At 49.0% G+C, this 118395-nt stretch overlaps 4 protein-coding genes and 1 long non-coding RNA gene across 8 annotated transcripts; 4 read left to right on the top strand and 1 right to left on the bottom strand.

Moving 5' to 3' along the window:
- Positions 1 to 6395: 6395 nt before the first annotated feature.
- Positions 6396 to 11720, top strand: LOC129052333 (uncharacterized). The gene is made up of 2 exons (XR_010138811.1): positions 6396 to 9400; positions 10161 to 11720. It is a non-coding gene; the product is annotated as an uncharacterized LOC129052333 (long non-coding RNA).
- A 6911-nt stretch (positions 11721 to 18631) lies between these two features.
- Positions 18632 to 40158, top strand: LOC134760818 (uncharacterized). Its single transcript, XM_063720829.1, has 5 exons — positions 18632 to 18657; positions 27299 to 27357; positions 30883 to 30919; positions 34004 to 34272; positions 39890 to 40158. Exons 1-5 carry the CDS (start codon positions 18632 to 18634, stop codon positions 40156 to 40158), a joined length of 660 nt encoding a protein of 219 aa, XP_063576899.1.
- On the top strand, positions 34023 to 41928 carry ERVH48-1 (endogenous retrovirus group 48 member 1, envelope). Its single transcript, NM_001309206.2, is given in 2 exon segments — positions 34023 to 34272; positions 39890 to 41928. A coding segment is annotated over 1 exon segment (477 nt). The 5' UTR covers positions 34023 to 34272; positions 39890 to 40174; the 3' UTR covers positions 40652 to 41928.
- Positions 41929 to 50907: 8979 nt separating this feature from the next.
- NDUFV3 (NADH:ubiquinone oxidoreductase subunit V3) lies at positions 50908 to 67419 on the bottom strand. 2 transcript variants are annotated; one of them, XM_002830738.6, is made up of 4 exons: positions 67282 to 67419; positions 63843 to 63963; positions 55996 to 57090; positions 50908 to 51708 (listed from the first exon to the last, which is right to left on the bottom strand). In XM_002830738.6, exons 1-4 carry the CDS (start codon positions 67327 to 67329, stop codon positions 51551 to 51553), a joined length of 1422 nt encoding a protein of 473 aa, XP_002830784.2. In that variant the 5' UTR covers positions 67330 to 67419; the 3' UTR covers positions 50908 to 51550. The 2 variants fall into 2 exon arrangements, with proteins under 2 accessions (XP_002830784.2, XP_009232276.1); XM_009234001.4 differs by lacking the exon at positions 55996 to 57090 and having other exon boundaries at positions 51468 to 51708.
- A 14381-nt stretch (positions 67420 to 81800) lies between these two features.
- WDR4 (WD repeat domain 4) lies at positions 81801 to 117426 on the top strand. 3 transcript variants are annotated; one of them, XR_010138810.1, is made up of 13 exons: positions 81801 to 81981; positions 84568 to 84633; positions 87649 to 87789; positions 97349 to 97505; positions 98542 to 98654; positions 101208 to 101268; positions 105121 to 105219; positions 106270 to 106334; positions 107140 to 107323; positions 108570 to 108639; positions 110666 to 110867; positions 111232 to 111853; positions 112169 to 117426. XR_010138810.1 is itself a non-coding variant. In XM_024239401.3 (12 exons), exons 1-11 carry the CDS (start codon positions 81893 to 81895, stop codon positions 110857 to 110859), a joined length of 1239 nt encoding a protein of 412 aa, XP_024095169.3. In that variant the 5' UTR covers positions 81801 to 81892; the 3' UTR covers positions 110860 to 110867; positions 111232 to 112949. The 3 variants fall into 3 exon arrangements, 2 of the variants coding, with proteins under 2 accessions (XP_024095169.3, XP_002830782.4); XM_024239401.3 differs by having other exon boundaries at positions 111232 to 112949; XM_002830736.6 differs by lacking the exons at positions 81801 to 81981; positions 84568 to 84633 and having other exon boundaries at positions 87648 to 87737; positions 110666 to 112949.
- The last annotated feature ends 969 nt before the right edge of the window (positions 117427 to 118395 follow it).

The following is a 118395-nucleotide window of genomic DNA, read 5'->3' as shown; positions in this document are numbered from 1 at the left end:
TATGGAGCAGCCCCCTTTGAAGATCTCCAGGTAGACTTCGCAGAGATGCCAAAGCGTGGAGGTAACAAGTATTTACTAGTTCTTGGGCGTACCTACTCTGAGTGGGTGGAGGCTTATCCAACATGGACTGAGAAAGCTCGTGAAGTAACCCGTGTGCTTCTTCGAGATCTTATTCCTAGATTTGGACTGCCCTTACGGATCGGCTCACATAACGGGCCTGCGTTTGTGGCTGACTTAGTACACAAGACGGCAAAGGTATCGGGGATCACATGGAAACTGCATGCCACCTACCGGCCTCAGAGTTCCGGAAAGGTGGAGCGGATAAATCGGACTATCAAAAATAGTATTACTGTCTTCCCCGCTGGATATTAAAAAACAATTCCACAAGGGGCGTCAAACCACCTGCCAAATTTGAGGGAATGTTATCCTCTCCCCCCCTCCCTCGGCCCCGGATATTAGAGACAATAACACAGGGGTAATGTACACCCCCTGCTTTATTGAGAGTAATATCTTCCTCTCCCTTCTTGGATATTAGGAATAATATCACAGTGTGCGTGTACGCCTGTCGCGAAATTCAATGTAATGTCATCCTGTGCCTCCGTGGATATGACAAACAATATCATGGGGGATGTGCCACTTCTGAGATATTGGGAGTGATATCATCCTCTCCCCTCTGGAAGTTAGGGACAATATCACAGAGGTAATGTACACCCTCTGTGATGTTGGGACTAATATCATCCTCCCGCCCCCTGGATATTGAAAACCATATCACAAGGGGCGTGTACACACACTTCCGTATTGGTATTAATACCATCCTCTCCCTCTTTGGATTTTCAGTGCAATATTTCAAGTGGGGTATACACCACCTGCAATATTGGAAGTAATATTATTTTCTCCCCCCGTGGATATTAGCAACAATATCACAGGCGGTGTGAAAAACCCCTGCGACATTCGGAGTAATATCATTGTTCCCCTCATGAATATTAAGAACAATATCGTGGGGGGGGGGGTGTACACCCCCTTTGATATTTGATATCATCCTCTTCCCCCCTGGATATTAGGAACAATATCAGGAAGGGATGTACAGACCCTGTGACATTTGCTGTCATCTAATTGTCTCTCCCTTAGATATTAGGAAAAATGTAACTGGGGATGGGAACACCCCTGCGATATTGGGAGAAGTATCATCCTTTCCCCCCTTGGATATTAGGAACAATATCACGGGGGGGTGTACTGCCTCTGGGATATTGGGAGTAAAATTATCCTCTCTTCCCCTGGATATTAGGAAGGGTCTCAGAGGGGGAGGGTGTACATTCCCTGCGATATTCAATGTAATCTTATCCTCTCCCTCCCAGGGTATTAAGAACAATATGACAGGAGGGGTGTACACCCCCTGCGATATTGGAAGTAATATCATCCTCTCTCCCTCTGGATATTAGGAAGAGTATCACAGGGCTGTGTACACCCCCTGTGGTATTGGGAGTAATATCATCCTCTCTCCCTCTGGATATTAGGAAGAGTTTCACAGGGACGTGTGCACCCCCTGCGATATTGGGAGTAATATCATCCCGTCGCCCTCTGGATATTAGGAAGAGTGTCACAGCGGTGTGTACACTCCCTGCAACATAGGGAGTAATATCACCTTCTGCGCCCTGGATGTTAGAAACCAAATCACGGGGGTTGTATACCCCCTGCGATATTGGGAGTAATATCTTCCTCTCTCCGCCTGGATATTAGGAGTGATATCACAGGGGTGGTTTACATCCCCTGCGATATTGGGAGTAATATCATCTTCTCTCCCCCTGGATATTAGGAACAACATCACAGGGGGGTGTCCACCCCCTGGGATATTAGGAGTAATATCATCCTCTCGCCCTCTGGATATTAGGAACAATATCACGGGGTGGGGGGTGTACACCCGTGCGATACTGAAAGTAATATCATCCTCTCCCCCACGGTTTTTAGAAATGAAATCACAGTGGGTTGTACACCTGGTGCGATATTGGTAGTAATATCGTTCCCTCCTTCCCTGGATATTAGGAACAACATTACAAGGAGGTTGTACACCACCTGCGATATTTGGAGTAATATGATTCTTTGCCCACCTGGATATTAGGAACAACATCACAGCACGGACGTCATGGAAAACCCCGGCTATTTTGAAAGTATCATCCTCTTTTTCCCTGGATACTATGAAGAATATCACAGGAGGGATGTACACCTTCTGCGATATTGGGAGTAATATTATCCTCTCCCGCCCTGAATATTTAGAAAAAATCACAGTGGGGCGTACACCCCTGCGATATTGGGAGTAATATCATCCTCTCCACCCAGGAAATTACTAACAAGGTCACGGGGGGTGTACTCCCCCTGTGATATTGGGAGTAATGTCGTCCTCCCCAAACCTGGATGTTGGCAACAAGATAACAGAGGGGGTGTACACACCCTGTGATATTGGAAGTAGTATGATCTTCTTCCCCACTCCCCCCCCCGATACTGGGAAAAATATCACAGCGCGGGTATACATTTCCTGCGCTGTTGGGAGTAATATCATTCTTTTCCTCTCTGGATATCAGGAACCATATCACAGGGGTGGTGTACATTTCCTTTGATATGGGGAGTAATATCATTCTCTCCCCGTTGGGATATTAGGAACAATATCCCAGGGGGGTGTCCACCCTCTGCGACATTGGGAGTAATGTCATCCTCTGTTTCCCTGGATATTAGACACAATATCACAAAGAGGTGTCCATCCCCTGCGATATTGGGAGTAGTATCATACTCTCCTTCCCTGGATATTAGAAAACAATCTCATCAGGGGTGAACACCCCCTGTGATAATGGGAGTAATATTTTCTCTTTCACAGGCTATTAGGAACAATATCACAGGGGGTGTTTACATACCCTGCGATATTGGAGGTAATATCCTCTGTCCCCCGGAATATAACCAACAATATCAAACAGGGGTGGAGTACACCCCCTGTGATATTGGGAGTAATATCATTCTCTCCACCCCCGGATATTAAGAACAATATCTCGGCGGGGGGTGGTACACCCCCAGTGATATTGGGAATAATGTCATCCTCTCCTTCCCTGGATATTAGGAACAATATCACAGGGGGGTGTACACCTTCTGTGATATTGGAAGCAATATCATCCTCTCCCCCTCTGGATATTAGAAAAAATATCACACATGGTGTACACCCACTGTGATATTAGGAAGAATATTACAGGGTGTACCCCCACTCTGACTTTAGGAGAAACAGCTACCTAAAATGTCACAAACAATATCACAGGGTATACAGTAATACCTCCCTAGGATATTACAAATACTATCACAGGGTGTACACCCACTGCGATAACAGGAGAAATACGTCCCAAGGATATTACCAATAATATCACAGGCTGTACACCCACTGTGACATAAGGAGTGATATCTCCCTAGGATATTACGAATAACATCACAGAGGGTACACACATGGTAGACACCATGTGGCACTAGGAATAATAACTTTCTAAGATATTATGAATAACATCACAGAATATGAACACATGGTGCACACCCACTGTACCATTAGGCGTAATTTCTCCCTAGGATATTACGAGTAACATCTCAGTGTGTACACACATGGGCTACACCCACTGTGACATTAGGGTAATATGCCCCTAGGATATTATGAATAACATCACAGGGTGTTCACCCATGGTGTACACGCACTGTAATACTAGGAATAATATCTCCCTAGGATATTATGAATAATATCACAGGGTGTACAGAAACTGTGATGTTAGAGGTAATGTCTCTCAGGATATTGTGAATAATATCACAGGGTGAACACTCACTGTGATATTGGGAGCAATATCTCTCTAGGACATTATTAATAATATCACAGAGTGTACACCCACTGTGATATTAGGAGAAATATCTCTCTAGGACATTATTAATAATATCACAGAGTGTACACCCACTGTGATATTAGGAGAAATATCTCTCTGGGATATTACGAATTAGATCACAGAGTGTACACACATGGTGTACACCCACTTTGATATTAGGAGTAATATCTTCCTAGGACATTACAAATAATAACACAGAGTGCACACCCACTGTAATATTAGGAATAGTATCTCCCTAGGGTATTACAAATAATATCACAGGGTGTACACACACTGTGATATTAAAAGTTATACCTCAGTCAGATATTGTGAATAATATCACAGGGTGTACACCATGTGTGCACACCCACTATGATTTTTAAAGTAATACCTCCTTAGGATATTACAATAATATCAAGGAGTGTACACACCCTATGACATTAAGATAACATCCCTTTAGGATATTCCAAATAATATCCCAGGGTGTACACCCCATGTGACATTAAGAGTAACATCTTCCTAGGATATTACAAATAAGATCCCAGAGTTGACACCCCCAGTGATTTTAAAAGTAAAATCCCCATAGAATATGACTAATAATAACACAGGGTGTACACCCCTGTGACGTTAGGAGTAACATCCTCCCAGGGTATTACGAATAATATCAGAAGGTGTACACACATGGTAACATTATTAGTAATATCCCGCTAGTATATTGTGAATAATATCACAGGGTATACACACCTGTGAATTTAGGAGTAACATCCCCCTGGAATATTCCGAATAATATCACTGGGCGTACACCTCCTGTGACTTTAAGAGTATCATCCTGCTAAAATATTACGAATAATGTCACAGGGGGTTAGCCTGTGTAATATCACAGGGTGTACACCCTCTGTGACATTAGGAGTAACATTTTTCTAGAACATCACGAGTAATATCACAATGTGTACACCCCCTGTGACATTAAAAGCAAAATCCCCCTAAGATATTCTGAATAATATCACAGGGAGTACACCCCATGTGACATAGGAGTAATAACCCGCGAGGATATAATGAATAATATCGGAGGGTGTACACGTATTTTGACATTAGTAGTGACATCCCGCTAGGATATTACGAATAATATCACAAGGTGTACACCCCAGGTGACATTAATTTCTGTAACATTCCCTTAGAAGATGACCAATAACATTACAGGGTGTAGAACACCTGTGATTTATGAGTAAGATTTCTATAGAATATTACAAGTAATATCATTCAGTGTGCACCCCATGTGACATTAGGAGTAACATCCCACAAAACTGTGACAAATAATTTCAAAAGGTGTACACCCTCTGTGACATTAAAAGTAACGTCTCACTAGGATATTACGAATAATATTACAGGGTATACAGCCCCTGTGACATGAAGAGTAATGTCTTTTTAGGATATCACGAATAATATAACAAGATGTACACACCCTGTGACGTTAGGTGTAACATCCGTCTGGGAGACTACGAATACTATCGCAGCGAACACACCCCCTGTGACAACAGGAGTAACATCCCCGTAGGATATTATGAATAATATCACAAGGTGTACACACATTGTGACTTCAGTGCTAATATCCCTCTCATATACTGTAAATAATGTCACAGTGTGTACACCCCTGTGATATTAGATTAGGAGTAACATCTCCCTAGAGTATTACGAATACTATCATAGGGGGTACACACGCCTTTGGTTTAGGAGTAATATTCCCCTAGGATATTACAAATGATATCACAGTGTGTACACTCACTGTGATATTAGGAGTCCCATTTTCCTAGGACATTATGAATAATATCACAGTAGGTGTTCACGCATAATGTGTACACCATGTGTGTACACCCAGTGTGATATTTGAAGTAATATGTCCGTAGGATCTTATGAATAATCTCAAAAGGTGTACACCCCATGTGACATTAAAAGTAACATCCCTTTTGGACATTCCGAATGCTATCACAGAGTGTGATGTTAGGAGTGTGATATTAGGAGTAACATCTTCCTAGGATATTACGAATAACATCACAGGGTGTACATCCCTGTGACTTTAAAAGTAACACCCCCCTAGAATATTACGAATACTATAACAGGGTGGACACCCCCTGTGACATTAGGAGTAACATCTCCCTAGGATATTATGAATAATGTCACTGGGGGCACACCCTCTGTGATATCAGCAGCAACATCTTTCTAGGATATTATGAATGACATCACAGGGCGTACACTCACTGTGATATAAGAAGGAATATCTCCTTAGGATATAAGCTATCATGTCACAGAGTATACACACATAGTGTACACCCAGTGTGTTATTAGAAGCAGTATCTCCCTACGATATTATGAAATATATCACAGGGTGTACCCTCTGTGGGATACTAGAAGTAATGTTTACCATAGATATTATAAATAATATCACAGGGCATACACACATGGGGTACACCCACTGGGATATTAGGAGTTATATCTCTCTAAGGTATTACAAATAATATCCCAGTGGGTGTACCCCATGTGTGTACACCCACTGTGATATTTAAAGTAATATCTCTCTATAAGATTACAAATAATATCAAAGGGTGTACACCCTCTGGGACATTAGGAGTAACATCCCCCTACTATATTGGGAACAATATCAATAGTGTACACCCCTGTAACGTTAGGGGTAACATCCCCCAAGAATATTACTAATAATATCACAAGGTGTATACACGTTGTGACATAGTAATAATATCCTGCTAGCATATTTTCAATAATATCAAAGAAGGAACACACCTGTGACAATAAGAGTAACATCCCCCTAGAATAGTAAGAATAATATCACAGGGTGTACACCACCTGTGACATTAGGAGTGTCATCTCGCTAGAATATTACGAATAATGTCACAGGGTGTTATCTTCTGTGACATTAGGAGTACAGACCCCTGGGAAATTAGGAATACTATCACAGGGTGTACACCCCTGTGACATTAGGAGTAACATCTTTGTAGAATATCATGAATAATGTCACAATGTGTACACCCGGTGTCATTAAAATTGCCCTAGGATACTACAAAATATAACACAGGGAGAACACCTCATGTGACATTAGAAGTAACATCCCCTGAGGATATAACGAATATGAGGCGTTTGTCCCGGTGGGATGCCTCACCAGAGCAGTGTGTGGCAGGCCCCCATGGAGGATCAATGCAGTGGCTGAACACCTGGAAGGAACAGGCACTTGGAGTCTGGACATCTAAAACTTGGTAAGACTAGTCTTTGAAACTTGCCCACTCCGTTTGGGTGGAAGCGTGGCCTGATCACCCACGGTGTGCCTGTACCAGCACTTTGGTTTTTGTTTTTGACTTGACTTGGATTGCTTGATACTTTGGTTTTGGTTTTGACCTGGCTTAGATTTCTGGTTGCTCTGATTTTGGTTTTGATTTTTGTTTGGTGCAAACTGCAAAAGTGTGTGTGTGCCCTTTTTACCCATTCTTCGTTTTGTGGTGTGCGTATGGAGTGAGCGTGGTATTTTGTCTTGAAGAAGCATAGGTCAGGCACAAATAAGCCCACCCTACTTGGAACTATGTTGGAAAATTTCAAAAAAGAATTTAAGGGAGACTATGGAGTACTATGACACTAGGAAAACTTAAAACTTTGTGTAAGATAGACTGGCCAGCATTAGAGGTAGGTTGGCCATTAGAAGGAAGTCTGGACAGGTCCCTTGTTTCAAAGGTATGGCACAAAGTAACCTGTAAGCCAGGGAACTCAGACCAGTTCCTGTACATAGACACTTGGTTACAGCTTGTTTTAGACCCCCCACCCCCAGTACACAGTGGTTGAGAGAACAGCAGCATAAGCGGCTGGCAGAGGCAAGGAAAGACCAGCAGAGAGAGAGAAAGGAAAGAGACAGAGAGGAAGAGAGGAAAAGAGAGAGAGGAAGAGACAGACAAAGAGGGAGTCAAGGAGAGAGAGAGAAAGAGAGAGGCAGAGAGACAGAGAAAGAGACAGAGGCAAAAGGAAAGTCAAAAAGACAGAGATAAAGTCAAAGAGAAAGAAAGAAAGAGAGAGATATAAAAGTGGTTAAAAAAAAGTGTACCCTATTCTTTAAAAGCCAAGGTAAATTTAAAACCTATAATTGATCATTGAAGGTATTCTCCGTAACCCTGTAACACTCCAATACTACTTTGTTGTCAGTGTAAACAAGGGCTTATCCCAAAAGCACTGAGGCCTTCCTATCAAAAATCCTTAACCCAGTAACCCGCGGATGGCCCAAACGCATTCAATCTGTAGCAGCAACTGCTTCGCTAACAAAAAAAAAAGTATCCTAAAGGGGGGGAAAAAAAAAGGAAAAAAACGGGGGCAGGCGGAATTTATATAAAAAGAGTATTATGTGGTAAATTCTCATCCTGAGATAAATTAACTGGTTGTTTAAAGAAAGAAATATTTGTAATAAGTCAGAAAGTTGAGGCATGTCAAAGAATTGTCTGTGAAAGTCAAGAAAGAGAAAAATGTTATAAAAAAGAATTTATGCAAAAAATGTTGTATAATTTAGAAGTAACTAGGCCTCCTGAATGTAAAACTATTGGAAAAAAAGAACAAAAACAGTTTATGTGCAAGGTGTATAAGGAAAGTAAAATATACCTTTGGTAAAAGGATTATAAGGAAGCATAAGAATGTACATTTTTACCTACATTAAAAAGTTAAAAAATTTATTGTTTTGAAGGTTTAAGCAAGTTTTAAAATGTTAATTGTAAAGAAAATTGTGTGTATAAACATATTAGCTAAAGTCAAAGAAGTGTCATCCAGTTTTTCTGTGAACTAGACATTAAAGTAAAAGCATAACAGGTTTTTCTTAAAGCACCAACCTGCTCTTTAGCAAAAATTATAAAAGGTTAAAAAGAGTCTATAAAATCATAACTTATGGTCAAACATTAAAAATTAGATAAATGTCTACAAGCTTTTATTAAAATTAGGTTTAACATTAATAACACACTAATACAAACATAATATTTAGCTTATCTGGTATAAAAATCATAGAAGAAGCATTGTTAAATGTAAAATGGTATTTGGCTTTCTTTGGTTTAAAAACTAATAAAAATAGGTGCTAAAGGAAATTTCTCAGTAAAAAGGCACTAAGGACTATAAAGTCCACTGCCAAGGTCCCCACATTTGAAACAAAAGGTCAATTTCTTAAAAATTATATACTTGGTTTATCTTCCACTTTCCTTTCTCTCAAAAACTAAAAGTCTTTTAGCATATGTACCACCGCTAGAATTTCCAGTAAATCAGCACCAGCCTGAAGATCACATTCTCATCAAAGGGTGGAAAGAAGAAAAACTCGAGCCCACCTGGGAAAGACCCTACCTTGTGCTGCTAACCACCAAGACTGCTGTTTGTACAGAACAAAAAAAAAAAAAAAAAAGATGGACTCATCACACCTGAGTCAAGAAAGCGCCACCCCCTCCAGAGTTGTGGGCCATAGTCCCAGGGGAAAACCCTATGAAACTAAAGCTAAGAAAAATGTAACTCTTTTCATCTACTCTATTACTCTTTCTTCTTCCCTAATTCTATTGCTGACCATCTAGTTATTAACATAATCAAGTCAATTTCACCTCAAACTATTGCATTTAATTCTTGCCTTGTTATACCCTGTGGGGACTTGCCAAGACAAAGACAGCTTTCTACTTCAGAAAAGTATCTCTGCCCCTCCTGACTCTCCTCAGACTGGGCATTAGTAAACTAGGACCATTTAATCCGGGGAGATTTTGATAAACACCCCAGTGCCAACCAGGAGTCTAGCCCCCCAATGTAGAGCTTTCATGCCATAGTTGGTCCAACATCCTGTGGACCACTAAAGAGCAAGGATGGACTGCCCCAACTGGTTTTTGTAATTTCCTAAAACCATACATTCATTTTACCACAGGATCATAGAAGTTAAAGACTTAAAACAAACTTTACCAATTAAGACAGGATACCAAGATGCAAATGCCTGGTTAAAATGGATCAAGTGTTCCATCTGCACGTTAAACAAAAGCAATTGTTATGCTTGTGCACATGGCAGGTCAGAGGCCCAGAATGCCTCCTTTCCACTAAGGTGGCCCTCCAGTCGACCAGGTGTGGGCTGCATGGTAACTCTTTTCCAAGATTCTACGGCCTGGAGTAATAAGTCATGCCAAGCTCTCTCTGCTATATCCCAAAGTCCAGCAACCTGTGGGTCAGCCCCCGAGGGCCATCCAACCTCCGTCTCCCAACACTAAGTTCACTTTGTGTCTCTCATGACAGGGAGGAAACTTCGAGTTCCTTGGAGACCTGAAAGGATGCAGTGAAGCTTAAGAATTTTCAAGAGCTTATCAATCAGTCAGCCCTTGTTCATCCCTAAGTGGATGTGTGGTGGTACTGTGGTGGACCTTTACTGGGCACTCTGCTGAATAACTGGAGTGGCACTTGTACTTTAGTCCAATTGGCTATCCCTTTCACCCTGGCATTTCATCAATAAGACATCATAAAGCGAGAGAAGCTCCTTAGGGGTCTTTCAACTCTCATGTCTATTTAGATGCAATTGGAGTCCCACGAGGAATACCAGATCAATTTAAGCTTGAAATCAAATAACTGCAGGATTTGAGTCAATATTTTGGTAGGTGACAGTTAATAAAAATGTAGATTGGATAAACTACATCTATTGCAACCAACAGCAACAAGCTTTTCATGAGTTAAAAGAAAACTCATGTCAGCTCCAGGCCTGAGGCTACCTGACCTGAAAAAAACTCAACATTCTATGTGTCAGAAAGAGAAAAAATGGCAGTTGGAGTTTTAACCCAGACTGTGGGGCCCTGGTCAAAGCCAGTGGCCTATCTCTCAAAACAACTAGACAGGGTTTCCAAAGGCTGGCCCCTAGGTCTAAGGGCCCTAGCAGCAACAGCCCTGTTAGCACAAGAAGCAGATAAACTAACCCTTAGGCAAAATCTGAATATAAAGACCCCCCATGCTGTGGTAAACTTAATAAATACCAAAGGATATCATTGGTTAACAAATGCAAGATTAACCAAGTACCAAATCATGCTATTTGAAAATCCCCATGTAACCACTGAAGTTTGCAACACCCTAAACCCCACCACCTTTCTCCCGGTATCAGAGAGCCCAGTTGAACATAACTGTGTAAAGGTGTTGGACTCAGTTTATTCTAGCAGGCCCAACCTCTGAGACCATCCTTGAACATCAGTAGACTGTGAGCAGTACGTGGAGGGGAGCAGCTTCGCCAACCCCTGCAAAGTGACTCCGAAGAAGATGACAAGCCCTACTCCAGTCACACCTGGAAGTTGACTGGTCCACACACAGCCGAAGCATGAGAAAACTCATTGCGGGACTCAGTTTCCTTAAAATTTGGACTTTTACAGTAAGGACTTCAAATGACCTTCCTCAGACTAAGGACTGTTCCCATTGTATACATCAAGTCACTGAGGTAGGACAAAAGGTTGCTATGGTCATATTATTTTATAGTCATTATAAGTGGACTGGAACTCTAAAAAGAACTTGTTCGTGTAATGTTATTCTATACAAAGTATGTAGCCCGGGAAATGAGCAACCTGATGTGTGTTATGACCTGCGTGAGCCTCCCAGACCACAGTTTCTAAAATAAGATGAAGGACTGAGGACTGGTGGGGGCTCATAAATGATATGAGGGAAGTGTTAGCCAAAACAGAAGAAAAAGGGGTGCCCAAACAAGTCACCTTAAAATTTGATGCCTGTGCTGTCGTTAATAGTAATAAGTTAGGAATAAGGTGTGGTTCTCTTCATTAGAAAAGAGGCTGTATGGCAGAAAATAAATACATCTGTCATAAATTAGCACTGTGTGGAAATAAATATAAATACTGGTCTTGTGTCATTTAGGCCACTTGGATAAAAAAAAATGAAAAAGATCCAGTCCACCTTCAGAAAGGAAAAAATGGCCCTTCTTGTACTGAGGGACAATGTAACCCCTTAGAGCTAGTAATAACCAATCCCCTCGATCCTCGCTGGAAAAAAAGAGGAGCGTGTGACCTTAGGAATTGACGGGGCTGGACTGGATCCTCGAGTAAATATCTTGGTTCGAGGAGAAGTTTACAAACGCTCTCCTGAGCCAGTGTTTCAAACTTTCTATGATGAACTAAATGTGCCAGTACCGGAAATTTCAGGAAAAACAAGAAATTTGTTTTTGAAATTAGCTGAGCATATAGCCCAGTCTCTCAATGTCACTTCATGTTATGTATGTGGAGAAGCTGTAATAAGAGATCAATGGCCATGGGAAGCCCGAGAATTGGTACCTACAGACCCAGTCCCTGATGAATTCCTGGCTCAAAAGAATCACCCTGATAATTTCTGGTCCTAAAAGCCTCAATTATTAGACAATATTGCATAGCTAGAGAAGGAAGAGAATTCACTCACCCCGTAGGACAGCTTAGTTGTTGGAGACAGAAACTGTGTAATGGTACCACAAAAACTGTCACTTGGTGGAGTTCAAATCACACAGAGAGAAATCCATTTAGTAAATTCCCAAAGTTGCAAACTGTGTGGACCCACCTGGAGTCCCACCAGGACTGGATGGCCCCCACTGGATTATACTGGAAATGTAGGCATAGAGCTTACGCCAAATTATCTGACCAGTAGGCAGGTAGTTGTGTTATTGGCACTATCAAACAGTTCTTCCTACTGCCCAAAAAAACAGGTGAACTCCTGGGCTTCCCTGTCTATGCTTCCCGTGAAAAAAGAATCATAGCTATAAGAAATTGAAAAAATGATAAATGTCCCCCTGAGAGAATCATACAATATTATAGGCCTGCTACTTAGGCACAAGTTGGCTCATGGGGATACCAGACCCCCGTTTACATGATCAACCAAATCATACGGTTACAAGTTGTCTTAAAAATAATCACTAATAAAACGAGCAGAGCCTTGACTATTGTGGCCCAGCAAGAAGCTCAGATGAGAAATGCTATATATCAAAATAGATTAGCTCTCGACTACTTGCTAGCAGCTGAAGGAAAGGTCTGTAGGAAATTTAACCTTACTAATTGCTGCCTACACATAGATAATCAAGGGCAAATAGTTGAAGACATAGTTAGAGATATGACAAAACTGACACATGTGCCCATGCAAGTGTGGAATGGATTTGATCCTGGGGCCACGTTTAGAAAATGGTTCCCAGCGCTTGGCCGGGTGCGGTGGCTCACACCTGTAATCCCAGCACTTTGGGAGGCCGAGGCAGGTGGATCACGAGGTCAGGAGATCGAGACCATCCTGGCTAACACGGTGAAACCCCGTCTTTACTCAAAATACAAAAAATTAGCCGGGTGTGGTGGCGGGCGCCTGTGGTCCCAGCTACTCAGGAGACTGAGGCAGAAGAATGGCGTGAACCCGGGAGGTGGAGCTTGCCGTGAGCCGAGATAGCAGAAAGTGGCACACAGAAGACAGAAGTGGGGCATAGAACCAGTCGGTAGGCCGGGTGCGGTGGCTCATGCCTGTAATCCCAACACTATGGGAGGCTGAGCCTGGACAACATAGTGAGACCCCCACCTCTTAAAAAAAAAAAAAAAGAGCCAAATTGGTTACAACTGGCATCTGCCTTATTGGAACACGGTTTGAATGTCTGAGGGCTGAGGGCTGAGGCTTGGTGATCGAGGCAAGAGTAGGCTGCAGTCTGCATACTCATCCAGGTAGGTGACAGTTTACTGTGTGTGGAGAAACCTTTAGTTAGAACTTAAAATATGTAGCTGGGCACGGTGGCTCATGCCTGTAATCCCAGCACTTTGGGAGGCTGCGGCAGGCAGATCACAAGGTCAAGAGTTCGAGACCAGCTTGACCAACATAGTGAAACCCCATCTCTACTAAAAACACAAAAATTAGCTGGGTGTAGAGGTACGCACCTGTAATCCCAGCTACTTGGGAGGCTGGGGCAGGAGAATCGCTTGAACCCGGGAGGTGGAGGTTGCAGTGAGCTGAGATCGAACCACCGCACTCCAGCCTGGGCAACAGGGCGAGACTCTGTCTCAAAAAAAAAAAAAAAAGAACTTAAAATATGTAAGAATGCAGCTGGCTGGACATGGTGGCTCACGCCTGTAATCTCAGCACTTTCGGAGGCTGAGGCAGGTGGATCACCTGAGATCGGGAGTTTGAGACCAGTCTGACCAACAGGGAGAAACCCCATCTCTACTAAAAATACAAAATTAGACCGGGTGCCATGGCTCAAAAAAATTAGCCGGGCGTGGTGGTGCATGCCTGTAATCCCAGATGCTCAGGAGGCTGAGGCAAGAGAATCGCTTGAACCTGGGAGGTGGAGGTTGCGGTGAGCCAAGATCACACCATTGCACTCCAGCCTGTGCAACAAGAGTGAAACTCCGTCTTAAAAAAAAAAAAAAATATACAGCTTTAGATTGAACCTAATTTAACAAAGCAAATAAAAACAGAGAAGAAGCCAGGAGTGGTTGCTCACGCCTGTAATCCCAGCAATTTGGGAGGCCAAGGTGGGTTGATCACAAGCTCAGGAGTTTGAGACCAGCTTGGCCAATATGGTGAAACCCCATCTCTACTAAAAACACAAAAATATTAGCCGGGTGCGGTGATCCATGCTTGTAATCCCAGCTACTCGGGAGGCTGAGGCAGGAGAATTGCTTGAACCCAGGAGGCAGATGTTGTGGTGAGCTGAGAATGCCCCACTGCATTCCAGCCTGGGCAACAGAGCAAGACTCTGTCTCAAAAAACAAAAAACCAAAAAAACAAAAAAACAACAGACAAGCTAATAAATGAAAATACCCTTAGTGTCCTCAGAGGCAACTGCTGCCCCTGGAAAGGGGGTGCTGTCCACTCTTTCTTTTTTTGAGATGGAGTCTTGCTCAGTTGCCCAGGCTGGAGTGCAGTAGCATGATCTTGGCTCACTACAACCTCTGCCTCCTGGTTCAAGTGATTATCCTGCTTCAGTATCCCAAGCAGCTGGAACTATAGACGTGTGTCACCACACCCAGCTAATTTTTTTTGTATTTTTAATAGAGACGGGGTTTCGCCATGTCGGTCAGGCAGGTCTTGAACTCCTGACCTCAAATGATCCGCCGCCTCAGCCTCCCAAAGTGCTGGGATTACAGGTGTGAGCCACCGCGCCTGGCCTCTGCCCACTTCTTGGAGGAGAGCCCACTGTTTGGTGGAGGAGTTCACAGAGCTGTCCTGGTTCCCAGAGAAGCTGAAGCAATGCCGATGCTTTCTATGTCTACCTCCCCCACCTGCCAGGAAAGTGAGGCCGGCGATTTATTCTGGGCTTACCTGGGTGAAGCTCCCTCCATTCACCTACCACCCTGGGTTGGGGTAACTCCTCCCCTGGTCCTGCATTTGTTGGGCTCCCAGCTGCTGCTAACCCCAGGGACCCTGCAACATCCCTTGGCCCTGGCTTGGAGACAGTGCCTTGCTAAAGTGCCCTCCAAAGGACTGGTCTGCAGGTACATTCAGTATCCCATTGGCCCCCCGACCAACAGTAATGGGGAGGGAGCAGGAGGCAGCCCCACCCCTGCCCAGCATTGACACTTGTCACAGAGATGACCGACGCCAGCCAGGTGGATGGGGACAGGGCGAGTGGAGGTCTCCTAGGAGAGAAGGCAGAGGCCAGGTTCCCTTGGCATGACGTGCAACCTGGGGAACACAGAGGCCGAGGTCTCCAGAGTTTAAAAATCAACCTTGCCGGGCGCGGTGGCTCACACCTGTAATCCCAGCAGTTTTGGAGGCTGAGGCAGGCAGATCACCTGAGGTCGTGAGTTCGAGACCAGCCTGACCAACATGGAGAAACCCTCGTCTCTACTAAAGATAGAAAACAATTAGCCAGGCGTGGTGGTGCTTGCCTATAATCCCAGCTACTCAGGAGGCTGAGGCAGGAGAATCGCGTGAACCTGGGAGGCAGAGGTTGCAATAAGCCATGATCACACCATTGCACTCCAGCCTGGGCAACAAGAGCAAAACTCCATCTCAAAAAAAAAAAAAAAAATCAACCTTATACCCAAAGGATTATAAATAAATCATTTTACTATAAAGACACATGCACACATATGTTTATTGCAGCACTAGTCACAATAGCAAAGACTTGGAACCAACCCAAATGCCCACCAATGATAGACTGGATAAAGAAAATGTGGCACATATACACCATGGAATACTATGCAGCCATAAAAGACGAGTTCATGTCCTTTGCAGGGACATGGATGAAGCTGGAAACCATCATTCACAGCAAACTAACACAGGAACAGAAAATCAAACACTGCATGTTCTCACTCATAAGTGGGAGCTGAAGAACCTGAACATATGGGCACAGGGAGGGGAACAACACACACTGGGTCCTGTTGGGGGTGGGGGCAAGAGGAGGGATAGCATTAGGAGAAATACCTAATGTATTGATGGGTGCAGCAGACCACCATGGCACACCTATGTAACAAACCTGCACATTCTGCACATGTATCCCAGAACTTAAAAGTATAATAATAATAATAGTAATAATAATAATAAATCAACCTTATGAACCACGTGTGTTGGCTCATGCCTGTAATGCCAGCACTTTGGGAGGCTGAGGTGGGCAGATTGCGTGAGTCCAGGAGTTCAAGACCAGCCTGGGCAACATAGCGAAACCCTGTCTCTACAAAAAAAAAATTAGCTGGGCATGATGGTGCATGCCTGTGGTCCCAGCTACTCAGGAGGCTGATGTGGGCAGATCATTTGAGCCCAGGAGGCAGAGGTTGCAGTGAGCCATGATCTTGACACTGTACTGCAGCCTGGGCAACAGAATGAGACTTTGTCTCAAAAAAAAAAAAAAATCACCTTCATATGGGACATCATGGCAAGCATTGGAGAGAAGCCAGGTGGTTCCCCATGTCCTGACCTGGCCTGAACATCACCTGCACACTTAGTTTATCACGTGACTGGCAAACATTGACCAAGGAATGACCAGCCTGCTGCTCGGGTACCAGGGGCAGTGCCTGCATCCCTCTTCTGCCCTAAGCAGGGTTCTGAGTGTGGTCCATCCCTCTTGTCCCTGAGTCACTGGGCGACTGCCAAATGCCAGGCCTTCTCTGAGCCCTGCGCACCAGAGAGCAGAGCCCTGGAGAGATCCCCACACTGTGTCCCACCCCTTCCCTGTGACTTCAGTGACACTTGCAGTGTTTGCTTGCTCATGACTCCCCAGAGCTCTAGGATGGCACCAGTTTTGGTTTTTCCTTTCTTTTTGTTAGAAATAAATTTTTGGTGCCACAAAGAAATAGCACTCGAACATAAATTTAATTTTCTCAGCAAGGCAATGTTACTTCTACAGGAGGGTGCACCTCGAGGATGGAGCAATGGCAAGAGCACACCTGAAAAGGGAGGGGAAGGGGTTCTTATCCCTGATGCAGGCAGCCCCTACTGCTGTGTCGTTCCCCTATTGGCTAGGGTTGGACCGCACCGTCTAAGCTAATTCCAGTTGGCTGTTTTAAAGAGAGCAGGGGTAGGAGGTGGAGTGGCGGGGTGAGTAGTTTGGCTGGAAGGATGGTTACAGAACAGGTGACTCAGAATGACTCAGGTCAGAGCAGGTGATAGAGGCTAGGAGGGGACTGTTTACTGAAACTAGGGGCAAGGAGATGAAGGGAAAGAGGAAGTTAAATTTTAAAATGAAGAACAAAGAACAGGGGAGCTGAACATACTGAAGCACTGGTTCTTTGGAGAGGGTCTCAGAACTCATTGTACTTAACAATTTATAGGCTAAAACCTTTGAAGAAGAATTTATTATATCCTATGTTTTGTTTTTGTTTTTGAGACAGGGTCTCACCCTGTTGCCCAGGCTGGAGTGCAGTGGTGCAATCATAGCTCACTGCAACCTCCGCCTCCTGGGCTCGGTTAATCTTCCAACTTCAGCCTCCAGAGTAGCTGGAATTACAGGCATGCACCACCATGCCTGGTTAACTTTTAAATTTTTGTAGAGATGAGATCTCACCATGTTGTGCAGGCTGGTCTCAAATTCCTGGGCTCAACGGATCCTCTTGCCTCGACCTTCCAAAGTGCTAAGACTATAGGCATGAGCCACCATGCCTGTCTGGCACCAGTGTTTGTTTACCTGTGACAAAGCCACACCCAGACCCTCTACTTTCCCGTTCTTTGTCTCATGAATGAGTAATGAGACCATCCAGGCACAGAGACAAACCTCCTCTTTGGTGGATCCACTGAGATGCCTTGATTGCAAAACAACCATACCTGGAAATTGTCCTACCTATAACTTTTTTTTTTTTTTTTTTGTGAGACAGAGTTTCACTCTTGTTGCCCAGGCTGAAGTGCAATGGAGCGATCTCGGCCCACCACAACCTCTGCCTCCCGGGATCAAGCAATTCTCCTTCTTCAGTCTCTCGAGTAGCTGGGACTACTGGCATGTGCCACCATACCCAGCTAATTTTGTACTTTTTAGTAGAGACAGGGTTTCTCCATGTTGGTCAGGCTGGTCTCAAACTCCTGACCTCAGGTGATCCACCTGCCTTGGCCTCCCAAAGTGCTGAGATTACAGGCATGAGCCACCGTGCCCAGTCCTAGCCGGCTTCTTTACTACAGCCTGTTTTATCAGCAAGGTCTTTATGACCAGTGTCTTGTGCGAACCTCCTATCTCATCTTGTGACTTAGAATGCCTTAACCATCTGGGAATGCAGCCCTGGGAGGTCTCAGCCTCACTTTACCCAGCCCCTATTCAAGATTGAGTTGCTCTGGTTCACACACCTCTGACACTCAAACACATGCATTCAGACCCTCACACGAGCAGGTGAGTGGCTTTGTGACACCCTGGCTGGAGAATTCCCTCTCCAAATCACGGTTCTGTTCTCAATCTTTTGTGCATATGCCACTCTGATTTGCTCTCTGACTGCCAACCCCCGCCAAGAAAAACAGACTTTGGGCTGGGTGCAGTGGATCACACATGTAATCTCAGCACTTTGGGAGGCCAAGGCAAGTGGATCACCTCAGGTCAGGAGTTTGAGACCAGCCTGGCCGACATGGTGAAGCCTCATCTCTACTAAAAATACAAATATTAGCTGGTTGTGGTGGCAGGCACCTGTAATCCCAGCTACTGGGGAGGCTGAGGCAGGAGAACCCCTTGAACCTGGGAGGTGGAAGCTGCAGTGAGCCAGGATCGTGCCGTTGCACTCCAGCTTGGGTGACAGAGCGAGACTCCATGTCAAAAAACAAAAACAGGGTCGGGTGCGGTGGCTCACACCTGTAATTCCAGCACTTTGGGAGGCCGAGGCTGGCAGATCACCTGAGGTCGGGAGTTTGAGACCAGCCTGACCAACATGGAGAAACTCCATCTCTGCTAAAAATACAAAATTGGCCAGGTGTGGTGGCATGCGCCTGTCATCCCAGCTACTCTGGAGGCTGAGGCAGGAGAAGCGCTTGAACCCGGGAGGCGGAGGTTGTGGTTGTGCCACTGCACTCCAGCCTGGGCGACAGAGTGAAACTCCATCTCAAACAAAAACAAAAACAAGACTTTGTAAATAGAAAGATGTAAAGAAAGGTAAGAATTTTGAGGCTGATACATTTCATGTGCCCGGGGCTCAGTCTTCTTTCTTCCTGGGATCCTTCCCAATCCGCCTGGATCGTCTTGTCGTCGTCGCCCCTGCTCACAATGAAAGATTTCCTCACTGGGAATTTCACAAGAACTGTAGACGCTGCCAGAATTCTTTGGCACAAAACTCCTCTCTGAGTCAGAGCCTAACGCTGTTAGCGAGGGAAGAACAGCTGCAAAGGCCACACATCTGTGAGTCTTTTGAAAATTTTATGATGAATAAAAACTATCCATTACACAGACTCATACATTATATATTAACCTAACATGTCTTCAGTGGCACTGCTAACCATCTCTTTTCGTATTTTTTTGTAATGACACCCTAACTCCAACAATAAATTCAAAAATCTGCAACTTTGACTATCTAGTAGCACTGCACACCATTTCCTAGTTCTATTCCTATTCCCTCTTTGGAGTAGCCATTCCCTTATTCCTTTATTTTCTTAATAAACTTGGTTTCACTTTACGGACTGGCCATGAATTCTTTTTTGCACGAGATCTAAGAACCCTCTTTTGAGGTCTGGATCTGGACCCCTTTCCTGTAACATAAGGGTCCCTTCACCGTGCTTGTGACATCCCAGGATCACCCTGGCCTCTAGGCAGTGTGGCTCAAGCTGGACTGAGTGGAAGAGCCACCCAAGGTGTTCAGTTTTACAAGAAGAATCATAAATAGAGCTTTCACCAAGGGGCAGAAGAGAAGCGGAAACCCTCAGGGTGCTGAGATTGTGGAAAGAGAATGATGCACTTAAATAACTGAAAGATTGAAAAAAGTATGAAGAGCATCAAAAGATGCTGCAAAATACACCTTAAAAATACTTTGACCGGGCACGGTGGCTCATGCCTGCAATCCCAGCACTTTGGGAGGCCAAGGTGGGTGGATCACCTGAGGTCGGGAGTTCAAGACCAGCCTGGCCAACACGGAGAAATCCCATCTTTACTAAAAATACAAAAAAATCAGCCAGGCTTGCTGGCACATGCTTGTAATCCCAGCTACTTGGAAGGCTGAAGCAGGAGAATCGCTTGAACCCGGGAGGCAGAGGTTGCAGTGAGCTGAGATCGCACCATTGCACTCCAGCCTCGGCAATAAGAGCAAAATTCCATCTCAAAAACAAACAAGGAACAAAAACAAAACTTCAAGCCCCATGAGCTGGCTTAGGCTGACTCCCGCAAGCAGATGCCTTAGTTTGCAACCCCGTCTGGTGACACAATTAGAATTTTTAAAGTGCTCAGTGGCACAAGGAAAAGGGAGGAAGGGTGGAGACTGAAAGCCATGAGAAAGGCAAGGGCCTGGGCCAGGCACGGTGGCTCATACCTGAAATCTCAGCACTTTGGGAAGCTGAGGCAGGAACATCACTTGAGGTCAAGAGTTTGTCACCAGTCTGGCCAAGATGGTGAAACCCTGTCTCTACCAAAAAATACAAAAATGAGCTGGGCATGGTGGTGCACGCCTGTGGTCCCATCTTGGGAGGCTGAGGTGGGAGAATCGCTTGAACCCGGGAGGTGGAGGTTGCAGTGAGCCAAGGTCACGCCACTGCACTCCAGCCTGGGGGAGAGAGTGAGAGCCTGTCTCAAAAAAAAAGAAAGACAAGGGCCTGCTTTTAAGTACAACTCAGACCAAGGAAGGGCTCCTCCATGCAGAGGAGCCTCACTGACAGCAGCAGGTAAACATTGCACCTGTGTCCTGCAGAGGCCCTCAGAGTCCCCCTTCCCTTTCCTCAGATAGGAAGGTTCAGATTCCCAGGGCTTAGGTCAGTTTGCAGAAATGTCTTTTTCCCCCCTTTCTTTGTTTCCATAAACTCCATAGTTTAAAGATTCTTTCCTGGAAAATAGCTGTTGGTGCCATAAAACTTTGCCTGTTGCACTAGAACGTCCTTTCTAGAATTTCTCCCTTACTCCGGCAGCAGCGACTTTCCATATGTCCTGGAGAAGATAGTGTTTTACTTTGGCTTCCTCTCACTGGCTCAGGGCCAAGGATGATATATTTTAAGCCGTACATTTAAAAATAAAATCTTGGCAAGGGTTCTGATGAACTAAAACCATCAAGACATACTCGTTAGCCTAGGCTCCCATCCGTTTGGATTTCATAAGATTTCAAAGCCAATGCTGGAAAGAGAAAAAGAAGGCTGGGTGTGGTGGCTTGTGGCTGTAATCCCAGCGCTTTGGGAGGCAGAGGCGGGAAGATCACTTGAGCCCAGCAGTTGGAGACCAGCCTGGGCAATATAGCTAGACTCTGTCTCAACAACAACAAAATTAGTCGGGCGTGGTGGCACGTGCCTATAGTCCCAGTTACTCGGGAGGCTAAGGCATGTGAACCTTGAAAATTTGAGGCAGTCCTCAGTTAATTTAGAAAGTTTATTTTGCCAAGGTTGACAACGCACCCATGACACAGCTTCAGGAGGTCCTGACAACATGTGCCCAGGATGGTTGGGGCACAGTTTGGTTTTATACATTTTAAGGAGACATGAGATATCAATATAGGTAAGAAGTACATTGGTTCGGTCTGGAAGGCAGGACAACTTGAAGCAAAGGCAAAGAAGACTGGAAGTGGGGAGGGGGATTGCAGGTCATGGGTAGGAGAGAGACGAATGGTTGCATTCTTTTGAGTTTCTGATTAGTCTTTCCAAAGGAGGCCATCAGACATGCATCTATCTCAGTGAGCAGAGGGGTGACTTTGAATAGAATGGGAGGCAGTTTGGCCCTAAGCAGTTTCCAGCTTGACTTTTCCCTTTACCTTAGTGATTTGGGGTGGGGAGAGGGGCAAGATTTATTTTCCTTTCACAGGCAGGAGAATCACTGGAGCTCAGGAGTTTGAGATAATAGTGAACTGTTGTAGCAGGACGAGCCTCGGACAAAACCCCTCAGACACCGAGATAGTGAAGGGAGTGGCTTTAATCATCTGGGAGCATCAGCAGGCTAGCGTCTTAAAATCCGAGTTCCTCAGGTGCTCAACTTCTGTCCCTTTTAAGGGCTCACAACTCTAAGGGGCTCCGCGTGAGAGGGTCGTGATCGATGGAGCAAGCCAGAGGGTACGTGACAGGGGCTGCGAGCACCAGTGGTCAGAGTGAAACAGAACGGGAGGTTTCACAGTGTCCTTCTGTACAATGCCTGGAATCTGTAGATAACATCAGTTGCTAGGTCAGGGGTCGAATTTTAACTACCAGGCTTAGGTCAGGCAGGCCCAGGCCTGGTTTCGGGTCGGGTTCCTAGGCGCCGGGCTACCTGCCTTTAGTTTCGCTTCTCTTTTTCTGAGTATAAAACAATATAAAACAATATGAGAGGGTCTCTCTCTTATCTCATTCCCCCCCTTTGAGACTTTCAGTTTTTATTAGTGGGAGTTCTCACTCTTATTTTTGCCATTTATGTCTTCTTGTTGTTGTACCTGAGCGAGTTAGAGAAAACGCCACACTTTGAGATGAATTAAGAGTCCGTTTATTTAGCCGGCGGTGATGGCTAATGCTGAAAGTTCTCTTGGCCCCAAAGAAGGGGCTAGATTTTCTTTTATACTTTGGCTTAGAAAGGGGAGGGGGTGTCTAGTTAAAACAATTTTACAGAAGTAATGTAGGCAAAAAAGTTAAAAGGATAAATGATTACAGGAAAGCAAACAGTTCCAGGTGCAGGGGCTTTAAGACTATTACAAGGTGATAGACATGAGGCTTTGGGTGTTATCAATGGGACAAATTCCTGGGAATTGCGCATAGAGCTCACCACAGTATCTTATCAGTTAATTGCATTCTTGGATGTGCTGGGAGTCAGCTTGCACAAGTTAAGTCCTTGAGGAAGGGGCTGCCAGTGAAAGAGCCAAGATGGAGTCTGTCTGGCTCTCTCAGCTAAGGGAGAGTCAATTCAGGTGGAAACAAGGCTAGGTGATTAAAGGAAAGGGAGAGTCTAAAAACAGCTTTAGTAAAAACAAGGTCGGGCATTACATTGTACAATAGATTGATAGTGATTCATATAGTACACTTGATGCGTTTTGGTGAGCTAAGGTAGCGATGAAGCTTTTTATCATTTGAAGAAGTACAGGTAGCAAATAAGGGAGCAGTAAGCAGGTTTCTGTTACTACTATAACTCCTATTGTAAGAGTTTTAAATCCTCCTAGTGCTGGGAACTGCTAGCAAGGGGCCGATCTATTGATCGATAGCAAGTAGCTGCTAGCCAATCTGTTTTGATAGATAGCATTTCTTATCTGAGTTTCTTGCGGGGCCAGAACAGTCAAGGCTTGACCGGTTTTATTAGTGATGATTTCTAAAACAGCTTGCAGCCATAAGATTCAGTTGAGCATGTAAATGGGGGTCCAGTATCCCCATGAACTGTCTTGTGTCTAAGTGGCAGGCCTATAGTATTGTATAATTTTTTTTTTTTTTTGAGATGGAGTCTCACTCTGTCACCCAGGCTGGAGTGCAGTGGGGTGATCTCAGCTCACTGCAAGCTCCACCTCCTGGGTTCATGCCATTCTCCTGCCTCAGCCTCCTGAGAGTATTGTATACTTTTTTTAGGAGGCCATTCATCATCTTTTTAATCATCTATGGCTATGTTTCACTTTTCGCAGGAAGCATAGACAGGGAAGCCCAGGAATTTGCCTGTTTTTATGGGCAGTAGGAAGAAAGATGGTTTAATAGTGCCAATAACACAACTACCTGTCCACTGGTCAGGCAGCTTAGCATAGGCTGTATGTCTACATATCTAGTATAGCCCAGTGGGGGCCTCCAGTCCCAGTGGGATTCTGGGTGGGCCCAAATGGTCTGCAACTTTGGAAATTTACTGAATGGATTTTTATCTGTATGGTTTGAACTCCACCATGTAACTGTTTTTGTGGTACCATTATACAGTTTTTGTCCGAGGCAACTAAGTCATCCTACCGAATGAGTGAATTCTTTCCTTTTTTTAGCTATGCAATATTTTCTAATAATTGAGACTTTTAGAACCTAGAAATGATCAAGGTGATTTCTTTTGGGCAGGGAATTCATCAGGAACTGGGTCTGTAGGCACTAATTCTCAGGCTTCTTATGGCCATTGATCTCCTATTACAGTTTCTCCACAAACATAACATGAAGTGACATTTAGAGACTGGGCTACATGCTTGGCTAATTGCAAAAATGATTTCTCATTTTTCCTGGAGTCTCTGGTACTGGCACATTTAGTTCATCATAGAAAGTCTGAAATACTGGTTCTGGAGAGAGTTTATGAACCTTCTCTTTTACTACGATATTTACTCTAGGATCTAGTCCTTTTCTATCCATGCCCAGAGATATGTGTTCTCTTTTTTTCTACCTTGGGTTTAAGGGATTTGTAATTACTAATTTTAAGGGGTTTGCAGCTTCCACTCATACAGGCGGGGCTGCTTTCTCCTTTTTGGAGCTAAACAGGATCTTTTTCATCCTTTTTCCAAGTAGTCCAGATGACACAAGACCAGTAATTACACACAGTTGTACATGAGCTTAATTCATGGCAGATATACTTATTTCCTGCCGTGTAACTTTTTTTTTTTCAATTTAAACAACCGCATCTTATTCTATGCTGATTGCTATCGATAGTGGCACAAGCATTAAATTTTAGGGTTATATGCTTGGGGACCCGTCTTTCTTCTGTCCTAGCTGTTAGTTTACTTGTATCACCTAGAAAATGACCAGTCCTTAATTTTATTTTAAAAACTGTGATCATGGGAGGCTTAAAATGGGTCATAACAGGCATCAGGTTGGTTATTTCCTGGGCTGTATACCTTGGATAGAATAGCATTATACAAACGGTACACTTGTAATAACCGTAATAGAACAGGACCATAGCAACCTTTTGTCCTACCTCAGTGACTTGATGTGTATACTGGTAACAGTCCTCAGTCTGAGGAAGGTCAGTTGAAGTCCTTACTATACAAGTCAAAATTTTAAGGAAAATGAGTCCCGCGATGAGTTGTCTCATGCTTTGGCCATGCGTGGACCAGTCAGCTTCCGGGTGTGACTGGAGCAGGGCTTGTCGTCTTTTTCAGAGTCACTTTGCAGGGGTTGGCGAAGCTGCTCCCATCCACGTACAGCTCCCAGTCTACTGATGTTTAAGGATGGTCTCGGAGGTTGGGCCCACTAGAATAAACTCAGTCCAACACTTCTACACAGTTATGTTTAACTGGGCTCTCTGATACCAGGAGCAACGTGGCAGGGTTTAGGGTGTTGCAAACTTCGATGGTTATGCGGGGATTTTCACAGAGCAAGGTTTGGTATCTAGTTAGTCTAGCATTCATTAGCTAATGATGTCCTTTGGTATTTATTAAAGTCGCCACAGCATGGGGGGACTTTAGATTTTGGCTAAGAGTTAGCTTATCTGCTTCTTGTGCTAACAGCCCTTAGACATGGGGGCCAGCCTTTGGAAACCCTGTCTAGTTGTTTTGAGAGATAGTCCACTGGCCTTGGCCAGGGCCCTACAGTCTGGGTTAAAACTCCAACTGCCTTTTTTTTTTTTTTAAACTTTTTTTTCTGTTAGCAAAGCAGCTGCCGCTACAGATTGAATGCATCTGGGCCATCCACGGGTTACTGGGTTAAGGATTTTTGATAGGAAGGCTTCAATGCTTTCGGGATACGCCATTGCTTACACTGACAACAAAGTGGTATTAGAGTGTTACAGGGTTACGGAGAATACCTTCAATTATCAATTATAGGTTTTAAATTTACCTTGGCTATTAAAGGAATAGGGTATACTGTTTTTTTCTTAACTACTTGTATATTTCTCTCTTTCTCTTTCTCTCTTTGACTTTCTGTCTCTTTTAACTACTGTTGGGGGGAAGGGGTCTAAAACCAGCTGTAACCAAGTGTCTATGTATGGAAACTGGTCTGGGTGCCCTGGCTTACAAGTTACTTTGTGCCATACCTTTGAATCAAGGGACCTGTCTAAGCTTCTTTCTGATGGCCAACCTACCTCTAATGCTGGCCAGTCTATTTCACACAAAGTTCTAAGATTTCCTGGTGTCATAGTAACACTGTAATCTCCTTTAAATCCTTTCTTGAAAATTTTCAACATAGTTCCTAGTAGGGTGGGCTTATTTGTGTCTGACTCATGCTTCTTCAAGACAAAACACCACGCTCACACCACACGCACACCACAAAACAAAGAACAGGTAAAAAGGGCGCACACACACACTTTTGCAGTTTACACCAAACCAAAATCAAAACCAAAATCAGAGTATCCAGAAATCCAAGCCAGGTCAAAACCAAAACCAAAGTATCAAACAATCTAAGTCAAGTCAAAAACAAAAACCAAAGTGCCGGTACAGGCACACCGTGGGTGATCAGGCCACGCTTCCACTCGAATGGAGTGGGCAAGTTCCCAACACCAATCCTGTCAAGCAATTCAAACCAAGTCAAAACCAAAACCAAAGTGCCGGTACAGGCACGCTGTGGGTGATCAGGCCACGCTTCCACTCAAATGGAGTGGGCAAGTTTCAAAGACTAGTCTTACCAAGTTTCAGATGTCCGGACTCCAAGTGCCAGTTCCTTCCCAGTGTTCAGCCACTGCATTGATCCGCCATGGGGGCCTGCCACACACTGCTCTGGGGGGCGTCCCACCAGGGCAAATGCCTACCCGGGAGCATTCTCAGGATCCGTGTCGCTCGGGCTGGTTGGAGTCCCCTGCAGGGATGTTCCACAGGGCAGGCTAAAGCCGCCTAAGGAGCTGCCTCAACTGTCCATTAATCACCTTGCTTCCCGGTTAGGGAAGCAAGAAATGTAGCAGGATGAGCCGCAGACAAAACCCCTCAGACACCGAGATAGTGAAGGGAGTGGCTTTAATCAGCTGGGAGCATTGGCAGGCTAGCGTCTTAAAATCTGAGCTCCTCAGGTGCTCAACTTCTGTTCCTTTTAAGGGCTCACAACTCTAAGGGGGTCCGCGTGGAGGGTTGTGATCGATTGAGCAAGCCAGGGGGTACGTGACAGGGCTGGAGCTTTGGTGGTCAGAGTGAAACAGAACAGAAAGGGAGGTTTCACAATGTCCTTCCACACAATGTCTGGAATCTATAGATAGATAACATCAATTGCTAGGTCGGGGGTCGAATTTTAACTACCAGGCTTAGGTCAGGCAGGCCCAGGCCTGGTTTCGGGTCGGGTTCCTAGGCGCTGGGCTACCTGCCTTTAGTTTTGCTTCTCTTTCTTTTTCTGAGTATAAAACAATATGAGAGCGTCTCTGTCTTCCCTCACTGTGATCATGCCACTGCACTCCAGCCAGGCCGACATGGTGAGACCTCGTTTCTAAAAAAATAGAAAAAAAGAGGAGTGGGTGCCTGTGTGGAGCAGTAGGACCACATCCCTCAGTGCAGTGGTTCTACTCCCTCCACTGGCTGGGATCATGGGAACAGATGAGCCAGGGGTGCAGGAAGCTGCTCTGTGGCCCTGGGGAGCCTCCAGAAGGATCCTGCCATGCGGATCTGTGGGTCAGGCCTTGACTGACTCAGAAGTACAAAGAAGCTTCCCTCTGATCAGCCACTTTCTTCCCATGTTTACAGCAAGACTGATTCCCTGATGGGTTCTTCCTGCCTGCCTCAGAGATAACAGCAGGTCACTGAGACTGACTGCGGTATTGCAGTAAAGAAAGAGTTTAATTAACGTGAGGCCAGCCCCGTGGGAGATGGAGTTCCTACTCAAATCAGTCTCTCCAAAGACTTGCAGGTTAGGGTTTTTATGGACAATCTGGTAGGCATGGAGCTAGGGAATGGGTGCAGCTAAATGGTTAGGGATGAAATGATAGGGGTATCACCTGGGCACTGTGGCTCATGCCTGTAATCCCAGCACTTTGGGAGGCTGAAGCGGGTGTATCAACTGAGGTCAAGAGTTTGAGACCAGCCTGGCCAACATGGTGAAATCCCATCTCTACTAAAAATATAAAAATTAGTGAGGCATGTTGGGGCATGCCTGTAATCCCAGCTAATGGGGATGCTGAGGCACAAGAATCGCTTGAACCTAGGAGGCAGAGGTTGCAGTGAGTGAGATTGTGCCAGTGCACTCCAGCCTGGGCAACAGAGCGAGACTCAACCTCAAAAACAACAACAACAACAAAAACACAACAACAGCCGAGCGCAGTGGCTCACACCTGTAATTCCAGCACTTTGGGAGGCCAGGGTGGATAACCTGAGTTCTACTGCAGCCTGACCAACATGGAGAAACCCTGTCTCTAGTAAAAATACAAAAGTATCCGGGTGTGGTGATGCATGCCTGTAATCCCAGCTATTCGGGAGGCTGAGGCAGGAGAATTGCTTGAAGCCGGGAGGTGGAGGTTGCAGTGAGCCGAGATCGTGCCACTGCACTCTAGCCTGGGCAACAAGAGTGAAACTCCATCTCAAAAACCACCACCACCACCACCACCACCACAAAACAATTAGCCGGGCGTGGTGGCACATGCCTGTAGTTCTAGCTACTTGGGAGGCTGAGGTGGGAGGATCACTTCAGTCGCAGAGTTGGATGCTGCAGTGAACTGTGATAGTGCCACTGCACTCCAGCACTCCAGCCTGGAGAATAGAGGCAGGCCCTGTTTAAAAAAAAAAAAAAAAATGAGAGGAGTGGGTAGGGATAGCATTAGGAGATATACCTAATGTAAATGACGAGTTAATGGGTACAGCACACCAACATGGCACATGTATACATATGTAACAAACCTGTACACTGTGCACATGTACCCTAGAGCTTAAAGTATAATAAAAATATTATATATATGTGTGTGTATATATATGTGTGTGTGTGTATATATATATATATATAAAAAGAAAAAGAAATCTTACAGGTATGGAGAACATTCCTCATGTGCTGAGTCTGCCTCTGGGTGGGGCCACAGGATTGGCTGGGTCACGAGTCACGGGTCCCAGTAGGGCCACTCAGTTGCAAGTGTGAAAGGAAAATAAATCTAGGGACCCCCAAATCACAAAGGGAAAAGTCAAGCTGGGAACTGCTCCTGGCAAACCTGCCTTCCACACTAGTCAAAGTCATCCCTCTGCTCACTGAGATAAATGCATATCTGGTTGCCTCCTTTGTAAAGGCTAGTCAGAAATGCAAAAGAACACAACCATTTTTCTCTTATCTACCTATGACTTGGGAGCCCTCTCCCTGCTTCAAGTTGTCCCGCCCTTCCAGGCCGAACCAATGGACACCTTACATATATTGATTGATGTCGCACGTCTCCCTGAAATATGTCAAACCAAACTGTGCCCTGACCATTTTGGGCACATGTTATCAGGATCACCTGAGGCTGTGTCACAGCATGTGTCCTTAACTTTGACAAAATAAACTTCCTAAATTGACCGAGACCAGTCTCATATATTTGGGGTTCACACCAGAAAGTTTGAAAAAAAAATCTCAAAAGACCAACCTCGTCTGGTCACGGTGGCTCATGCCTGTAATCCCAGCACTCTGGGAGGCTGAGGCGGGTGGATCATCTGAGGTCAAGAGTTTGAGACCAGCCTGGCCAATATGATGAAACCCCGTCTCTACTAAAAACACAAAAATTACCCGGGCATGGTGGCGGGTGCCTATAATCCCAGCTACTTGGGAGGCTGAGGCAGGACAATGGCTTGAACCCAGGAGGCGGAGGTTGCAGTGATCTGAGATGTGCCATTGCACTCCAGCCTGGGAGACAAAAGTGAAACTGTCTCAAAAAGAAAAAAAGGCCAATCTTTGGTTCTACAATAGTGATGTTATCTATTGGAGCAATTGAGGAAGTCACAAATCCAGCTGCCTCTGGCTACATGGTTCCTGGGCAGTAAAGGGTTATAGGCCCAGAGCAGTGGCTCACGCCCTTAATCCCAACACTTTGGGAGGCCAAGGTGGGAGGATCCTTTGAGCCCAGGAGTTCCAGACCAGCCTGAGCAACACGGTGAAACCCCCATCTCTATAAAAAATACCAAAAATTAGCTGGGCATGGTGGCACACGCCTGTGGTCCCAGCTACTTAGGAGGCTGAGGCAGGAGGATCACCTGAGCTCAGGCGATGGAGGTTGCAACTGAGCCAAGTTCATACCACTGTACTCCAGCCTAAGCAACAGAGTGAGACCCTGTCTGAAAAAAAGAAAGAAACAAACAAACAAACTACACTGCCAGGCACGGTGGCTCACATCTGTAATCCCAGCACTTTGGGAGGCAGAGATGGGCAGATCACAACATCAGGAGTTCAAGACCAGCTTGGCCAACATAGTGAAACTCTGTTACTACTAAAAATACAAAAATTAGCTGGGCATGGTGGCACACGCCTGTAGTCCCGGCTACTTGAGAGGCTGAGGCAGGAGAATCGCTTGAACCTGGGAGGTGGAGGTTGTGGTGAACCAAGATAACACCACTGTGCTCCAGCCTGGGTGACAGAGTGAGACTTTGTCTCAAAAAGAAAAAAAAAAAAAAGAAAGAAAGAAAGAAATTACACCTACATTTATTCAGGCCTGTCCCATAATATTATTCTTGTGGCCTTTCATTAGTCTTTGAAAGGCAGTTTTTGGTCCCTGAGCGAGGAGGGTTAGTGTCAGGAAAGGACTATTAGCATCCTTGCTTTCAAGTTGAATTACAAACGAAATTCCTCCATGGTTAGCTTGGCTTATGCCCAGGAATGAGCAAGAACAGCTAGAGATCAGAAGCAAGGTGGAATCTACTCTCTGTCAGATTTCTCCTACTGTCACTATTTTTCTTTTTCTTTTTTTTTTTTTGAGACGGAGTCTCGCTCTGTTGCCCAGGCTGGAGTGCAGTGGCACAATCTCGGCTCACTGCAAGCTCTGCCCCCCGGGGTTCATGCCATTCTCCTGCCTCAGCCTCCCAAGTAGCTGGGACTGCAGGCACCCACCACCACGCCCGGCTAATTTTTTGTATTTTTAGTAGAGACGGAGTTTCACCGTGTTAGCCAGGATGGTCTCGATCTCCTGACCTCGTGATCCGCCCGCCTCAGCCTCCCAAAGTGCTGGGATTACAGGTGTGAGCCACCGCACCCTGCCAACTCTCACCATTTTTCAAAGGCAGTTTCAAGACACCTGTGAAAGGAAAATAAATCTCGGGACCCCCAAATCACTAAGCCAAGGGAAGTCAAGCTGGAAATCATGTCAGGAAAACCTGCCTCCCATTCTATTCCTAAATAAAACAGGTGCAAAGATAAGAACATAAATATCTCCCTCACAATTTGCTCACAGGAAAATTCCTTGTGGACAAAGGACAGACAGCTTGGTCATCCCTCAGGCTCCCCTGAGACAAACGCACATCTGATTGCTTCCTCTGTCCTATTGTTTATGTAAAAATGCAGATTCACTGAGCCAGACTCAATTGTGTATTCAGTGGAAGGCTGACCAAGGACTCAAAAGAATGCAACCTTTTGTCTTTTTTTTTTTTTTTTTTTGAGATGGAGTCTCACTCTGTCGCCCAGGCTGGAGTGCAGGGGTGCAGTCTCGGCTCACTGCAACCTTCACCTCCCGGGTTCAAGCCATTCTCCTGCCTCGGCCTGGGGCTGCAGGCACCCACCACCATGCCCAGCTAATTTTTTATTTTTAGTAGAGATGAGGTTTCACCATGTTGGCCAGGCTGGTCTCAAACTCCGGACCTCAGGTGATCGGCCCGCCTCAGCCTCCCAAAGTGCTGGGGTTACAGGCGTGAGCCACCACGGCTGGCCTCACACATATTGATTGATGTCTCATGTCTCCCTGAAGTGTATGAAAGCAAGCTGTGCCCGACCACCTTGGGCACACGTCCTCAGGTCCTCCTGAGGCTGTCACAGGTGCGTCTGTAAACTCGGCAAAATAAACTTTCCACATTGGCTGAGAGGTGTCTTGGAAGCTTTGGGCTCACACACTGGCTGCCTGTGTCAGTCCCTCAGCGAGGCACAGCCATCCCCAGCTTGTCTATACCCCCAGATTTGTCCCGCCCACCGTATTCCCTAGGTGAAAAGATAGCCCAGAGCGTTCTGTGCTCTGCTAGGCTTGCACAGAGAGACCTGAGCTCGGGACTTCACTCGTGCCCTCCACCCATGCCCAGCGCAATTGTTTAGCCATGTAGTCCCTGAATACCTGCTTCACTCATTACAATCATGTTTCTAAATTTATGGAATTTGTGATACAAAGAACAAGCCGATAAATCGCTTATGTATCTTAATGTAAATTGTTGGCAAGCAATTTAGCAACTGCCTCTTTTTTCCTTTAAAAATCCACCTGTGAAGGCGGGGCGCGGCGGCTCACGCCTGTAATCCCAGCACTTTGGCAGGATAGGCGGGCGGATCACGAGGTCAGGAAATCGAGACCATCCTGGCTAACACAGTGAAACCCCGTCTCTACTAAAAATATAAAAAAATTAGCCGGGAGTGGTCAACGGGCGCCTGTAGTCCCAGCTACTCAGGAGGCTGAGGCAGGAGGATGGAGTGAACCCGGGAGGCGGAGCTTGCAGTGAGCCGAGATCGCGCCACTGCACTCCAGCCTGGGCGACAGAGTGAGACTCCGTCTCAAAACAAAAAACAAAAAAGAAGAAACAAAAAACAAAAAACCCACTTGTGGGCAGGCGCGGATGGCTCATACCTACAATTCCAGCTCTTTGGGAGGCCAAGGCAGGCCAGATCATTTGAGGTCAGGAGTTTGAGACCAGCCTGTCCAACATGGCGAAACCCCATCTCTACCAAAAAAAAAAAAAAAAAAATTAGCTGGGCGTGATGGCGTGCACATCTAATCCCAGGTATTCAGGAGGCTGAGGCAGGACAATCGCTTGAACCCGGGAGATGGAGGTTGCACTGAACCAAGATTGCACCACTGCAGTCCAGCCTGGGCAATAGAGTTAGACTCTGTCAGAATTTTAAAAAAATCCCATGTGAGGCCAGGCACAATGGCCCACACCTGTAATCCCAGCACTTTGGGAGGCCAAGGCAGATGGATTACTTGAGGCCAGGAGTTTGAGACCATTTTGGGTGTGAACCTGGAAAATCTGAGACAGGTCTATTTTTTTTTTTTTTGAGATGGAGGCTCACTCTGTCGCCCAGGCTGGAGTGCAGTGGCGCAATCTCCGCTCACCGCAAGCTCCGTCTCCCGGGTTCAGGCCATTCTCCTGGCTCAGCCTCCGGAGTAGCTGGGACTACAGGTGCCTGCAACAATGCCCGGCTAACTTTTTGTATTTTTAGTAGAGACGGGGTTTCACTGTGTTAGCCAGGACGATCTCGATCTCCTGACCTCGTGATCCACCCGCCTGGGCCTCCCAAAGTGTTAGGATTACAGGCGTGAGCCACCGCGCCCAGCTGAGACAGGTCTCTTGTTAATTTAGAAAGTTTATTTTGCCAAGGTTGGGCAGGCACCTGTGACACCACCTCAGGAAGTCCTGATTGAAAGATTCTCCCAGGGGCCTGAAAGCTTGAGGGAATGAATAACTCCTCCTCCTCAGGCCCAGTCCCAACGTGCAAACTTGCACCAGCAGCAAGATAGCAGAGGCAGGAAGAGAGCTGGCTGGAAGACACATACTCTCTGAAGATCAAGAGGGAGGCCGTCTGGGTACTACATAGCAGTCACGTCAGGCTGGGACAATTCCTGTTTACAGAGGACTATAAAAGCCCTGCCCCCTCCTCACTTGGGGCTGAAGCCATTTTAGGCCTCAGCCTGTCTGCACGCAGGCGCTCATTAAAACAGCGTGTTGCTCCACACCGCCTCGTGTTGTCTGTTGGCGCGTTCTCGGGGTTCCAACCAATGCAAGAGCCTTGCGTCTGGCCCTGAAACCCGCGAGGGGCTTCGGTCCATGTCCCCGGTGGACCTACCACCCCTCCATCTGGGAGAGCAGGCCACAGCAGCCGGACAAAGGAAGCTCCTCAGCCTCTAGTCGCCTCTCTCTGCATGCACATCGGTCACTGATCTCGCCTACTGGTAAGTTTCCTGGAGCCCGGTTAACAGGGAAAAATCCACCTGGCCTCTCTTGGTTTCTCCAGCCCCAAAATCCAACATGGGTCCAAGAAGGCTATGGCATGGCCGGGCATGGTGGTTCATGCCTGTAATCCCAGCACTTTGGGAAGCTGAGGCCGTTGGATTCACGAGGTCAGGAGTTCGAGACCAGCCTGGTCAACATGGTGAAACCCCGTCTCTACTAAAAATACAAAAATTACAAAAATTAGCTGGGCACAGTGGCAGGCCTCTGTAATCCCAGCTACTCGGGAGGCTGAGGCAGGAGAATCGCTTGAACCCGGGAGGTGGAGGTTGCAGTGAGCAGAGATCGCGCCACTGCACTCTAGCCTGGGTAACAGAGCAAGACTCTGTCTCAAAAAAAAAAAAAAGCTAAGGTGTGTGCCAGGCACTCGCTGATCATCGGGTCTTAGGGGGACTCTAAGCCATTTGATCCTGTTCTGGGAATGCAAAAGGCAGCGGTGGCAAATGCTCCTTTTATCATCTCCCTCCGGCTGTCAAGGATGGTCTACTTTTCCCGTTCTCCTGAGCCTACCTTCCGTTATGGGAAATTCCCAGTCTTCCATTCCAAAGGACAGCCCTCTAGGCTGCCTCATGAAAAACCTGCAAACCTTAGGCCTCAGGCAAGATATCCCTCTAAGCACCGTGTTCTTTCTTTGCAATTCAGTCTGGCCACAGTACAAATTGGACAGTGGGTCCAAATGGGCGGCAAATGGAACATACGACTTTACGATTTTAACTGACTTAAGCAATTATTGCTGACGGCTGGACAAATGGGGAGAAATTCCTTATATCCAGGCCTTGTTCGCACTCAGATTACAACCCGGCCTCTGCTCTTGCTCACCTGTTCAAATCCTCCCCCTCCATTCTCGCCGCCCTGATCGCTTTTCTCCTCCCGACCCTAACTCTTTTTCCTTGTTGGATCCGGCCAACTGCTGTCCACGCCTTCCAGCTCCTACCTCTTCCTCTCAACTGTCTTCTTTAACCCCCCAAGCCTCCTCTTTGTCTTCCCAGCCAGCACCGCCTCCAAGAGTAAGAGTATCCACTTCTTTTCCTACACCATCCTCTCCTCAGGACAATTCTTTCACTGCCTGTACCCATTCTCTTTCCCCACCACTCTCTCCTGAGGCCTGTAAACCCACCCGCCACCTTCCCCTCCTATCTATCCTCTGCTGCCTATTAACTCCACCTCCCTTCCCCCTTCAAACCCTCAGCAGGAACCACTTCTGGCTTTTCTTTCTTTCCTGCCTATACTCATTCAGGCATTACTTTTGGCCCACGCCCCACCCTTACTTCAGCGTCTGTGCTAGAATGCCCCCTTCGGGAAGTAGCAGGAACTGAAGGTATTTGTTAGGGTTCATGTTACCTTCTCCCTCACTGATCACTCTCGAATTCACAAAAGACTCGGTTTATTTCCAGAAGACCCTGCCTTTTATATTAGAGAGTTTCAGTACCTCACCCCGTCTTATGAACTAACTTGGCATGACCTCTACCTTATCCTCCCTTCCACCCTCACCCCAGAAGACTGGGACCGTATCTGGACCCTAGCTCAGGCACATGCTGATACAATTCAACACCAAGCTGCTGCCCAGCCTACTGGCACAGAGGCAGTCCCCAGCTAGGACCCCCACTGGGATTATCAAGACTGGGCCTTTGGATGCCGCCATTGAGACCACGTGATTGTGTGTCTCCTTGCAGGACTCAAAAAGGGTCCCCGTAAAGCGGTAAACGATGAAAAACTTTCAGAAATCACCCAAGGGCCTGACAAAAACCCAGCGCTTTTTCCTCTCTTGTTTAACGGAAGCCATGAGAAAATATACCAACCTAGACCCAGCCAGCCCAGAAGGAACCACTATCTTAAACCTTTGGTTCATCTCCCAACCCATCCTCCATAGCCGGCCCAAGCTTTGGAAGCTTGACAATGGCCCTCAAACCCCACAACGAGACCTTCTTGATTTAGCCCTCAAAGCCTTTAACAATCGTGATGAGGAAAGTGAAAGGCAAAAACAGGCAAAGTTTCAAATGCTTGCCTCCGCCATCGGGGCCCTGCAGGCCTACGGGGCCGCAGCTCCACACCGGAGCCTCCTAGCAATCCACCTCCACCTGGCACCTGTTTCAAGTGCGGCAATGAAGGCCACTGGTCCAGACAATGCCCAAACCCAGGTAAGCCCACCAGGCCGTGCCCCCTCTGCAGAGGACCCCACTGGAAGTCAGACTGTGAGCGGCCCCTGCAAAGACCGCCCCCATCCCTTCCTGAGCCGGCCAAAACCTACTCGATCTCATCGGCCTTGCCGCTGAAGACTGACAGTGCCCTGGAACAGACACCCCGGCAACTACCATTGCCTCATCTGAGCCAAGGGTAACCCTGATGATGGCAGGTAGGCCAGTATGTTTTTCAAATTAATATCAAGTCAACCTACTCTGCTTTATCTAATTTTTCAGGACGCACCAAGTCCTACCAGGTCTCTGTTGTGGGAATTGATGGACAATTGATGGTCTCCAAACCCTGAGCCCCTCTCCACTCTTCTGCTCCCTTCATGCCTTTTCCTTCACTCACTCTTAGTCCTGCCCTCATGTTCAACTCCACTCCTAGGCAGAGCCATCCATCCTTTCAAAACTCCACACCACCCTTCACTCCCACGTTCCCCATAGTACCCAACATATCCACCCAGACCCCACCAGGGCTTCTAACTTTCTTCTACTCCTGCAACCTCCCACCCTAAAACATGCAACCTTTCCTTATCCCCCATCCGTGGTTAACCCCGCTGTTTGAGATACCTCCACACCCTCAGTTGCAAAACACCACACCCCCTTCCGCATTACCCTTAAAATCCCCACCCAGTTCCTATCACAGAAGCAGCATCCAATCCCCCAAGCAGCTCTTGTAGGCCTAAAGCCTATCATTTCTTGCCTCCTGGCCAGTCACCTCCTCCACCCAACAAACTTCCTTTTAAACACACCAATTCTACCTGTTAAAAAGCCAGATGAAACTTACCACTTAGTCCAGGACTTCAGGCTCATTAACCAAACCGTACTCCCAGTATGTCCGGTAGTTCCTAACACATGCACTTTACTTTCCACAATTCCCTCCAATACCACCCATTTTTCTGTCCTAGACCTAAAGGTGCTTTTTTCCACAATTCATTTATACCCTGATTCTCAAGACCTCTTTGCTGTTATGTGGGAAGACCCCAACACCCACCTTTCACATCAGCTTACCTGGTGCATACTACCTCAAGGTTTTAGAGACAGCACCCACCTTTTTGGGCAGGCCCTTGCTCGTGACCGCTGTACCTTATCCCTAAAACCGTCCACTCTCCTTGATGATCTACTCCTGTGTAGCCCCCTCAAAAAGACTACAACGCCCATACTATCTCTTTTAAACTTCTGGCAGAGTGGGGGTATCCAGTCTCCCCTAAAAAAGTGCAAACATGCACCCCTTTAGTCATCTATCTAGGCCTAGCTCTTACCCCACGAACCCAAGGGCTCACAACAGACCACATATCCCTCTTCCAGTCCCTCCCGCCTCCGCAAACTAAGCAAGAAATTCTCTCTTTTCTAGGACTAGTGGGATATTTTAGGCTCTGGGTTCCCTCCTTCGCTTTACTAGCCAAACTGTTATACCAAGCTGCTAAAGGCCCTCTCCATGAGCCTTTAAACCCTGCACAGCCTATTACCCAACCTTTCTGCCTACTCCAGAAGGCTGTCACCTCAGCCCCCAACCTCACCCTCCCAAACCTCACCAAACCTTTCTCCCTCTATCCCGACAAACGGCATGGAGTTGCACTATGTGTTCTAACTCAGTCTAAGGGACCCGCCCTCCAGGTTGTTGCCTACCTCTCTAAACAGCTCGAAACCACAGTTCTCGGATGGCCTGCTTGCTTCCAAGCACTGGTGGCAGCTGCTGTCCTCACCCTTGAAAGCCTAAAACTATCTCTTGATGCCAACCTAACAGTTTAGTGAGCCCATAACATCAAAGACATGCTAGCTCATCTCTGCCCCATGGCTCCTCCAACTGTATGCTTTATTCATAGAAACCCCCCAAATCACCGTGCTAACCAGCTCCTGTTACCCGGCCACACTCTTACCTGAAGCCACTACCTCCTAAGACCCTGCACACTTCTGTGTGGACACTGTTCAAACTTTTCTTATACCTTTTCCAAACCTAACAGACCAACCCCTTCCAGATGCCTCCTTTACTTGGTTTATAGATGGCAGCTCCTTCCTACATCAAGGACGCCAACATGCTGGCTATGCTATAGTGTCACCCGCCCACACTATTGAAGCTAATCTGCTCCTCCTAGGAACCACCTCCCAAAAGGCTGAACTCATCGTCCTCACTTGAGCTGTCACTCAAGCAGCTGGATGTGTATTCAGATTCTCATTATGTGTTCCATGTAGTGCACTCAAACTTGTCCATCTGGAAAGAAGGGGGTTTCCTAACTGCAAACAACACCCCTGTCATAAATGCTCTCATCAGCAAGCTCCTTCAGGCTGCCAGGCTCCCACAGAAACTTGCCATCATTCATTGCAGGGGCCACCAAACCCCAGACAATCCTATATTGGCCAGAAATGCTTTAGCAGATAGAGTAGCCAAAGAAATAGCCCTACAACCCGTGCAAGGCCAGTTTCTTTCCCTGTCCTCGTTCTCTCCTCTTTACTCCCCAGAAGAAAAAGAGGACTGCCAAGCCCAAAACCTTCAAAAACAAGGACCACGGTATGTCAAGGAAGGGCGCTTTGCTCTCCTCACTCTCAAACAATCCCTGTCCTCCAAAGCCTCCACAACTCTTTCCATGTTGGGTACAAGCCTCTCCTGCAACGTCTCCGCCCTATCCTCATTTGTCCTCATCTTTCCAGCCCTGTTCGAGAGATCACCCAGTCCTGCTCTATCTGCCACTCAGTGTCACCCCAGGGTTCCCTCTGGCCACCGCCTTTTCCTACCCACCAAGCCCAGGGCTAGGGACCTGGGCAGGATTGGCAGGTAGACTTATTCACATGCCGCCCCATAAATGGCTCCGCTATCTTCTAGTCTTTGTCTGTACTTTCTCCAGGTGGGTAGAAGCATTCCCAACAACTTCAGAAGGTGCAAATATCATCACACAAACTCTCAACATGCATATAATTCCCTGTTTCAGACTCCCCAACATCCATCTGGTCCGATAATGGGCCTGCCTTTATCAGCCAAATCACCCAAGGCGCCTCTACATCCTTGGGAATAAAATGGGTTCTCCACCCACCCTACTGGCCTCAATCTTCAGGCAAAGTTGAAAAGGTCAACTCTGTCCTTAAAGCCCAACTCACCAAGCTCACTCTAGAAATCTGCCAGTCGTGGATGAGAAGTCTCCCTTTCGCCCTCATGAGACTCTGGCAACACCAAAGGCAGCCTTTTTTTATTGTCCCTTTGAGATCACGTATGGCCGAACTTTTGTCTTAGGACCTCCACCCTTAACAGACTCTGAGCCACTCGGGAATTACCTCCCCTCCTGAATCCAGACACGGTCTCTCATTCGTGAAGCAGTGAATGAGGCCATGCCTCTCCCTGCCGACACCTTCTTATCCTCTCAACATCATAACTGTCTTGCAGGCACAGATGTGTTTATCGGCCAACCTGACCCTCACAAAAAGCTACCACTGAAGTGGACAGGCCCCTACACTGTGATACTCAGCATACCAACTGCAGTGAGAGTCCAAGGACTCCCCAACTGGATCCATCACACCACGGTCAAGCTCACCCCCAAGGCGGCTTCTTCCTCCAAAACATTAACAGCTAAGTGTTCGTCTGGGCCAATTTCTCCTACCCAGTTTAAATTAACCAACATTTTTTTCTTAAAACCAAAACACAAGGAAGACTAACCACCTGCTTCCAGGAATGGCCTGTATCTACCCAACCACTTGCTATACCTTTCTTCCAACCAAAAGTCTTAATACAGGAATATCTCTCACCACGATCCTAATACTGTCAGTAGCTGTCCTGCTGTCCACAGCAGCCCCTCCGAGCTGCCATGAGTGTTATCAGTCTTTGCACTACAGAGGGAAGATGCAACAATACTTTACTTACTATACTCATATAGAAAGATCCTGTTATGGAACCTTAATCGAGGAATGTGTTGAATCAGGAAAGAGTTATTATAAAGTAAAGAATCTAGGAGTATGTGGCAGTCGTAATGGGGCTATTTGCCCCAGAGGGAAGCAGTGGCTTTGCTTCACCAAAATTGGACAATGGGGAGTAAACACTCAGGTGCTCGAGGACATAAAGAGAGAACAGATGATAGCCAAAGCCTCAAAACCAACAACTCCCCCTGAAAATCACCCACGGCATTTCCATTCCTTTATACAAAAACTATAAGCAGATGCATCCCTTCCCAAGCCAGGAAAAAACCTGTTTGTAGATCTAGGAGAAGCATTGTGCTTACCATGAATGTGTCCAATTGCTGGGTATGTGGGGGAGCTTTATGAGTGAACAGTGGCCATGGGATGGGATAGACATTCCCCCTTACTTACTGGCATCCCAAAACCCCAGCCTCACTTTCACTCCTCAGGAACACCCACAGTCCTGGACACTTACCAACCCAGTACGAGGGATGGCGTGCATATCCCGCAAGTGGACTGATAAAACCCATCGCGCTGTAGGTGAAAACCCCTGTCACCAAACCCTAACAGTCAATGCCTGCATAGCTGAGTGGTGGCCAAGGTTACCCCCCGGAGCCTGGTCTCCTTCTAACTTAAGCTACCTCAATTGTGCCTTGTCAAAAAAGGCCTGGTACGGTACAAACACCACTAACCCTTCTGCCGCATACCCCCGCCTAAGTGCACTATGTGACAATCCTAGGAACACCAGCCGACGACGGACTGCCCCGATGGATTCCTCTGGATATGGGGAACCCAGGCTTACTCACGGCTACCTTATCACTGGCAAGGTACTTGCTTCCTAGGCACAATTAAACCTGGATTCTTTTTACTTCCAAAGCAGGCGGGCAACACCCTCAGGGTCCCTGTGTATGATAACCAGAGAAAAATGATCCTTGGAGGTAGGAGGGAGCCAAAGATTGTGAGAGGACGAGTGGCCTCCGCAACGGATCATTGAATATTACGGTCCCGCCACTTGGGCAGAGGATGGTTCACGGGGTTATCGCACTCCCATATATATGCCAAATAGAGCGATTAGACCACAAGCTGTTCTAGAGATAATCACTAACCAAACTGCCTCAGCCCTAGAAATGCTCACGCAACAACAAAACCAAATGCGCGCGGCAATTTCTCAAAACAGGCTGGCACTGGACTACTTATTAGCAGAAGAAGGTGCGGTCTGTGGTAAGTTTAATATCTCCAATTGCTGTCTGTTTAACACACGCAATAATGGAAAAGTGGTTCTAGAAATCGCTTCAAACATCAGAAAAGTAGCCCGTGTACCAGTCCAAACCTGGAAGGGATGGGACCCAACAAACCTTCTAGGAGGGTGTTTCTCTAATTTGGGAGGATTTAAAATGCTCGTGGGGACAGTCATCTTCATTACTGGGGTCCTCCTGTTTCTCCCCTGTGTTGTCCCATTAAAACTCTTGTTGAAACTACAGTTAACCGCCAGACAATCCAGACGATGCTCCTGCTACAGCGGCACGATGGATACCAACCCGTCTCTCAAGAATACCCCAAAAATTAAGTTTTTCTTTTTCCAAGGTGCCCACGCCACCCCTATGTCACGCCTGAAGTAGTTATTGAGAAAGTCATCCCTTTCCCCTTTTCTATAACCAAATAGACAGGAATGGAAGATTCTCCTCGGGGCCTGAAAGCTTGAGGGATGAATAACTCCTCCTCCTCAGGCCCAGTCTCAAGGTACAAACTTGCGCCAGCAGCAAGATAGCAGAGGCAGGAAGAGAGCTGGCTGGAAGACACGTACCCCCTGAAGATCAAGAGGGAGGTCGCCCCGGTACTACATAGCAGTCACGTCAGGCTGGGACAATTCCTGTTTACAGAGGACTATAAAACCCCTGCCCCGTCCTCACTTGGGGCTGATGCCATTTTAGGCCTCAGCCTGTCTGCACCCAGGCTCTCATTAAAACAGCGTGTTGCTCCACACCGCCTCGTGTTGTCTGTTGGCGCGTTCTCGGGGTTCCAACCAATGCAAGAGCCTTGCACTGATGACATGTCCCCAGGGTGGTTGGGGCACAGCTTGGTTTTATACATTTTAGGGAGACATGAGACACCAATCAATATATGTAAGAAGTACGTTGGTGGTTCTGGAAAGGTGGGACAACTTGAAGCAAAGGCAGGAACACTCCAAGCGGGGAGGGAGCTTGCTGGGCACAGATAGGTGAGACACTGGAGGCTGCATTCTTTTGAGTTTCTGATCAGCCTTTCCAAAGGAGGCGATGAGATATGCATCTATCTCAGTGAGCAGAGGAGTGACTTTGAATAGAATGGGAGGCAGGTTTCCCTTGCGCAGTTTCCAGCTTGACTTTTCCTTAGTGATTTTGGGGCCCAAAATATTTTTCTTTCACATGGGCAACATGGGAGGATCACTGAAGCTCGGGAGCCAGAGGTTGCAGTGAGCAGAGATCACACCGCTGCACTCCAGCCTGGGTGACAGAGCGAGACGCTGTCTCAAGAAAACAAAACTAGGCTGGGCACGGTGGCTCACGCCTGTAATCCCAGTACTTTGGGAGGCTGAGGCGGGTGGATCACAAGGTCAGGAGTTCGAGACCAGCCTGACCAACATAGTGAAACCCTGTCTCTACTAAGAATACAAAACAGCCAGGGAGGCGGAGGTTGCAGTGAGCCGAGATCGAGCCACTGCACTCCATCCTGTGTGACAGAGCGAGACTCTGTCTCAAAAAACAAACTAAACCCACTTTTAGTCCTGGAGTAGTGGATCACGCTCGTAATCCCAGCACTTTGGGAGTCTGAGGCAGGCAGATTGCTTGAGTCCAGGAGTTCGAGAGCAGCCTGGGTAACATGGTGAAACCCCATCTCTACAAAAAATGTTTTAAAAAGCTGGGCATAGTGGTGCACGCCTGAAGTCCTAGCTACTCTGGAGGCTGAGGTGGGAGAATCACCTGAACCCAGGAGGCAGAGCTTGCAATGAGACGAGATTGAGCCACTGCACTCCAGCCTTGGTGACAGACTGAGACCCCATCTCAAAAAAAGAAAAACAACAAAATATCACTGAACTCCACCCAGGACAGAGTGAGACCCCTTCTCAAAAAAACAAAAACAAAACAACAAAATACCACTTGTAACTGCAGCTAATCAGAGCACGGATATTCAGGGCCACTTGAGTCAGTGCTCCTGGCTTGCAGTCCATAAACTTGGCCCAGAGAATCTCTACTTACATGAGTTTTGCCCCTGCTTCTTTTTTCTTTTCTTTTTTTTTTGGAGACAGAGTCTCGCTCTGTTGCCCAGGCTGGAATGCAGTGATGTGATCTCAGCTCACTGCAAGCTCCACCTCCCGGGTTCATGCCATTCTCCTGCCTCAGCCTCCCAAGTAGCTGGGACTACAGGCGTCTGCCACCACGCCCAGCTAATGTTTTGTATTTTTAGTAGAGACAGGGTTTCACCGTGTTAGCCAGGATGGTCTCAATCTCCTGACCTTGTGATCCGCTCGCCTCGGCCTCCCGAAGTGCTGGAATTCCAGGCGTGAGCCACTGCGCCTGGCCTCCTAAAGTGCTGGAATGACAGGCGTGAGCCCCCGCGCCTGGCTGCCCCTGCTTCTTCCTTTAGGTCAACACCTGCTAGGCTTAAGACATTGTGGGCGGGGACAACAGAAGGGATATTTTCAACCTTTTTTGGTAAGAAGAGTTGTTTCTTTTTTCTTTTCCTCTGCCCTATCTTATAATGCTAAAAGAGTTGCTTCTTTATTTTTATTTATTATTTATTTATTTTGAGACAGGGTCTCACTATGTTGCCCAGGTGGGTCTTGAACATCTGAGCTCATGACCCTCCCATATCAGCCTCCCAAAGTGCTGTGATTCCAGGCATGAGCCAATGTGCCTGGCCAAGAGTTGCTTTTTATTTTATTTATTTATTTAGAGACGGAGTCTCACTCTGTTGCCCAGGCTGGAGTACAGTGGCGTGATCTTGGCTCCCCGCAACCTCCGCCTCCCAGGTTCAAGCAATTCTCCTGCCGCAATCTCCCAAGTAACTGAAATTATAGGCCAGCGCTAAGATGCTCAGCTAATTTTTGGGTTTTTAGTAGAGACGGGGTTTCACCATGTTGGCCAGGCTGGTCTCGAACTTCTGACCGCAGGTGATCTGCCCACTTCGGCCTCTCACAGTGCTGGGATTACCGGTGTAAGCCACCACGTCCAGCCTTCAAGTTTCTATTTTACATTTCTCATCTCCATCCTGCCAAGTGTCTATTCAGCACAGTACTGACTCATTTGCTCTGAAGGATGAGCTGAGGAGTTCCCCTGGGCTACCTCCCAAGCTCCTATTTGTGTCCTCCAGGTTCTTGGCTTATCTTCTGTTTACTTGTTAGGGTTTATAACACTCTCATCCTGTCCTGCAATCTCCATAGTTGTTTAGCCTTAATTCACAGGCAAATAGGTTCTAAGGTCTCCCCCAGTACTACTGTAGCCTTCAATTCTTGATTTTTTTTCTTTTTTTTTTGAGATGACTTTCACTCTTGTTGCCCAGGCTGGAGTGCAATGGCATGGTCTTGGCTCACTGCAACTTCTGCCTCCCAGGTTCAAGCGATTTTACTGCCATAGCCTCCCAAGTAGCTGGGATTACAGGCGCCCGACATCACGCCCAGCTAATTTTTGTATTTTTAGTAGATACAGGGTTTCGCCATGTTGGCCAGGCTGGTCTGAAACTCCTGACCTCAGGTGATCCACCCGTCTCGGCTTCCCAAAGTGCTGGGACTACAAACGTGAGCCACTGTGCCTGGCCCAATTTTTGAATTTTTAATGTTAGTTCATCTCTTGTTTGGCTGGATTTCACTGTCTAGTTTTCCTCCCAGAAAGGGCTTGAGGAGGTGACAGAGTCTTTGAATACAGGCAGTTGAAAGATGGCATATATGGGCCAGCACGGTGGATCCTGCTGTAATCCCTGCACTTTGGGAGGCTGAGCGGGAGAGATAGCTTGAAGCCAGGAGTTTGAGACCAGCCTGGCCAAAACGGTGAAATCCTGACTCTAGTATAAACACAAAAATTAGCCAGGCGTGGTGCCCTTTCCTAAAGGATTGGCCTCAGCCACTTACTCAGCCTGAGGCTGCTCTGAGACTGCAGTGGAGAGCCAAGGGGCTGTGGCTTCCTCACACCCAGATGCTGCTTCAGCCCCGGTGCCTCTCACACCCATCCGGAGGCCTTGAGGACTGCCCTCCAGGGCTCCCTCCACCAATGCCCTGTGCTCCTGGCGAAATCCCTTTCGACATCCAGGTTAGGCATCATGTCCTTCAAAGCCTTCTCTGATGAATCCCCGTCTTTGCCTCTCCCCAGACAACCCCCCGCCTCTGCCTTCTACATCTGTTATCCGGCACATCTCCATGCATCTGTCTCTCAGCTGCCCCCTTCCCAGGCCGTACACTCAGAGAAGGCAGGCTGTCTTGGTCATGTCTGAACCCGTGGCCGAGGCATAGCGCCTAGCATATAGTAGGCATTTCAAATGATGTTTATTACAGACAGGTCTCTAAGAGTGAAAATTACACTAGAAGGAACACTGTTTTAGCAGTTGTGAATTTTTTTATATCCTATTGCTTCCGATCTGTTCTAGAATAAGGGCCAAGGTCAGCGCGAAAGGAAAGGAGGGTCAGGGAGAGAAGGTGGTAGAACCAAGGAAGCTGAGCACTTAAAACACCCACTTATTATTTTATTTTATTTATTTATTTATTTATTTTTTGAGACGGAGTCTTGCTCTGTCGCCCAGGCTGGAGTGCAGTGGCGCGATCTTGGCTCATTGCAAGCTCCGCCTCCCGGGTTCATGCCATTCTCCTGCCTCAGCCTCCCGAGTAGCTGGGACTACAGGCGCCCGCCACTGCGCCCAGCTAATTTTTTGTATTTTTAGTAGAGACGGGGTTTCACCATGTTAGCCAGGATGGTCTTGATCTCCTGACCTTGTGATCCGCCTGCCTCGGCCTCCCAAAGTGCTGGGATTACAGGCTTGAGCCACCGCGCCCGGCTAAAACATCCACTTATTTTAATCCTATCTCTGGCCAGCCCTTCTATTAAATTAAAATTACCCCTTTAATACTGTGTCGACAAACTATAGCCCGAGAGACAAACCCTGCTTCCCGCCCCTTTGTGTAAGCTAATTTTTTTTTCTTTTTAAGAGACGGGGTCTCACTTTGTTGCCCAGGCTTGAGTGCAGTGGTGTGATCATAACTCACTGCAGTCTTGAATTCCTGGGCTCAGGTGATCCTCGTGCCTCAGTCTCCCAAGTAGTACAGGAGTGTGCTACCACGCCTGGCTAAAGAGTAATGAAAAAAAGACTGCAACAGAGACTGGATGTGCTTCACAAAGCCTAAAATATTCGTTATCTGGCACTTTACAGAAAAAGTTTGCCACTGAGAAATTAATCTGGTACAATTTAGATGTCACACAGCTTCCCTATGGGGTATAGTAAATTATGTGCCGCTGCCCTCATTTTTACAAACTTTTGACTGTTTCCTGTGGGCAAGTACTGGGGCCATAGTGAGACCCCAGTGGATGGAGAGCTGCAGGACAGTGAGCACTTCCCCAGGCTTTTAATACAAGTCAAGAGACTGGCAGGGGAATCTAACCTGTTAAAACACAATGCGTGTGCTGGAAGCAGAGTGAGAAAAGCTGCCCCATCACCCGCCACTCTTCAGTTACCTGCCAGCTGCCAGCAAACATCAGGGCAAGAATCTGTAATTAGCAAGGGCTGGATCGGATTTACACACTATCTCCTCCAGTCCAAAGGCATTTGTCCCAGGTGGAAGAGAGCAAACATTTAGAAAGATGTCAAGGTCTAGGTGACAGGAAAAATGTCAAAGGAGGTAAAATAATTCTTTAACTTGCATGTACTAAACCGGTTTAAAAATCTAACAGGAGGCCGAGCACAGTGGCTCATGCCTGCAATCCCAGCACTTTGGGAGGCCAAGGCAGGTGGATCACCTGAGGTCAGGAGTTCGAGACCAGCCTGGCCAACATGGTGAAAACCTGTTTCTACTAAAAACACAAAAAATTAGCTGGGTATGGTGGCACACGACTGTAGTCCCAGCTATTCGGGAGGCTGAGGCAGGAGAATCGCTTGAACCCGGGAGGCGGAGGCTGCAGTGAGCCAAGTTCGTACCATTGCACTCCAGCCTGGGCAACAAGAGCAAACCTCTGTCTCAAAAAACAAACAAACAAACAAAAAATCTAACAGGAAAGGGCCGGGCGCAGTGGCTCACGCCTGTAATCCCAGCACTTTGGGAGGCTGAGGCGGGTGGATCACCTGAGGTCAGGAGTTGGAGACCAGCCTGACCAACATGGCAAAACCCCGTCTATACTAAAAATACAAAAATTAGCCAGGCGTGGTGGCGGGGACCTGTAATCCCAGATACTCAGTAGACTGAGGCAGGAGAATTGCTTGAACCCAGGAGGCGGAGGTTGCAGTGAGCCGAGATTGCGGCATTGCACTCCAGCCTGGGCAACAAGAGCAAAACTCTGTCTCAAAAAACCAAAAAACAAACAAAAAATGTAACAGGAATGAAAGCAGCAGTAATGCTCATTTTCTGTGATTTATCACATCTGTTTTTGGAAATCCACCTTAAGGAAAAAATTCCACACACAGAATAAGTCCCATCCACACTGCTATTTCCGACAGCACTTTTCTTTTTTTTTTTTGAGACGGAGTCTTGCCCTGTCACCCAGGCTGGAGTGCCGTGGCGCAATCTTGGCTCACTGCAAGCTCCGCTTCCCGGGTTCACACCATTCTCCTGCCTCAGCCTCCTGAGCAGCTGGGACTACAGGCGCCCGCCACCACGCCCGGCTAATTTTTTGTATTTTTAGTGGAGATGGGGTTTCACCGTGTTAGCCAGGATGGTCTCGATCTCCTGACCTCGTGATCCGCCCACCTCAGCCTCCCAAAGTGTTGGGATTACAGGCGTGAGCCACCGCGCCCAGCCTCCAACAGAACATGGGAAATCACATAGACTCAAACAATGGCCCCGTGGGTGGCCACTGTATTGCCACCAGATGGACTATCAAGAAGTCATCTGCAATGATAGCTACAAAATGCAGAACTGTGCTTGGTGCTGGCTATTGGGTTTTAAGCCCTTCGAATGAGTGGAGGAGAGTAAACCAAAATCCCAGAAAGACTAGCCCAACAGGACTAGTTCTAAGGGAAGAACTTTATTTATTTATTTTTTTGAGACGGAGTTTTGCTCGTTGCCCAGGCTGGAGTGCAATGGTGCAATCTCTGCTCACACAACCTCCGCCTCCTGGGTTCAAGTGATTTTCCTGCCTCAGCCTCTTGAGTAGCTGGGATTACAGGCGTGCGCCAACACGCCTGGCTAATTTTCCATTTTTAGTAGAGAGGGAGTTTCATCAGGTTAGTCAGGCTGGTCTCAAACTCCCGACCTCAGGTGATCCATCCGCCTCAGCCTTCCAAAGTGCAGGGATTACAGGCATGAGCCACCATGCCCAGCCAGGGAAGAACTTTATGTAAGTCTCATGCTTTATCTTAAAAATATATGCAAATCAAAGTATATTCATGTTCATTTTAATATTAAGGGAATTTCCATTTCCAAAGCATCACCGCCCATCACAGTAGTTCCACAGATCCCAGCTTGAGAACTATTAAATGAAAAACCAAAAAATGCAAATAGCAGGATAGAAAAGTTGTATGTACATTAAAATGGTTACACCTACCACCACCACTGGGGAATCCTGTAAGATGTTAATATGGCTGGGCATGGGTGCTCACGCCAGCAATCCCAGCACTTACGGGGGCCGAGGCAGGCAGATCTCTTGAACCCCGTCTCTACAAAAAATACAAAAATTAGGCGGGCATGGTGGCCAGTGCCTGCAGTCCCAGCTACAAAATGGGCTGAGATGGGAGGATTGCTTGGGCCGGGGAGGACAAGGCTGCAGTGAGCTGATATTGCACCACTGCTCCGGGCAAGAGTGAGGCTGTCTCAAAAAAAAAAAAAAAAAAAAAAGGCTGGCTTAGCATAGTGGATTTTAGGTAAGTTTACTATTTTCTTTTTGGTAATGTAGTTTTACCACTTTTATTATAAATGTGTTTAGAAGAATCTGGCTGAGTTGCTAAGTCTCCTGTGTAGTAACACAATCTGAGGCAGATGACCACAATACTAGTTTCCAATTTTGATATTTAAAAAAAATTTTTTTTTTGAGATGCAGTCTCACGCTGTCACCCAGACTGGAGTGCAATGGCATGATCTCGGCTTACTGCAAACCCTGCCTCCCGGGTTCAAGCGATTCTCCTGCCTCAGCCTCTTGAATAGCTGGGATTACAGGCGCGCACCACCACAGTCGGCTAATTTTTGTATTTTTAGTAAAGACGGGGTTTTTCATGATGTTGGCCAGGCTGGTCTCAAACTCCTGACCTCAAGTGATCCATCCGCCTTGGCTTCCCAAAGTGCTGGGATTACAGGCATAAGCCACCGTGCCCTGGCCCTCACCTACATTGGTTACTTTCTCTAAGTCAGACTGGGGGTCTGTCTCTGCAGAGTGCTGGGGGAGTGTGCTTCATGTGATGCACAGGAGCCCCCCACGCTGCCCCCAAAGGTGTGACTTAAAGTTATCACAAGGGATGGAAGGTTACTTGGCCAACCAAGAAACCCTAAATAGGTAAAATAGCTCACTGAGTGCCTGTGGCCAGCTGGGAGCAACTTTGTCCCTGTACTGCACGAAACTTCACCTCTTCCTAATCTCACCAATGAAAATGTCCGCAATATCTAACAGAGGCAAACAAAACAATTCTCTTCCTTTTCTGATGGTAAAATACTGCAATACACTTCATTTGCAATGCAGTAGTTAAAATTAGTAAAATTCCTGTTCCTTTTTTTTGATTGAGTTTCACTCCTGTTGCCCAGGCTGGAGTACAATGGCACGATCTCGCTCACTGCAAACTCCACCTCCCAGGTTCAAATGATTCTCCTGCCTCAGCTTCCTGAGTAGCTGGGATTACAGGTACCCACTAGCATGCCTGGCTAATTTTTGTATCTTTAGTAGACATGGGGTTTCACTATGTTGGCCAGGCTGGTCTCAACTCCTGACCTCAGGTGCTCCACCCACCTCGCCCTCCCAAAGCGCTGGGATTACAGGAATTATCCACTGCACCTGGCCAAAGCTCCTGTTTCTAATGTTCAAAAACCAGGGCTGTAGGATTAGAAGTCACTATTACTGGCTGGGTGCAGTGGCTCACGCCTATAATCCCAGCATTTTGGGAGGCCGAGGCAGGTAGATCATGAGGTCAGGAGTTTAAGACCAGCCTGGCCAAGATGGTGAAACCCCATCTCTACTAAAAATACAAAAAAAATTAGCCAGGCATGGTGGCGCGAGCCTGTAGTACCAGCTACTCAGGAGGCTGAGGCAGGAGAATCCCTTGAACCCAGGAGGCTGAGGTTGCAGTGAGTTGAGATTGTGCCACTGGACTCCAGCCTGGACTGACTCTCATAAAAAATAAGTCACTATTACATTATTGATACTCAGCTGATAATCAGTTTAATGCTAAATTGACTAGGCTGAGCACAGTAGAATCACACCGCTCTAAAGCACTTAAAATTCTCTAATTATATGGATTTGCCCAGTGATCCATAACCTTACAGTTTAAGAAAAATTCCTTGCACATAGTAGATATTCCAAAATATATGCCGGATAATCAGCATTACCGTTGCTAATTCACCACTCACTGTAAAAAGTGTGAAAGTGGCCGGGCGCAGTGGCTCACGCCTGTAATCCCAGCACTTTGGGAGGCCGAGGTGGGCAGATCATCTGAGGTCAGGAGTTCAAGACCAGCCTGGCCAACATGGTGAAACCCTGTCTCTACTAAAAATACAAAAATCAGCTGGACCTGGTGGTGAGTACCTGTAGTCCCACTTACTCGGGAGGCTGAGGTGGGAGAATCACTTGAACCCGGGAGGCGGAAGTTGCAGTGAGCCGAGAATGTGCCACTGCACTCCAGCCTGGGTGACAGAGTGAGACCCTGTCTCAAAAAAAAAAAAAAAAAAGCAAAAGTGAAACCGATTATGCACACTGGGCTTTGTGACTCTTGAGTGGATTTTATTTTTGCACTCCAGGGTGCAGCGAAGATGGTGGAAGGTTCATCTTCACACCAAGGGCCCTCAGTGTCGAGGTGACTCCCGGCCTGAGGAGGGCTGAGGCATCCTGAATTTTGAGAGTTCGAGGTTGAGGTCTAAGAAGGTGTACGTGGTGTAGTCATGATGCTGCAGGTTCTTGTAGGTAGTGTTGTCAAACGGCTCAGCAGGCACTGGGGCCGGCTCTGTGGAGGAAACACAATGCCCATGAGACCAGCACAAGGACAGCTCTTTATGAATGACTCGGCTCACACACAGGCGCTCACCTACCAAGCATTCTTCATCAACCCTATCTGTGAGGAACCAATTGTCTGATTAAAAAAGAAAAGCCTACAAAAGCCACAGTAAAGAAAAAGAAAGATATTACTTGGAAGTTTATTCTAAAACATACAGCCTTACCAATTTAAGAAATGGAATGGTTATTACAACGTGTTTTTTTTTTGAGATGGAGTCTCGCTCTGTTGCCTAGGCTGGAGTGCAATGGTGCGATCTCAGCCCACTGCAACCTCCACCTCCCGGGTTCAAGTGATTCTCCTGCCTCAGTCTCCCGAGTAGCTGGGATTACAGGCGTCTGCCACCACGCCTGGCTAATTTTTGTATTTTTAGTAGAGACGGGGTTTCACCATGTTGGCCAGGGTGGTTTCGATCTCCTGACCTCAAGTGATCTGCCCGCCTCGACCTCCCAAAGTGCTGGGATTACAGGTGTGAGCCACCGTGCCAGGCCATACAACGTGTCCTAACATCTTAGTTTGTATACTTCTAGGTTTCTCAAAAGTTTGAAAATGCCTAGAACAATTATGGCAGGACTTTCAGGTAACTTAGAGATGCATGATAAAATCTACCTCTATTAGAAATCTGGGCTGGGCATGGTGGCTCATGCCCATAATCCCAGCACTTTGGGAGGCCGAGGTGGGAGGAATGCTTGAGCTCAGGAGTTCTAGATCATTCTGGGCAAAACAGTGAGTCTCTGTCTCTACAAATAATAAAAAATTAGCAGGGGCCAGGAGCAGTGGCTCACGCCTGTAATCCCAGCACTTTGAGAGGCTGAGGTGGGCAGATTGCTTGAGGCCAGGAGTTTGAGAGCAGCCTGGCCAAGAAGGTGAAACCCCATCTCCACTAAAGTTACAAAAGTTAGCAGGTGTGGTGGCATACTCCTGTAATCCCAGCTATGTCGGGAGGCTGAGGCACAAGAATTGCTTGAACCCAGGAGGCAGAGATTGCAATGACCTGAGATTGCATCACTGCACTCCAGCCTGATGACAAAGTGAGACTCTGTCTCAAAAAAAAAAAAAAAAGAGCAGGGCATGGTGGCACACCTGTAAGTCTCCAGCTACTCAGGAGGCTGAAGTGGGAGGATTGCTTGAGACTGGGAGGTGGAGGTTGCAGTGAGCTGAGATCACATCACTGCACTCCAGCCTGTGGGACAGAGCAAGACTGTCACAAAAAAAAAATTTCTTTTTGAAAAGCTTAAACTAAAGGAGCCTTCTGAATCTCTGATACAAGAAAATTAGATAAATTCTAATAACAACAACACAGCATTTAAACATTTGGTAATTCTAAACTACAAGTAGGGGTTGAGGCAAAAGAAGTACTGGTCTCCTGCAGTAGGACACACAATATAACATAATGGCAAAATCAAAACCAGCACAGGAACACAGGCTGATGTTTGGGTTAAGATTTGTACTGACTCAATTTCTGGAAATCAGGTTATTAGGTCTGTCTTAACTTCCATTCATGCTCCACAAAAAAATAACCTAAATACATTTATTTTCTCACTATTTCAATTAATATCAAAGGCTCTGTTTTTCATTTTTAAGTTATGTTAAGCAAAAATGATGTCTTATTTAAAGAGCTGGCATCATTCCAATCTCCACAAGCTGAGTATCTTCGGTGTGGTGTAGGGACACCTTCAAAGCAGAACATATTATTTTAGTTACTATAGGGAGGGTGATAACTGACCAAGACGTGGGTTACAAAACTCTTGATCTAAAACCACTCTACCTGGAAGGCCAGTACTGGGGCACGGACTACCTAGTGAGACCGTGGCCCCACACAGACACGGCTCTGCAAGGTGGGCTGTGCGCATGCGCACAGCAGATATTTAAGAAACAACACATCCATGAAATATTACAACTTTCTCTTCAGAAAGGTTTGCAATCTGAAAACTCCCAACTCTGTTTTTATCCTGCGAGTTGTGTTATTCCTGCGAGTTGTGTAATCCTGTTCCATTTTAGAGCAGGAGGAGTGAAAGCAGCAGCATCAGGAAGTGCAGTTCCTGAAGCCTGGGAAGTCTGGCAAGCACCGGCACTTGGCGTACTGATCAAAGAGCAGACGGAGAGGGGGGAAACACATAGATCCCGTCGCATAACGAACCAAGAACAAGAAGGCATCATGTAAGGCACATAAGGCAAGGGGCGGCGGTACAGAGGATGGAGAGCAGACACAGGACAGAGCCGCGCTTGTTAGGGATCATGCATTCTAGAGAAGTCTTCAAGAAGAGCCATGGATTCTAAAACGGAAGCTTGCCTTTTCGTGTTTGCCACGACCCACCTAAAGCACATTGCATCTTATCAAGTTTAGTGCTCAAGAAAATGGTAACATAGCTGGGCGCAGTGACTCACGCCTGAAATCCCAGCACTTTGGGAGGCAGAGGCAGGTGGATCACCTGAGGTCAGGAGTTCGAGACCAGCCTGACCAACATGGCAAAACCCTGTCTCTACTAAAAATACAATAATTAGCCAGGCGTGGTGGCAGGCACCTGTAGTGGCACCTACTCAGGAGGCTGAGGCAGGAGAATCATTTGTACCTGGGAGGTGGAGCTGGCAGTGAGCCGAGATCGTGCCACTGTACTGCAGCCTGGGTGACAGAGTGAGACTCCATCTCCAAAAAAAAAGGTAACATAATAGGAATAAATACTGCTGGCCTTTAAAAGCCTTCATACGCTAAGCACGGTGGCTCATGCCTGTAATCCCAGCACTTTGGGAGGCCGAGGCAGGTGGATCACCTAAGGTCAGGAGTTCGAGACCAGCCTGGCCAACATGGTAAAACCCTGTCTCTACTAAAAATACAAAAATTAGCCGGGGATGGTGCCACACGCCTGTAATCCCAGCTACTCTGGAGGCTGAGGCTGGAGAATCACTTGAACCCAGGAGGCGGAGGTTACAGTGAGCCAAGATTGCGCCATTGTACTCCAGCCTGGGCAACAAGAGCAAAACCCATGTCAAAAAAAAAAAAAGCCAAAAAAAAAACCCTTCATAAAATTTCTTCTAGAAGAGTAAAGCAGCCCATATGTGTTTTCAGTTAACCGGAGAAGGAAATGCTGTCCAGGGGAAAGGATGCGTATGCAGCGGCTGCCCTGTACAACACTTACTGCTTTAATTCCTGAACTGTGAATCTGCCCTGTGCACAGGATGCTAAAAGTAATCACCTAGTTTACCCAAAGACTCTCACGCCAAGTGACTAGCTACTGCTCTTCACCTATGCAAGTTAAACCGGAGGCTCCCCTTTTCACTTAGTGAGATGCCCCACAAGGTCATCAATGAAGACTTGGACACCTTCAAAAGTCAGTGGTGACAATGTGAAGCTGCCAGTTTTCAAAAATTATACTGGTTAAGAAACAGTGAAGAGTGCCAAGGACATACTCTTTAAGATGAAGGTTGGGGGCCGGGCGCGGTGGCTCAGGCCTGTAATCCCAGCACTTTGGGAGGCCGAGGCAGGCTGATCATAAGGTCAGGAGATTGAGACCGTCCTGGCCAACATGGTGAAACCCCGTCTCTACTAAAAATACAAAAATTAGCTGGGCGTGGTGGTGGACACCTGTAATCCCAGCTACTCAGGAGGCTGAGGCAGGAGAATGGCTTGAACCTGGGAGGCAGAGGTTGCAGTGAGCCAAGATCGTACTATTGCACTCCAGCCTGGTGACGGAGCAAGACTCTGTCTCAAAAAAAAAAAAAAAAAGATGAAGGTTAAGCAGGGTGCGGTTGCTCACGCCTGTAATCCCAGCACTTTGGGAGGCCGAGGCAGGTGGATTGCCTGAGATCAGGAGTTCGAGACCAGCCTGGCCAACATGGTGAAACCCCGTCTCTACTAAAAATACAAAAAAATTAGCCAGGTGTGGTTGCCTGCGCCTGTAATCTCAGCTACTTGGGAGGCTGAGGCAGGGGAATTGCTTGAGATGGAAGTTGTAGTGAGCAGAGATCATGCCACTGCACTCTAGCCTGGGCAACAGAGCAAGACTCCATCTAAAAAAAAAAAAAAGAACATTAAATATTTTAGGGATTCTGAATATAAAGATGTGGATTGTCCATAATTAAGACATACTTTTCTGCCTGGCTGAGACAGCGTTACAGGCCATATTTCTAGTACAGAATTTGATTAACTGTAACACTGCTCTACAAGCATATGTAAATTAGTTCTTTTGCCTCACTACCCTAAGGGACAGGGTGCACTTGGGAGCGCGAGTCAAGGTATACCCTGTGTGCCGCCTCGGTCGTCCCCTGGCGCAGCTGCATCTTCCACGGCCTCGCCCTCGGCCTCAAGCTTCGGCGCTGCTGTCTTTTCATGGAAACCATGGTTATTCTCAACAGGAACTGTCTCCAAATCGCTTGGTGGTATCTGATCTTCCACGATTGCCTCTCCAGCCTTCAGGTGCCCTTCTATTCCCTGCGTCCCTGAAGTTTCCTTTCTGGGCAGGGGAGGGGCCGCCTTGCGCTGGGGCTCTGGCACGGGTTTTTCCAGATGCCCCTCTGCCGCCCCAGGAGGACTGGCTTGCAGCTGCCCCTCTGCTCTGGCCTCTTCTGCCAGAGCAGCAGGCACTGGGCTGCCCTTCGGTGGCACAGACAACCCTGATTTTGTGTGGACAGGTAAGGGTCCTTTAACTTCAAATGGCTTTTGGCTTTCTTTATCTATTTCATTTAATCTAAATGTTTTCTGCAATTGTTTTTCCTTTAAACTTTGCTTCAAAAACTCTTCATCTACTTGAGATCTGGGCATTGTGGTTTTTGGTCTCGCATCTTCCCTGCCTTCTGATGGCTTAGCAGGGGGCCCTTTCTTCTTTGGCTGGTGGGGCTTCTCTGGATCAGTGATGTCTGCATGCGGCTTCTGCAGCAAGGTTTTCTCTTTTGCTGATACTGTAACTCGGGGGGCTCTGTTTTCAAAGGAATGAGAGGCCTCTGTTTTTCGAAGCCCCCCTCTGCCTTTGCTCACCACTCGAGGAGTGACCTCTGAAACATCAGCCTCATCATCAGATTCAGAATCAGAGGAGCTGGACGAGGATGAAGACGAAGGCGACGTCACTTTCCGACCCACCTGACGAGCTTCTGAATCAGAGCCCTGTTTTCTGAATGGAGACAGAACTTTCTGTGGAAACTCTACCAAAGTCTTTCTTGACAAAAATTTTGGAACCCCTTCATCTGTGAACAGCACGCTGCCACTGGGACTGGGACTAGCTACCTTCCCGCCCTTATTCACAGCCGGCGGGTAAGAACTGGGTGAAGATAAGTTTTTAGACAATTCAGCTGCTGTCTGGGTGGCTAGGAGCTTGCCCCTCTCCTTTGGTTCCACTACATCTAGGAAATGGCATAAAGAGGAATATTATTTAACAAAACAACTTAAAACTCAGTCAAAATTACAGACATTTCATGACACATTACTTATTACTGATGGCATCTTCAATGCAATCATCCTAAGACAGGTCCCATAGAAACCCACCAAGCAACCAAATGAGGATGGAAAATGTTCAGGAAATCATCTGCCTTGGTACTGAACATGCACAAACTTTTTTCCTTGACATTATTCCCTAAACAATGCAACAACTATTTACATGGCATTTATATTGTATGAGGTATTATAAGTAATCTACAGATGATTTAAAGTATACAGGAGGATGTACTTAGGTGATATACAAATACTGCATCACTGTATATCAGCGACTTGAGCATCTGCACATTTTGGAATCCTGGTGGGAGGGGTGGCCTAGAACCAATTCCCCTCAGATACTGAGGGATGACTGTATAATAAAACCCAAAACTACCGACCTAAGACTAGCTGTGTAGGCCTATCTCACAGCCTAAGATGGGGACTTTCAGAGACTGTTTCTCTTCTCTCAGAGACCATAACAAACTATGTAAAATAAAGGTTTACAAATACTGTACTAGTAATTAGTGAAAGCAGGAGTTCGCCTTGTTGCTTCCCTATCGCCTCTCAAAATAGAACTCAAATTTCCTGAATCTCTTTTCTGCTTAGTTGAAAAGCGAGGGCATGGCCTTCAAGTTTTTAGTGATCCCCCTATCAAAAGTAAAAAGGGTTAGGGTGTGAAACATAGATTAGCAACGTTAAAATACTTCCACATCTTGTCAAAATATCACAAAACTAACTTTGGAAACAAGGCACATTCAGAAACAGAGGTGCATTTAAACATTACATTAGAGAATAAAGTTACTCAAATTTTATATGGTAATGGAAACTTCTACAGGTGTTTCACTATAAAAAGTTTTTTTTAATTTTTACTTATTTATTTATCTAATTTTTCTTTTGAAATGGAGTTTCACTCTTGTTGCCCAGGCTGGAGTGCAATGGCGCAATCTCGAGTCACTGCAACCTCTGCCTCCCAGGTTCAAGCAATTCTCCTGCCTCAGCCTCCCGAGTAGCTGGGATTACAGGCATGTGCCACCACACCCAGCTAATTTTGTATTTTTAGTAGAGACAGGGTTTCTCCATGTTGGTCAGGCTGGTCTCAAACTCCCGACCTTAAGTGATCTGCCCACCTTGGCCTCCGAAAATGCTGGAATTACAGGCGTGAGCCACCGCGCCCAGCGTTTTATTTTTAAATAAACACGTGAGAATCAAGAATTTTCAGAAGGAAGACAGCACAGTGATTAAAATATAAACTGCACTGCCAGAATGCCTGGGTTCAAATCCAGGCTTCTCCGCTGACATCTGTGTAGACACTGCATGACTCAGGCAGCTCAGTCCCTCCACACCTCAACTTCCTTGTCTATGACATGGGGATAACAGTAGCATCTACTCCCTGCGTTGTTGAGGACTGGGGAAGATGAGATATGGGAAAAGCGCTTAGAACAGTGCCTGGCACTACTTGTTATAATTTGATACATAAAATTTCGTTTTTTTTTTTTTTTTTTTTTTTGAGATGGAGTCTAGCTCAGTCACCCAGGCTGGAGTGCAGTGGTGCAAATCTCGGCTCAGTGAAACCTCCGCCTCCTGGACTCAGGTGATCTTCCTGCCTCAGCCTCCCGAGTAGCTGGTACTACAGTTGTGTGCCACCACGCCTGGGTAATTTTTTTTTTGAGATGGAGTTTCACTCTTTTGGCTCAGGCTAGAGTGCAATGGCGTGATCTTGGCTCACTGCAACCTCCACCTCCTGGGTTCAAGCGATTCTCCTGCCTCAGCCTCCCGAGTAGCTGGGGTTACAGTCATGCACCACCATGCCCGGCTAAATTTTTTTTGTATTTTTAGTAGATACAGGCTTTCACAATGTTGGTCAGGCTGGTCTCGAACTCCTGACCTCAGATGATCCACCCGCCTCAGCCTCCCAAAGTGCTGGGATTACAGGCGTGAACCACTGTGCCTGGCTGGATACGTGAAATTTCTATTTCCAGATATTCCTCACTTTTAAAACTGAAATAAGGACTTCAAATGGATAATTAACTTTGGCTTCTGGACATATGCTTCAAAAAGCTACACAGAAATTACTCAGTCAACAATTTATTACTGACTGTTGCGAAATTAGGCCTGGGTACTGGATTCAAGGAAAGCAGCAAGCTAGAGAGCCCGGCAGTTCCCCAAGGTGCACCTCCAAGAACACCCAGCCCCTGACATCTGTGCTGGCAGCCTTCCTCAGGGAGAACGCATGTGCTGTGGAAAGCTGAACACCTCTGATGAAATAAGGCACAGCATGTCTTATCACCCCAGGGTCTCGTCCTGTGGCAGACACTCTGACTAGAGATGTGACTCCAAGGATGAGAGCTTTGGGTACCCTCACTTGCATACAGGAAACTTCTGTTAGAGCTTCCAAAGCCACTTCTGGCTGAGAAAGGTTTGATCTGGCAATGTGCCATGGAGGGTGAAAAGTTCCTCTGTATCTTACACTAACCAACTACCAACACTTCAGGGGAAAATATGGGCCTGCACGTGTCCATTTACAAGCATTATTTATTTTTTTTTGTACAGGGATTTTTTGTTTGTTTTGAGATAGAGTCTTGCTGCGACGCCCAAGAAGCAGTGCAATGGCACAATCTCAGCTCGTTGCAACCTCTGCCTCCTGGGTTCAAGCGATTCTCCTGCCTCAGCCTCCTGAGCGGCTGGGATTACAGGCGCCCACCACCATGCCCAGCTAATTTTTGTATTTTTAGTAGAGACGCGGGTTTCACCATATTGGCCAGGCTGTTCTCGAACTCCTGACCTCAAGTGATCGGCCCGCCTTGGCCTGCAAAAGTGCTAGGATTACAGGCGTGAGCCACCACACCCGGACTCAGTATTTTTGTCGAGACAGGGTCTCACTCTATCACCCAGGATGGAGTGCAGTGGCGCAATCATAATTCACTGCAACCTCGACCTCCTGGGCTCAAATGATCCTCTCGCCTCAGCCTCCTGAGTAACTAGGACCACAGGTGCATGCTACCATACCCAGCTACTTTTTAAAGTTTTTTCTAGAGATGGGTTTTCACTATGTTGCTCAGGCTTGTCTCAAACTGCTGAACTCAACTGATCCTCCCGCCTCAGCTTCTCAAAGTTCTGGGATTGTAGGCGTGAACCCCCATGCCCAGCCTGTACAGGAATTCTTTTAAAAATTATGAGATACATGGCCGGGTGCGGTGGCTCACGCCTGTAATCCCAGCACTTTGGGAGGCCAAGGCGGGCAGATCACGAGGTCAAGAGATGGAGACCAACCTGGCCAACATGGTGAAACCCCGTCTCTACTAAAAATAGAAAAATCTGCCGGGTATGGTGGCGGGCACCTGTAGTCCCAGCTATTTGGGAGGATGGGGCAGGAGAATGGCTTGAACCCAGGAGGCAGAGGTTGCAGTGAGCCGAGATCCTACCACTGCACTCTAGCCTGGCGACAGAGCGAGACTTCATCGCAAAAAAAAAAAAAAAAACAAAAAATTAGCCAGGCACGGTGGCGCATGCCTGTAATCCCAGGTACTTGGGAGGCTGAGGCAGGAGAATTGCTTGAATCAGGGAGGCAGAGGTTGTGGTGAGCCGAGATCGCGCCATTGCACTCCAGCCTGGGCGAAAAGAGCAAAACCCCGAATCAAAAAAAAAAAAAAAAATTATGAGATACAACTGTTCTGTGTATTGATGAGCTTAGTTCTGAAAACCGTTCTCCCACCTGAAAGCTCTCTGCAGTGTGCGCAGTAGCTATGTGTATCCCACTGCAGCCAGTCTCAGAACCACCCAGTAAGGCTGGCATGATCATCCTGCTTAAGCACAAAGGAACTGAGGCTCAGAGGCCTGCAGGGCCCATCAAGGCCAGTGGCAGAAGCTCCATGAGAGCCCAAGGCCCACTCCCAGGTCAGTGTTCCCCTCCCCAAACCACACTCCAGATGGCCACAGAATGAAGCACTCCATTTCCACTCACACACAGACGCAGGTATCTAAAAAGGGGGCTCTTTGGCTCTGCCATGGTATTTTAAAATCCATTTAATCCAAATTCGTAAGTCTATGATGTAGGATTGCAGACACAGACTAAAATTCACCAAAGGAGAGGATAATGTTAGTAGTGAAATTCAACTAATTGTTTGGTAGTAAACATTTAGAGAATGTCAAAAACATGCCAGGTAGGCTGGACACAGTGGCTCACGCCTGTAATCCCAATACTATGGGAGTTTGAGGCAGGGAGATTGCTTGAGCCCAGGAATTCAAGACCAGTCTAGGTAATACAGTGGGACTTCATCTCTATGGAAAATTAAAATATTAGCCAGGGTGTGATGGTGTGCACCTGTAGTCCTGGCTACTCTAGAGGCTGAGGTGGGATCACTTGAGCTTGGAAGGTCGAGGCTGCAGTGAGTTATGACTGTGCCACTGTACTCCAGCCTGGGTGACACAGCAAGACTCTGTTTCAAAAAATAAACAACAACAACAAAACATGCCAGGGATATGCCAGGCGTGGTGGTATGTGCCTGTAGTCTCAGCTATTCAGGAGGCTGAGGTGGGAGGATTGCTTGAGCTCAGGAGTTTGAGGCTGTAGTGAGCTATGATTGTGCCACTGCACTCCAGCCTGGAAGAGAGAGCCAGAGCCCCTCTCTTACAACAAATAACATAAAAGGAAGAAGAGAAAAAAACAATGATTGAAAAACGAGGCAGGAATCATAGCACAAAACTAAATAACATTCCCGTGGAATCCAAGGCTCAAGTCCACACACTGTGAGAGGCAGTCAGGGGCTGGCACTCTCTTTGTATAAATACAAATATTTAAAAACTTACCAGTGTTCTGTGCACAGACCAAGGAGGAAGAAAACAAAAGAATCTAAATACTTTCAAACATTCAAACTGAGGAAATAGTATATTGATGAAAATAAGACCAAACTCAATTACCATTCTACAACCCCATATAATGATTAAAGATTTAGGGCCGGGCGCGGTGGCTCACGCCTGTAATCTCAGCACTCTGGGAGGCCAAGGTGGGCGGATCATATGGTCAGGAGATCGAGACCATCCTGGCTAACATGGTGAAACCCCGGCTCTACTAAAAATGTAAAAAATTAGCCGGGCATGGTGGTGGGCGCCTGTAGTCCCAGCTACTCAGGAGGCTGAGGCAGGAGAATGGCGTGAACCCAGGAGGCGGAGGTTGTAGTGAGCCGAGATTGCGCCACTGCACTCCAGCCTGGGCAACAGACCGGGACTCCATCTCAAAAAAAAAAAAAAAAAAAAAAAGAATTAAAGATTTAGACCGGGCGCAGTGGCTCATGCCTGTAATCCCAACACTTTGGGAGGCCGAGGCGGGTGGATAATGAGGTCAGGAGATTGAGACCATCCTGGCTAACATTGTGAAACCCTGTCTCTACTAAAATACAAAAAATTAGCCAGACGTGGTGGCATGTGCCTGTAGTCCCAGCTGCTCAGGAGGCTGAGGCAGGAGAATCGCTTGAACCCAGGAGGTGGAGGTTGCAGTGAGCCGAGACCGTGCCACTGCATTCCAGCCTGGGCGACAGAGCGAGACTCCGTCTCAAAAAAAAAAAAATTAAAGATTTAGAAACAGTTTGTGCTGCATGGTTTTTGTTTGTTTGTTTTCTTTTTTTGAGACAGAGTCTCACTCTGTCGCCCAGGCTGGAGTGCAGTGGTATGATCTCAGCTCACTCCTCCTCTGGGGTACAAGCAATTTTCCTGCCTCAGCCTCCTGAGTAGATGGGATTACAGGCCCGCACCCCCATGCCCAGCTAATTTTTATATTTTAAGTAGAGACGGGCTTTGCCATGTTGGCCAGGCTGGTCTCGAACTCCTGACCTCAGGTGATCCGCCTGCCTCAGGCCTCCCAAAGTGCTGGGATTACAGACATGAGCCACCGTGCCCGGCCTGCACACATGTTCTTTCAAGAGTAAACTAGGGTCGTAACAATTAAGGCTACCTGCAATGGACCTGGACCATAATCAATCATCAATAATGAGCAGTGAGTAGAAAATAAAATTATTCCCAGAAGAGAAGCATTTAAAATACACTGTTGCATTCCTTATTCTCCTTCAGTGAGTATAAGCTGCACTGGTATTCAGGGAGGGGGAAAAAAAAAGGTACGAAAACTGGTGATGAAAGTCAAAATGACTGTGTACGGAGCTGGCAACATCACGCATCAGCAATGTGAGTCACAGTGGAAAAAACTGTGCCTGCTGTTAGCTCCGTCTCTACAGTCATAAAACAATGATGTAGTCCTGGACTGGGATTAAGCAAAGCCTGGAAAACCACAGATGGGTCTCAAAGATACTGAAACAAAACAAAACAAAACAAAACAACTCAGCATCAGAGGATGGAAAGTAAGGTGGCTTTCTGGCAACCTCACTGTGCCAGGGCCATCTAAATGCCACAGAACCTTTACCCAAGGCATCACTCACTTCAGGTTGGGGTTTGGCATTTAGAAAATCAGGAAAAACCATTTCAGGGCTAAACACTGAGTCAAAGACTATGACATTACTGAAATGATTGGTCTAAAATCTGTTACAGATCTTGTGTCTCGTATAATTCGGACACTGCTGAAAAGGAAGAAGCATAAATTATGTAGCTAGTAAAACTCATAGTCATGCTTCAAAGGCTGACTAATCTGTTTTCTTTTTGCATTCTCTTTCCCTTATGACTACCATCAAAATCTTACTTTTTGGTGGACTTTGCTTCTTGGGATTGTGTGGCTGACCCTTTTCACTCTTCCCTGATTCCGCAGACAAAGAAACCGTAGAAGCAAGTCCTCGAAACACCTGGGCTTCCTGGAGCATAGTCTGACAAAAGAATTAATGAATATGGATATTTAGAGTAATGCCATTATAATAGCTAGTACTATATATGAATATATATATATATTTTTTTGAGTCAGGGGTCTCCCTCAGTCACCCAGGCTGGAGTGCAGTGGCACAATCATGGCTCACTGCAGCCTCCAACTCCTGAGTCCAAGCGATTCTCTGACATACCTAGGACTGCAGGCACGTACCACCATGCCTGGCTAATATTTTTTATTTTTTATAGAGACGAGATCTGGCTATGTTGCCCAGGTTGGTCTCAAACTCCTGGCTTCCTCAAACTCCTGGCCTCAAGTGATCCTGAAGCCCCAGCCTCCCGAAGTGCTGGGATTGGCCAGGTGCGGTGGCTCACGCCTATAATCATCCCAGCACTTTGGGAGGCTGAGGTGGGCGGATCACTTGAGGTCAGGAGTTCTGAGACCAGCCTGGCCAACCCCGTCTCTACTAGAAATACAAAAAAAAAGGCCGGGCACGGTGGCTCACGCCTGTAATCCCAGTACTTTGGGAGGCCGAGGCGTGTGGATCATGAGGTCAGGAGATCGAGACTATCCTGGCTAATACGGTGAAACCCCGTCTCTACTAAAAATACAAAAAATTAGCCGGGCATGGTGGCGGGTGCCTGTAGTCCCAGCTACTTGGGAGGCTGAGGCAGGAGAATGGCATGAACCCAGGAGGTGAAGCTTGCAATGAGCCAAGATCGCGCCACTGCACTCCAGCCTGGGTGACAGAGTGAGACTCTGTCTCAAAAAAAAAAAAAAAATTTAGCCAGGCATGGTGGTGCACGCCTGTAGTTTCAGGTACTCCAGAGGCTGAGGCAGGAGAATTGCTTAGACTCAGGAGGTGGAGGTTGCAGTGACCTGAGATCGCGCCACTGCACTCCAGCCTGGGCAACAGAGCGAGACTCTCTCTCAGAAAAAAAAAAAAAAAACAAAACAACCAAAGTGCTGGGATTGTATGCATGTAGGTACCGTGCGTATGAATATTACCACTACATATAAGTGCAAAACATTCACATGGTATACTTCTAATGGTTATTAGTTTTCATAATGTATGTATATTATGGACATTTTGTAAACTACAAAAAGGCTGCAAGAAGAAAACACCCAAGTTCAAGGACAATCACTATTAATATTTGGTTTAATAAAACTCCAACCAGACGTTCTCCAGTGCATTTTTTTTTGTAGTTTCCAATTATTTATTAACCTACAAAATACTATGTTTCTTTTTTTTTCTTTTTTGGAGACAGGGTCTCACTCTGACTCCCAGGCTGGAGTGCAATGGCTCAATCTCGGCTCACTGCAACCTCCGTCTCCTGAGTTCCAGCGATTCTCTTGCCTCAGCCTCCCGAGTAGCTGGGATTACAGGTGTGCACCACCGTGCCTGGCTAATGTTTTTGTATTTTGTTTTTCGAGACGGAGTCTCGCTCTGTCACCCAGGCTGGAGCGCAGTGGCACAATCTCGGCTCACTACAACCTCCGCCTCCCGGGTTCAAGCAATTCTCCTACCTCAGCCACCCAAGTAGCTGGGATTACAGGCATGCACCACCATGCCCGGCCAAGTTTTTGTATTTAGTAGAGACAGGGTTTCACCATGTTAATCAAGTTGGTCTCGAACTCCTGGCCTCAGGTGATCCACCCACCTCGGCTTCTCAAAGTACTGGGATTACAGGTGTGAGCTACCGCACCCAGCTCTTTTTGTATTTTTAGTAGAGACGGGGTTTCACCACCTTGGCCAGGCTGGTCTCGAACACCTGACCTCAAATGATCCACCTGTCTCGGCCTCCCAAAGTGCTGGGATTACAGGCGTGAGCCACCCGCCAGGCCCTATGTTTCTTTCTGTAAAATGTTTTCTTATCGTTAGAAAATAGAGTAGAAGAAATACTATCTGGCCATTAAAATGATGTAGGTATATAAAAACTGCTTCAAAAGTGTCTACAATATAAATGTTATATTTTATATTATGCCAACTCACTCAGCATATACTCACTAAGGCCTATTAAGTGCTAGACAGTACAATGTTCTAGATGCTGGATACAGAACAGAGGTGCCTGTATGTGCACATATAAACATGAAAACGTTTATGTTCATGATTGTAAGCATGAATACATGTGCTTATGTGAACATATAAAAGCTGATAAAAATCGTTAGGAACTAGATGCTTGAAGGAGTAATGGTGGACTGTCAATGAATTTCCCTATCTGTACTTTTAAATTATTCTGCAGGCTGAGGCACGAGAGTCGCTTAATCCCAGGGGGTGGAAGTTGCAGGGAGTTGAGATGGTGCCATTGCACTCCAGCCTGGGCCTGGCGACAGAGTGAGGCTCTGTCTCCAAAAAAAAAAAAAATATATATATATATATACACACACACACACACACACACATATATTCTGCAGGGAATAGTTACTGCTTTTGTAATAACAGCCATTTTTAAATTTATAAGACAGTGAAGTGGTCTTAGCCTTATTTTATTTATTTACTTATTCTGCCCCCCAGGCTGGAGTGCAGTGGTATGATCTCGGCTCACTGCAACCTCTGCGTCCCGGGTTCATGGGATCCTCCCACCTCAGCCTCCCGAGTACCTGGGATTACAGGAATGTCCACCACGCCAGACTAATTTTTTGTATTTTTTTAGAGACGGGGTTTCGACATGTTGGCCAGGGTGGTCTCGGACTCCTGAACTCAAACTATCCGCCTGGCTCGGCCTTCCAAAGTACTGGGATTACAGGCAAAATCCCAAAGTGCCCGCACCCGGCCTTGGCCTTAGCTTTTTATTTGCAGAAAAGAAAGTCCTTCTTCTCCTTTTCACAGGTCAGGTCATGTCAGCTGGCTTCTCAACGGCGGTCAGTTAAGTTACCAGGTTAACCAGGTCCCTGAAAGTTCCCTCATTTCCTCTCTTGGCTAAATGGAGAAGTCACTGTCCTTCAGAGAAGCCGTGCGGGAGGCCGCACAGCGGCTGACCCCAGCGGCGCGGCAGCATCACCTGGGAACGTCCACCCCTGTCTGCCGCCCAGGCATGCAGCCCTCGGGAGCGCCCGTCGGCACGGGGCACGCCAGCCTCGGCCTGGGCCTCGGGCAGCAGCGGCGGCGGACCGGCTTGGGGGAACCGCGGGACGCTCGCCGGCCACACCCGGCCTGGCCCCGTGGCCGTCAGTCCTGGGCCCAGGGAGCGGGGTCAGCGGCCCAACCAGGACAGCTAGAAGTCGCGGACAGGCCCGGGCCTGACCAGCACCGCGCCCCCTCACCCCATCCCCTACGTAGGCTCCGGGCCGCGCAGCCAGCCGAGGCTGGCTCCTCCTTTACCTTCAGCGCCCCGGCCCGTCCTTGCCGCAGCAAACACGGGGCGGCCATGGCGGTGACAGCGGACGCACCAGGCAGGGCCGCGGCAGCTGCGCGCGCAGCCGCGCGCGCACCCGCGCCTGAACACCCGCCCCTTGGACCGAGTGCGCCAATTACAGGCCAGCTGGGGGCGGAGCAGAGGCCGTGGGCCTGCGCGCGCATCCCCAGTAGGGCTAAGTGCCTCCCTTGGGGCCACGCCCCGGATCAGGACCACCAATCACAGGCAGCAGCGTGAAGGGCCCGTCTCCGGCTGGTGTGGATCCCTGTGGCCTGCGGGCGCCTGGGCGCTGTGGCGGGGGCGCGGCGGAGACCTGCGGGGGCTGCTGGGCACTGGGCACCCCTCTCAGGCGTCTGCGCTGGGCCGGCCGGAATGTCCACCCGAACGCTTCGCACTTCTTTGCCCTTGTCCTCGCAGCCTTAAATCTGCGACCTTCCCTAGGGGCACCGTCTGGTCCTACTTGATTGATAGTTCCGTGTTTTGAGAGGTTTTAAAGCTCTTCAGCTTGCCACCTCGGCGTCGGCACCACGCGCCCAGCTCCCTCACCCTCTGTCGGCAACGCGGCCACCACTGCTCACTGCCCCTCCTGCACGGCCCCTGCCAACGCTAATACCAGAGTTAGTCCGATTGGAAATGGAAGCTTTGTTTCACCTAAATGTTTATGACTTTCAGAGCAAAGAGTTCGCCCCCAACGTTAGTCGTAATTGTGGAGTGGGTGTAATTAGTTATTAGTTTCTTTCTCTGCCTCTTGAGTTCTCTGCCTTCCCCCGCGTGCCCAGAGCCCCATTCGCATTTCACCGACGGACGTGCCCACACCTTCAGCTTCCACAGGGGAAGAGGCCCTGCCACAGTCATTTAAATGGATTGTGTAGGGATTCCTGACTCACAGCTAGCGATTCATTGAGGTGGCAAGATAAACTGGCGGAATGAGGTGCCCTCAGGCCTTCATCAAAGAGGAATCAAGTAAATGCAAGGGCACCTGCCACCATCCACCCTTGGAGGCAAAGAGAATAACCTTAAATCTTAGGATAATCATGAGAAGGGAATCCTTTGTCCATAAAGGGAGAAGGAAAAAAAATGCCAAAAGTTTTTTTTTGTTTACATTTTTTTTTGTTTGTTTGTTTTTGTTTTTTGAGACGGAGTCTTGCTCTGTCTTCCAGGCTGGAGCGCAGTGGCGCCATCTTGGCTCACTGCAAGCTCTGCCTCCCGGGTTCACGCCATTCTCTTGCCTCAGCCTCCCTAGTAGCTGGGACTACAGGCACCCACCACCACGCCCGGCTAATGTTTTGTAATTTTTAGTAGAGACGGGGTTTCACCGTGTTAGCCAGGATGGTCTCCATCTCCTGACCTCGTGATCCACCCGTCTTGGCCTCCCAAAGTCCTGGGATTACAGGCGTGAGCCACCCTGCCCGGCCTAAATTTTTTTTTGAGACAGAGTCTTGTTCTGTTGCCCAGGCTGGAGTACAGTGTCACAATCTAGGCTCACTGCAAGCTCCACCTCCTAGGTTCAAGCGATTCTCCTGCCTCAGCCTCCTGAGTAGCTGGGACAACAGGCATGAGCCACCACACCCAGCTAATTTTTGTATTTTTAGTAGCGACGGGGTTTCACCATGTTGGCCAGACTGGTCTCGAACTCCTGACCTCAAATCATCGCCTGCCTCTGTCTCCCAAAGTGCTGGGGTTACAGGCGTGAGCCACTACACCTGGCCAGATTTTTTTTTCTTCACCGCTAGGCTAACTCTGTTGTGTCCAGGGAAAAGGTCATGCTTGCCTTTGTGAGGTGTGCTTAATAATTCACAGGTTAATAACAAATTTGGGGATCCTGATCTGGAATTGGAAGATCCACATCACCCTCCTTCATGGACCTGGAGCTCCCCACTTCCACACCACCACCAGCGGGCACATGCAGCAGATGTTGACATCTTGCTTGAGTTGCAACACTCAAGAAGAGACAAAAAGAAAAGACCTCCTCCAGCGTGGTCACCGGCCAGGTTGGTAAAGGTGGGGTACCTATGGTTGAAGGGGCATGAACCATCTTGATTTTTTTTTTTTTTTTTGAGACGGAATCTCACTCTGTTGCCCAGGCAAGAGTGCAGTGGCGCAGGGGCAATCTCGGCTCACTGCAACCTCCGCCTCCTGGGTTTAAGTGATTCTCTTGCCTCAGCCTCCCCAGTAGCTGGGATTACAGGCGCCGCCACCATGCCCGTCTAATTTTTGTATTTTTAGTAAAGACAGCGTTTCACCATGTTGGTCAGGCTGGTTTGTAACTCTTGACCTCAAGTGATCTGCCTGCATCGGCCTCCCAAAGTGCTGGGATTACAGCCGTGAGCCACTACGCTTAGCCGTCTTGATGGTTTTTGAAGGAAGTGATTAGGGCCTCGAGAGGTAACTAGGGCAACAATGTGTGAGGCCAGTGCCTAAGACTAGAGGGAGCAGGAAGGCTGGGAAGCCTATGCAGCCTGGTTGGGAGGTAACTGTGGCCTAAACTGTGTTTGGCCAAAGAGAAAGGACAGGGCCAAGTGCAAGAAGCAAATATAAGGTGCTGCATTAAAATCAAAAAAGCAGAGGCCAGACAAATACATTATTATATTTTCCAATCAGCTAGAAAATAGTAGACTAGATTTTTCCAACAGCAGAGGCTGTTCCTCCAGTTAACTCTTTGCCCAGAGTCTTCCTGTGGGCACCATCAACTCTGCCCATAGCTCTAGCAAGTAGTACCCAGCATTTTAACACAAAACCTTAAAAGTGTATGTTTGTTTATATTCCTTTCTTTGTAGATCACACAAAGTTCTATCTGAACTACTAGAGGCTCCCCCTTATGTCTCCCAAGGGTCAGTTGAACTTCTTTTTTTTTTTTTTTTTGAGACGGAGTCTCGCTCTGCTGCCCAGGCTGGAGTGCAGTGGCACGATCTCGGCTCACTGCAACCTCCGCCTCCTGGGTTCAAGAGATTCTTCTGATTCAACCTCCCGAGTAGCTGGGATTACAGGCGTGTGCCACCATGCCCAGCTAATTTTTTTGTATTTTTACTAGAGACGGGGTTTCACCATGTTGGTCAAGCTGGTCTCAAACTCTTGACCTTGTGATCCCCCACCTCGGCCTCCTAAAGTGCTGGGATTTACAGTCATGAGCCACTGTGCCTGGCCAAACTTCTTTTTAGGATAACTGGATTACAAGAGGATCACTTGGATCCATACTCTGAACATTTAACTCCACGGTGTTTGGGCCAAAGAGGAAAATAAAAATACTCAATTATCACACCATTTGCATGCATGCCTCAGCTCTGTATTCTGGTATATATAATATATGTATTTTTTTCTTTTAGGTTCTTGCTCTGTCACCCAGGCTGGAGTGCAGTGGCTTGGTTATAGCTCACTACAGTTTCAAACTCCAGGGCTCAAGCAATCTTCCCATCTCGGCCTCCTAAAGCACTAGGTTACAGGCACAAACCATTGCACATGGCCCTAACATTGTGATTTAAAACACAAATAATAAGTTCTATTTCTGGCAATATTTGGTCACTAGATATTATGGAAAACTGGCTGGGAGCTGTGAACCCAGGAGGCAGAGGTTGCAGTGAGCTGAGATGGTGCCAATGCACTCCAGACTGGGCAGCAGAACGAAACTCCTTCTCAAATTAAACAAAAAAAAAAAGTTATGGAAAACCCTTGGGCTCCAAATCATGTAGTAATTCTGGGTAAAAGGTTACAGGCATAATTTCAAATGACCTTATAATCAAGTAAAGGATATCTCTAGGGATCCAAAAAACAGAGAAGCAGCAAGAAATCGCAGGCAGCAGTGCCACCCTGGAAGCATGCACTGGTCTCAGCAGCCAGATCTCTGGTGTAACAGACTTCAGAGAACATGAGACCTTGGGGCTCGAACACTTGGGAGTGGGCTGGAAACCGCCAGAGGAAGTTGCCACCCTTGCAGGGCTACATGTCAGTGATGGGTGACCCTGGGCAAAGCAATCTGCTAGCAAGGAAATGTGTAGAGCCAGGCTGGGTTTTGAGTGGGGAAAAATGTCTCAAGGCCTATTCTTACTTAAGTTTGAAGTTAAAAAACACATATACTTCCTGTGTTTCAGGACATCCCAACTTTTAAAAAACCAAAAATTGGCCAGGTGCAGTGGCTCAAGTCTGTAATCCCAGCACTTTGGGAGGCCGAGGTGGGCAGATCTTCTGAGGTCAGGAGTTTGAGACCAGCCTGGCCAACATGGTAAAACCCCGTCTCTACTAAAAATACAAAAATTAGCTGGGCATGGTGGCATATACCTGTAATCTCAGCTACTCGGGAGGCTGAGGCAGGAAAATTGCTTGAACAATTTCAATCTATATACATATAGATTGAAATTTAAGAACCCTAGATTAAATAAAGATCAGATGCAATCAAAGATAAATTTAGAGGCTGGGCATAGTGGCTCATGCCTGTAGTCCCAGCACTTTGGGAGGCCAAGGCGGGCAGATCACCTGAGGTACGGAGTTCGAGACCAGCCTGGCCAACATGGTGAAACCCTGTCTCTACTAAAAATACAAAAAAAAGTAGCTGGGTGTGGTGGTGGGCACCTGTAATCCCAGCTACTCGGGAGGCAGAGGCAGGAGAATTTCTTGAATCCAGTAGGCAGAGGTTGCAGTGAGCTGAGATCACGCTACTGCACTCCATCCTGGGTGACAGAGCAAGACTCTGTCTCTAAAAAAAAAAAAAATTATAAACCTTTATATTCTATATTTATTGTGAGCTCAACAACTTCAAAATTTGGCCAGGGTAATAGATGGGTTTTCCAGAAAAACAAAACCAACAGGAAACATGCATGTATGATATTTATTTATTTATTGGAGACAGGGTCTCACTCTGTCACCCAGGCTGGAGTACAGTGGCTCTATTTCAGCTCACTGCATCCTTGACTTTCTCAGGCTCAGGTGATTCTCCTACTTCAGCCTCTCAAGTAGCTGGGACTACAGGCGCACACTACCACACCTGGCTAATTTTTGTATTTTTTGTAGAGACAGGGTTTCACCATGTTGCCTAGGCTGGTCTGGAACTGTTGAGCTCAAGTAGTACACCAGCCTTGGCCTCCCAAAGTGCTGAGATTACAGGGGTGAGCCACTGTGCCTGGCTGATATTTATATCTATATCTAGCTCTCTATGTATCTATCTATATTTACTCAGTTGACACTTGTAGGGCATAGGTGGGTTTGAGCTATGTGGGTCCACTTATATGTAGCTTTTTTCAACAAATATATTGAAAAATTTTTTGTAGGAATGAAATAATTTGTCAAAACTAGGATGAACCACATAGCCTAGAAATACTGAAAAATTAAGAAAACGGTATGTCATTAATGCATAAAATATATGTAGATACTAATTTTATCATTTACTACCTAAAATGTACTCAAATTGATGATAAAATATTAAAATTTATAAAAACTGTTTTTTTGTTTTTTTTTTGTTTTTGTTTTGACACGGAGTCTTGCTTTGTTACTCAGGCTGGAGTGCAATAGCACGATCTTGGCTCACTCACTGCAACCTCTGCTTCCCGGGCTCAAGCAGTTCTCCTGCCTCAGCCTCGGATTACAGGCACATGCCACCACGCCCGGCTAAGTTTTGTATTTTTAGTAGAGACAGGATTTCACCATGTTGGCCAGGCTGGTAAATTTATTAAAACTTTTATACAGAAACAGAGACCACACATGACAGCATTCACAGTTGAGAGACGTAAATGTAAAGATGCAGTATTCAATCACAACTGCATAAAACTAATGTTAGCACATACCTTACTACTGTAATCATTTCACAACCACCTCCTGTTGCTACTGTGGTAAGCTCAAGTGCTATAAGTATCTACTTAAAATGCTGTGTGACACTAGACATTTCCTCGTGAGCAGTTAAGTCTCTCCAAATTGCGTATTGCAGTAACAAGTAGAGGCTGGGTCCAGATGTGGTGGCTCATGCCTGTAATTTCTGCACTTTAGGAGGCCGAGGCAGGAGGATTGCTTGAGCCCTGGAGTTCGAGACCAGCTTGGGCAATAGTGAGACTCTGCCTCTTTATAAAATTAAAAAAAAAAAAATTAGGCCAGGCACCGTGGCCCACACCTGTAATCCCAGCACTTTGGGAGGCCAAGGTGGGCGGATCACCTGAGGCTGGGAGTTCTAGACTAGCCTGACCAACACGGAGAAACCCCGTCTCTACTAAAAATACAAAATTAGCCGGGTGTGGTGGTGCTTGCCTGTAACCCCAGCTACTCGGGAGGCTAAGGCAGGAGAATCACTTGAACTCAGAAGGCAGAGGTTGCAGTGACTCGAGATTGCGCCATTGCACTCCAGCCCGGGCAACAGGAGTGAAACTCCGTCTAAAAATAAAATAAAAAGTAGTGGTGGGACATGGAGGCTCACCTGTTGGAAGCTGGGCCCTCCGTGGGCTTGTCCAGCAGCAGCAGGAGCCTTTCAGGAGACACATCCTACCAGTGAATTAACACCCTTGTTTCTCTTCCCTTTCTGCCCACCAGGCTTTCAGTGGGCTGGGGCTATTGGCTAACCCCAGCCAGGAGGGTGCTGGTTTATAGAAAGTTAAGACTCATTAAAACTTACACATATAGACACTTACAGACCACACATGATACCATTAGCATTAAAAAGAAATGTAAACAAATGTAAAGCTCGGCGGGCAATGACCCAAAGGCTGAGAAGCACAGCCTGCAGGGGCTCCCTGCTCCTCCCCAAAAGGCTGGGAATATACCTGGGGGCACAGGCCTTACACTGGCAAAGTGTTGGGCAAACTGGCAGTGTTTGTTAGCAAAGCCCATGGAACATCTAGAAACATCATTGAAATGAATTCAAGAATTCAGCAAAACTGCTGGACGTGTGAACAATTTACAAAAGTCAATTGTATTTCTAGACACCAACAACAAACAAAATTTTAAAAGGGTCCCATCTACACTAGCAAAATCCCTTATTTTTTGCTAAAAATAAAATTTAAAATTTTGTGCATACGCTTTCTGAATAAGATGATAACATTTTATTGTAAGACATTAATAAATGAAGAGGAAAAGGTGCTCCTAAATATTGTAAACGTGAATGTTCTTAAAAAAAAATCTAGGCTGGGCACGGTGGCTCATGCCTGTAATCCCAGCACTTTGGGAGGCCAAGGTGGTGGGACTGCCTAAGGTCAGGAGTTCGAGACCAGCCTGGCCAACATGGCAAAACCCTGTCTCTACTAAAAATACAAAAATTAGCTGGGCATGGTGGCACGTGACTGTAGTCCCAGCTACTCGGGAGGCTGAGACAGGAGAATCGCCTGAACCCCCAGCAGATGGAGGTTGCAGTGAGCCGAGATCATGCCACTGTACTCCAGCCTGGGTGACAGAGCAAGACTGTCTCAAAAAAAAAAAAAAAAAAAAAATCTATGCCGAGGCAGGAGGATTGCTTGAAGCTGGGGATTTGGCACTAGCCTGGGCAACAGAACAAGACCCCCGTCTCTATAAAAAATTTAAAAGTTAATAGGTCATGGTCATGCACACCTGTAGTCCCGGCCACTCAGGAGACCAAGATGGGACAATCCACTTGAGCCAAGGAGGTCAAGGCTGCAGTGAGCTGTGATTGTACTATTATAACTACTATACTCCAGCTTGGGGAACAGCCTGGGGACAGATTTAATATATATAAAATACATTCAATTACATTCTAATCAATATCCTAGCAGGGATTTTGGGGGAAATTGATAACCTAATTTATATCTGTATATATATATTTTTTTTCTTTTTTTTTTTTTGATGGAGTTTTGCTCTTTTTGCCCAGGCTGGAGTGCAATGGTGCGATCTCAGCTCACTGCAACCTCTGCCTCCTGGGTTCAGTGGTTCTCCTGCCTCAGCCTCCAGAGTAGCTGGGATTATAGGCACGTGCCACCATGCCCAGCTAATTTTGTATTTTTAGTAGAGATGGGGTTTCACCATGTTGGCCAGGCTGGTCTCGAACTCCTGACTTTAGGTGATCTGCCTGCCTCGGCTTCCCAAAGTGCTAGGATTACAGGCGTGAGCCACCGTGCCAGGCCCTAATTATAACATTTATATGGGAGTAATAAAGGGCTATGAATACCCAAGGCTTTCTTGGAGGAGGAAGAAGAGAGGAGAAGGGGGAAAATGTGAGGAAAAAAGGGTGAAGACTTGCCCTAGAAGATATTACATCTTAATACGCTGCTAGGGTGATTAGGTCTGTGTGGTATTTATTCACGGAGAGACAATTTGACAGTAGAATATAACAGTTCAATGAGAGACCCACACCTATTTAGAAACATAATATGTGGCCAGATGCGCTGGTTCATGCCTGTAATCCCAGCAATTTGGGAAGCCAAGGTGGGTGGATCACTTGAAGTCAGGCATTCGAGACCAGCCTGGCCAACATGGTGAAACCCCATCTCTATCAAAAATACAAAAATTAGCTGGGTGTGGTGGCATGTGCCTATAATCCCAGCTGCTTGGGAGGCTAAGGCAGGAGAATCACTTGAAGCTGGGAGAGGGAGGTTGCAGTGAGCTGGATTGTGCCATTGCACTTCAGCCTGGGGGACACAGTGAGACTCTGAAACAAACAAACAAAAAAGACATAATAACAAGTGATGGTGAGGATATGGAGAAACTGGAACCACAATGTAGTGCTGGTGGGACTATAAAGTGCCATAGCCACTTTGTAAATCAGCTTGGCAGTCCCTGAAAAGGATTTTTTTTTTTTTTGAGGTGGAGTCTGGCTCCGTTGCCCAGGCTGGAGTGCAATGGCATGATCTCCACTCACTGCAACCTCTGCCTCCCGGGTTCAAGCAATTCTCCTGCCTCAGTCTCCTGAGTAGCTGGGATTACAGGTACGCAACACCACGACCAGCTAATTTTTGTATTTTTAGTAGAAATGGGGTTTCACAATGTTGGTCAGGCTGATTTCGAACTCCTGACCTTGTGATCCACCCACCTCAGCCTCCCAAAGTGCTGGGATTACAGGTGTGATCCATCACCCAGGCTGGAGTGCAGTGGTGCAATCTCAGCTCATTGCAACCTCCACCTCCCAGGTTCAATCCACCACACCTGGCCAGTTCCTGAAAAGTTTAAATGTTACCATATGACTCAACAATTCCATTCCCAGTGGAATGTTCACAACACCATTATTCATTATAGCCAAAAGGTGGGAAATCCCAAACTGCCTGTCAACCAATGAGCGGATAAACAAAATGTGATATATGTGATATATGCATTCAGTGGAATATTATTTGGCCATAAAAAGCAGTGAAGTACTGACACATGCTACAATATCCATGAACCTTGGAAACATAATATTCAGTGATAGAAGCCAGATTATATGAAATGTCCAGACTAGCAAAATCCATAAAACAGAAAGTAGATTAATGGTTACCAGGGGTTTGTGGGGAGGGTGAAAGGGGGAGTGACTGCTACTGGGTTTAAGATTTATTTTGTGGGTGATGAAAATGTTCTAAAATTGCGGTGATGGATGCACAATTCTGTGTATATACTAAAACCCACTGAAATATACACATTACCACATATCAGGTGGATTACAACAGTAAGAATTTATTCTCACAGTTCTGGAGGCCAGAAGTCTGAAGTCAGGGTGTTGGCTGGGCCACGCTCCTTCTGAAAGGTCTAGGGGAGAATTCTTCCTCATCTTTCTCTTGGCTGCTGGTGTTGCCAGCAATCCTTGAATTATGGCCACATAACTTCAATCTCTGTTTCTGTCTTCATCTGCCATTCTCCTCTGTCTTCTCCCTTCTCTTCTCAGTACACATGACATTCGATTTAGGGTCCACCCAAATCCAGGATGCTCTCATTTTGCGATCCTTAATTACATTAGAAAAGACCCTTTCCCCAAAAAAGGTCACATCCCCAGTTTCCAGGCGTGGGCATAATTAGAGGGTCACCTTTCAGCCCACTACGACCACCATGAAATTAATAGGTCTTTGTCTATTTTTGTTTTTATACAATTTTTTTTTAAAACTCAAGGACCATAAGATGATGCTTACGTCATCTTGCCAGTTTGTAAAAAAAAAAGGGTAACTTTTTGCCCATTTTTCTTTCTTTCTTCTTTTTTTTTTGAGACAGAGTCTCACTCTGTCACCCAGGTTGGAGTGCAGTGGCGCAATCTCGGCTCACTGCAATCTCCACCTCCTGGGTTCAAGTGATTCTCATGCCTCAGCCTCCTGAGTATCTGGGACTACAGGCGCGCACCACCACTCCCAGCTGATTTTTCTTTTTTTTTTTTTTTTTTGAGACGGAGTGTCGCTGTCACCCAGGCTGGAGTGCAGTGGTGCGATTTTGGCTCACTGCAGGCTCCGTCCCCCGGGGTTCACACCATTCTCCTGCCTCAGCCTCCCGAGTAGCTGGGACTACAGGCGCCCGCCACCTCGCCCGGCTAATTTTTTGTATTTTTAGTAGAGACGGGGTTTCACCATGTTAGCCAGGATGGTCTCGATCTCCTGACCTCGTGATCCGCCCGCCTTGGCCTCCCAAAGTGCTGGGATTACAGGTGTGAGCCACTGCGCCCGGCCCCCAGCTGATTTTTCTTTTTTTTTTGAGACGGAGTCTTGCTCTGTCACCCAGGCTGGAGTGCAGTGGCGTGATCTCGGCTCATTGCAACCTCCACCTCCCAGGTTCAAGCAGTTGTCCTGCCTCAGCCTCCCAAGTAGCTGGGACTACAGGTGCCTGCCACCACGCCCGGCTAATTTTTGTATTTTTAGTACAGACGGGGTTTCACTGTGTTGGCCAGGCTGGTCTCGAACTCTTGACCTCAGGTGATCCACTCGTCTTGGCCTCTCAAAGTGCTGGGATTACAGGCGTTAGCCACTGCGCCTGGCCTGATTTTTGTATTTTTAGTAGAGATGGGGTTTCACCATGTTGGCCAGGCTGGTCTCAAACTCCTGACCTCAATTGATTCTCCTACGTTGGCCTCCCAAAGTGCTGGGATTACAGGCGTGAGTCACCGTGCCTGGCCTTTTTGCCCATTTTTCTATTGTGCTAATGGAAGGATTCTCAGGTTCCTAATACCTTTTACTCAGGACAGGACTAGAAATACAACACAACAATCCCTAAGTTTTTTTTTCTTTTTTCTGAGATGGAGTTTCACTTTTGTTGCCCAGGCTGGAGTGCAGTGGGTGATCTCGGCTCACTGTAACCTCCACCTCCTGGGTTCTAGTGATTCTCCTGCCTCAGCCTTCTGAGTAGCTGGGATTACAGGTGCACGCCACCAAGCCCAGCTAATTTTTGTATTTTTAGTAGAGATGGGGTTTCACTGTGTTGGCCAGGCTGGTCTTGAACTCCAGACCTCAGATGATCTGCTTGCCTTGGCCTCCCAAAGTGTTGGGATTACAGGTGTGAGCCACCGCACCCGGCCAATCCATGTTTCTTAATTGAAAAAGAAAGCCCACACTCACTCTAGGCTAATGTAATCGATGAATTATAAAAATGGCCATAGTTGGGCCAGGCGCAGTGGCTCACGCCTGTAATCCCAACACTTTGGGAGGCCGAGGCGGGTGGATCACCTGAGGCCAGGAGTTCGAGACCAGCCTGACTAACATGGCTCATGGATCACACCTGTAATCCCAGCACTTTGGGAGGCCAAGGTAGGAGAATCAATTGAGGTCAGGAGTTTGAGACCAGCCTGGCCAACATGGTGAAACCCCATCTCTACTAAAAATACAAAATTAGCTGGGCACGGTGGCGCATGCCTGTAATTCCAGCTACTTGGGAGGCTGATGCAGAATTGCTTGAACCTGGAAGGCAGAGGTTTTCGTGAGCGGAGATCACGCCATTGCACTCCAGCCTGGGCAACAAGAGTGAAACTCCGCCTCAAAAAAAAAAAAAAAAAAAAGCCATAGTTTTCATGAGCTTGTTGATCTATATTATCTAGGACTGCAAGGAAGATATGCATGCTACAGACATTTGTATCTAGCAGTGGGTGCTACTGTAACATGTGGCATTAGCTTTGGACTAGAAGCCTGGAAAAGCAGTGGGGAAATTGGCAGTGAACACTGGAACAATGGTGAGAAAAAGTACGGGAGGTGGACAAATGGAGAATGACTCTATGTCATGGTGAAGGATTTGTAAAATTGTTGCCCTTCAATAAGATGGGCAGAGAAAAAGGCAACTACTGAACTCTGGGACTTGAAAACGATCACTCAGTATAATGTTGAGATTAACCTGTGTTTCTTTTGCTTGAATATGTTGAGACATTTATAAAAAAGAGTGTGGTTAAAAAACAAACAAAGAAACTGGTCAGCAGAATTTAGAGCACACTTTGGGTTGGAGCTGGGGAAAGTATTATTAGACTCAATAGGTGGTAACAAGTTCTCAAAGTAAGTCATAACCTGGGCCAAAGATCAAATTCAGAGTGGCGCTAGTAAAATATGGCCTTAAGAATAATGCTGAAGTCAAGGTGATCTCAATGATTTAAATGTTAACTAGTGGCCGGGAGCTGTGGCTCATGCCTGTAATCCCAGCACTTTGGGAGGCTGAGGCAGGTGGATCACGAGGTCAGGAGATCGAGATCATCTTGGCTAACATGGTGAAACCCCATCTCTACTAAAAATACAAAAAATTAGCTGGGCATGGTGGCGGGTGCCTGTACCAGCTACTCGGGGAAGCTGAGGCAAGAGAATGGCGTGAACCCAGGAGGCCAAGCTTGCAGTGAGCTGAGATCACGTCACTGCACTCCAGCCTGGGTGACAGCGCGAGACTCTTGTCTAAAAAAATAAATAAATGTTAACTAGTATACCCTTTCAGCAATATACAAATATTTATTAAAAATCTTAGTGAGGCTTGTTTCAACAAGACTAGTGGGAGTGTTGGCCAGGCGCGGTGGCTCACGCCTGTAATCCCAGCACTTTGGGAGGCCAAGGCAGGTGGATCACAAGGTCAGGAGATCCAGACCATCCTGGCTAACACGGTGAAACCCCGTCTCCACTAAAAAATACAAAAAATTAGCCGGGCGTGGTGGCGGGCGCCTGTAGTCCCAGCTACTCAGGAGGCTGAGGCAGGAGAATGGCGTGAACCTGGGAGGTGGAGGTTGCAGTTAGCCGAGATCGCGCCACTGCACTCCAGCCTGGGCGACAGAGCGAGACTCCGTCTTAAAAAAAAAAAAAAAAAAAAAAAAAAAAAAGACTAGTGGGAGTGGCTTCTGGGGCATGGAGAGCACCTGAATCAGATTCTTGAGAAGCCCACAAAGTTTTTAAGGGACTTGTAGTGAACAAAGCACCACCAGCTGCCAAAATGTGGACAGAACAGTTTAGAGTGAAAAAAGGTCTGTGGGCTCACAATTTACTAATGACAGGAAGTAGGTTGAGAAAGTTTCTCAAAGGGCACATTCTTCAAAACGGCCAAGAAGGTGCTGGAAAAGGAGGGTCACCCAAGAGGGCACAGGCAAGAGCTGTGCTGAGATACAGCCCGGGGAGATACTCCCAGGAAGCAGAACTCGGGCCTGGTTAAGGAAGACTTCTTATTCTTGTAGGGCCTGAAAACATCTTCCAGTAGGATTTCAGAATTGCTTTGGACCAGTGATTGCTCTGTCTCCTCCTCTTCTCATTTTCACATGCAAGTATTTATTGTGGTTATCTGGTCCCGGCTCACCATCATATGTTGCGTGCATGGGAGAGAAAATTCATCTTTTTAGTTTGTAAGTCTCTGGATCAAGAGGAGCTGCACCGGACAAGCCAATCTAAAACAGACCGTGAGATCCTAGATTTTGTGTCTGATGCTGGGATTGTAAGAGGCTTTTGGGGATCTTGGGATGAACACTGGAAACTAACCATAGTTTGGGTTGAAAATATCACTCCAGTTCGGAGATTTTAAGGCATCTTTGGCTTGTCTAAGTGCAAAGATTCAGTAGGCTTACTTCCAGCGACCTCAGACTTGACGCCACCCGAGACACCCACACCCATGACCACATCTTGGACTTTTTTTTTTTGAGAGAGAGTCTCGCTCTGTCGCCCTGGCTGGAGTGCAGTGGGGCGATCTCGACTCACTGCAACCTCCGCCTCCCGGGTTCAGGCAATTCTTCTGTCTCAGCCTCCCAAGTAGTTGGGGTTACAGTCGCACGCCACCACGCCCAGCAAATTTTTGTATTTTTAGTAGAAACGGGGTTTCACCATATTGGTCAGGCTGGTCTCGAACTGCTGACTTCATGTGAGCCACGGCCCCCGGCTCATTCACTTCTTGAAGGATCATTTACCAGGCATCTAGTAGCTATCAGGTCCTACGTCTCTCCAGCTACCGCGGAAAAAGATCCAGAACCAGCCCTACCCCGTCTAGAGGAAAGATGAACATTAGGCAAGCACTTGGAATCATGCGAAGTGACCTCCATCAGATCACCTTGGTGAGTGAAGTGCCAAGCCCGAAACACCAAAGGCCACAGCCACAACCAGGAGGACGGTTACAGCACCTTCCACGCATGCTCAAGGCAGGCTCGTCCTTGAGCATGCGCGGTAGGTGGGGGATACGTCATCTCTCGGCGTCTGCGCCTGGCGTCACCGACCGGTGCGGACAGGAAGAGGCTCTGGGCTGGCACATGTGTATGGCGGCGAGGCGGGCTGGTACATGGCGGGCTCTGTGGGACTGGAGTTGTGCGAACAGACGCTGGTGGTGCGGGGCGGCAGCCGATTCCTGGCCACCTCCACAGCAAGCAGGTGAGGGGGCCTTGGTCTTGGAACAGGGAGACCAGGCTGCGGGCGCGCGTCGGGTCCTGGCGACCCCGCTTCTCCCGCACCGCCTGGTCGCACCCACTCTGGGGTGACTCTGGGGAACTCCGCTCCAGCCCGCGAGCCCTCCGCCGCTGTATCGGTCTGGCCGCGTCTCTGCGCCTGGAGGGTCCGCTTTCGGCGCCCGCTCCCCGGCCCCCGGCGCGCTCATTGCCCTAGATGGCTGGTCTGCGGTGTTCTTGCCCGGTTACCGCCGGGTCACTTCCGGTCTCCGCAGCGCCGGCGGGGACCGGGTGAGCAGAGCACGTGGGGTGACGCTGACCAGTCAGCAAGGCCCGGCTGAACATGCTCTGGGGAATTGGGAAGAAGCGGGTCTCGGGTCTCCCTGGTGAGAAGGGAGGGGCTTACTCACTGGGAGCTCACTGACCTCCGAGCGCGCTCCCCCTCCTTGCAGGGTTGCCTGTTCTCTCTTCCCGGCCTGCATCCACTCACCTGGCCTTAATTGCTCCTTAGGGCTCTAGGTTATCTCCGACACTTACCCAACCCAAGGGTGCATGTGGAGCTCGCAGCGCGCACCTCCCTAGTGGCCCTTCACACGGCTCGGGTTTTGCTTTCCGTAATTTTATTCTCTTTCCTTAGTGCATCGCCAGTGCTAGGACGACGCCGGGGATTTTTAACTTAGTAAATGTTTGTTGATGGAATAGTCCTAACTCAGGACTCTCGGAGCAATTAGTAGTGCTGTCAGTTTCAGCCCCTCGTTTCCCAGGTTATTTGTGATTTCATACTTGAAACGGACGACGTGTCTGGCAGATATACTGTATATTCTTTGTTCTTTTGGTTTCAGAAAGCCAATTCGATGTTAAATTAGGCCTTACAAATATTGTACTCAGAAACCTGTCGCATATCCCAGATGATTTTGTTTTAGAGACTCACGGTCTAATACCTGCCAGAGTGAGCTGTGGGTATATTAGACATGATTTGCTTACCTTCAGTCTATGCATTTTGAGGAAATTCTAGTGGCTGGTGGAGTTTCTGACTTGGAAGACAAGTCCACGGTTCCACATGGAAAGTATTTTGGTGCACTCACTTTAAAGGCTATAAATATGTACAAGATACGTGCCAGGGGGTGAGGATGGGATAAACCGAAGCGGGTTTAGGTTCAGTATGGAAGATGGGTGATTCTTACGTTGGTAAGTGCTTGGGGTCATGGGAACACTTTCAGGTAGGTGAAATATGTTTCTAAATAGTAATGGCTCCTTGAAATTTGTACACAGAATCCCAATGAAAACTCAACAGTATCAGAACGTAATTTCTTTTTTTTTTTTTGAGAAGGAGTCTCGCTCTGTCGCCCAGGCTGGAGTGCAGTGGCGCGATCTTGGCTCACTGCAAGCTCCGCCTCCCGGATTCACGCCATTCTCCTGCCTCAGCCTCCCGAGTAGTTGGGACTGCAGGCGCCTGCTACCACGCCTGGCTAATTTTTTGTATTTTTAGTGGAGATGGGGTTTCACTGTGTTAGCCAGGCTGGTCTCGATCTCCTGACCTCATGATCCGCCCGTCTCGGCCTCCCAAAGTGCTGGGATTACAGGCGTGAACCACCGCGCCCGGCCCATAATTTCTTATAACCATGTCGCATAGATTTTGTGGTGCCTAAAAGAATAGCATATTAATTTCTATTGAGTATTTATCCCTCATTTGTTTTACTGAACTTTTTTTTCCCACAGAACTATGCAGTATGACATACTTCAATAAGAGATTAAGCAAATAAAGTTTGTTAACTGTTCCCTGAAATATTGTATCTAGACAGTTTTCTTGTCAAGTATACAACTTTTAATTTAATGAGTGTGCAAATATTTTTTGTTCCACAGAGAAAAAAATCAACTTTTTTTTTTTTTTTTAACAAAGTGCTCCTTTAAAAATCATTGTTAGGCTGGGCGCAGTGGCTCGGCCTATAATCTCAGCACTTTGGGAGGCTGAGGCGGGCGGATCACCTGCGGTCAGGAGTTTGAGACCAGCCTGGCCAACATGGCGAAACCCCGTCTCTACCAAAACTACAAAAATTAGCCAGGCGTGGTGGCAGATACCTGTAATTCCAGCTACCGGGAAGGCTGAGGCAGGAGAATTGCTTGAACCCAGGAGAGAGAGGTTGCAGTGACCTGAGATCGTGCCCTTGCACTCCAGCCTGAGTGACAGAGTGAGACTCCAACTCAAAAAAAAAAAAAATTAGGGCCAAGCGCAGTGGCTCACACCTGTGAGCACTTTCGGAGGCTAAGGTGGGTGGATCACCTGAGGTTGGGAGTTTGAGATCAGCCTGACCAACATGGAGAAACCCCGTTTCTACAAAAAATACAAAATTAGCCGGGAGTGGTGGTGCATGCCTGTAATCTCAGCTACTGGGGAGGCTGAGGCAGGAGAATTGTTTGAACCTGAGAGGTGGAGGTTGCGGTGAGCCGAGATCGCGCCATTGCACTCGAGCCTGGACAACGACAGCGAAACTCCGTCTCAAAAAAAAAAAAAAATTTGTTATTTGTCTCTAATGATAACTCCTTTTAAAATTATTCTGTTATTTCTCTTTAGTGATGATGACAGCCTCTTCATCTATGACTGCAGTGCTGCAGAAAAGAAGTCACAAGAAAATAAAGGGTGAGATGTGGGGAAGTTTTTTCGGGGCCTGCTTTAATGGTTCGATAATGGGACCAGAGGGTCTAAGAAGCAATTGTCTTACTTGCTGAATTCTTAGCTTGTGTCACACAGTGGTGCGGATAAGTAGCACCTCAGGAGAGACATGTAAAAGTAACTTTCAAGTTAGGCATTAAGAGTACATTGTTGGCTGGGCATGGTGGCTTATGCCTGTAATCCCAGCACTTTGGGAGGCCGAGGTGGGTGGATCACCTGAGGTCAGAAGTTCCAGACCATCGTGGCCAACATGGTGAAACCCTGTCTCTACTAAAAATACAAAAAATTAGCTGGGCATGGTGGCAGGCACCTGTAATCCCATCTACTTGGGAGGTTGAGGCACAAGAATCACTTGAACCTGGGAGGCGGAGGTTGCAGAGAGCTGAGATTGCGGCATTGCACTCCAGCCGAGGGATAGAGCAAGACTCTGTCTCCAAAAAAAAATAAAGAGTGCAGTGTTAGTGCCGGGTGCGGTGGCTCATGCCTATAATCTCAGCTCTTTGGGAGGCCAGGGTGCTGACTGAGGTCAGAAGTTCAAAGCCAGCCTTGCCAATGTGATGAAACTCCATCTCTACTAACAATAAAATAGCCAGGTATGATGGTGGGCGCCTGTAGTCCCAGCTGCTCGGGAGGCTGAGGCGGGAGAATCGCTTGAACCTAGGAGGCGGAGGTTGCGGTCGGCCAAGGTTGCGCCACCGCACTCCAACCTGGGTGATACAGCAAGGCTCCGTCTCAGAAAAAAGAAAAAAAAAAAGCACAGTGTTAGGACTTTTCTAAATACTTTTAGTTTCTGTCAGTAACACGTATCTTATTGGCTCCTTGAAATAATGGTTGAAGGCAGGTGTAGGAAATTAACTTCAGCTAATTGAGATATAAAAGTAGAACATGTGAGTGTTTTGTATGGTGGCTTTCTTTAGTATCATTGGTATTGTGGCTCAGTTTGTTTTATCATTATTTTTTGAGACAGGGTCTCTCTGTTACCCCGGCTGGAGTGCAGTTGCACAAACATAACTCCCTGCAGCCTCGATCTCCTGGGTTCAAGTGATCTCCCGCCTCATCCCCCTAAGTACCTGGGACTACAGGCACATGCTAGCATACCTAATTTTTTTTTTGAAATGGAGTCTTGCCCTGTCGCCAGGCTGGAGTGCAGTGGCGCTATCTCGGCTCACTGCAACCTTCACCTCCCGGGTTTAAGTGATTCTCCTGCCTCAGCCTCTTGAGTAGCTGGGACTACAGGCACATGCCACCATGCCCGGCTAATTTTTTTTTTTTTTTTTTTGTATTTTTAGTAGAGACGGGGTTTTACCATGTTGGCCAGGATGGTCTTGATCTCCTGACCTCGTGATCCACCTGCCTCGGCCTCCCAAAGTGCTGGGATTACAGGTGTGAGGCACCGCGCCAGGGCTGCCTGACTAATTTTTGTAGTTTTTTGTAGAGACGTGGTTTCGCCATGTTACCCAGGCTGGTCTTGAACTCCTGAGCTCAAGCGATCCTCTCGCCTTGTCCTCCCAAAGTATCGGGGGACATTCAGCCAGATATTGGGCAAAATTCACCCCTGATATTTCACGTAGGTTCTTTTCTATTTTCCCTAAGTGTTGGCCGGTTTGAGAAATAAAGGGACAGAGTACAAAAGAAATTTTAAAGCTGGGCGACCGGGGGAGACATCACATGTCAGTAGGTTCCGTGAGGCCCCCAGAGCCGTAAAACCAGCAGGTTTCTTAATTAGGGATTTTCAAAAGGGGAGGGAGTGTACGAATAGGGTGTGGGTCACAGACATCAAGTACTTCACAAGGTAATAGAATATCACAAGGCAAATGGAGGCAGGGCGAGATCACAGGACCCGGGCGAAGTTAAAATTGCTAATAAGTTTCGGGCACCATTGTCATTGATGACATCTTATCAGGAGACAGGGTTTGAGAGTAACCGGTCTGACCAAAATTTATTAGGTGGGAATTTCCTCGTCCTTATAAGCCTGGGAGTGCTATGGGAGACTGGGGCTTATTTCATCCCTACAGTCTCGACCAGAAGACGGCCACACCCAAGGGGGCCATTTTAGAGGCCCACCCTCGGGTGCATTTTCTTTCTCAGGGATGTTCCTTGCTGAGAAAAAGAATTCAGCTATATTTCTCCCATTTGCTTTTGAAAGAAGAGAAATATGGCTCTGTTCCACCTGGCTCACCAGCGGTCAGAGTTAAGGTTATCTCTCTTATTCCCTGAACATTGCTGTTATCCTGTTCTTTTTTCAAGGTCCCCAGATTTCATATTGTTCAAACACACATGCTCTACAATTTGTGCAGTTAACGCAACCATCACGGGGTCCTGAGGCGACATACACCCTCCTTGTCTTACGAGATGACAGGATTAAGGGATTAAAGTAAAGACAGGCATAGGAAATCACAAGGGTATTGATTGGGGAAGTGATAAATGTCCATGAAATCTTCACAATTTATGTTGAGATTGCAGTAAAGACAGGCATAAGGAATTATAAAAGTATTAATTTGGGGGACTAATAAATGTCCATGAAATCTTCACAATCCACGTTCTTCTGCCACGGTTTCAGCCGGTCCCTCCGTTTGGGGTCCCTGACTTCCCGCAACACCAAAGTGCTGAGATGATAGGTCTGAGCTACCACACCTGGCCTGTTACTAGTATTGTTAATGTGAGTTTATCCCTGCCTCTAGCCTTGGGTTAGTCCTTGCCCATGAGGAAGAGGGCCATGTGTCTTTGAGGGTTCTTCCAGCTTAGCTCTCTGGGTTCTGGCATGTATGCTGGGAGATTTTCTGTTTAGTTAGGCTTCATGCTGATAAAATTAGAGCTGTTTTGAACTTCCCCATGTCCCTTTAATATGTCTGTATTTTGGCTACATGATCCCCTTAACAGTTTCTACCTCCTCCCATGTTAGAAATTACCACGCTGGCCAACAAGGAATGCAGCCTTATTTCCTTAGGTGAAGCTTAACCGTCTTCCTCCTCTCTTCCTCAGGGAGGACGCGCCCTTGGACCAGGGGAGCGGTGCGATTCTGGCGTCCACCTTCTCCAAGTCTGGCAGCTATTTTGCTTTAACCGATGACAGTAAGCGTCTGATTCTTTTCCGTACAAAACCATGGCAATGTCTGAGTGTCAGGTATGAGATGCTAACGCTGGATTCTTAAGATGTTGAATGCACACCTTGTCCTTGCATGCCTGTAGTAATAGTGACCATAACATGGTGATAAGTGGTTGACGCGGAGCTGCAGTTCGGTGCCAGACACCGCTTTCAGTGCCGTGTGTGTGTTGGCTGATCTGATCCTCACGGCAGCTCTGGGAGGGTGCAGGGGTGCTGTTCTGTCCCACGTTGGGTGGTGAACAGTTAGGTAGCAGACTCCGGTCAGTGGGCTCGGAAGACAGAGCCGGGTCCTGCTGCTGGTCCCTCCGCCTGCGTGTTGGTGCCCCTGTTTTCCAGGGCGGTCCTGCGTCCTTGCGATTAGCAGGAACAAGGCTGTGAGCCTGCCCTGGAGAGTGGTAGGGATTTGGGATCTGTTGAGGGGTCTGTACCATAGTATTAAGCTAGGTGAGTTTAGTGCACATATGTCTGAGTATCTGAAGAGTGGATGGGGGGTGGATCCATGGGGATGGGGATGGAGAGGCCAGTAAATCTGGCAAGAACGGAGATATCGCCATACCTTGCCCTCTTACCTAGCAAAGTCCAGAAAGGTTCTTCTGCCTTCCCTATTCCTCTTTTTTTATTTTTTTGAGACGGAGTTTTGCTTTTGTTGCCCAGGCTGGAGTGCAATGGCGCGGTCTTCGCTCATCGCAACCTCGACCTCCCGGGTTCAAGCGATTCTCCTGCCTCAGCTTCTCAAGTAGCTGGGATTACAGGCACTCGCCACCATGCCCGGCTAATTTTTTGTAATTTTAGTAGAGATGGGTTTTCACAATGTTAGCCAGGCCAGTCTTGAACTCCTGACCTCAGGTGATCTGCTGGCCTCAGCCACCCAAACTGCTGGGATTACAAGTGTGAGCCACTACGCGGCCTGTCTTTAAGATTTTTATTTCATCTTTTTTTTTTTTTTTTTTTGGAGAAGGGTCTCATTCTGTCACCCAGGCTGGAATGCGGTGGTGTGATCTTGGCTTACTACAGCCTCCGCCTTCCAGGTTCAAGCAATTCTCCCACCTCAGCCTCTCCAGTAGCTGGGACTATAGGTGCACACCACCATGCCCAACTAATTTTTGTATTTTTTGCTGGAGACAGAGTTTCACCACATTGGCCAGGCTGGTCTTGAACTCCTGATCTCAGGTGATCCACCTGCCTCAGCCTCCCAAAGTGCTGGGATTATAGGCATGACCCACCGCTACCAGCCTCATCTTATTTTCAAAGAGAAGAGTAAAAACCCAAATTCAGCTGGGTGCAGTGGCTCCCACCTATAATCCTAGCACTTTGGGAGGCCGAGGCAGGCGGATCGGATCACCTGAGATCAGGAGTTCGAGACTAGCCTGGCCCACATGGCAAAACCCCGTCTCTACTAAAAATACAAAATTAGCCGGGCATGGTGGTGCGTGCCTGTAGTTCCAGCTACTCGGGTGGCCGAGGCAGGAGAATCTCCCGAACCTGGGAGGCGGAGGTTGCAGTGAGCCGAGATCGTGCCATTGCACTCCAGCCTGGGTGACGAGCAAAACTCTGTCCCAAAAAAAAAAAAGCCAAATTCTAGGTAGCATCAAAAGCAATGAATGCCTGCTCTGTCCTCACTTCCAGTCAGGTTAAAAAGAAAGCCCTGAAATGCTGCATCATTTCTACTGTATGTGTTTTTGTGTATACGGGTTCTACTACATATGTTTTTATGTATATGTGATTTACAATATGTTTTTGTGTCTTTCTGTATCAGGTAGGTAATAGATGCACATGGTTTAAAAACTTAACAAAATTAAACCAAAGAGTATGTGTCAGTCTCCCTTCTTACCCGCCTTCTGGCTCCTTTCCCATAGGCAGTGATGGTCTCCCAGTAGGAAAATGACTTTTAAATGCATGTCCCCACATGTCCGAGTTATAACTGATAATAAATGGCTGCTTCCACCTGACTGCTGTGGATCGCGTCATCTTTATCTTGAAAGGCCTGTGAACGGCATCCTCTTGCTAAGATAGCCACAACATGAGTAAGTCATTTAGGACCTAGAATAGAGAAGATGGGAAGTGTTTTCAGGATTCAGGGTGAATGCCTCAAGGTGGCCTTGAGGTGTCCTGCTCTGGGCCCCTCCACAGGGATCTCTGCAGGTGGCAGGGGCTTTCTAGTAGGTTGGCCTTGACTTTGGGTTTCTCAGACAACCTGTGGGAAGGAGGGATGGACAGGTTTTCACCTCTCAGTGTTGAAAGAAGATAGTAGTTGTCCTAGTCTGCTTGGACTGCCTAACAAGATACCACAGACTAGGGGCCTTAAATAACAATTTTCTCACAGTTGTAGAGGCTGGAAAACCAAGATCAAGGGGCTGGCAGGACAGGGCTGTTTCCTCTGAGGCCTCTCTCCTTGGCTTGCTGATGGCGTCTTCTCCCTGTGTCCTCACAGAGTTGTCCTTTTGTGTCTATGTCCTCATTTCCTATTCCTGAAAGGACACTGGTCAGATGGGGTCAGGGCTACCCCAGTGACCTCTGTTTCACCTCTGTAAAGGTCCTATCCAAATAGTTATATTCTGAGGTCCTAGGTAGGTCAGGGCTTCAACATAGGAGTTGTGGTTTGGAGGATTCAGTTAAGCACATAACAGTTCATCTTGCCTTTCGGACACTGGCTGCTGTAGAGACCTTTCATAATTCACATGAGATTCTCAAAGGGAGCTTTGACTCCCAAAAGTTAAAAATGAAATGATCTAAGAGAATCTGATGGTAATTTTTTTTTTTTTATTTGAGACGGAGTTTCACTCTTGTTTCCCAGGCTGGAGTACAATGGTGCGATCTCAGCTCACTGCAACCTCTGCCTCCCAGGTTCAAGCAATTCTCCTGCCTCAATCTCCCAAGTAGCTCGGATTGCAAGCATGTGCCACCACGTCTGGCTAATTTTTTGTATTTTTAGTAGAGAAGGGGTTTCACCATGTTGGCCAGGCTGGTTTCGAACTCCTGACCTCAAGGTGATCCACCTGTCTCAGCCCCCCAAAGTGCTAGGATTACAGGAGTGAGCCACTGCGCCTGGCCTGGTAATTCTTTTCCTAAAGTAAAGGCCCTAGCTGAGCTCTGGCATAGGCATAGTGCACAAGAGCCACTTGGGTGTCTTGTGAAAGCACAGACTTTGTGATTCATTTCATCTGGGCTAGGCCATATGCTCTGCGATTTCTTTCTTTCTTTGTTTTGAGACAGAGTCTCGCTCTGTCACCCAGGCTGGAGTGTAGTGGCCCAATCCCGGCTCACTGCAACCTCCACCTCCCGGGTTCAAGCGATTCTTCTGCCTCAGCCTCCCGAGCAGCTGAGATTACTTAACCACCAGAGATGGGGTTTCACAATGTTGGCCAGGCTGGTCTTGAACTCCTGACCTCAGGTGATCCACCCACCTCGGCCTCCCAGGGTGCCGGGTTTACAGGTGTGAGCCACTGGCGCCTGGCCAGAAGAACAACTTTTTATATACTGAAGAATCATTTGTGTTTTGTAAACTTTTTTTTTCCATATCCTATGTTTTTCCATTGGGGTATTGTTTATTTGTAAGAGCTGTTTATATTTGGACACTTTATTTTTACAAAATAAGCCCATCTCCCAAAGTGTGGCTCTCAACATGGCCTTTCTGACACGGCCTTTCTGTGGCACAGGTGTTTAAGGTGAGCTGCACCGGTGTGTAAAGTGAGCTGCACAGGTGTGTAAGGTGAGCTGCACCGGTGTGTAAGGTGAGCTGCACCAGTAACTACTGAGACTGGATTAGCATTTTCCGGGACCCTTGCCTTAGCTGACAAAACTTCAAAGCCCTGGGGTCAAGAACAGGTGCACAGCTGAGATCCATGTGCCGACGTGTACATGGGTCTCAGACGTGATCCAGTTACTTAGACAACAGTGGAATGTGTGGGTTCCCGTTCAGCTATGGTGAGTGGGGTTGTAGAAATTGGGAGCGAATTCTCACTTGTCTGCTTCCCCTGGAGTACAGTTTGGTGTCCTCTCATGCTACCTTTTGCCTTTTTTATCCTTTGGTTTTGGTCCGTACAGAAAATTGGAAACCACTGAGAAGTACAAAATGAGAGCAATAACAAAAACCACCCTGAATTTCACCACCCAGAGCCAGAGTATGGGATGAGCACTGGGGCCAGGCCCTCCTCCTCTCTGCAGATGGATTACAGGATTTGCATGTGTTACATTGTAGCGGTGGTATGTGCTAGCCTGTAGCCTGTCGTCCCTGCCCAGGGCAGCGTGGACAACACCGTGTCATTCCCTGTAGCTGGGTTGTTACATTGTTTGCACTGTTCCACTGCTCAAATGCTACTGTTTCCTTGTACCTCTTCCTGCCTTTAAACTCTGGGAAGTTTGAGCCAGAGCAAGGGGGACAGCAGAGGTGTGGACAGTGTGGGTTTACTGGCACCAATGTGTGACAACACACACAGCGAAGCTTCCCAAGCCTTGGTGTCCAGCGGTTTTCTTGGGGTTGATCAAATGCTGTCGGGGTGGGTGACCTTTAGTTCCCAGCCCCTCCAGAGGTGGAGTGGGCACCTTGTGGCCCCAGGCCCCTGCCCTAAATGACGTACTTAGGCTGCCTGTGGGGTTCAAGGCCCCTACTCTTGGAGATGAGGCCAAAGGCAAGGTTAATTCTTCACTTTGCAGAGGGTGTACCCTGTGCCAAGGCTTTTGATGTCTGGTACCAGACACCATTTGAGGAGTAGCCACTTCCCGCAGGGGGTAGGCGAGGCTGGGTCTGGCCGTGTGTGCCACAGGCCTGGCTGGTGGTCGGGGTGAGCGGGCAGGGAGCTCACTCGTGTCTTGAAGACGCTAACTCTTTCAAGTCTGGACAGTGCTGTGGCTGTGAAGTTCTTAGGTTGCTAGAAAGATGGAAACGTGGGTGGAATGTCACTTCAGTGTGGGCTCGCTGTCCAGAGGTAGTGTCTCACTTTGAACCTGGGAGAAAGAGGATGTCCAGTCAGCCTGCCCACTGTGTCCTAGTTCCTAACAGTGGAGCTTCTTCACCCTGATGGAAGCATGGAGGCCCAGGGCTCCTCCAGGGGTTCTGACTCCTCCAAAGGGGCGGGGCCTCTGCTCCTGGCATCGTGCATGGCCCAGAGGAGGGAGGAATCTAGAATTCTCTCCACTCAATGTGGTTGCCTGTGGCAGTTGGCTTCTTGGAGGAGGTCATTTGAGGTTGAGAGCTCCATGAGTTGGGACTCGTGGTGGATGCAGATCCCGCTGCAGCCTGGGCGGGTGGCGGGGCTTCTTCATCCTTGGTTGCAGGTGCTTTGCCAAGAGGGAGATGTCTTGCTATGTTGGCTCATCTTTTGAAGGTTGTGTGCTGGTGTGATTCTCTTTATGGAAGTACCTGGTCAAACTCTGGGAGGCTGGCATGGTGGCTCACGCCTATAATCCCAGCATTTTGAGGGGCCAAGGGGAGAGGATCCCTTGAGGCCAGCAGTTCGAGGCCAGTCTGGCCTCAACATAGCGAGATCTTGTCTCTACAAAGAAAAAAAAAAAGCACAAGTCCAAGAGTGGGCAGTGCAACTAGTTTAAGTACCCCAATCTGAAATTCAGAATCCTCCAAAATCTGAAATTTTGTGAGCATAGGGAAGATGCTCAAAGGAAATGCTCACTGGAATATTTTGGATTTTGGATTTTTAGGTTAGGGATGCTGAGCCAGTAAGTATTTGCAAATATTCCAAAACCTGAACAAATCTGAAGTGCAAAGCACTTTTGGTCCCGAGCATTTGGGATGAGAGATGGGCAGCCTGTGGCATGTGAGCAAGGAGCAGTGGCTGGCTCCTGGCAGTGCCCCTTTACCTGTGCGTTCACTTTTTTTTTTTTCTGTGGAGCGGAGTGTCTCTTTGTCACCCAGGTTGGAGTGCAGTGGCACGGTCTTGGCTCACTGCAACCTCCACCTCCTGGGTTCAAGCGATTCTCCTGCCTCAGCCTCCTGAGTAGCTGGGATTATAGGAATGAGCCACCATGCCTGACTAATTTTTGTATTTTTAGTAGAGATGGGGTTTTGCCATGTTGGCCAGGCTGGTCTTGAACTCCTGACCTCAGATGATCTGCCCACCTTGGCTTCCCAAAGCTCTAGGATTACAGGCGTGAGCCACTGCGCCCGGCCTGCTCTTGGTTTTGAAAGTGATGTCAGCGGTATAACTTCGTGTAGGAAATGTTTGCCTTAGGTGGTATGGAAGAAGGACCATGTGATTTGATGCAGTCCAGGCAGCAGATTACAAAATCCTGTCTCGATGGTGTGGCTTGGGATTTCTCCTGACCTTGGTGTAGGGCACGCGCTGCTGCCTCCCCTTTCTCTAGTTGAACTGCAGGACAGTGGGTACAGGTGTGAAGTTACTGCCACTTTCAGCATTCCTTGGCAAATTCCTCAATAATCATCTTTTTAAAATTCCTTTAGAATTGTGGGTTTGTGAACTTTTCAGCATCGGGTGGAGTGAAATCTTTACCCTTTCTCTCAGTGAGAAATTGGAGGGGATGATTATGGCAGGAGGAGTAGATTTGGGGGATGAGAGTGGGGCAGGGAGAGGGGCATAGGGTGAGTTTTATCAGGAGCTGCTTTCAAGGAGAGGACTAGGGTGAGTGGAACCATGCTGAGCTGGCAGGCAGCACCCTGTGGCTGGTCCACAAACATGGGGGCTGCTCCCCACACCTGGAGGCTTTTTATGCCTCTTAGATCTCAGACTCTTAGATCTGATGCACCCTCTCCCCAGAACACCTCCCACGCTTAGCACATCCGCCTCCATCCAGTTTTAGAGGTTCCATGTACTCGTGGCCTATCTGCATTTCACTGAGGCCCTGCTCCGCTGCGGGATGCACCTGAGGTGGGCGAGACCCCAGGCCGCTTTGTTACTGTGCTGCTGCTGGTGAGCTTCCTGTTGAAGGGTTTTGGAGGCACAGCCAAGATGGAAGTTGTGGGCAGCAACGATTCTTTCCCAGGTAGCAGTTTAGAACCGCAAGGGCCAGAGGGCCTGCCACCTGGGCAGTCAGGAGACTCTTGGCCCGAGGGACTGAGGCCAGGTTTTCCAAACCGAAGATGAGGACACAGGGTGACAAGTGATACATTGATTTTGACATGTGTGTTTATGAGGGAGAAATCCTCCCAGTGGAGTCAGTGTTTCCGAAAACGACTGTGAGAGCCATGGCAGCACGTGGGAAAGGCAGAGCCGAATCGCTCTGCCCAGGGGATGGAGAGAGAGCGCCTGGCTGCTGGAGTGTGGGTGTGGATGGCGTCTGGTGTCCTCAGTGCCCTGTTGGGGCTGCCCAGGTGGCTTTCTGGAGGGGGGCTCGGGGCAGTGCCAACTCAGTCTGGGGGTTCAGGGCTCAGCCACTCGACTCCTGGCAGAGGACAGAAGGCATGGAGATGGGTGGCTACTTGCTGGGTTCTGCTGGTCTCTGGGCCGTGAACCCAGTGACTGTGGAGGGAGTGCTGAGACCCGAGACCCTGCAGAGGCTGGGGGTCGGAGGGCGGGCGGGGTTGTGCCTCAGCTAGGGTGACAGGCCGGCTTGCCACTGGTCCAGTGAGCTGCCTCATTGTGTGACCTCCCTCGGATCCTAGCGCCCAAGCCTGTGAGGAAGGCTCAGCTGCGCCTAGAATCCGTGCCAGGATAAGCCCAGCTGGAGAGGCTGGGAGCCTCTGGCTGGGGCAGGACAAAGGGACGAGGAGCAGCTCCCTCTGCTGAGCTGGGCAGGAGGCACGGTGTCGGGGGCCATCTGTGCCACACGCCTTCCAGCCTGGCTGGGGGGATGAGCGCCCCGTGAGTCCAAGTCCCCCCTCCCTGTGGCATCCTCCTGGGCTGCTCCTCTCTGCCACCATGGTCGTGTTTGTGGCAGCTGCTTAATGAGCCCATCGGACATTGGGGGCTGTGTCGCTGGTGCAGTGCAGGGCTGTTTGTTTAAATGACGGCACACCCTGAGAATTCTGATTCATCTTGCTCCAGAGCGTAATTATCTTTCTTTGTCCTTGTTTCCTCTGTGTTTACCCCGTTATGCTTCCCTTCTGCCTCCCTTCTGCAGCTGTGCTGCATAGCCTCGAGGGAGGAGGAGGGATGCTGCTTCCAGCCTGGGGTGTGGCCCAAAGGTCCTGCCTGCCCTTTTCTGTCCTTCAGTCCCTCTGCCCCTGAGAGACACATAGGGGCCTCATTGAGGACAGCGTTCCTGAAGCTTCCATCTCCATTTCCAGCTGCAGTAGGCCAGGCACCCTGTACTTGTCTGCCTGGTGTCGTCTGCGTATTGGGCAGTGTGCGCTGCCACAGCCCTGGGGATGGGGAAGCAGGGCTGGCTGCCGTTCTGCAGTGATGCCCTGTGGCTAACTGCATGTGTGGGAATCTGTGCTACAACTCATATCTATGTAAAATAGAACATATGGGTCCCTGCCTTGTGGAGAGGACATAAATACGGGACGATTCCAGTAGAAATGATGTGGAAATGAGAGCCCCAGGAAGTAGTGTAGCTCTGGGCCCTGGTGAATGAGAGGGAGCGAACTGTGACTTTGATTCTTACTGAACCAGTGTGCAAACGTGCTGCATCTGGAACTCTGGCGCATCCGTGACTCTGGGTCAGGGTTGGACTCATGGATGTGCTGATCTGGATGTGGACTGGGGGAGCGCAGGCCTCTCACACTGGATAACCATGCTTCCTCCTGAGGAGGGTAGGGTGCTGCCTCACTGCTGCCCTGGGCTGGTTCCTGCCCCGAGGGTGGCCGGGCCCCTCCATCCCTCTGCAGGGCACGGGGCACGGCTCTCTGAGGCTCCTGGTTCGAGGCAGCAGAATGAGTAGCAGGGGTCAGTGTGGGTCAGGTCAGCGGCAAGGCTGGGGGCCCTGGAGGCTGGTGCCTGCCTTTGTCCTTGACCGTGGCCCCCAGCACACTCGGCGTTTATGGAGAGGGCCATTGTCTCCCTCAATGCACAATGAAGACTCTGGGGTTAAGGAACCATTCCCCCATTTCTTGACAGTTTTCAAACACACAGGAAAGTTGAGGATTTTGTCACCCATTTATCCACCACCTAGATCCCACCATCAGGAGCAATTTTCTTTTCTTTTTCTTCTTCTTTGAGATGGAGTCTCGCTCAGTCGCCCAGGCTGGAGTGCGGTGGCGCGATCTCGGCTCACTGCAAGCTCCACCTCCTGGGTTCATGCCATTCTCCTGCCTCAGCCTCCCGAGTGGCTGGGACTACAGGTGCCTGCCACCACGCCCGGCTAATTTTTTTTTTGTATTTTTAGTAGAGACACGGTTTCACCGTGTTAGCCAGGAGGGTGTCGATCTTCTGACCTTGTGATCCACCCGCCTTGGCCTCCCAAAGTGCTGGGATTACAGATGTGAGCCACTGCGCCCAGCCAGGAGCAATTTTCTTAAAAACGTTGTGAAAGTAAATTTGTCGAAGGCATTGGCCTTGTTCCAGTTGTTAGCATTGCTTAATTTTTTCGGCACCACCTTCAGCAGCTGGAAAACAGAGCATATAGCCACGTACCGGTGCCTGCCACCACCCACGTGGCCTGCCAGGCTGTTGAGGCCCCTGTGCTGCTCCTGGAAGCTAACGGGGGTGTGTCTCTGGCCTTCTAGGACCGTGGCAAGGAGGTGTACAGCCCTGACCTTCACAGCCTCGGAGGAGAAGGTCTTGGTGGCCGACAAGTCTGGAGACGTCTACTCCTTTTCGGTGCTGGAGCCACACAGGTGTGGCCGTCTAGAGCTGGGGCACCTGTCTATGCTGTTAGATGTGGTAGGTGGGGGACGTGGTAGGTGGGAGACATGGCAGGTGTGGGACACGGTACATGGGGGATGTGGTACGTGGGGCATACGCTGAGTCAATGTCTACCTTGTCAAGGCTCAGGCACCTGTCCATGCTGTTAGACGCAGTATGTGGGGGACATGGTATGTGGGGTACAGGCTGAATCAACATCTGCCTGGTCTGCGCCCCAGCGTTTGGTGGGGAGAGTGGGGGCTCCCCCTTAGCAGGGACAGCCCTCTGCAGATTTGGGAGCAGGGGAGTGGTGGGAACAGGATTTAGGAAGGTGGAGCAGACAGCAGGGAGAATGAAGAAGGCAAGTGAGGCAGGAGGTGGCCAGTAGGGTGGCCCCAGGCTGGAAGTGAAGGTGTGAGAGGAGCAGGTGCAGCCATGAGCCTCTGGCTCCGCCTCCTTGGCCCGGAGCTGTGCCAGGTGCTATAGGAGCATCACCTCAGCACTGCTCCCAGCAGCCCCCACTCTATGTGCCCCGTGTGTCACAGACAGACACCTGGAGCCCCAGAGGGCCCAGGCCCACAGCCCAGGTGGTGGAGCTGGGATTGGACTCACGCAGGGACAGTCAGGAACAATGGCGAGTGTGGGGTATCAAGGGAACCTCACTGGGACTTGGTGACAGATGGGTGTGGGGACGTGTGACAGGAAGGCAAGGAAGGCAACCCAGTGTTGGGCAGGAGGGTGCAGCAGCCCTGGGGCGGGTGGAAATGGGAGTGGGGCTTGGATTTGCCGAGGTGCGGGAGACAGGCAGGCAGGGGTGGCACTGCCCCACTCCAGAAGCCTGCTGTAGCGCTGAGGAGTGAGGGCTTGAGGTGGCCGGAGACCCTCTAGGGAGGGAAAATGAGGGCCAGCGATTAGACGTAGGGACGGGAGGAGGGGAGGAGCCATGCTGGTCTGTCCTCGAAGGCCGCATCCTCTTGGCAGCCAGGCTGCAGCCTCCCTGCCTGCTTCCATGAGGGACTTGATTCGGGAAGACTCAGGTGAGCAGCTTTTTCTTTTCTGGCCCCTGGTGATGTAGGCTGTGAGTCCTGACGACTGCTTCATCCTCACTGCCGACCGGGACGAGAAGATCCGAGTCAGCTGGGCGGCGGCGCCCCACAGCATCGAGTCCTTCTGCTTGGGGCACACAGAGTGAGTGCCCCTTCCTGCCCCTCCAGCAGAAAGAAGCTCTGTTTGAAAACAGCGTCAGCTTGCGGCTCAGCAGATGCCGTTGTAGCTGGCGAGGCCCCACGCGGGTGACAGCAGCCCCCATGCTTGGTCACTGCAGGCGCCGTGGTGCTGCCTGCAGAAGCCCCGAAAGGGTGGGGTTCACTCTGCACTATTACCCGTAGTCTGTGCCGGTGACTTCGCATTGGTCCTGACCGAACGGGAGGGCTTGTTTCCGGGAAACCCCTGTCTCAGTGTGGAGACCCTGCACCATGCCTGGGAGTTGTTCGCTGCTGGGCGGTGGGTGTGTTGGGGGCGAGGACGAACTTTAGTGATTTCAGCTGTCCAAGAATTAAGCAGCCTCTGCAGCCAGGTGGCGGCGTCTCTCGTGGCAGCAAGCTCTGCCAGGACCCATGTGGAGGTGTTTCTGAATGCCCGCTTCTCTCTCACACAAAAAGATCATTAGAATTTACACAAAGGAAAAGTGCTTAGTGTAATTGGCTGAAATGTTTTAAAATATATTATTTGAGGCAGTGGAAGAAATTGGAGAGAGGGAATTCAATGCTGAGGTTGCCCGTGTTTTCCTGGTTTTGAATGGATGCAAACATTTCCTGTTTAAGAAGGCCAGTCACTGGTGTGTGCCTCAGGATAGCTTATTCTGACTTGCATTTAGTTCGCTAGTGATCCAGCTCTGGAGTTCTCTGGCCTGCAGCCCCCCGGCCCCTCCCCTTCACCATCTCTCGCTGGGGTCTCTGCAGCTCCCTTGCCTCGCCAGGCACGTGAGGGAGGTTTCTGCTGATGGGAACACGCTTCTCACCCTTCTAGGGAAATGCCTCATCACTTAGATATATTGAATAAAAACATAGTATTAAAATTAACTTCAACTGCCCTCTCCCTTCCTCCCTTCCTTCCCCCCTCCCCACCCCACCCTTCCCCTCCCTTGCTTTCTTTTCTCTTTGTTACCTGTGTCGCCCAGGCTGAAGTGCAGTGGCATGATCTTGGCTCACTGCAACCTCCGCCTTCCAGGTTCAAGCGATTCTCCTGCCTCAGCCTCCCAAGTAGCTGGGACTACAGGCTCTTGCCACCACGCCTGGCTAATTTTTTTTGTAGTTTTAGTAGAGATGAGGTTTCATTGTGTTGGCCAGGCTGGTCTTGATCTCCTGACCTCATGATTCGCCCACCTCGACCTCCCACAGTGCTGGGATTACAGGCGTGAGCCACCATGCCCGGCCTGCCCGTTTACTTTTCAACATAGTGGCTGGCAAATTGAAAACAAAGCCCCCTGGCCCCCGTGTGTGGCCGGAGCTGTGTTTCTGCTGGATGTGCTGTTCTGTGCCCTTTGCTGACATTGCAGTATCGGTTGGTTCACTGGCCGTCTCCCGCTGCGTCTGAGTGGTTCTGTGGGTCGGCTGGGCCTGTTGCTGTGTGCAGCCCTCAGCGTGGTGCCTGGCATAAGTAGGTGCTCAGTAGATACTGCAGTGATTGGACGAATTATGTTTTGAGATTTTGTTTCAGACCCCTGGAAACTGTGGTTTCCCGTCCTTTCAAACTGTTGAGAACTGTGAGGCCACTCGTCCCCTCTGCACGGGGCGTCCTGTGCCCTCTCTGTCCTGGGCTGTGGGCTGCTGTCGGTGCTGTGGTGCCGTGCAGGGCGGTGGCTGCAGGACTGGGCCCGGCTCACTCAATGGCTAGCCCAAGGTAGCAGAGGCCATGACTGGCGGAGATGGAGTGAGGCTCACGGGCCACCCCATTCCAGGGTCCCTGGGAACCTCGTGCGTGAGGGGTTGCTTGAGGCCACTGTGTTAGAGCGGGAAGAAAAGGAGCCTTGTCACCCTTGTAGGTGCCCGAGCCAAGATGGGTTTCCAGGTGAGCTGGCTGCTTGGGTCACTCTTCATGGCTGTTCTGATGGGAGGGTCCCTGTGACTTTGAGTCCTTTGCTTGCAGGCCAACCCCTCACAGGAGGACTGGGCCGGGCTCAGCAGAGACAGCTCTCTGGCCAGGTCACTCAGAGTTGTTGCTGAGGGGCCATCAGGACCCTGATAGGAATCTGTCCGTGGGCTTGGCTGCCCTCCTCCCTCCACCTTCCTTCCTCTACCCTCCTCCCTGTGTGCTGTGTCTTTGAGTCTCCCCCAAGGCTCCTTTCATCACAGGGCAGGTGCCTTGGGCCAGGGTGGGTGCTGGTGGGCCTGTGGAGGTGCCGCTGAGCAGAGCTGCTGCAGAGGGGGCTGCAGAGGGGCACAGAGGTGCTTGGCTCTCTGGCAGGCATGGCTGAGGAGCAGCCTGGGTTAGAGGTTGCTGTGCTATTGGGGACCCAGGAATGACCTCACTCACCTCCCCGACCGCGTCCAGGGGCCTTCACCTGGTTAACCCTAACCAGGTTAGGGTTAACAGATACTTCCCATGTTGGCTGTTTTTATTGGATCAGGGGGTTTAGGGCAGAGGCTTCTCTTCCTTAGATGAACAGGCGGCCTCCCCAGGCCTCCTGGTCCCTGCGGGCACTGGGCTAGCTGACTCTGCTACTGTCTCTCGCCCTCACAGGTTTGTGAGCCGCATCTCCCTGGTGCCAACTCAGCCTGGGCTGCTTCTGTCCTCCTCTGGGGTAAGTGTTCTGCCCAGCGTCACTCACCTCTGGATTCTTGAGCCTGTGGGGAGGGTGGGGTGGGCGCCTCCTGGAACTGGCCCCTCTGGATCGCTGGTCCCTGGCTGTCTGTGGCTGTCCACTAGATGGTGCTTGTTTTCAAATCTTGGAGCTGCCTGCGGCTCGCTCCCTGCTTGTGGCTGCTCACTTAGGACTATGTGTGGGGCGTGTGTAGGTGCGTGTGTGTTTGCCCATGGGATGAACTAGAACGGGTGTGTGGAAGGCTCCCTTCTGAGAGGGAGGCTGCTCCATCTACGATAGTATCGGGGATCAGGATCTCAGGTAGAAACAGTAGACGGGGGGCCTCTCTGACTCCTGGAGGGGTCTCAGTCCATCCCATTACGGGCTGCATTTTTTTTTCCTTTTCTTTTTTTTTTTTTGAGATGGGGTCTTGCTACATTTTTCAGGCTGGTTTCAAACTCCTGGGCTCAAGTGATCTGCCTCCTCGGCCTCCCAAGTGGCTGGGACCACAGGCTCGAGCCCCTGCCCCTGGGTTACCACAGTGCATTTTTGCTTGCTGGGTACAACTTCTGTGTCCCAGCAATTGGGTCCTGGAAGCTTTACAGTTTAGTGATGAGAGACGTGTTTCCTCTTAGGAATATGTTAGAAGGATTGTTAGTGATTTTGCCAAAGTGAGGGCCTTGGATTCCTCACAGGGTCTGATTCTGTCCTCTTGCGGAATTGTTGCCCACACACCACCACCTTCCTCTTCGCTGCCCTTCCCTGTGTTGTCTGTGTTGGTCCTTTGTGTGGTGTGGCAGGATGGCTGATGGACCTTCTGGCCGCTTCTATGTTTCTTCTCTGATTGGGCTTCATTCAAAGCCTCCTGTTCCTGCTCTTCAAATTAACACACAGCCACGCGACCTGAGAGAAGAAGAAAAGTGTGGCCGTAATCTCCAGAGGGTCAGGGTCAGGCTTTGTCAGCGGTTTGTTGTGCACCTTACAGTATTTTTCCTAATAATGAGGAAAATCTTCCACGGGCAGAGAAGCCTCCCCAGGCCCCATCTGTCCCTCATGGCTTACTGCTTTGTTTGAGTGGAACGCGTCATCTGGTAGCTGCCAGAAGGCGCGAGGAGGGTCAGTGTTTTCTGACTTTGCTTTTCTGGAAATACCTTTCATCTGCTTTGAGTCCTGGTTGTTAGTTTGGCGTAGAAGTCCTGGTTGAAACGGTTTCCCTCGGAGCTTGGGAGGCCTTGCACACTGTGCTCTCCAGCTGCTTGCTCCTGTGGGTTTCCCCGCGCGCTTCCTGTAGAAACCTGCAGCCGTCTGCCGTGTGTCCGTGGGGTGACAGCTGGGCTCTCGTTCTGCCTGGAGGACCTTCTCTGCCCCAGTGTGCGATGTCAAAGCTGCTGAGGTAACTTGGTGGGCCCCGGAGGGGAGTTGGCCACACAGCCAGTGATTTTCGGTGTCCTCCGACCTGGGGCATTTTCTTACATAATTACCTTCTGTTCTCTACCCCTGCCTCCTGCTCACTTTTTCTAAAGCTTGTGTTAGTTGAACCAATTTAATTCTGTGATTCTTATTTTTTTTGAGACAGAGTCTTGCTCTGTCGCCCAGTGTGGAGTGCAGTGGCGTGATCTCGGTTCACTGCAACCTCTGCCTCCCGGGCTCAAGCAATCCTCCCACCTCAGCCCTCCCGAGTAGCTGGGATTCCAGGCACCCACCACCATGCCCTGCTAATTTTTTATACTTTTGTAGTGATGGGGTTTTGCCAGCTTGGCCAGGCTGGTCTCAAACTCTTGACCTCAAGCGAGCCTCCCACTTCTGCCCCCTGGGATTATAGGTGAGAGCCACCATGCCAGGCCATAATTCTCTGTTTTTTTCTTTCCTGTTCAATCTCGTATTTCTACTCCTTTAGGAATAGTCTTACTTCTTGGGAGATTGCCTCAACTTTACTTTCCAGCCTTCTGTGGAGACTTGAGTTTTATTAGGATTATTTTGAATCTTGAGTTCTTTCTTGCCCTTGGCACGTTCTTTTTTGCAGCCACCCATTCTCGGATAGTGCACGTGTCTCTTAGCTCGCTGAGATGAGCATGGACTTTGCTTTCTTCGATTTCTGGCTGGCCTTGTGTTTGATTCCCTTCTCTGGAGTGTGTTGTCTGCCTTTCTCATTGGAGGTTTTCCTCGCATGTCTGGCGATGCCATCTGCCTGTGTGTGATGGGGGTCAGCACCAGCTGGCCTCGGAGGCTGGGTGCGTGCGCCCAGGGTGGGGCCCGAGGGGCTTCAGAGCAGGTGTCTGAGTGTGGGCCGCAGCCCCTTGCCTGTGGACTCTGTAGAACGTGTGGGTCAGTCGGTCTCTTCTGGGTGGTCAGTGTCCCGGCCTTTGCTCTTGCCCAGGTCTGTCCCCTGGGGCTCTGGGAGGTGAGTGCAAAGGGGCTAGGCGGCTCTCTTCTCAGTGAGTATTTAGCATCCCTGGAACAGGGGCCTCTCGGTTCTGTTTCCCCAGAGCCTTCTGCTGGCCTGGAGTTTGGGGCTGAGGATGCATCAGGGAGGTCCCATTTCTCTTTGGAAAGACAATTGACAGCTTCCGTCACCACCTTGGCCTTCAGGCTGCCTGGCCCAGTTTGGTCTTTGGCAGGTCCTGGCACCTCTCGGGCTTCTCTGTGGCTGGTGCGTTTGTTCCCCGGCCTCCAGCCCCCAGCTTTCCTTGCTGTCTCTTCTTGCCTGTTGTCTTTGTCTTGGTGGGTTCATGGTTATTAAACATCTTTTTCTTGTCATCGTAGAGAGGTTTGGGGGTGAGTGAAATGCCTGTAGATGTGTGTGTTGCTCTCCATGTTTATCTGCCACATTTGTAGAAAGGTGTGTGTGTGCGTGTGTATGTGCGTGTGTGTGTGTGCATTCATGCATCCACTCTTACCTCGGCACCCAGAGGATATGCATCCACTGTTAGCTCTTTGGGGTATTTACTTTTCATCTTTTTCATTTAGTCATTTAAAAATACTCACAAATAGTGCACAGACACTCTCATTAGATTTAATGAGTATTGATTTATTTCTCTCCACTGAATTAGTGCTGTAATGAATTTTTTTTTAAGTCAAGTATGGTGGCTCATGCCTGTAGTCCCAGCTACTCGGAGGCTGAGGTGGGAGGATTGCCTGGGCCTGGGAGTCAGAGGCTGCAGTGAGCCAGGAGCAAGCCTGTGAATAGCCACTGCAGTGCAGTGGGCAGCGTGGAATAGACTCTTTATTTCAATTAAACAAAAATAACAACAGATAAAACCAAGAAAAAAAGAGAAACCCTTTTTTCCATTTATGATAGTTTTAGAGCGTGGAGGCTCTTGGTTCCTGTGTCGGCTTCCTGAAAGGTTGTACCAGTCGTCATAGGACGGTTGCTGATGACCATGTCCTTCCTGTCATTCTTAGTGAAGTGGAGAAGTGGCCACGTGCTCATGAGCCCACACGTGTCTCCCTGTGGGAATGCGTGATTGCTGAAGTGTCTGCACCTGTGTCCATGCCCGTGTCTACGCCTGGCCCGGGCACAGCAGATGTGGTCTGGCCTCCTGGCGGATGACAACCTGGCCATCTAGCGGCCTTGGCTTATTTTGCTGGGATCTGCCTCATTGGCTTTGTCATCTGCCTGGGCATATTGGCACTCGAGAAACAGGGAATCGGTCACCTTCCGTTCCCCACCGTTGTCCTTGATGATTTGCATGAGCGATTTATGCAGTCAGAGCAGAGAGCCTTTAATTCCTGAGGGTGGGTGGCATGGCTGTCACTGAGTGGAGCCCCGACCACACGCAGCTGTCCTCTCTGTCACCCTACCTGACGGAAGCCCCGCAACCGTGTGCTAACCTGTGTGTTTGGTTTGTGCAGGATGGCACCCTGAGGCTCTGGGAGTACAGGAGCGGCCGCCAGCTGCACTGCTGTCACCTGGCCAGTCTGCAGGAGCTGGTGGACCCCCAGGCCCCCCAGGTAGCTGCTTCTCTTCACTCCTAGGCGACTGAGTGCTTGTAGACACCTGCAGTTGCCTGGCTTGAGTAGAAAAGTCACTTCGCCGTTGGAAACGTTTGCTCTCAATGCCAGACTTCCTCTTGTGTGAGGGAAATCTCGTATTTCAAATTCTGAAGGTGGCTCCTCATGTCAGTGGGAAATAGTTTGTCTCCCCGTTGCGTGCAAACACTTAACGTACAGGAAGGCCTCTAATCCTGCTCTGAAGTGGAAGGAATGGAGGTGCTTGAGCATGTACCTTTGTGGGTCTGCCAGCCAGGTGGGGCAGGGGCGGGGCCAGGCCCACTCCAGCATTCTCCGGCCAGCTTGGAGCAATCTCACGACACCCTGAAAGCCCAGGCCTTGGCGAAGTTTCCCGCCAAACGGTCTGTTCCGTTTCCTAGAGAACTGTGTGGTGTGGCCTCTGCCCCCTGCCAGGCAGCTGTGTAAGAGAGGACCAGGCCTTTTCCTTCATGCTTCACGTGGACTCAGGTTCCTGGACGTTTCCTTCATTTAAAAAAAAAAATTTTTTTTTTGAGATGGAGTCCCACTCTTGCCCAGGCTGGAGTGCAGTGGTGCTATCTTGACTCACAGCAACCTCCGCCTCAGGCTCCTGAGTAGCTGGGATTAAAGGTGTGAGCCACTGTGCCCGGCCTCGTCTTCATTTTTAATATTTCTTCTGCCAGGAAGTGTGGGAGCTCACAGGGCAATTGTGTGTGTAGCTCTCATCTCTTCCTTTCCCCTGTGTCCTCTGCTACCTCCTCTCCTCACTGTCTGACCCATTTGGTTGGCTTTGGAGGCTGTTGCAGGCCCTGCAGGGAGTGCTAGAGCCACTGGGGGGCTTTTGTCATCTGCTTGGGAAACGGAATCGGCTATCCTCCTTTCCTCACTGATTCCAGAATGTTCCAGTGCTGTTTCCTCTTCCTTGATATGTGGAGGCGTGAGCGTCCTCTGGTCTTGCTCTTGTTGGATCAGAGCGCCCAGCGTCGGGCCCCTGCAGGTGGTGTGAAGTTAGTGTGCTTCTTCTCCTTTTAGAGGTTTGCCGCGTCCAGGATTGCGTTCTGGTGCCAGGAGAACTGCGTGGCGCTCCTGTGCGACGGGTAAGCTGCGGCGGCACCTCTATGGCCTCCGGTTCTGCAGACCTGCAGGGGGAAGAGAGAGCGGGTTGGCCACTGGCCCACGTCCTCAATGAAGAGGTCCTGGACGGTGGTGGTATTGGTCTAGCACCTCCCTCTGAGAATGTCACTTGATGACTGCTGCTGTGTGAGGGTGGGCTCCTCTCAGCCAGCGCTCTTCAACCTGACGTTGAACTCCCCTGGCGTAAAGAGCACCAGCAACCTCTGCCTGGCCTTCTGAGATGACAGACTTTCCCCTGGGCCAGTCGTGGTGGCATCACCTCACTCTCGGCTTGGGGCTGGTTGGATGGGAACCCCCTGGGGTTGGCGGTGCTGACAAGGTGGGTTTAGGGGTGGAGTGCAGTTCCCCTGCTTCTTCCCGAGTGACTTCTGTGTGTCAGGAAAGGTATTCTATTTGGTGTTTTCGGCACTTTTCATCTTGTCCTTATGACAGCCTGGGGAGGTCTCTTAGCTCGTTCTAGAAGTACGCAGGTGTGAGAGGAGAGCTGCGCCTGAGCCCAGGGCCTGCGTCCTCCTGCCCTGCCTGCCTGTACCATGCTGGTTAGCTGTTGCTGCACCACGAGCCACCCCAGAGCTTAGGACTTCAAAAAGTGTACGTCACCCCATGGTTTCCCCGGCGCCAGCACTTGGGAGTGGCGCAGCTGGGGCTTTCAGCGTAGGCTCTCCTGAGGTGGCACTGGCAAGGGCTGTGCCGTCTGGAGTGCTGGCTGCAGAGCGGAGCCCATGGACCTGTAGTCCTAGTAATCGTGCTCTCTTTCTTCGTGGCAAGCACTCCTGTGGTCTACATCTTCCAGCTGGATGCCCGCAGACAGCAGTTGGTGTACAGGCAGCAGCTGGCATTCCAGCACCAAGTGTGGGACGTGGCTTTCGAGGAGACCCAGGGGCTGTGGGTGCTCCAGCACTGCCAGGAAGCCCCCCTGGTGCTCTATAGGCCTGTGGGCGACCAGTGGCAGGTGAGACTCGGCACCTTCCTGATGTCCTATGCCCTGCCCTTCCATAAGCCTGGGGGTGTGGGGCGGCAGCTGTGGTTTTTGGGTCCATAGGTAAGCCTCTTTCAACTCAGCCACTTCTGGGGCCCAGGGTCTGTGTCCTGAGTGGCAGTGGCTGGGGCTTCCACCGTGGGTGAAGGGAGCCGGGTGCCTGGCCGGCCTGGCTGGCTTGTCCCATGTGGTGATGTCTGCAGCAGTTCTTTTTTTGGGGGAGTGTGTGGCCCCCCACAGCACACTTAGTGATGAAGTTGGCACTCAGTGTGGCTAGGGTGTGTGGGACTAACACTTGGAGGCTGGATTAGCACAGCCTCGGGCCTGGGGCACTGGCTGAGCCCTCAGGAGCACGTGGATCCCCGGGTAGAGGAGGGGGCAAGGGCAGCAGGCTGAGCTGCTTTCCTCCAGGCAGACGGTGGGGTCTCTGGGCGAGGGCGGTGGGCTGAGCTGCTTGCTTGCTGGGGGACGCGGCGAACCCTGTACCTTGTCCTCATCGCTCCTGGTAACGTGGGAGTGATGCCCCTGCCTGCCCCGCGTCTCACAGGGTTGCTGTGGAGTTGAGTGGAGTAGGTACCCATTTACCAAAGCTCAGTTGAGCACTTTGGAAGCACTTTTTTTTTTCTTGAGACGGAGTTTCGCTCTTGCTGCCCAGGCTGGAGTGCAGTGGTACGATCTTGGCTCACCACAACCTCCGTCTCCTGGGTTCAAGCGATTCTCCTGCCTCAGCCTCCCTAGTAGCTGGGATTACAGGCATGTGCCACCACACCCAGCTAATTTTGTATTTTTAGTAGAGACGTGCTTTCTCCATGTTGGTCAGGCTGGTCTCAAACTCCCAACCTCAGGTGATCCGCCCGCCTTGGCCCCCCAAAGTGCTGGGATTACAGGTGTGAGCCACCGCGCCTGGCCTGGAAGCACTTTTAAGCCATCCAGTTCTTTTTACCTGAGAAGTGGCAGGCCTCATGATGTCCCCAGTGGGTGCCTGTCGCACCTGCTGGGCCCCTGAGGTTGATGAACTGCATGTGAAGAGCTTGCCCTGGCATCATGGGCCAGCTGTGGGGGCTGCCTCCCCAGGTCTCCATGGAAGGCGAGTGGGGGTCCGCAGGCACCAGGAGGGGACCGCCCCTGCAAGCCTCTCTGGCCAGCGTGTGTTGCGTCCTGGTGCTGGGTTTCCAGGCGTGCCTCTTTCTGATGAAGATTTCCTGTTTGTCGCCTGCAGTCTGTTCCTGAGAGCGCCGTGTTAAAGAAAGTCTCTGGTGTTCTTCGTGGGAACTGGGCCATGCTGGAAGGTGAGAGCACAGGTGCAGGCTGCCCTTGGGGGTCACACCCAGCGCGGTCCTCAGAGAAAGCAGAAGCACACACTGTGACTCACCCGGGGACCTGGTGTGCGGATAAAGAGGGAGGATAAGCGTGTGTCCCCATCCAGAAGGCGGGGCAGGGCAGGAGGTGGGTGATGCACAGCAGAAGAAGGAGGCCTCCATGGGAGTCAGGCTAACGAGAGCCACTCAGGAACTGGGGGCTCAGGGTCTGAGCAGCATCCCCCGCTCCCCACCTGCCTTCAGAGTTGGGCGTTGAAGGTCCCCAGCACAGGGCTGGCACCTGGTGGCTCCCAGAGGGAGCGGGTGCTGTGCTGCCTCAGGCCTGGTCCACGGTGTCGAGGGAATTGATCCCACTGCAGTGTGCGTCAGCAAGTGCAGGGCCTCACTGGGAGGTTTAGTGGGGGTCCAGCCAGAGGCCCCGGGGGTCTTCAGGAGGCTGAGCAGGGGCAGGATGGTCACTGTCCTGACGGGAACACTCAGCTGAGGGGAGGGAATCTAGTCAGCAACTCACGTGGCTGCGGCTGCAGGAAGGAGAGCAGCCAGGCTGAGGGAGGAACTGGATGAACATTTTCTACCCTGCCTTCTGGGGACATGACACACCGTAGTTCTGGGTGCGTCATTGTGCTAGCACTGGGCAATCTTGGAGGCGATGGTGTCTGCAGGATGGATTAGCCCAGCATGGAATCCAGGTGCCTCATTCACGACAAGAAGTTGCTGCTCTGAAGTCTTGCAAAGCCAAACCCCACTCCAGTGAGCACTGAGGTTCCTTGGAGCTCTGGAGGGATTCACACTGAGGTCGGAGGAGTTTCCGCTGATGGGGGCCCAGCCGCCTTCTGCCAGGCTTCCCGAGTGGCGGTGCACTGGCTCTGCCTCTGAGGCTTCTCTCCCTCCTGCTTTGCTTAGGATGTTGAGGGTTGAGACGGGCAGGGTTGGGCCCTGCAGCGGGGTTGGGATCTGCTTTAGGAACACTTCAGAGTGGGCCTGTCACTGGCTGTGTCAGGGACTGCAAACGGCAGTGCTCATGGCCCCCGTGCTCTAGGCACGGACAGCATGGACCTGTTGAGTGTCACCTTGCACAACAGTCTCAGGCCGAAGCCTGGGCTCGCTCTCCTGAGATGTTCCATAGATAGAGCGGCCTGTTCCCGGTGCAGACTTGGGGGCCTGTGTTGGGAGAGGGACGGGGGAGGGCTGCTGCTCTGTGTTGGGAGAGGGACGGGGGAGTGTCCCACAAGCAGCAGAGTCGCTGGAGGGGCGGGGAGGCTGCGCCACCTGCCGGATGGGCAGGCTTCAGGCAATAGCTGGTGCGCCGGTTACCGGCTGGGCCTGTGGTTTCCTGGCCAGGCTGAGGCTGTCTCCGTGTGCCTGTGGTCAGTCATTGCCCCCAATCCTTGACACTTAGATAAAGTAGATGAAATCCGTGTCCATTCCCTGTGGCTGCAGAACATGCTTTCCCACACTCGATGCCTTAAGGCACCCCATCCTGACTGTCTCACAGTTGCTGTGGGTCAGGGGTCCGGACTCAGCTGAGCTGTGTCTCTGCAGGTGGCCACCTTAGCTTCACCAGGCAGGGCCCGACCTCGCTCAGTCTGGGTTGTCGGCAGGACAGGGGGCCTCTCTGGCTGTTGGCCAGAAGCCACTGCTCCTGGTCCCTTGCCACCTGGGCCCCTCCACAGGGCGGCTCATGGTGCAGTAGTGGCTTTCTCTGGGCGTGCAAGCAAGAGAGTGCTGGCGGGGTGGAGGCCCAGCCTTGGTGCCCTGGTTTCCATTACATTCTTTCATCTTTGCCCCGTTCTGTTAGGAGCCAGTCCTCAGGTCCAGCCAGGGTGTGGGTCCCAGGAGGTGGGCACCGTGGGGAGCCATCCCAGAAGGTGCCCTCCACGGTCCACCGAGGACTCCGGGAGTCACGAGGTAACTCCCTGCTACAGGGGGCCCGCTGTGGTGGCCGAGTCCCATGTTCCTGCCCCACCTGGCACCTGTCCTTGTTCCCCCATCACAGGCTCTGCTGGCGCAGACGCCAGCTTCAGCAGTCTCTACAAGGCCACGTTTGACAACATGACGTCCTACCTGAAGAAGAAAGAGGAGAGACTGCAGCAGCAGCTAGAGAAGAAGCAGCGGCGCCGGAGTCCCCCGCCTGGGCCCAACGGGCATGCCAAGAAGATGAGGCCGGGGGAGGCGACGTTGAGTTGCTGATTGTGGCGGTCAGTGGTGCCTCTCACCTCAAATTAGGAAAAGCTTTTTAACTTGTTCCTCTGCATCCTGGCATGTCCCTTCAAGAAGGAAAAGGTGATGTCAGTTGTGACCAGCTCAGAGGACGGGACTGTCCCCTGGGCTCTAGAAAGAACATCGTGTGTTACCAGCACAGGCTCTTGCTGGGTGCCTGTGCACCCTTTCTGGGTGCCTGTGTGCCCTTTCTGGTTGAAGGGAAGCCAGACCACTGGAGTGGAAGCTCTTGAAGCACTTTCTTTTCATGTTGGAGGCTGCGTGTGAGCCTGTGGTGGCGGCAGCTGTCTGTGTTTCTGCTGTTCTCATACTGCCCTTCATGTCCGCTGCGTCTTCCTCTAGGAGCATCTGTGGGCTGACGTTTCTGGCATGGTGGACGTTTTCATGTTGTTCCCGCCGTCTCAGCGTCCAGGTGATGTGCTGCCCCGCAGTAGCTGCTCGCCACACAGGCTGTTGAAACTCAGCATGAATGCTTCAGCCCGCCCCAGCCCCAACCCCAGCCATACCCCTTGTGCTCATGAGCTGCTCCTGGAGAGTGGCTCCCTTGTGGGAAGTGAGAAACACGTTTCGGAGTCACAGGGAGCTCTGTCCGGCATCGGTGGCACAGATGGTGAACTTGTTTCAGGAAGTGTGAGCACACGGGCCTGGCTGGCACCCGGTTTATAGGGAGGTGATTGAGGACGTTGTTATGATTTGATTTGACCTTGGCACACACTGCAGAGCCACAGGGATGTTACTGAATTTCAATCACCGATCAGCAAGGATGAACCCTGGCAACTTCTTAGGAATGTTTAGCAGCAATGTAATATACCAGGCAAAATGCCTTGGTGCGTGCACTGTGTGTGAGTGAGGTGCGCGCCGCGTGATCATGCGCTGTGTGTGAGGTGCGCCCGGCGTGATCGTGCGCTGTGTGTGAGTGAGGTGCGCGCCGCGTGATCATGCGCTGTGTGTGTGTGTGTGTGAGGTGCGCGCCGCGTGATCATGCGCTGTGTGTGAGTGAGGTGCGCGCCGCGTGATCGTGCGCTGTGTGTGAGTGAGGTGCGTGCCGTGTGATCGTGCGCTGTGTGTGAGGTGCGCGCCGCGTGATCGTGCGCTGTGTGTGTGAGGTGCGCACCGCGTGATTGTGCGCTGTGTGTGAGTGAGGTGCGTGCCGTGTGATCGTGCGCTGTGTGTGAGGTGCGCGCCGCGTGATCGTGCGCTGTGTGTGAGGTGCGCGCCGCGTGATCGTGCGCTGTGTGTGAGTGAGGTGCGTGCCGTGTGGTCGTGCGCTGTGTGTGAGGTGCGCGCCGCGTGATCGTGCGCTGTGTGTGAGTGAGGTGCGCGCCGCGTGATTGTGCGCTGTGTGTGAGGTGCGCGCCGCGTGATCGTGCGCTGCGTGTGAGTGAGGTGCGTGCCGTGTGGTCGTGCGCTGTGTGTGAGGTGCGCGCCGCGTGATTTGGGAAGAGGCTTCTGTGATGGACAAGCTTCTGGGTACATCACTTAATTCATTCAGGCCGACTCCTGCCTGCTCTCCAGTGATGAAGTCTCCCCACAGGAGCAGGTTCATGCTGGCGATGACTTTGATGTGGGGTATCGCTGGGGACTCAGAATCCTTTTGTGTATCAAAAGCTGGAATGCTTCAAATTTTTCATAAGTGCCTTGTTTTCCTCTTAACATTGATCTGGAAACAGTGCTGTCTGCAAAGCTGAGGCCCACTACTCTCTGCTGGGGATCAGGGGTTTCAGAAGGCAGGGGTCACGCTGGGCCACTGTCCTGTACAATCAGCTTGGCCTCCTTCACGCTGCCAGGGCATCTGGCGCAGGGCATGCTCTCTTGTTCATAGTCTGCTTTGAAAGTCTTGGTTTTAAGAGAGGTTCAGGTTGGTCTTGCTGGCATCTTCATGTAAAATAGGGTCTGGCAGACAGGCCCATGCGCTGCATCCTGCCCACGGCCTGATAGATGGCCTATGAATGGCTTTTTTACATTTTAAAAATGGTTGAAAACAAAAATATATTTCATGACATGAAAATCATGAAATTCACATTTCGTTGTCTGAGAATAAACTTTTATGGATGCAGCCATGCCTGTCTGTCCACTTCTCATCTGTGTCTGCTTTGTGCTACGGCTGCAGAGTGGAGTGGCTGGGACTGAGACCTGAACGGCCTCCTCACAGGGCTGCGTCTCTCCACGAGGACTGCGGGGCTCCTCTGAGGCTCTGCTTCCTCCCCAGCGGGGCTGGCTTCCTGCTATTACTCAGCATCCTGCCTTGGTCCTGAGTTGGTCCCTCTGCCAATAGCCATTTCTGTGTCTCAGTGGATGGCGCAGCTGCCTTCTTGCTGGTACCTTGACTGATAGACTGGTTCCTGTTCACCTGCCCGAAGTCATCCCAGAAATACCTCTTACAGTTGCATGGGTTGAACCCAGCTCCGCATATATTTAGTTTCGTCTCTTGCCCCTTCACCCAGAACAGCAGCACCCACCGCCTTCCTGTCCCCTGTGACTGCCTCGCAGCTGGGTCTGTTCTGTGAGATGTCGCCACCCTGTTTGCCATCTGGGAGGATCTCACTCCTTCAATTTCATCTGCTCTCTGCCGTTATTTTTTTAGTTTCTATGTATTTTGCTTTTGGGGCATTCTTTGGACTTTGTTCTACCTCTTTAATTGATGAAGAAAATTTGGTCATTGTATTTGGTTTTTTTTTGAGACAGAGTCTCACTCTGTTGCCCAGGCTGGAGTGCGGTGGCACAATCTCGGCTCACTGCAACCTCCACCTCACTGCAACCTCTGCCTCCCGGGTTCAAGTAATTCTCCTACCTCAGCCTCCCGAGTAGCTGGGATTACAGGCACCCGCCACCACGCCTAGTTAATTTTTGTATTTTTAGTAGAGATGGGGTTTTGCCATGTTTGCCAGGCTGGTCTCCAACTCCTGACCTCAGGTGATCCTCCCACCTCGCCCTCCCAAAGTGCTGGGATTGTAGGTGTCAGCCACTGCACCCAATCTATTAATTCTAAGCACTTTCTTCCAGATGGTCTCACTCTGTCACCCAGGCTGAAGTGCAGTGGTGTGATCTCAGCTCACTGCAGCCTCCACCTCCCAGGCTCAAGCAGTCCTCCCACCTTGGCCTCCCAGAGTGCTGGGATTACGGGCGTGAGCCATCATGCCTGGCCCCTTTCTTCATTCTGATTACGGTGTGCGCACTGTGCATCTGAGAAGTGCGTGTGAAATGCTGGAACTGGGATTTCAGCAACTGAATGCACGTGTGTGACTACCCACGAGAAGCAGGACACTTAGTACCTGCCGGGAAGGCCCCACGCCCATGTTCCCTTCTAGGCACTGCACACACATGCTGGCCGGCCTGACCTCAGTTTCCCTCTGTTGCTCTGGCTGCTTCTGCTCCACTCTCTGAGGCTCATCCACCTTGTTGCCTGTGGTTGTGGATTGTTCATTCTCAGTGCTATGCCAAGTACTCCATTGTGTGAAAATTCCACAGCGTGTTCGTTCTATTATTGATGGGCATTTGGGTAGTTTCCACAGTTTGGCTGTTAGGAATAGTGCACTGATGAACATGCTGAACATGCTGACACCTGTCTTCTGTTTTTTTTATTTTTAGAGACAGGGTCTTGCTCTGTTACCCAGGCTGGAGTGCAGTGGTGTGACCTTGGCTCACCGGGCCTCCTGGGCTCAAGCAGTCCTCCCACCTCAGTCTCCTGAGTAGCTGGGGCTGCAGGTGTGTGCCTGCATGCTGGCTAATTTCTGTGGTTTTTGTAGAGATGGTGTCTTGCTCTGCTGCCCAGGCTGGTCTCGAACTTCTGGCCTCAAGCAGTCCTCCTGCCTTGGTTTCCCAAAGCACTGGGATTACAGGCGTGAGCCACTGCCCCCGGCCAGCACCCGTCTTCTGGAACATTTGTAAGCATTTCTGTTGGGCGTGTACTTGGGCATGGAATTGCTGGCTCTCAGTTATGCACGTTTCTTAGAAGATCCTGCCAGTCCTTCATCCCAGACCCCGACCCCAGCTTGGAAAACGCAGTGCATCCTCACGCCTAGTGTTTGCGGCTATGGTGGCTCATGATCGACTTGGAAGGCCCATAGTGTGTGGTGTGGAGTTTTGCAGGGAGCCAGTGACACTGCCCACTTTCAATCCAGACCTAACCTTGATCCTGTTCTCTGAGGCCACCTTACCAAAACCTTGACTTACCTGTCTTAGATCACTCACCCTGGGGGAAACGTGCCACAAGGTCACGAGGGCACTCAGCCAACCTACAAAGGTTACCATAGCAGAGAACTGAGGCCTCCTGCCAGCAGCCAGCAGCAGCTGACCAGCCGTGAGGGCCTCTCTGGGAAGGAGAACTTTCTGTGTTTCTTCCTGTACCCCATATATGTTGACGTGATACGTTTTTGTTTCTGATTTCCCTTGTGAGATCTTTGGTCTGTGGGTTATTTGGAAGTATGGTTTAATTTCCAAACATTTAGGGTTTTCCTCCAGATTTTGTTGTTGTTTCTGGTTTCTATTCCATTGTGGTCTCAGAATATACTTTGCTGACTTCCCTCTGTCTAGATTTGTTGAGCCCTGTTTTGTGCTTCACAGTGGGAGGGTGATTGTATGTGCACGTGCAGATATGTGTGGTCCCCACACGGTGTCTCCAGCTATCCCTGTCTTGCCTCTCCGGGCCCAGTGCACCCTTCTCAGCCCTGCCGTGTGACCCTGGAGCTGGGCCCTCCCCGTACCCTCCTTTGCAGGTTGGCACAGTGTTTGGCTCTGTCACTGGAAGGAGCTGGAGGGACTCCACAGGAAGGAGGGGCCTGCCCTCCTGGTTCCTGTGGTGTGTGCCTGCCAGCCTCATGGTGGGGGCGGGGGCTCTCAGTGACAGTCTCCAGGAGTTTAGCGACACCCAGGTTCATTCACCATGGTGGGAAGGATTCCTGCTAAGCTTCCTTGCCTCTGTCCAGCTCCTAGGGGGTCTGCCTCCCTCCTGCCCCAGGGAGAGCTTTGGGTGAGTCTCGCTGGCACTCACGCCCTGGGTTTCCTGCTCTCAGGCCTTAGCCTGCTGCACCTCGGCCAGCTGCACCACCCGGCACATCATAGCCCCACTCAGGTCAGAGCTGCGTCTCAGCCGATGTGGGGTTCCAAGGTTCTCACCGAGAACCAGACTCAACGCTTGTAGGTTTGTTGTCTCAGTCCTGGCGGTGGAGGTTCTCCCGAGGCCTCAGCGCCCCTGTTCTCCGAAGTCTCGTTACATGTTAGTGGAACCCTCTGTTCCTGTGGAATCATTCTTCGTGTTAAATGTTTCTATTTCTTGACTGATACATGATAGTCATCATGTATGTATTCTGCGGCTGCTTCTGATTTTTTCTCTTTATCCCTGGTTTTCTGTAATTTGTTAAGCTTTAGGGTATGTGTGTTTTGGGGGTTTGTCAAGATTTGTAGGATTTGTCATTTTTATGCAATTTGGAAATACTCCAGCTATTCACAGACTCCTTCCCTGCCTCCTGCAGTCCCAGGTGCTCAAATGGGCTGCTTGCTGTGGACTCATGGGTCCGTGAGTCTGCTCATCTTCTTCAGTTTGCATTTCATTTTCGGTAGATTCTTTTTCCACGTCTTCAAGCTCACTGATCTTTAAGCTGCTGTTAAGCCATGGCCATTTTCTGTATGAGCCATTGTGTTTTTTCATCTCTATAAATTTGGTTTTGGTATTTTAAAAAATGTCTTCCAGCTAGGCTGGTGGCTCACACCTGTGATCCCAACACTTTGGGAGGTTGAGGCAGGGGGATTGCTTGAGCGCAGGAGTTTGAGACTAGCCTGGGCAACACAGTGAGACCTCATCTTTAAAAATAATTAAAAAGGTCGGGCGCATTGGCTCACGACTGTAATCCCAGCACTTTGGGAGGCCGAGGCCAGTGGATCACAAGGTTAGGAGTTTGAGACCAGCTTGGCTAATATGGTGAAACCCTGTCTCTACTAAAAATAAAAAATTAGCCGGGTGTACGCCTGTTGTCCCAGTTATTCAGGAGCCTGAAGCAGGAGAATCGCTTGAACCTGGGAGGCGGAGGTTGCAGTGAGCCGAGATTCGCGCCACTGTACTCCAGCCTGGGCGACAGAGCAAGACTCCGTCTAAAAAAAAAAAAAAAATTAGCCAGGTGTGGTGGCACATGCCTGTAGTCCCAGCTGCTCGGGAGGATCACTTGAGCCTGGGAGTTTGAGGCTGCAGCAAGCCGTGATTGCACTACTGCATTCCAGCCTGGGTGACAGTGACTGTCTCAAAAAAAAAAAGCACACCGGTGTCTTCCATTTCTCTTCTAATCATAATCATGCTTTAAAAAATACCCTTGAGCATATGGAGCAAATTTAAGATAATTGTTCCTTTTCTGCTAATTCATTATCACTGTCATATCTAGGTCTGTTTCTGTTGACTGTGCACCACTTGTGTGCGATATGTCGGCTGACGATGAGCTTATTGGGATGTAGCTCCATCGTAAGTCAAGGAGCATCTGTGATTTGTCCTCTGCTTATGGGATATGTTTTTCTGCTACTGAGTCTGTCTAGTAAATTTTTGACTAGGAACATGGTGATATTTACATTATTGAGTGTGAAGTTTTGTTACATTCCTTTAAAGAATATTACGCTTTCTGGCAGGCTGTTAAGCCACATGTAGATTAATTTGGTCTTTTTCAGGTTTGTTTTAAGCTCACTAGAGTGAGGCTGAAGTAGCCTTTCCTTGGATGATTTAGTCCTTCCCAGGTGTGACCCTCCTGCTGTCCCTGCAGAATCCTGGGTATTCAGAAGTGTCTGCACACTGGCTTGAGGGACGAGGGTGATTCTGTGCAAGGCGGGAATTGTTTGTCTTACCCTCCGGAGGATTGTTCTTTCCTCAAAAGCTCTTTGGCGTCCTGGGGTTTTACAGAATGTGTAGGTTGGTGTTCATCCGAAGACCCCGACGGGACCCTGGTGCGTATTTCCTTCCGTCTTTGCAGCTCCCCTCCCCTTTGTGGGTATTCTGTCCCAAATTCTAGCTGCCTTGGCCTCACCTATACCAGGGAGGCCAAGTGGCCCGCTCGCCCCACTCCCCTTCCAGACAGGGCCCCTCCCATCTGCTGGATGGCGGCGGCCCCTGTGCAGAACTTCCTTCATGGGCACCTCGCTGTCTGGGGGCCTCTTCCCCAGGGAGTCTCCTGGTGGTGACCGTGTTGCCTCAGGCTCACTGTGCACTAGGCAGGTCACGTTGATGCCGCCTGAGGGGCAGGGGTTACCACCCTGTGGTTCAGGTGAGAAGCCCGAGGCCCAGGTGAGGAGTGTCTGGCTGCCTGTGCAGTGTTTGGACAGCATGCCAGCCCCTGCCAGGAGGCCCAGCTTCTCCAGCCCAGCCAACACCCACCAGGAAATGCCCCGATTTACTCCCCTGGGGCAAAGGCCCTTGGCTGGCTGAGCGTCCCCTCCCCAGCACTCGGAGGCACCTACAGTTGCTCATCTGTTCATTTAGTGCTGGGAGTGGAAACTCATACGCTGAGCAGCAGTGACACTGCAGAGCTGACA

The sequence above is a fragment of the Pongo abelii genome, chromosome 22, assembly GCF_028885655.2.
Source record: "Pongo abelii isolate AG06213 chromosome 22, NHGRI_mPonAbe1-v2.0_pri, whole genome shotgun sequence".
Taxonomy (NCBI): domain Eukaryota; kingdom Metazoa; phylum Chordata; class Mammalia; order Primates; family Hominidae; genus Pongo; species Pongo abelii.
The sequence above is the reverse complement of the archived record's forward strand: the minus strand, read 5'-3'. Positions and strand labels throughout refer to the sequence as shown.

Bases quoted from the DNA above. Each gene is read 5' to 3' on its own strand.
- LOC134760818 (XM_063720829.1), top strand. From the start codon at position 18,632: ATGCATTCAGACCCTCACACGAGCAG. The intron at 27,358-30,882 runs GTACGTGACAGG...GCCTTTCATTAG, and splicing joins TCGATTGAGCAAGCCAGGGG to TCTTTGAAAGGCAGTTTTTG. The intron at 34,273-39,889 runs GTAAGTTTCCTG...ACTGTCTTGCAG, and splicing joins GTCACTGATCTCGCCTACTG to GCACAGATGTGTTTATCGGC.
- NDUFV3 (XM_002830738.6), bottom strand. From the start codon at position 67,329: ATGGCCGCCCCGTGTTTGCTGCGGCAAGGACGGGCCGGGGCGCTGAAG. The intron at 63,964-67,281 runs GTAAAGGAGGAG...TTCTTTTGTCAG, and splicing joins GACGGGCCGGGGCGCTGAAG to ACTATGCTCCAGGAAGCCCA. The intron at 57,091-63,842 runs GTAAGATTTTGA...GCCATTTCCTAG, and splicing joins GAAGCAAAGTCCACCAAAAA to ATGTAGTGGAACCAAAGGAG.
- WDR4 (XM_024239401.3), top strand. From the start codon at position 81,893: ATGGCGGGCTCTGTGGGACTGGAGTTGTGCGAACAGACGCTGGTGGTG. The intron at 105,220-106,269 runs GTAGCTGCTTCT...TTCTCCTTTTAG, and splicing joins TGGACCCCCAGGCCCCCCAG to AGGTTTGCCGCGTCCAGGAT. The intron at 108,640-110,665 runs GTGAGAGCACAG...CCCCCATCACAG, and splicing joins GAACTGGGCCATGCTGGAAG to GCTCTGCTGGCGCAGACGCC.